The sequence below is a fragment of the Lissotriton vulgaris genome, chromosome 12 (genome assembly GCF_964263255.1).
Source record: "Lissotriton vulgaris chromosome 12, aLisVul1.2, whole genome shotgun sequence".
Lineage (NCBI taxonomy): Eukaryota > Metazoa > Chordata > Amphibia > Caudata > Salamandridae > Lissotriton > Lissotriton vulgaris.
Genome location: NC_141700.1, coordinates 75,626,077 through 75,770,255, shown reverse-complemented (window position 1 = coordinate 75,770,255; position 144,179 = coordinate 75,626,077).

Genomic DNA, 144,179 nt, shown 5'->3' with positions numbered 1-144,179 from the left:
AGTGGGTGTGCTGCTGGCCCACAAAAGTCAAGCCCATCTGCACCCGTCCATTACCCGACTGTGCCCAGCTCCAGGGATCCTGGTGCTCTGACCTTCCAACGCTACAATGCCAGCATCCTCCACTATCTCAACCCTGGATGCAAAAACTGCCAGCTCTCAACGTCGACCAATACCTGCGGCCCGCTCTCCTGCCTTCACTGCCACCTCTCCTTTACCCACCTCTGTACCCCGGCTCCCTAACCCAACCTACCGACCCTCACAACACCCAAGCCTCTCAAGTACATCCTCCTTAATGTACTTTCTCCAGTATTGGGGTGTCTTTCATAGATTCATATGCCTGAATCATTCCCCGTCGTCGGAGTGGGAGTCCCACGGTACATAAAAAAGCAATAATATGCATAAAATAACCAGAAAACCTTAGTAATAACCAACCAGGAAGTAAAGGAGCCCTAAGCTACAGGAGCAAAAACTCTCACACTCATAACTATCCTAGTCATTATGTATTGACCAAATTGCAGCCAATCAGGCGTCAGCACCCACCAGAATGCTCTCCCCAGAGGCTCAGGCTCTCAGATTTTCTACCGCACGTCGTTTGAAGGGAGTCTCCCTGAGCTCTGCTCAGTTCTTCACAACTTGATTGTGTTTTTCCTTCTTGAAGATGTCATCTTATAAATCCTTATTTAGACCTTGTGAATCTTGTGGAAAGCTTAGGCTTATTAAAGAAGATCCCCACAAGAAATGTATCTATCCAGATCATGAGGTAAAGGAGTGTAAGATCTGCAGAACCTTTCCTCAGAAGACCCTCAGAGACAGAGGTCGTCTTCTCCTGTGGCTGCAGAAGATCAAGGTAGGGAGTATTGCTTCGGGATCTTCTATGTCCTCTAGAAAGAGGAAAGCTGAGGTTGAGATTACTTCTCCTGGGGCAAAGGTGTTGAGAACAGCCCAATCCTCCATGGGTTGTGGAGTGCCTTCGGCTTCTTCTTCAAAAAGGGCTTCTCCACCTGCTAAAACTGGTCCTGGAACGCCCCCGAGAAAGTCTGGAAAATCTTCATCTTCCAAGAGACTATCTCAAAAAGATTTACCTCAGAAAATGACTCCGTCGATAGTAGCGTCGACGACGGCTTCTCCGTCGACGTGTATCATCGGCGACGCTTCTTCTACGTCGCCGATTACCTACTCATCGCCAAAGCCACAGATGGTAATGTCTTCAACCTCTTCTCCGTCGAAGCTGGTCTATGTAGCAGTTTGACCCATCTCGTCGACGAAGGTAATGCCAGCGATTGCCGACGCTCCATCATCGGCGAAGATCCTTAAGGTCCCGTCGACGAGCGCATCGTCGTCAAAGACATCTTGTCGACAAAGGCCAGCCCGTCGGTGGAATCCTCGTCGACGAAGACCACCCTACCGTCGACAGACCCATCTTCGACGAAGAGTACATCGTCACCGAGAGCCACGTCGATGAAGCCCACCTCGTCGTCGACGGCCGCATCATCGACGAAGTCCACCTCGTCATCAAGAACATCATCGACGAAGATTGCCTCGTCGACGAAGACATAATCGAAAACATCGTTGACAATGAATGTACCTTCAACGAAGGTTCCTGTACTGTCGACAGCCATTACTGTTTCACCTTCTCCGTCAATGGCACCGCCGACGGTTGTTCCGTCAACTCCTCCACTTTCATCATGTAAGGAGTTGCAAGTCTGGTCTGCTGCATCGTCGGCAGTTTCCTTGCCATCACCGTGTACGACAGCTTCCTTATTGGAAAGACGGGGTTCTTCTTTAACGGTTCTTTCCCCGCTAAAGTTGCCGGAGCAATTGTTAGACTCTGAAGAGGATGAGAGATTTCGTTCAGCCAGGAGTCCATCTGAGCTGCTTATAAAGTGCCAAGATGAGGACCAAGAAGAGGAAGAAGAACAACAATTCCTTGAACCTCAGGGTATTGCTCCTACCTCTGGACATACGGCACAGATGCCCTTAGATCTCCTCAACAATTTCCAATACTTTCTAAATGACTACTATCGCCGGTTCCCACCATCTGAATCGGGCGATTCACACCTTTCTACACCTATGCCTCAAGCTTCTACGTCAAGTTTTAGACCTTCAAGGCAATCTTCTCCGATACCAGCTTCAGAGAAAAGACCTTCAGTTCATCCTACTCCTATACCATCTCACCACACACAAGGGGATGTCACTTCTGATGACGACAGAGAGGAAGCAGAAGTTAATGATAAATCAGTATCGTCGGAGTGGGACGATTATCTAACACAAACACCTCCTCCAACAGAATCACCTGAAGGACTGGGTTTTTCTAAGACCCAGCGGTGCCAGGGGACAACACCTGAAACCTTCGTGGGTAACCTGTTCCGGCGTATAAATGACAGAGACACGGGACACTTCCTTCGGCGTCAAAGATTCGCGGTTTATTACTGCAGGGAACACAGAAGTCACGAGAAGTACATAACGTAGGTTCACGGAGCCTGATTCGAATTGCTACTGTGGGTCGCTCCTTTTATACACATTTCTCTCATAGGTTAACATGATACACAAAGGTTTACAACTTGGTTCCCATCATAAACACCAGAAGAGGTTGCTTTCATGTATTCAGGGCCCGGAACATAAGTACGGAAACATTTGGTGGTTCCCAACTGTAAAAACCCATCTTTCCACCATTAGTACATTCCAATCAGCAGTAAACAAATCGAAAGAGGAACAGAAACAGGTGCAGAGGAAGGCAGAAACAGTGGGGAGATCGGAAAGGGTGTAAAGGGGTGGTATCGGGAAACACGAGCTGCAGGCATCAAAGGGACGCGCCTAATGAGATGCACGGCTAAGACAATAGACCGGCACGGCAAGATGAGCCTCGAGCGAGGCCATCTGCCTTACAGTATCATCCCCCTCATCATAAAGACACTTTCAAAGGAAACGTGTCTTCCGCAAGAGTCTTGGGAATCCCAGGGTCGCGAAGCGGACAGCGTCCGTTCGCTGGCTACTTGAGGGCAAGAGAAAAAATGGATGCCGCATCTAAGATGGAACCCGTGGGCTCGGATGTAGAAACCCACGAAACAAACGAACGGTTTAGGTTAGCACAACGAAACTGCGTACACCCACTAAACTCGTCATTTGCGGTTCATAGATACCAGACTCGACCATATTCGTGCGGGTCGAAAACACCACTTACGATCGTCACGGAACCTCAGACTCTCCTTTTGCCCTCATGTAGGCAAGCACTAGTCGGAATCATATTCGATATTCATCAGACCATCTAGATGTTGCTGCAACATAATTCTATCCATCTGAGCTCCTTTGGTAACAGGCGGCTGTCTTATACACGTCGTAGCACATAGGCCACATAAGGCAGGAACACACTGCACACAAAGGCAACACGTGAACAGAAATGCTACAACAACTCCGATGATCATCAGAATCTTCCAACCCCAAGTCGACAGTAGGCCCCAAAACCACCCAAGTAGCGTCCAATCCCCTACGTCCACGTGTATGGACTCAGAGATCTTATGCAACTTTGAGATGGCTTGATAGACAGTAGGAGCGTTATCTGGAATGAAAATACAGCAGCTCGAATGGATCACCTTACATACTCCACCTCGATCTGCTAAAACAACGTCTAAAACCATACGGTTTTGTAACGTCATGAGCCTATCCGCCTGAAGTTCTGCGGTGATATTACCAAGGGCACTGGCATTGATATTAGCTGTCGATTCCACTACTCGGGTCAACTGTCTCAGGTTCCTACTATTGACCATAGGCCCCCAAAACGGAAAGAAACCCTTGAAAAAGTCTCCTGCCTCTTGACCGGCAGTGTCCTCTTCGCTAATCACGCCCCTCACAACTCTAGTCTTGTGGTAATCTGCATCTACGGTGAATGTCGGAGGCAACAAATTTGCAATATAACATGTGCCCGCAAAGTCGGAGGGCAACCACGTATACGCACGATCATGGCAGACAAAGTACGCACCCTTGGCAGTCAGAAACACAGGGGACGAGAGCATCGGCAAGACATACGTCTCGGAGCAAGCACTCGCTCCAAGATGAGCTCTCGGTCTTCGGCCACGACCTTTTAGACAGAAATTACCAAGGTGGGGTACGATCCATATCGGAGATGAGCTTCTAAGCTGTCTTTCACCCACGAGCGCACTATACTCAGTCTCACTCAGGTCCCTATAGGCTCGCACCTCTTCCTCTGGGATGAGCGACGGCTCATAGATATCCCTATCTAAATCAGCGATCGCTATAGCCAAAGGCTTGTGATACGGACCAGGACCAAAGTGGGAAGGACGTGGCTCTCGATTGGGGTAGGAATCTAGTGCACTTCGAAACATTGTTTGAAATGCTCGAGCGGAACCCTGGGAACTATAAGGAAGAACCAAGTATGGAATTCCCTTATCCGTGGTATGCGGCATTAACCCACACACCCAACAATTAGTAGTATTAACCACTAACTGATGCTGATGAAGGAGCTGAATGAAGGAATTATTTCTGAATTCCACACGTCTGGCCTGCTCGTGTTGGGGTAGAATATGGAAGGAATGAGGGGACACAGTGGTGGTAGATTTAGGTTCAGAAGTAGGAGTAGGTATGGCAGAAGGTAGGAAGTACTGTATCATATAATACACCCCACCCGCCAATAATGAGGAAACAGTTAGAAACAGAAGGAACACCTGAAACATAAAGCATTTTGCACGAGTAATTTGTTGGAGTTTGAATCTTTGAGCCTGAGCTTTTTCCAAATCCACAAGCTTTGAAAACGCCATCCTCTAAAACCGTCCACAACGTTTCTTGACGCACTTCGTTCTGTGTAGCAGTAGTCAATCCCTAGGAGTTCCCAGGAACCGACGGTCTTCGACCTAGTGTCAAGACCTACTAACCAGAAGGAAGTACACGCGCGGCCCTACGGTACACCTGGATGCAAGGTATCTTAATTCACAAATATGTACAAAGTCTCTCAGCTGTGGAAGCAAAACCACAGATGTGGAAAAAAACTCAATATTTACAAAATCACAGTTGTACGAGTGTTTAGACTGATCGTGGCAATGGGGTAACGTAAATGTCGAGGAACAAAAGCAAATTTTATTTGTCCTTGGTATTAGATCGCAAAAAGTATCGGCTCTTTCCAGGACGTGTCTGTTCGTCAAACAATGGATCTGATGAGGGAACAGAGTTCTGTTGATCAGTCAATTTTTCAGATCTTGAGCTTTGTGGTGACAAATGTTCAACAATGTCGTTCTGCTGCACTGAGGATTCTCCGACAGGTTGGGCGTCGCTAAAAGGCACGAAGGTCTGCAATCTTTCAGTTTCAGACGAAGCAATGCCTTTCCTCACCCACGAGTCCGCTGCTAAAGGTATAGGTACCTTTTTGGTGTGGGTGGCATGCACCCAGTTCTTCCGGCCTTCCAGACGGACAGCAGTTCTCGTGGCAAGGAGGACTTGGTAGGGTCCAGTAAAGCGAGGTTCGAGGTTGGGTTTTCTTCCAAAGTTCCTTGTCACCACCCAGTCTCCGGGCTAGAGCTGGTGGCCTGGACCCTCCGTCTGCGTCGGCAGTGCTTCAAAGACCTGTTGGTGAATTAACCTCAGTTTAGCAGTCAGATCATGAAGATAATCGATCAACATTGGGTACTCAAGATCAGAAAACACACTCGGTCTAGGGACCCCCAAACATTCGCAGGACGGCCGAACACTATTTCATAGGGACTGAGCCCTACTCGGGAGTGTACAGTCGCCCTTGTTGACAACAAAGCTAAAGGCAAAGCGTCAGGCCACGAAAGACCAGTCGTAGCCTGAATCTTCGCCAGTTTGAGTTTAAGGGTGCCATTATACCCTTCAACCAAACCTGCTGACTGGGGATGGTTGGCGCTGTGGAATTTCTGAGTAATTCCAAGGCCCTTACACACACTCTTCATCACACTCCCCACGAACTCACTTCCGTTATCAGACCATACAATCCGTGGCATTCCATACCGAGGAAAGTATTCCTTCAGTAGGATTTTCGCAGTGGACAGAGCCTTATTGTCTTTGAGAGGGTAGGCTTCAATCCATCGGGAGAATGCGCAAACCACCACTAAAACGTATTTCAGGTTATTGCATCGCTCCATATGGATGAAGTCTAGTTGAATTACCTCAAAGGGACATGAAGGGGGAGCAAAATGGCCAGAGGTGTAGGGGTTCCCTTACCAGGATTGTACATCATACATATCATGCAATTCTTCACCAATCTCTCAGCACACTTCGTGATACCATCATTCTTCCACACAGGAGACAACAACTTGCAGATACCTTTCGCACTAATATGTGCCATCGTCACAACAGCCAGCACATACGCATCTGGCAACATCCATCTCTTATGCTCCGACAAATCAATCCAACAACCATTCACATCCAACTTTCCCCTACTCTCTTTCCACTTCGTCTTTTCAGTCTCGGTGGCCTCATTCTGTATCGTTTTCACGCTCTCGATGGTATCCTCGCACATACTAGTCTCTGTAGGCCACCTAACCGAACTCGTCACATACATTCTAGTGCTAAGGTTCCGGGCAGTCTCCTTAGCAGTCTCATCCGCAAACGCATTACCACGACCAACATCATCCGTCACCTTACGATGCGCACTACATTTAACAATCGCCACCTGCTTAGGTAACGTAAGTGCATCCAAAAGATCGTTCACAAGCTGTCCATGCTGAATCTTCGTGCCATGCGATGTCATAAAACCTCTCTCTCTCCACAATCGTCCAAAACTATGGGCGACGCCAAAAGCATATTGGCTGTCGGTAAACACATTCACCCGTTTCCCTTTCGACAACACACACGCTCTAGTCAAAGTAATCAGTTCTGCAGCTTGGGCAGAGTTCTGATTCAATCTCGCAGTTTCCACAACAGTATTCAAAGTTACCACAGCATACGCAGTCGTCACATCACCATTCGGCAATTTAAAACATGAACCATCCACATACAAGGTCCCATCGGGATCTTCCAAAGGGGTGTTTTTAAGGTCCACGCGACCTTTTGTTTCCTCCTCAGTCCGTAAGTAACAGTCGTGAGGTGTTACTTCATCTGACTCCATGCCAATGGGCAACAAAGTCGCCGGGTTCAGGACATTACAACGTTTTATCTGAATGTGACTTGCCAAAAGCGTCAACTCGTACCCAGACAGCCTTGCACTCGTCAAGTGCTGAGTTTTTGTACGATTCAACAGAGTATCAACTGCGTGCGGAACCATCACCGTAAGCATATTATCCATGACCAATCCTGTTGCTCTCAAACAACTCGGCAATGCTCTAGCTACCGGGTCCAAGGTCGAGGAAAAATATGCACATGGACGCTGCTTACCACCAAAAGGTTGCGTCAAAACACTCAACGCACAGCCTTCCCTCTCGTGAACGTATAATGTAAACGGCTTGCTGTAGTCAGGGGTACCTAACACAGGAGCCGAACACAACGCGTCACGTAGTTCAGAAAAACTTTTCTGACATTCTTCCGTCCATGGTAAAGGAGTTGGAACGTCCTTGCACGTAAGAGCCACCAATGGTTTCGCTAGCAATGAAAAATTTGGAATCCATTGCCTGCAGTATGACGTGATACCTAAAAAGGCACGCACATCTCTCTGAGTTGTTGGCACAGTCATTCGGGTAATCGCTGCAATTCTCTCTGGGGTCAACCTTCTTCCCTCCTTTGACAATAAGTGACCTAGATAGGTTACTTCTTGACAACAATATTGAAGTTTAGAAGGAGACACCTTGTGATGTAAGTCACAGAGATGCTGCAACAACGATACCGTAGCAATTTTGCAAATGTCCTGAGTATCTGCAGCCACCAATAAGTCGTCAACATATTGGATCAAGGCTGCACCAGCCGGCAACACAAACGCATCTAGTTGGCCCTTCAAGGCTTGACTGTATATCGATGGACTCTCACAGTAGCCCTGAGGAGCACGTTTAAACCGGAAGCTGAGGCCACCAAGAGAGAAACCGAAAAGGGCTCTACTCTCTTCAGCAATCGGAATGCTGAAGAACGCATTCTTCAGATCAATCACTGAAAACCAAGATGCAGAGGCTGGAATCAGAGTCAGTAGCGCCGTGATGTCAGGCACAACAGGGAGCTGAGGAATCACAATTTTATTTACCTCCCGTAAATCGATAACAAAACGATAAACAGGTGGTTTCGAAGGGTCAGTACGTTTCAGGATGGGCAGTACAGGGCTGTTGCACATGTTTCCCCGAGTCTCCTCAATAACATCCTTCTCGATTAGGTCATAGATGATCGCTAACAATGCTCGTTCACCATCAAGGGAGATACGATACTGGGGAATACGTGGTAATCGCACATTAGATTTCAAGTGAACGACATAAGGGGAGATGTCAAGCAGGCCCACGTCATTGGGACCTGTTGCCCACAAAGATGCAGGAAGAGAACTCAATTCCGGTGGAAGCTTATCGAGAGACAAGAACATTGGAGAGATCACTCTCTCACCCAAAGTAAGCTTTACTCCCGCAGGAGAACAATACAAAGTCGCATATAGACGTTTTAGCAAATCCAGACCCAAGAGATTTTCACCACAACCAGTGGTCAAAATCAACGGAGCTTTCAGCTCACGAGGCCCAATTGTAAGTGGCAAAGGGCACGAAACCGGATTGCTAACAGGGGCGCCAGAGAATCCAACGGAAACATTTGTTAAGCCAGACAAAGGTGCACCAGGGAGTTTCGAATGCATTATGGAACTTTTCGCTGCACCAGTGTCCAACAGAAAAGGCTCAACGACGCCCGAGGTGGCAACTGCGACGTAAGGCCCTCTCTGATCAACCGGAACTGATACTACTCCCTCTCCTTGTCTATGGCTGTCCTAGTAATTACCGTCGTCAGCATCCTGATCGACGTAATAATCATCTACATTGTACTGAGCAGATCGCCCTTGCGACGATCCACGCTGATCAAAACAATTATTGGAGTCAGAAGTGTTAGTGGAACGATCGTTTTGAGCACCGCGACCTCTACCACGTGATGTCTGTTGAGAACCACCACGACCTCCTCTAGACGAATTACCACTATTACGCTCATTTAGAACTGGGCAATCGAATTTTAAATGTCCCTCGTTCCTACAATAGGCACACTGATTGTACCCTAACGAAGATCTCTGCGAAGAGGAATCATTTCGTGACTGCGACCTATTTGACTGAGACTGCGATCGATTACGCTGTTGCGAGTCATTTTGATTCGAACGCGGAGGATACACCTGTTGCAGCAACACTTTAGTTTTGAGTTCTTTCGTTTTCTTGTCAGCACGATCGTTCTCCTCTTTCTCCCTATTCTCATAATATTGGGCCGTAGCCAATATTTGAGCAGAAGTAGAAACAGCCCACGCACTTTCTGAATTACGCAATTTGTTGCTTAAGTCAGGCAGTAAATTGGAAACAAACTTATCCACAAACAATCGCTGACCTCCTTCAGTACCCATGTCTTGACCACTATGGTCAATGAAAGCCTCCTCAAATCTCGTAAAGAAATCAGAGACGCTCTCATCCTTCTTTTGTTTGCAAGCGGACAACTTGTCCCAATTTACCTTCATAGCTGGCATAAGCGTTTTCATCAGGGTAATTATTCTCTGAGGGAGATCGCCAATTAACTGTTCAGGTTTAGCCCCACCAACTTGCAAGGCATCTGCCGCTACAAGAGCAGCCCAATCACCACCTAATTCTACCGCATGGTTTTCTTGACGGATCTTCGCCCAAACCGGTTGCGGAACTACGTTACCGAACAACATATCGATGTCGGCAAGATTCATTATCGTAGCATCCACTAACTGAGATAATTCTTTATAATACCCTGCAGGATTTTTGCGAGGGTCAGGCAAAGATTGCTTCACTTGCAGAACTTCCGATCGTTTCCACGGGAGATGAATCCACACCCTCCGAAAGTGCGGCAAGACTGCAGGATTTTGAGTAGCATCACCTGGCATCCACACCGGTGGAACTTCACGCATAGGATACTGACCAGGCGCTGCAAGCGGTCCCTCAATGTCCTCCACAAACAATGCTCGAGGCATCGTAGAAGGACGAAAAGACAATAATTGCTCAACAGCGCGTCGAACATTAGAGTCTACTATCATTCCGCTTGAAAACTGGAGCTGCAAATTAGTCAAAGCAGTCAACACATCGTCCGATGCATTGGCCGATATTTGATCACGTAAAACCTTACACATTTCTTCAAAAACGTATCTTTGTGTCGGTATATTGAATTGACAAAACGTATCAAGCACTGAGCGTGGAGGATTTCTAAGGGGGTATTTCATCCAAGCCATCGCCATATTATACAGTGCAGCACGTTCCCGATTACCGGGAAGCTGACTACGTCTTTGAGGACCGTCCGAACCAGCGGGCTCAAGAATAGGTCCAAGAGAATTAAAGAAGTTAGCAGCTACAGAGGGGGTACGACGTCGAACAGACGGAGACAAAGAGTAACCCAACGGGGTAACAAGAGAGGTACCAAAAGCAGAAGAGACAGGAGAAGTAACCAGAACAGCAGGAGCAGCGGGAACAGCGGGGGCGTTAGTATGGGGAAGTACAAGTGGAGGAGCAGTAGGAACTGAAGTAGGCAAGGGAGCAGGAACAGTCGGAAAAACGGGTACAGGCTGGGGAACAGGTTGGGGAACATGTACGGGAGCAGGTACAGGGGGAACCACAGGAACTGCGGTACCCTGTGCGTACGGAGGTGGCGATTTCAAAAGATAGGACAGTACTGGGTCCTCGAATAATTCCTCTTTCTTATCCGACTCCGTTGGCAAAACGGGGTAACATTTATCTATAGACATACGCTGAAGCCTATCGAAAACTTCCTTTTCCTTTTCCTCCTTATCTTGCTGAAACAGTTCTGCTTTCTTCACTATGGCAGCAACTCCATCTCTCTGATTGCGTTTTGTCTGTCTGATTTCTTTCTGTTTGGCTTCTTTGCGCCATAACCGAAAGGCATCAAACATGGCCGGCCTTGATGTTTTCTTAAACAATTTAGCCTCGAGGTTATCTAAAATCAGGGTCTCGAAACTACCATCAGGTGGCCAACTAAGTACACCCTCCTTTCTAGTATAGCGAATCCAATATTCATTAAAGGTAATCGGACCTAACCCATGCTTGCTATATAATTCATAAGTTGGAGTTCCAACCGGAGGTATCGGACACGAGTCCTCCAGTCGGGAATCCGCACCACAACGACCAAAACAACTGAACAAAGTACTACGGCCAGGCATCTTGCACACTAGCCGAGTTTCACAAACTTCAAGGGTTATGGGATTTTACCAAGTCCCCGCAAAGAGCAAAAACCCTCGGTTTTTGGCGACTGCAGACGTCAAATATCACAACAAAGAACCAAATACTAAGAACCACAAATGCAATGGAACCATGCAACAACTAAGCACCCACAACTAAGGACTCTGGGAGCGACCCACAAATACTTAACTCAAAGATCGATGGCGTCACCAGGAAGGCCCGTCAATCGTCTCGCTGTACCAAGGTCTACGCCAGGCGCCAAAACAGGTCTACAGTCAGGGCAGCAGTCCGTCGCAGCCGTCAGGAGGCGGGAATCTTCGCGGGAAAAGTCGTCGGGCCACTTGTTTCGACAACAGGATCGATGAAGCGGGGTGCACCTTCCCTCGGAGATTTCACACGAAGTTCCTCACGATCGTCGGGCTTGGACCGGTACCACTGATGCAGCCCCACGTTGGGCGCCAACTGAAGGACTGGGTTTTTCTAAGACCCAGCGGTGCCAGGGGACAACACCTGAAACCTTCGTGGGTAACCTGTTCCGGCGTACAAATGACAGAGACACGGGACACTTCCTTCGGCGTCAAAGATTCGAGGTTTATTACTGCAGGGAACACAGAAGTCACGAGAAGTGCATAACGTAGGTTCACGGAGCCTGATTCGAATTCTAACTGTGGGTCGCTCCTTTTATACACATTTCTCACATAGGTTAACATGATACACAAAGGTTTACAACTTGGTTCCCATCATAAACACCAGAAGAGGTTGCTTTCATGTATTCAGGGCCCGGAACATAAGTACGGAAACATTTGGTGGTTCCCAACTGTAAAAACCCATCTTCCCACCATTAGTACATTCCAATCAGCAGTAAACAAATCGAAAGAGGAACAGAAACAGGTGCAGAGGAAGGCAGAAACCGTGGGGAGATCGGAAAGGGTGTAAAGGGGTGGTATCGGGAAACACGAGCTGCAGGCATCAAAGGGACGCGCCTAATGAGATGCACGGCTAAGACAATAGACCGGCACGGCATGATGAGCCTCGAGCGAGGCCATCTGCCTTACAGTATCATCCCCCTCATCATAAAGACACTTTCAAAGGAAACGTGTCTTCCGCAAGAGTCTTGGGAATCCCAGGGTCGCGAAGCGGACAGCGTCCGTTCGCTGGCTACTTGAGGGCAAGAGACAAAATGGATGCCGCATCTAAGATGGAACCCGTGGGCTCGGATGTAGAAACCCACGAAACAAACGAACGGTTTAGGTTAGCACAACGAAACTGTGTACACCCACTAAACTCGTCATTTGCGGTTCATAGATACCAGACTCGACCATATTCGTGCGGGTCGAAAACACCACTTACGATCGTCACGGAACCTCACACCTGCTGCGGACTCTCCGTTTGTTGATATCGGAGGGTTTCATCTTATAATGGAAAGAGCGTCAAAAAGATTCTTAATCACTATGGAAACTAAACAGGATGACTGTTTCCTATATGATTTTAAAGATCAACCACAGAAACAGGTTAAGACAATTCCAATAATTGACTTTATTTGGAAAGAGGACCTAATGATAATGTCTGCACCGAATTCTCTTCCGGCAGTGCTGCCTCGGGTAGATACAAAGTATAAGGCACCTCTCACTTCCCCAACGTGCCTTATAGGACAGTCGAAGTTTGAGTCAGTGGTCGCCCAGGCGGCTAGAGACGCGCAAGAAATCCATCTTCGCAAATATCTGCGCCACCGGACAAGGATGGCTGACGGCTGGATTCCATCGGCAAGAAGGTTTCGACTATAGCAGCAACTACAGTGCGTGCTGCCAACTCCCTAGCAATTTTAGGGAGATATGACAGGCAGATGTGGTCAGACATATCGCCATACATCGAAAAGCTTCCGGAACCCGAAAGATCTGAGGCAAGGAAGATATTGCACGAAGGAGAATGTACCTCCCCAGAGATCATTGATGCTGCAGTTGATGTAGAAGCTACTGATTTCAAGCAACTGGCAGGGGCTGCAGTGCTGAGAAGGCAAGGTTGGCTGAAATCGACGTCTTTCCGCCAAGAAGTTCAGTCAAAGATCATAGACATGCCTTATGATGGAGAGTTTCTCTTTGGTCAACATGTGGATGAAACGTTACAGACCATAAAGAAAGACACGGAGACAGCAAGATCGCTAGGAAGTCTTCAATTACGTAAGTCGTCCTTTCGTGGCGCAAGAGGACGTGGAAATTTTACCAACAGAGGGGTTTACTCTCAACAACGTACATATCAAACCTCTCAGAATAATCAAAGAAACCAACCGTACAAGCAACAAACGTACGGTCAACGAGGAAACAATTATTCACAGGCAAGAAGGAAGTCTTCTTATCGAGGAAGAGACTCATCCAAGAATAAATGAGACAGTCAGACTGCCACCATCTCTACCCTTCCCAAGGCCGAAAATTGGAGGAAAAATATCCTGTTTCTGATTGAATTGGTCAAAAATTACTACAGACAGGTGGGTCCTGGATGTAGTGGCCAGGGGACACACATTGGAATTCGTCAAATCCCCTCCAAATTCACCTCCAAAGGGTCCACCACCAGCTCATCTAAAGGAGCTGTTCTCCCAAATACATGTAATGATTTGGAAAGGAGCGATACAAAAAAAGTTCCCCAACTTCGAAGAGGAAGAGGGTTTTATTCGAGATTTTTCCTCACACGCAAGAAGTCAGGAGAATGGCGCCCTATCCTCGACCTGCGTGCCCTCAACAAATATCTAAAAAAAACTGTCCTTTCGGATGTTAACGCTCAAGAAATCCTCCAGTTTCTCTCGGAAGGGGATCACATGGCAATAATCGACCTTCAGGATGCTTATTTCCATGTGCCGATCCTTCCCAAGGACAGGAAGTTCTTAAGGTTCACAGTGGCTGGCAGGGACTTTCAATTCAAGGTACTCCCTTTTGGACTTCGTTCAGCTCCCTGAGTTTTCACAAAGATATTAGCTCCAGTGGCAGCACACCTTCATTTGGAAGGCATTCAAATGTTTCCTTATTTGGAGGACTGCCTTATCAAGGCCAGTTTTCTGGGAACAGCAAAACCACACGTTCAAAGGTGCCTGTCGCTTTTTCAATCGCTGGGTCTTTCAGTCAACTTCGAGAAATCACATCTGATTCTGGCTCGAAGAAAGTATTTCCTGGGAGCCACTTTAGACACTAAACTAATGCAGGCTTTCCTTTAAAAAGAAAGGTAACTCAAAATCTACAAGATGGCTTCACTTCTACTGCAAAAAGAGTACATTTCCGTTCGGCTGTTCAAGTCTTTCCTAGGGATGATCACCTCGTCCATCCCTCTAATTCCCAACTGCCGTCCCAGAAGGAGACCCTTACAGGAGGAACTCAGTCTCAAATGGGTACAAATCTCAGGGTCATTCGAAGACATGATCAGCATAACTACGCGAATGAAGGAGACTTTCCAGTGGTGGATGAACAGAGACAATCTAAGAAAAGGATGTTCATTCCTGACAGATGTACCAAGATTTACCATCACCACAGATGCATCCCTGGAAGGATGGGGCGCACGCCTTCAGGGGTTGACGATCAACGGAAGATGGAGTGTGCAACAGAGGAAGTGGCACATAAATCTGTTAGAACTACAAGCCATTTTTCTAGCCTCAAAGTCGTTCCGAGCAGTCATCGTAGAATCCACAGTTCTGATTCGAACAGACAATACAACAAGTATGCATTACTTGAACAAACAGGGAGGGACAAGATCGGCCCTACTATCTCAGCAGGTGCAGGAGATTTGGGATTGGGCTCTGGATCACAACATCAATCTGTCAGTAGTTCACGTTCCAGGGATTTCCAACGTGTTAGCAGACTCCCTCAGTCGGTCTGCAATATCCAATCACAAATGGGAGTTACACCAACCGACTCTGGATCGGGTATTTCGGGAGTGGGGTCACCCCGACCTGGATTTGTTTGCAACGAATCAGAACCGCAAATGCCCTCACTTTGCAAGTTGGATTCCCCACAAGAAATCATGCGGGGAAGCGCTTTAGATGAACTGGTCTCAGATATATGCTTATGCCTTTCCTCCAATTCTGTTGGTTCCCAAGGTCATCAGAAAGATGAAGAGGCAACCATGCCGCCTGAGCCTCATTGCGCCCAGGTGGCCTCGACAGTATTGGTTCACCGAACTTCTCCTCCTCTCAGAGTGCAAACCCATTCAGTTGCCACCAATACCGAATCTATTGACCATTCAAGGGGGTCAAATTTGCCTCCCGGACCCAGCCTCCTTGAAATTAACACATTGAGTTCGCCCATTTAGACATTCCGGCGGATTGTCAGGAAATTCTAGCCAACGCTAGGGCGCCGGCCACAGTTACAACTTACAAACTCAAATGGAAAAGGTTTAGTGCCTGGTGTTAGTCGGCTAATCTTCATCCAATTCGAGCCACACCAGAACAGATCTTACCGTTCTTCCTTCATCTGGCCAGATTGGGGCTTTCTCACTCCACTCTGAAAGTATTTTTGGCTGCCATCTCCAGGTTCCGCCAGGACGGAACTACTTCCCTGTATTCATCAAGAATAATTCAACAATTTTTCAAAGTCTTATTTCGAATGTTTCCTCCTGTTCGACGTCCACCTCCATCCTGGTACTTAAATGTGGTGCTCGCTCAGCTTATGCGTTACCCCTTTGAGCCTATTCACAAAGTGGATCTCAAGTTCCTTTCATGGAAAGTTTCCTTACTTCTAGCACTAATGTCAGCTAAAAGGGTCAGTAACATTCAAGCGTTCACAACTAAATCTCCTTTTTTACAATTTACGTCAAATTCAGTATTACTGCGTACCAATCCGACCTACATACCAAAAGTTCCCCCTGACTTTCATCTTAATGAACCTGTGATTTTACAGACATTCTTTCCAAATCCACAGACAACGGCGGAAAGAGCCTTACATTCGCTAGACATCAGAAGATGTCTCAAATTCTGTATCCAACGAACTGCTGCATTAAGAAAGACAGATCAATTATTTGTAGCATATGGAAGACTACGTCAAGGATATGCTGTATCCAAACAAACTATAGCCCGATGGGTGTCTCCAGCGATTAGTCTATGTCACCAACAAGCGGGAAGACCTCTACAAGCTCTGCCAAGAGCGCATTCTACAAGAGCGGTCTCCTCTTCTACCGCTCTCTTTGCTGGTGTGCCTCTCCATCAGATTTGCAGAGCAGCGACTTGGTCCAGCAGGCATACTTTCACCAAACATTACTGTTTGGACACTGCAAGTGATGCAGATGCTTCGGTGGGAAGAGCAGTTCTTCCAATATTTTCAAATAAGGTGAGCCTCTGTTCTCCCTCCTCCTCTATGCTCTTTTTAGACGCTTATTTTGACATGTTATTCTCTTTTGCTATGCATACACACATACTGTGATACAAGGAGTGTCTAATGAGCATGTTGTGTTTGTACTGCTATCTACTCTGATTCAGGCATTTGAATCTATGAAAGACACCCCAATACTGGAATAGAACAATAGTTACTTACCTGTAATCTGTGGTTCTCCAGTATTGGTGTCTTTCATAGATTCACATGCACCCGCCCACCTCCCCTTCAGAGGCTCCTCAGGCGAGTATAGGGGTTTCACTCCTGTGCGAGAAAATCTGAGAGCCTGAGCCTCTGGGGAGAGCATTCTGGTGGGTGCTGACGCCTGATTGGCTGCAATTTGGTCTATACATAATGACTAGGATAGTCATGAGTGTGAGAGTTTTTGCTCCTGTAGCTTAGGGCTACTTTACTTCCTGGTTGCTTATTACCAAGGTTTTCTGTTATTTTATGCATATTATTGCTTTTTTATGTACCGTGGGACTCTCACTCCGACGACGGGGAATGATTCAGGCATGTGAATCTATGAAAGACACCAATACTGGAGAACCACAGATTACAGGTAAGTAACTATTGTTCATTCCTCCACAAACATATCACAAAGATCTGGGACCTCCTCAATGCCACTTCTCTCAACACCACCTTCCTGACAGAAACCTGGACTAGCTCCAGCTCAGCACCAACAATTGGCAATGCCATCCCTGGCGGCTACAAGATCATCCACAAGGACCATCTTATCAGGCCAGGAAGAGGCATAGGCATCGTCCACAAAAGCTCCCTCCACCTGACCACCCACTCAGACGAACCATGACCCACATGAAACACCACTGTAATTTCACTGTAAGTAGACCTGAAGCACACCCTTTTCTTTTTCTTTATCAGACTTAATGTTTCTTTTGATGTTTTTTTCCTGTTTAGCGTGCAAAACTCCGACATGCTGCGTCCCAAACAAGCACCTGACGTAATGAACCCTGTCCACATGGAACACCTCCATTTCCAGATCCAGACCAACCTGAAAACCACCCTCTGTGGCACACTCGTCTACAGACCTCCCAGTCCTGCGCCTCTTTCACTGACGCCATCGTCGACATCATCACACTCCAGGCCCTCACATGCACCAACTACATCCTACTCAGAGGCCTCAACTTCCACTTGGACAACCAAAATGATCCCAACACCTCCTCCCTGAAGAACCGGTTTTTAGAACCCAGCGGCGCCAGGGATAACGCCCGATGTCTTCGAGTTCCCCTGCCTCGGCAAACAGACACAGGACACTTCTTGATGACGTCAAAGACCAAATTTATTGGCTGCAACCAGGAACAGAGGTCTACGAACCACAACACGGGTGGTTCGCTAGAGACTGCACAAATTCATGGAGCGGAGCATCGTCTTTTATGCCAAAAATCACATTCCTGGCTAGCATCAATTACATACAAACTGACCAATGAAAGAACGACATTTCAAACATATCGCATTACGACAATCCCCCTTTCCGTTGTCCAGCCCACCAGAAATGACCAAGCAAATTCCAATATTCCTGTTCGAATAGGCCGGACAAACCCATCATAAAGACCTCAACCCAAATCAATAATTAAGCCATAAAGGAACGAACAGAAGCAGATGAGAAGCAAGATAGAAGGGTGTGTGCATGTACCATAAACTCAGCAATGTCCTGCTCTTTGTTCTCTATCTGACCAGCTGCTTAACAAGGAACTGGCTCAGCGAGGTCAGCCTCGGGCAAGGGAGTCAGTTCGGCCGTGTCACACAAAAGTCAGCTAAGGTGTACGTGTCTCGTTAGGCCATAGTCATCGGCCTATGTGAGGGCAACCACACAAAATGGCTGCCGCACACAAAATGGAACCTGAGGGTTCAAACAAAATCCCTGAATACGTAGTGTTCTCATTGATCGGTTATGACAAAAACACTCGTACATACCGTACTCGTGATTTGCGGTCTGCTGATACCAAAATCGTCTATATCCGATGACCTTCATTGAACGGGTTCAGAATCTCCGAACCACAGACCCTTGGTACCGCAGTACCACAGAACTACAGACCCTCCTTTTGCCCTTACATAGGCAATAAACCCAAACCCTTGTCAGTCTGAATCCAGGTCTATATTCATCAGATCATCAAGATGTTGCTGTAGCATCATCCTAGTACTTAGCAACTCTCTCTGGACAGGTCTCCTCACACACGAAGTAGCACAGAGGCCACATATAGCAGGAGCACACTGTACACAGAGACAGAACAGGAAAAGGATAGCTAAGATCATCCCAATGACCATCAGAATCTTCCATCCCCACGTGGATAACAATCCCCAAAACCATCCCATCAACGACCAATCTCCCTCGTCTATATGTACAGACTCGGAGATCTTATGTAGCTTGGAAATGGCCTGGAAGCCTGTCGAAGTGTTGTCTGGAATGAAAACGCAGCAGCTCGATTGAATCAGTTTACACACTCCTCCTCTGTCTGCAAGTATGACATCAAGCGCAACTCGGTTCTGAAGTGTCATAAGTCGATCCCACTGGAGCTCAGCAGTCAAGTTACTAAGGGCACCGGCAGTTTCGACTATGGTGGACTCAACCACCCCCGTCAACTGGCGAATGTTCCTGCTGTTAGCCATAGGTCCCCAGAACGGCAGAAAACCCTTAAAGAAATCTCCCAATTCTTGCCCTGCGGTATCTTCCTTACTGAAGACACCTCTAGCAACTCTCGTCTTATGGTAATCTGCCGGAGCTGTAAATGTGGGAGGCAACAGGAACGAAACAAAACATGTGCTTGAGAAGTCAGGGGGCAACCATGTGTACGCTTTATTGTAACAGATGAAATAGGTACCCTTAGCTGCTAGGAACGCTGGGGAAGTCTGAGACGCAAATACATGAGTCTCAGTGCAGACACTCTTCCCTAACTGAGCTCTCGGATTCTTGCCATTACCTTGCAGACAATAATGACCCTGATGGGGCACTATCCAAATCGGTGGAGAACTCTTCGCTCGCTGGTTAACACTCAGACTAACTCCATATCCAGTAACGTTCCAACCAATGTATGCTTGTGTCTCATCTCTCTGGATAGTCTCATAGGAACTAATTCCTCTAATCATTTCGACTATGCCCTTGACCAGAGCACTAGTCTTCGGACTATCTTTCACGGAACGTTGGGGATAGACTCCATGAGCATAAATGAACATCGTTCTGTATGCCCAAATAGAACCATTGTAGCTAAAAGGCAAAAACAGGTACGGAATACCTTTATCGGCCGTATGGGGCATTAAGCCACAAACCCAACAATTTGTCGTGTTCATTGTAGGAGAGTAGGGTCTGCAATCCTATGGTCACCCCCGATTTTTGCTTTTGCTTCACTGGTTTACGACTTTCCCTGGCTGTGGGCCTGCTAATCAGACCCACAGCCTAGCTGTTCTCTCTCTAAATTGACAAGCATGTACCTTAGGTGCATTTACCAATTGGTACTGGGCCACCTTATCAGTCTCTGTACAGTGTACTATAGGTACCCAGGGCATAGGTGTCCCCAGGGCCTACCAGGGGCTGAAGCATGTATTATGCCACCCCTGGTTGGCCATCTAAACAGACACAACTGGCTGCACGACAGCTGGGGCAAGGTGGTGTAATCACCCTTTGCTTTAGATATAGTATTCCTATATCTAACCCTAAAATGGACACATATATTCCTATCAGTCACTCCCATGGCAGGCCTTATCAATCCTGAGGGCAAGGTGCTTGGAATAATGTGAGATGGTGCTCTGGCATGAGCTGAGCCTGTTTGCAGCTTGCGAAACCAAGTCCTAATAGCTGTTCCATGATAACGCTATACCATATACTCTTAAGTGCATTATGAACCTCGCGGTCAAATGCTAACTTTGGCATAGCATTATCAAAACATGTCGAGTAAGGTGTCATACGAATTGGAATACTAACCCCTCGCCAATTCTGGCGACGGGGTTAGCATTCCACCCTTCTAGAGGGACACGACATGTATGTAACTGTGAACCCCGGTTAAAGTTAACTCGAGCCTCAGCATCACAAAATGGATGCTGCCACTACAGACACAAGTCTGACCTCCTGCTGCTGGGAGTCCTTCCAGCAAGGGAGGCTCGGACAAAGGGTTTCCTGCCTTGGGAGGTGCTAGCACCACCCCAGACAGGATTTTGTGTATTAGGTAGGACAGGGCTGAAAGGAATGAGACATGCCTGGGGCACACAAGGTGTCCCTGTGCCTACACCGGTCAGAACCAGTTCCTGGGGCACTCCAGCCCCAGAGCTGGCGCAAGACCGGACAAAGGAAAGGGGGTGTAACCACCCCCCTTCCTGGTCCCACCCAGAGGAGGGACCTAGTCGTAGTGCAGCCCCCTTTAGCTGAATAAAGGTAGGAGCTGGTCCCATTCCCCTTTAGATTAATCTTGACAACTTCCACGAAGAAACTCTTGACCTTCGACCTCCTGATTCCAGAAGACTGAAGAATCTCCCCTATGGTCAGGGAGTGACCATCCTGCTTCGCAGGCACCATCAAGCTCTTGTGCGGTTTGCTGCAGAGTCCTTCCATCCAGGAATCCGACGACCCAGCTCGACAAGACCCGGACCTCCAGACCTCTCTGACCTCTACCCACATCCACAGCACAGCTGGGACCCGTGGGTGTGACGAGCAACGTGGATACGGCCATCTTGGGAAACCTGCACAGCGCTTCCAGCACGACCGCCGAGGGATCCTCGAGTGAGTGCATTGGGGACTGAAGCCCCACACCGACGCAGCTCCTGCACCAAAGACCCACCCCCCAGCATCCACGAGATCTGCGTGGGGCCCTTTTGCCTGGTTGCTGCTTGTCCTGTTGTCTGGTCACTTGCCGGCTGGCTCGTGACCTCAGAGACGACGATCCAAAGATTTCACCACTGCTGGTCTGGTCCTCCAGACTAGCCCTTGCTTCCTTGTAAAAGAGGAGCACCCCGGACCCTCCTGGTCCGCACCAGACGCCATCTTTGTTCCACCGCGTGGCTTGCATTAGCCAAGGCCTGTTGACCAGATCGACGATCCAATACCGCCAACAGCAGCAGACTACGTGGGACAGCTCGTGCCTCCAGCCTGGTTGTGAAGAGCAGCTCCTGGTCCACGCAGCTACAGAGAGAAGCGACCCTTCCTTCACCTGACTGCGGCGACAGCATCTGGTTCCCTCCTGGTTCCAGCACCGTTACTGGCTAGTGACCGAGACTCTATCCCCTTCCCTTTCAGGACTCCTTCTTCTAAGTTCCTTCCTTGGAACCACCGGACTCCTCCATCTGGCTGCCTGCCAGCAACTCCTTGTTTCAGGCATCACCGGGATCAACGCAGCAAACCTGACGCAACTTCAGCCCTATGCACCCGCAGCCTGTGGGTTAGGTAACTAAAGCTTCTAGGTGCCGAAGTCTGTGTACACTATCCTAGTGTCCAGGTCCACTGTTGTTTTCCCTCCATCCAGCCGGGTTCGTCCGAAATCCGTAACTTTCTAAACTGTAAGATCCATAGATGTTGGTACGCATCCCGCGTGAGAGTTTCCACTCTGCACGTGAGTCCCGTGGGCCTCCTGCTCCTTACTTACCTAGTTTGTAGTGTAGTCCCAGCGATCCTCCAGCCTCTGGATCTCCTTACAGTATTTTCTTTCCTCGCATTCCATTGTTTTGAGTATATGGTTTGTCGTGCCCCTAAGGCGCACTTGTAAATATTGTGCGAACTCGTATTTCCTTTTTAGTATTGTCATGTGCTTAGCCCTCTGACCTCATAAAGAGTTCAGAGGTGTATGTTAGTTAATAAATATCTGTTTATTTTCATAACAACCTGTGTGGTGTCCTTTCACTTGGTATTCAAGGGGTTATATGTGGTAAAACAGCTGGCTTCACATGCCATTCAGAGTTTAGCCTAAAGATTGCTTTTGTCCACGCTACTAGGATAGCTGGTCTATAAGGTTTACTTACAACCAATCACCATAAGGGTTGTTTGGACTGATACAAGGTGATCACTAGAACTAGTGAGCATCATATATCAGGCCAACTTCTCTCATTCATAACTAGCTGGTGTTGGTGCAGGAGTTGAACAAAGGAATTGTTAGCAAATTCCAGTCTTCTAATGATTTCATGTTCGGGCAGAGGGTGAAAAGAATGAGAGGAAATAGTAGGAGGAGGTATAGGTTGCGTAGTGGGCATGAACGTCACTTGAAAAGAGAATGTCACATATCAAATTAAAAACATCATTAAGCTAAGCAACATAAACAAACACAATATTAAAAATCGTTTTCGAGTCATCAATTTACAGATTTTCCTTTTAAAGCTTATTCTTTCAACAGGTCTCTCCATCTCGAAAAACTCCATCCTCTCTAATTGCTGCTCGCGGTGGTAGGGTGTTCTATGCTAAGGAATGCTTCTGTCAGTCCAGGGCAACTCCCTTAGACCAACCAGAACCGTCGACCTAACGTCTTCGGCTTGCACTCCAAAGACTTCAGCAACCGCGACCCTACAGCTGAACCCGGATGGCGGTTCAAAAAACTAAAATCAAAGTAGTTCCTCGGAGGAGAGTTAACCTGCAAAATTTAAATAAAACTCAATTCTTTATTAGCCCAGCGACTCTCGGTCGCAAATTATAACGCTCTTTGCCAGGCAATGTCTGTTCTCGGAAAAGTAAGTCAGGTTCAACAGTGTTCAAACGGTTCAACGGAGGCACAGCTTCTTGAAGAAGATCATCACTTTCTTGCTCAGTGTTCGTTCCAATCAAACGGGCATCGCTGAAAGGCAGAAAACGAGGCACGGTCTCAGTCTTAGAATCAGGAAGTCCTTTCTGGACCCACCGGTCGTACGGCAGAGGCAAAGGAGCCCTCTTACAATGTACACCGTGGATCCAGTTCTTTTTACCGTGCACTCGTACTGCAGAACGGGTAGATAACAAAACCAGGTAGGGTCCCGTCCAGCGGGGCTGCTCGTTCTTGGTACGCTGAAAATTCTTCACAAGCACCCAGGATCCAGGTTCAATGGCGTGCCCTGGATCTTCAGAAGCTTGTGGCAATGAATCGTGAACCTGTTGATGCAAAACACGCAATTTAGCCGTCAATTCATACAGGTAGTCAAGCAACACAGGATGTTCTATTTCGCTAAACTTTGTCGGCCTCGGCACCGCCCAAATGTTTGCCGGGCGACCAAACACGACCTCATACGGACTCAAACCTATTCGTGAATACACAGTCATTCTAGTGGACAAAAGGGCTAGGGGCAAGGCATCTGGCCATTGTAAAACAACCATCTTTGATTATGTTACTCTTTAATATGGTGGTGCCTCTGTTGTCCCAGTGCAAATATATATCAAGTTTCCTTAAAACCCACTATTTTATGTGGGGGATATCGAATTATACCATTGCTTTTAGTTATGTGACCCTCAGTTTGTTATGCATATTTTGTTATGATCAAATGCACCTTGGCTACCCGATCGATTTCCACAGCTTCTAGTGGGAAACCTTTCCGTCTCAGTTACTTAGCCTTATGGGCGGTCTACTGCCCATTGTTATAATACCTGTTTTAGAAAATCTGAAAATTAACATATGGTCTTTTTAAATCTAGACCATTGAGCAAACAATAAGAATTTTGCTCTGTATTTCTTGTATAATACACATCCTTCTATATAAGTTTTGCACGACCTTAATTTTTTTTTTATTGATGTCGCCACTTTAAAATAACGGGGTGCCTTGATAAGTAGGATGAATCCTAGCAAGACTACGAAGATAAATTATGAAATAAGACTAAGAGGTATTTATTTTACGGAATTAAAAATTATAGAACTTGAACCATAAATATAAAACCCAATCTTTTGGTACATCCTCGATATTAAAAAGAAATATAACATGGTATTTCCCGATTGTTTGGTAGTGCGGCCACATCTACACATATGTTCCTGGCAATCCACGGCTTTGAAACTACAGGGTTAAGATGGCCACACTTTTGCCTCACAACGTAGTGGTGGAGCACGGGCGTTGTACAGGCGCGAACACGTGACATTCTGTGTCACCTGTTAAACCTAAACCATGATGGCTTTCGCCAGAGGCAGTGGAGATGACGGCGTGTTAGGACTGCAGGACGCCGAAGGGTTGACATACCGGTTTCAACATACCAGGTACTTAAAAAACGTTTTTCGGTCATGCAGAGTGGACGTGTAACATTGCATTAAATCTATGTTAGCTTACTTTAGGCTTTGTTTCGACGATATGTCTTACGTTATGGCGGGACTCGATATTGTACGGGTATTTGTTTTTTGGAGTTTTTCATCGCAGCGTGTATATAACTGCTCCGGGGATACTTGGTTCCTCTGGAATGTGCACAGAGGTTTCGAATTATTTCGAAACACTGTACTGTGAGCGGATACATACGAGTGTATATTACGCACTTGTTCGCAACTAAGGTCCGTTGACTCTGAGAGATATATGAGTCACAAACATTATGGTTAGCCTACATGCAGTGCCCTTACGTCGGGTGCCTATAAATGAAGGAATTAAATAGTTAGAAATAATATAATATAACATTAATTTGTATATATGTAATAAATAGACTGTTATGTTGTGTCTGTGTATTTGATCACTACATTAAATACATAAAACCTTTTTAGGCAACTACCGCAAGGACACTTATTACCTTTCGAATGAACAAGAGGCGAAATATATCAACTATATAGGACGGATTTCCTTTATTAAAGGTAGGCGTTCTCTCATATGACGTTGGTCCTCACATATGCCGACAAGCATTGTCGAAATAAGATCCAAATGTATGTAGCCAACTATCTGTCCTATAATGTATATAGGCTTACTGGTACGTGTTTCTCTTTTCCTCTCTTTTTTACTACTGTAGATTACGCTTCTGTAAAAATACAAAATTATCCATGGGAAAACTGAGGATTTTCGTTTCCCGGGCTTTCTTAAAGGTTGGAAGCTAACAAAATAGTAAAAGACAAATCAAAGTAGAAGATAGGAAACGACATACAAGTCTTCTCTCTTATCGACACCATTAGATATTGAAATTGGAAATTAACACGCCTCGAATACACCTGCTGCTGTAGGGGATTTTTCTACGTATTTATTTTTTATCTTTATTTTTATTTCTATTTTGATATATAATTTCGAATAGAATAATTTCTTGTGTGTAATCAATCATTGGCAAATAGTTGAAAGGTATGGGGAATAAGGAATGAGGCATTGGACGGAGAGGTACCCACTGGGGTTGTCCTTGAGGTGCTTCGGTGTATTTGTGGTCTAGAAAGAAAAAAGTAATATCAGCTAAATGTTTATTGATTCCTGTGTGTCAACCCCCCCCCTTGAACCAATTGGGCAGGAATACAGCAAATACAACAATGGTAGACTGTACATTCGATGAATGCTTGGAAATGAATTAGATATCATGTACTTTGTGGATCGCCCTCACTAGTTGAAGTAGTGACGTAATTGATGATGACAATATAATTCATTTTATGTAGTAATGATAGATGATATGTTTGATGTTTTCCACGGCTCTCACTGATTCTGTTGCTTATGAAGATGCAAATGAGTGTGATTTTTCGGACAAAACGGTTTCAAATGGTCCAAACAAACATTTTTTAATCAATCTAATCTTTTAGAAAAATGATTAGTACAAAAAAGTTTTTGGCAAAACTTGATCAAATATTGTATATATTGTATATATGTACGTTTTAATCATACAACGAGATTCCTTGAATTTCTTAAAATGAGAGCACGCTTTTTAATGTGGGCACTGTAATGTTAATTTTTATATGCAGTGTGTTGTCTTGTCTGGCACTCACTCTGTCATTCTTTGTATGTCTTTTAAATTCACAGCCCTGAAGAAGTTCTGGTTTCAGAACAAAACGCGTTGGCTGATGTTTTGTCTTTAAATGGATCATTAAATGAATATTGCAACTGTACATCACGACTCAGCGTCTATATATGAAGACAATTGAAAAAGTTGAACAGTCTCTGTTAACTGGAGGAGACCAACTTGTATAGCGGTGCTTTTCCATACAGGACAAACATTGACTTTTTACCCAAGGCTTGGGTAATGCTCTTGGGACAGGGAGCATTTGGAAAGTGCACGCTGGATTTTGCAAAAGAATTGAATTGGTGATATTAGGATTGGTGCTTTATCCTTTCTTTGAGCGGTCCACTGTCCGAACTGTGGTGATATAACATCTTTGATGCTCTAACAAATCAATCCAACAACCATTCGAATCCAATTTACCCTTGCTCTCTCTCCATTCATTCAACTCTTTCTCTGTAGCTTCAGCTTGGATGGATTTCACACTCTCAATCGTATCTTCACACATACTTCCATCTGGGACCCATCTCTCCGGACCTGCAACATACATTCGATTCATCACATTTCTCGCAGTTTCTTTCGCGACTTCATCTGCAAACGCATTACCACGACCAACATCATCCGTAACTTTCTTATGCGCACTGCATTTCACAATCGCTACTTGCAATGGCAAAGTAAGAGATTCAAGAAGTTCATTCACCAACTGACCATGCTGGATCTTTGTTCCGTGCGAAGTCTGAAACCCACCCTCTCTCCACAAACGTCCAAAACTATGAGCCACACCAAATGCATACTGGCTGTCAGTATACACAGTCACTCGTTTTCCTTTCGCCAACACACACGCTCTCGTTAATACAATCAACTCTGCTGCTTGCGCTGAATTATGTGGGATACGTGCAGCTTCAACAATCATATGCAAAGTTGTAACAGCATATGCCGCAGTCGTATCACCATTCGGAAGCTTGAAGCACGAACCATCAACCCATAAGGTACCATCACATTCTGGAAGAGGAGTGTCCCTAAGATCTATCCTCCCTTTCGTTTCTTCCTCAGTCCTAAGGAAACAATCATGCTGTTCGGTATCGTCTGACTCAATTGAAATCGGCTACAACGTGGCTGGATTCAACGTGTTGCATCTCTATATATGCACGTGACTCGCTAACAAGGTCAATTCGTAACCCGACAATCGAGCACTAGTTAAGTGCTGTGTCTTGGTACGATTCAACAAGGTATCCACTGCATGTGGAATCTTCACAATCAGTGTATTGTCCATTACCAAACCAGCAGACTGTCGAATCGAAACAGCCGCTGCTGCTGTAGCTCTCAAACAACTCGGCAACGCTCTAGCTACCGGATCCAAAGTTGATGAAAAATAAGCACATGGACGCTGCTTATCGCCAAACTGTTGAGTCAAAACTGACAATGCACATCCCTCTCTCTCGTGGACATACAATGTAAAAGGCTTACTGTAGTCGGGGGTACCCAACACAGGAGCCGAACACAACGCATCACGCAATTCTGAAAAGCTCTTCTGACATTCGTCAGTCCAAGGAATAGGATTTGGAGTATCCTTAACAGTAAGAGCTATCAAAGGCTTCGCAAGCAAAGAAAAATTAGGGATCCACTGTCTACAGTACGACGTAATACCTAAGAAAGCACGTACTTCTCTCTGTGTCGTAGGCACACTCATTTTCGCAATCGCTTGAATTCTTTCTGGGGTCAGTTTCCTTCCCTCCTTCGATAAGAGGTAACCTAAGTAGGTAACTTCTTGTCGACAATATTGCAACTTCGAAAGAGAAACCTTATGATGGAAATCAGACAAGTGACGTAACAACGATAAAGTAGCCTCTCTACAAATCTCTTCATTGTCAGCAGCAACTAACAGATCGTCAACATACTGAATAAGAGCAGCAACATCAGGTAAAACCAACAAATCAAGTTGCGTCTTCAAAGCTTGGCTATAGATCGATGGACTCTCACAATAGCCTTGAGGAGCGCGCTTAAAGCGGAAACTTCATCCTCCTAAAGAGAAGCCAAAGATATCTCTACTTTCCACGGCAATCGGGATGCTGAAGAAAGCATTCTTCAAGTCAATCACCGAAAACCACGTGGCTGTAGCCCGGATCAAAGTCAGTAAAGCGGTGATATCAGGCACAACAGGAAATTGCGGAACTACAATCTTATTCACCTTGCGGAGATCGATCACGAACCTATATACAGGAGGTTGTGAAGAATCAGTTCTCTTCAGAACAGGCAAAACCGGACTATTGCACACATTACCTCTCATTTCCTCAATCACACCTTTCTCAATCAGATCATAGATGATCGCCAAAAGTGCTCTTTCACCATCACTGGAAATGCGATATTGCGGAATGCGTGGTAATCTAGCATTCGCTTTCAACGTCACAACATATGGCGGAATCTCTAAAAGACCTACATCGTTCGGACCTGTAGCCCAAAGAGAATTAGGGAGAGAAGACAATTCAGTTGGAAGTCGATCTTTCGACAAGTACATCGGAGAGATCACTCTCTTACCCAATGTGAGATGTACTCCTGACGGAGAACAATATTGCGTCGCATACAATCTCTTCAATAAGTCCAATCCCAACAAGTTCTCACCACAAACAGTCGTCAGAATGAGGGGTGCTTCGAATTCACAAGGTCCAACAGAAATAGACAACGGACTACAAATCGGATTCGCAACCGGGGCGCCGGAAAAACCTACTGAAACATTCTTTAAGCCAGACAAAGGTGTGCCAGGGAGTTTAGAGTGCATGATAAAACTCTTCGCAGCACCAGTGTCCAACAGAAAAGTCTCTGACACACCTGATGCAATCACTTCAACATAGGGTCCACTCTGATCTACTGGAACTGAAACAACTCCCTCTCTTTGTCTATGGCTGTCCTAGCAATCATTACCATCCACATCCTCACCTTCGACATAGTAATCGTCCGCATAGTACTGTGCTGTCCTACCAGACGCACCATTCTGCTGATCAAAGCTATTCATAGAGTTCTGTGGAGGCAAAGAACGCACATTCTGACCACAACCTCTACCTCTAGGAGCTCGTTGAACACCTCGACCTCTCACACCAGAAGCACCATTCGTGCGTTGTAACAGAACCGGACAACTACTCTTGAAATGACCCTCTTCTTTACAATACGCACACTGATTAGGACCTACGGGAAAACGCTGTTGAGAAGACTCGAACCTTTGCGAGTTTCTCTGATATTGCTGAGGTTGCTGACAATCGCGCTGATTATTACGGGACGGATAAGCTTGCTGTGGAAGAACTTTAGTCTTCAATTCCTTAGTCTTCTTATCCGCTGTCTCTATCTCATCCTTATTCCTAATTTCATAGTACTGGGCAGTAGCCAAAATCTGCGCTGATGTAGAAACAGCCCAAGCACTCTCAGAATCCTTCAGCTTATTGCACAATTCGGTAAGCAAATTATGTACAAATTTGTCAACGAACAACCGTAGACCACCTTCTGTGCTCATGTCCTGACCACTGTGGTCTACAAAGGTCTCTTCGAACCGCGTGAAAAAGTCGAACACAGTCTTTTCTTTCTTCTGCTTGCACGCAGACAATTTGTCACAATTAACACGCAACACAGGCATTAAAGTCTTCATATAATCAATTATCCTACCAGGTAGTTCAGCAATTATATCTTCAGGCTTAGCACCACCTACTTGTCTACTATCTGCAGCTCTAAGATTATCCCATGTATCACCCAATTCATGCGCCTGATCCGTGTGATGAATCTTTCCCCAAATAGGCTGTGGAACAACATTCCCAAGCAACATATCTATATCAGCTAGATTCATAATACATGAATCCACAGTTTGAGATAGCTCCTTATAAAACCCTGCTGGATTTTTGCGCGGATCAGGCAAAGTCTGCTTTAGGGCTAAGACTTCAGCATGCTGCCAAGGAACATGTACCCAGACACGCTGAAAATGTGGCGGAATCGCTGGATTAGCAGCTGCATCACCAGGCCTCCAAACTGGAGGAACCTCACGCATCGGATATTGACGCGCCTTTCTCCTAACCGACGAATCAGGATCAAACAATCGCTGAGAAGGAGATTCACTCCTAAACGACAACAACGTCGCAACTGCTTTCTCAACCTCAAGACCCACAACGGTCCCTTTCGCAAACTCTGAACGTATACGGTACAACTCAGGTGGAGTTTGTCCTGCCTCACTACCTTCCCATTGTTCACGAAGGAAAGAACACATCATATCAAAAACATATCTTTGTTTCGGTGCCTCCCATTGATGGAAAACATCCATAAAACCCTCAAGATCATAGTGCGAAGGATACGTAACCCATTTACACGCTAAGTGATCTAACACCGTTCGTTCATTAGGATCAGGCAACTGACTACGCAATTGCTTGCGCTCCACAACAGGAGACATACCCAATGAACCCAACAGAGGAGAAAAGATACTAGCAACCACATCAGTCATTCTCTGTCGAGCAGAAGGAGAAGTTGACAAAAGAACAGGAGACGGAGCAGAATGAGAAGAAACCGAAGACGGAACAGTAACAGGAGGAGTAAACAAGACAGATGTAGGAGTAGCAGACGAAGGAGGTAGCAACGTCGGCGGCCCTTGAGAAGGCTGCACCAAAGGAATAGGAGCCAACGGAAGAGGAGCTGACTGTTGAGGAATCACAGGTGGGTTGCGCAACTACAACTTGTGGCGGTGCCGTAGCACTCTGCGCATAAGGGGGTGGCGAACTCAATAGATGCGACATTAAAGGATCTTTCACAAGTTCTTTCTTCTCGTCTTGCTGTTGAGGTGGCAAAGCTGGGTAGCACTTGTCTACCGCTAGTTTACGCTGCCTAAGCATCTGTTCGCTCTCTTGTTCTTCTTCATTATCCCTAAACTGTATAGCAGCTTGCACCATTGACATACCTCGTTCTCGTTTATTTTTCTTCGCTAACTTAATTTCTTTCTGTTTGGCTTCCTTTCGCCATATGCGGAAAGAGTGAAACATCGCCGGCCGGGCTTTCTTCTTGAACAGTTTAACTTCGAGATTGTCTAAAATCTCTGTTTCAAAGCTACCATAACGGGGCCACTGTAGGACACCGTCTTCCCTAGTGTATATATATATATTTGTATTTTTATTTTTTTATTGCAGATTCACAGGAAGCTACTAACAATCAATCAGGTATTCCAGTTATTCATCACAATTGGCGCATCTCACCGTCGGTAGAAGGATACACGGCCATTTAGCCCACACCCCGGAGGTTGGGCGGCAAGTATCATAAGAGCGCTGTAGTTACAAACTCATGCACAAATGTGAGCATTCAATGGGCATTCCGAGTATCTGCTTTTTCTTTTTTTGCTGAACCCTCCCCACCCCCCCAATGAAGCAGTGAACACATATTTCATACCTTCAACAGTACATATACGAAAATAGCAGCAGTTACACTTCTATTCCCCCCCACATCCCCCTTAGTGCCAGTATAGTCTTTCACAGTTCTGAGCCATGGGTTGCAGGTGTCTCATGGCACTCTGCGCATTCAGTATGTCTCGTCTTATCCTATTTTAGAGATGTCCCGTTTGTCCCCGTGTCCTGACCTATACCTACCCTAAGAAGCCCCCCTCACAGCCCCCCATCCAGTCCATGATAGTGTCGCCACTTAGATCAAACTCTGCGGAATTTTTTGGGGCACCCCCTAGCCTTATAAGTTACCCTCTCAGCTGCCATATATAGGTCTAACCCTCTCCTCCACTCCTCCAGATCTGGTGGTTCCGGCGCTCCCCAGTGCTTTGCGATGTCCCTTTTTGCAACAACCAATGCAAGGACCGGAAATGTAAGAAGTGGGCGAGTCAGGTCTACCTCGTTAGTCATGCCCAACAGTGCCAACTTGGGATCCTGCGGGATTGAAGCCTCTAGGACCTCCTCTAATTCCTTGAATACCTGTGTCCAATATGTTTGTATTATGCCACACGTCCATATTGTATGATAAAAATCTCCCTCTCCCTGGTGACATCTAAGGCATCGTTGGTCCTCTACCTTCCCCATTTTGCTTAGACGTAGTCTGTCATAATAGGTTCTATGGAGTACATTAAATTGAATAAGTTGTAGTCTTGACTTGATTTCCACCTCCCGGGGATGCATCAACACTATTTCCCAATCCAGGTCTTCCATCTCTCCCACCTCAGCCTCCCACGTGGCTCTGAGTCTTGCCAGATCCCCCAGCATATGATTAGTCAATGTTTTATACGTTAGGGAGACCGCCTTTCCCGATATCTGTTCTTGAAGGAGCTTCCCCTCTAGTGGTGCATACTCTGGGATATCTGTGAGTGTGATGTTTTGGGCTCTCCAAGCGTGCCGTAGTTGGATGTATTTGAACTGCTGTGTATTATGTGAACCGAACTCTGATTTAAGGACTTGAAAATATTTTAGCTCCCGTTTGGCTATCACATCTCCTATAGTGGAGATGCCAATATCGTCCCACCTTTGGAAACCTCGCAGTTTGTTAAGTTCCGCCAACCATTGGCAGTGCCACAGCGGAGTCTGCCATGTGGGCTTCTTATCCCAACCCATGCGTCTTGTGGCCTTTTCCATGCAGTAAATGTTATAGACGTAGCCGGGAGGGGGGGTGCCCTTCTAACGCTCCCGTAGAGATAACACAATAGGTTTTTGGACAACATTTTTGTTCTCTCCAGGGCGTAAGTCGGGTGATCCGCCGGGGCGTGGAACCAATCATTAATTGGTGTCAGATGTTCTGCCCAATAGTAGGCCTCTAGGTTAGGGAGCGAGATCCCTCCACTGTACTGGTGTTTCTGAAGCGTGGACAGAGCCACCCTGGCATGTTTGCCTAGCCATAGGAAGGATCGCAGATCCGCATGGATCCTGTTGAAGACCGCCGCAGGTATTGGATAGTATTCGTTTTGTAGGGCGTAAAGGAATTTCGGCAGAGTGATCATTTTGTACATGGCCGCTCTGCCCAGGAGTGTCAATGGGAACTGTCTCCAGCGGTCCATATCTGCCACCGCATTCATTATGATCCGTTCCAAATTTCTGTGGAACGAGAGGGTCACACTCAGGGTTATATAGATCCCGAGGTATTGGAAGCCTTCTGTGGTCGTCAGTAGTTTGTCCGGCAACCTCCCCCACTGGTTACGTCCCCCAGGGTCATAAAGTATAGATTTGTGCCATTTTATTTTGTGCCCCGCCTGCCCGCCATATTGTTCTAGTTCTCGGAAGAGCTCCGGGATGGTGGTCTCTGGTTTAGTTATGTAGAGCAAGACATCGTCCGCGTATAGCGAGATCTTTTCTGGTGTCGGTCTGTGTCGTTGCTCGTAAAGCCATGGATGTCCTTGTTTTGCCGGATCCTGGCTGCGAGCACCTCAATGGTGAGCGTAAAGAGGAGGGGAGACAGGGGGCAGCCCTGCTGAGTGCCTCTCTGAATCTGGAACTCACGCGATAGTATCCCGTTCAGCCTCACCTTGGCCCTCGGGGCAGTGTAGAGAAGCTGGACCCACTTGATAAAATTTGGGCCGAAACCAAACTTATGGAGCACTGCGAATAGGAAATGCCAGTGTACCGCGTCGAACGCCTTCTCGACATCCAAGGAAAGGAACCAATGTGGATCGCTCCGCCTCCTCACTTCCTGGAGCCAGTTATGGGTTCTTCTAAGGTTCAGTTTAGTTGCTCTATCTGGTAGGAAGCCTGATTGGTCCAAATGAACAAGGCCTGTAATAACCGCCCTCAAGCAGACCGCCAAGATGCTTGCTAACAGTTTTACTTCCGTATTGAGTATGGAGATAGGACGGTAGGAGGCACAATTCTCTCGTGGCTTGCCCTCCTTATATATTGGGATAATCGTGGCCATAGCGAGATCCGGAGGGAGCTCTCCCTCCTTGAAAGCACCAGTAAAGAGGCCTTTAAGATGGCGGGTCAGAAGGTCCGCCGCACGTTTAAAAAGCTCTGCTGGGAAACCATTTGGGCCTGGGGTTTTGCCTGGTCGCAGCTTGGCGATGGCATCCGTGATGTCACCAGTCGTTATGTCCGCCTCCAGGGCCTCCAGGGTCTCAGGGGGCAGGACCGGTAGGACCGTAGTGTCTAGGTATTGTAAAGCTTCCTCATGAGTTGCAAGGTCACGAGCTGCATAAAACTTTTCATAGTGAGTAGAAAATGCTTTTGCTATCTCAGTGTTGGTGTTAACAGTGGTCCTGTCTGTGGTATGTATACTGTCTATCCACCTCGCCGCTCGCTCCTTTTTGCTGAGCCACGCCAAGAGTTTTCCTGACTTGTCTCCCACATCATATAACCGGTAGAGGGTGGCGAGGGATTGGGTCTTCGCCTCATTAGTTGCCAGTTCCCTATATTGTTTCAGGGCATCAAGTAGCCGTCTGAGAGTCTCGCTATTTTTATGGGTCAGATAGTCCCTCTCCCATCCCAGGATAGCCTGTTCTAGGGCAGCTACCTCGGCCTGCAGTCTCCGTCTTTCCTCTCCCAGTCTGGACTTTATCCTGTCTCGCAGTACTGGCTTAAGGGCTTCCTAGAGGGTGACACTCGAGTCCACGAACCCTCATTTTCTGCAATATGTACCTTATTGTCTGTCCGAATACCTCTCAGTATGGCAGCGTTTTGGAGATCCCAGGCCGCCAAACGCCAGGAACCTGTGCCCTTGCCCTGGTCTTGCCCCACCCTCACATACAATGGCGAGTGGTCCGATATGCCCCTGGCCCTATATTCTGCAATATCTTCTACCCTCAGATACTGGCGGGACATGAAAACATAGTCGAGTCGCAAGAACACCCTGTGTGCCCCAGAGTAATATGAGTAGGTTTGCTGTGTCGGGTGGAGCCACCTCAATATATCCGTAAGTCCTATAGTGGACATCTGATTGAACAGTGCGGTCTGGTGCTCTTCTCTCGCTGCGTCTCTAGATCTATCGAGTCTTATGTTCATAACATCGTTAAAATCGCCTCCCACCACTTGTATAGTGTCGGCTGTATCTAGAAGTATGTTCGCAAGCGCTGTGACCGTACGGGTCTGTAATTTGTGTGGTGCATAGACCGAGTGCGTCTGTTCCAGGTGCCCTGTACTCCAGCGTGTGTCCCCTGTGGGTCAATCCAGGTGCGGGTGGTGCAGAATGGTGAGGACTTATTAACAATGACTGCTACCCCTCTGGAGTCAGATGTGTATCCCGCATGAGCCAGAACCCTGTATCGGCCTCTAGCGATGAAGGCACACTGAGTACCTTTGAGGTGTGTTTCCTGTAAGAAGGTGATATCCGGGTCCACCTTTTTTATGTAGGCGTTCACTAGGCCCCTCTTGATCTTAGAGCCTAGTCCATTGACTTTCCATGTCAGGACGCTCAGTCTCCTACCTCCCTCCTGTGGGGTGTCTACGGTACTTGCCATTGGAAGATATGATGGCTGCGTGTGGTTAGACTCTGGCATGTGTACGTGATGTGGAGGCTCAGTGTGCGTTGCTGCATTGTCACATCTGTTTTCTCCCCCCCCCCAAACTGTTCCCACCCGGTCCCCTATCTGAACAAACTTGAGAACCCCCTCTCCCACCCCGCTCCCCACCTCCCTCCCCTTCCAGTCTTAACCTGGGACAGGACATAACTTTCCGTAAGAGTAGGCCTGTCGCCCACCCACCGAACCCTCCCTTCAAAAAACCAAAAAACAGTAAAACGTGTAAAACAGAGAGGCGTGTCAACTTGCGTGCTTCCCTATGTTGGGCTGCCATTTCCATTCTCCAAATGCACCATTGTTCAGAGGGGGTGTCAACTTGCTTGTATCTCAACCTCGCTTTGCATGCTCAGTTGCCCGAACCACCATCGATTAAGATTTGGAGTCTTGAGTCTCTGATTCGGGCGCACTATGTTGTCCAGACAAGTCCTGCTCCAACACTCGGATCTCATTCACCAACGGATGGACAGATTGTCCCCCTTCCTCCTCTTCTTCGGCTCCAGATGTGCAGCTATCGAGTCCTTCCTCGTCCTCGCCCTCTGAGCGAGCAGTGCACCGTAGAGCGACAAATCTCGACCCCGTCCCGGCCGCACCTTTTGGGGAGGCCGAACGCCCTTTCCGTGTATTTCCCGTGCTTCGGCCTCTGTAGGGCGTCGCTGGGGCTTGCCTCTTAGACCTCCTGGATTTCAATCTCTGCGCCTTCGGTATTTCCCAGTGGGTTGCATTTCGCAGGGATCTGTCTAGCAGGTCCCTTCCGACAGTCTCTCTGCTGTTGAGGATCGGGCGTTCCTCTAGCCATTGCCAGGCGTCCTCCGGGTGTGTGAAGAAGAGTGACTGTTCCTTGTATAGTATCTTAAGTTTCGCCGGAAAAAGGAGCATGTACGAGATCTTTAAGTCTCTGAGTTTAGCCTTTACAGCAGAGCGTCTCTGTTTCTGGACCTCCTGGCTGTAGTCTGGGAATATCATGATGTGTGAGTTTTCTAGTCGGATCTCTCCCAGCTTCCTCGCCTCTCTCAGAATCAAGTCTCTGTCAGCGAAGTTAAGAAAACGCGCAATGACCGGTCGCAGTCTTGCCCCCTCCGGAGGTTTTGCGAGGAGGGCCCTGTGCGCCCTCTCAATAATGAAACAAGGTGAAAATTGTACCGCTGGGAAGGTTTCAATTAGCCATGTGTGGAGGAAGGACACCATATCTGCTTTCTTGATCCCTTCCCTAAATCCAACAAAGCGGAGGTTATTGCGTCGTGCTCTATTTTCGGCGTTGTCCACCTTCCATAGCAGTTGGCGATCGGATGCCTTGAGCTCCGCCATGTCTTTTCGCAGGGTCGTGATTGAATCCTCGGCCTCGCCCATCCGCGTCTCTGCGGAGGTAACCCTGTCTGATAAATTTCGGAAGTCCTGCCTCAGGAGTGTCACTTCAGAGCACACCTTGCCTATCTTGACCTCCAGGACTGCTCGGGACTCCTGGATATCAGTTCACGAGGCCTGAATGGCCCCCATCAGCAAGTTGGTGTCCGAGCGCCGGCCTGGAGTGGCAGGAAGGCCCTCCGCCACCTGTCGCGACGCAGCAAAATTGTCCATCGGTCCCTGTTTGGGCACTTTAGGCGGTATGCCCTTCTTCCCCATGTTTCGCAGGAGTAGTGCGTTAGGCACGCTGTGCAAACGGTATAGCACCCTACCTCCCGGGTGCTGGTCGCGGTCCCGAGGATGGTATGTGCCTCTGCAGGTGTGCCGGGGTCGAAAAGCCTCACCTTGTGGGTCTCGTGGGTCCCTGTCGTCTCCGTTCCACCTTTCGTGTCGATCGGATCACTGGCGGGTGGTGCCAGGAAGGTCTGCCTAGCCCCCCTCCTCTGCCAGTTACATCCAGGTGATGGGCCCCCGGCCCCGGGTAGCGAGCGGTGGTTCTTGTGACCGTGGCCGGGAATCCGCACCGTCCAGGCGCCCCACCAGGTGGCTGTCTATGCGGGGCAGTCCGCCCTCGGAGCGTCGAGGCTGTAGCGGGGTAGCAGGCCTAGTCAGGGTCCCCTCTAGTCCCGGTATGCGGCTCCGGCCACCATCTTGGTGTAATCTCGGGTTCCACGCGGCTCCGCAGCGGCTCCCCAGGGGGGCCCCCACACACTCAGTCTCTAGTCGTGCCGACACCTCCTGTGTCGCCGCCCCTCACCGCAATGGCCCCTCCAGCGAGGCGTCGATAGTCTCTCGGTAGCTCGTGTCACATCACGGGCGCCGCCGCCGCCATCTTGGCGGGGGGGATCTTCTTTGGAGCCCCTAACGCCCAGATCGGAGGTATCTGGGCCCAGTGATTGATGTCCTGATAATGTTGCCCTCCTTTCCGGTTGTGGGGATCTGTCGCCGGATTTGAAGGCCGAGCTTTAGCTCCTCCGCCGATATCTGCGCGTCTCGGCCGCCATCTTGTCTCCGGCTTGGCGCTCAGAGCGGTGTCAGAAAATCCACGTAGGAAGCGCTGCAGACAGGTACTCCTCTCGATTCTTCGCCTCCGGAGGGCACAAAGTGTCCCTGATTAGTCTTTAGTAGGTTGGTGGCAATTTGGGTAGTTTTAATGTCGGATTTCTAGGCAGCTCACCAGAAGCTCCGAAGCCGCAGGTCCTAGCACGCCATGGTGTTGGCCACGCCCCCTTCCCTAGTATATTTAACCCATATTTCATTATACGCGATGGGGCCCACTCCATGTTTTACGTAGAGCTCATAGGTCGGAGTTCCAATCGCAGGAACCGTACACGAATCCTCCAATCGGGAATCCCTAGTACAACTAAAACCAAATATCTTTCCAAGTCTGCTAAGACCAGGCATCTTTGCTCACTAGTCTAGCTTCAAACTTCAGGGGAAATCTCAAAACAATAGTCTTGTGAATACACAAGTCCCTCGGCTTTGGGGCCTGCAGGTACCAAATCAAAGCGATCCCGAAGATACCCAAACAAAACTAAGGACTGGGAGACGATCCACTCACACTTAACTGAAATGTCGATGGCATCACCAGAAGACCCGTCTATTGTCTCGCTCTACAAATCGTCTAATGGCTCCAAGACAGGGCGACAGTCAGGGCAGCAGTCCTTCGTAGCCGTCGGAAAGCGGGGAACCTCGCAGCAAAGACTTTTGGACCACAACGACATACAGGGGTCGATGAAGTGGCAGGCCTTCCTCCAGAATTTTCACACCAAGCTCCTCACGATCTTCAGGCTTGGAACGGTACCGCTGAAGTCGCCCCACGTTGGGCGTCAACTGAGGAACTGGGTTTTAGAACCCAGCGGCGCCAGGGATAACGCCCGATGTCTTCGAGTTCCCCTGCCTCGGCAAACAGAGACACCGGACACTTCTTGATGACGTCAAAGACCAAATTTATTGGCTGCAACCAGGAACAGAGGTCTACGAAGCACAACACGGGTGGTTCGCTAGAGACTGCACAAATTCATGGAGCGGAGCATCGTCTTTTATGCCAAAAATCACATTCCTGGCTAGCATCAATTACATACAAACTGACCAATGAAAGAACGACATTTCAAACATATCGCATGACGACAATCCCACTTTCCGTTGTCTAGCCCACCAGAAATGACCAAGCAAATTCCAATATTCCTGTTCGATCAGGCCGGACAAACCCATCATAAAGACCTCAACCCAAAACAATAATTAAGACATAAAGGAAGAAACAAGAGCAGATGAGAAACAAGATAGAAGGGTGTGTGCATGTAGCATGAACTCAGCAATGTCCTACTCTTTGATCTCTATCTGACCAGCTGCTTAACAAGGAACTGGCTCAGCGAGGTCAGCCTCGGGCAAGGGAGTCAGTTCGGCCAGGTCACATAAAAGTCAGCTAAGGTGTACGTGTCCCAAAGACTCGTTCGGCCATAGTCATCGGCCTATGTGAGGGCAACCACACAAAATGGCTGCCGCACACAAAATGGAACCCGAGGGTTCAAACGAAATCCCTGAATACGTAGTGTTCTCATTGATCGGTTATGACAAAAACACTTGTACATACCGTACTCGTGATTTGCGGTCCGCTGATACCAAAATCGTCTATATCCGACGACCTTCATTGAACGGGTTTAGAATCTCCGAACCACAGACCCTCGGTACCGCAGTACCACAGAACCACATCCCTCCTTGAGAACATTGCCAACATAGGACTTAAAAAGCTAGTCACCTCTGCCACTCACCCAGCAGGGCACACATTCATGTCACCGCAGAAAACAGCATCTCCAACAGCCACACTACCAAACTCTTCTGGACTGACCACCACTGCATTTGCTTCTCTTTCAACAACCCACAGCACACTAGCACCCCCACTGTTTACCCCGCAGAAGTTGGAACAGAGTCACAAAAGATTAACTCAGCACCTTATTCAACGACACATCACCGCTGATATCCTCAGACGTCAACACCACAGCATGCAACCTCCACCAATGGATTGCAGACTGTGCCAACACCCTGGCCTCCCTCATGAAAACAACTAGCAAACAACACGTCAAGAAAGCAAGCTGGTTCACCCCGCACTTCAAGAGTCCAGACACACCTGTAGACAGCTTGAGAATACATGAAGGAACCACAAACCCACGGAAGCCCATGCCGCCTTCAAAGCAGCCACCACCGCACACCACCACCTCATCAAAACCACATGGAAGTAGGCCTTCCAAGAAGTAATCACCAACAACGCACACAATAGCAAAGAACTCTTCAGCATCATCAAGAAGTTCACCAAACCCAACAGCGAGGCTACAAACGTCCCACCCTCCCAAGTCCTCTGTAATAGACTCAGCACCTTCTTCTACTTTAAGATCAAGACTACCTATGACTACTTCGACACCCAGGACCACCCCACCAGGCCAGCAACCACTACAGCCGATGCCGAACCCCCCAACCAACTCTGCTCAGCTGGTCCCCACTCACCACAGGCAACTCCATAAAGGCCATGTTAATCATCCAGTTCGAAGCACCTTTGAACCCCTGCCTGCAGAGCATCTTCCACATAGCCGTCTCTGCCATCGCACCTGAGCTATGCCAAACCATTAACTGCGCCTTCGACACCGCCACCTTCCCTGATGACTGAAAACATGCAGAGAACAACCTCCTCCTGAAGACACCCTCCTTGGACCCGACAGACCTCAAGAACTTCAGACCTATCTCCCTGCTCCCCTTCCCAGCCAAAGTCATTGAAAAAGCCATCAACACCCAGCTCACCAACTTTATAGAAACCGACCACGTCCTGGAGATCTCCCAATCTGGAATCCAAAACAATCACAGACTGAGACAGCCCTCCTTGCCGCATGCGATTACATCTGCTCCGTCCTTGACCAGGGCAAAACCCTGGCCCTTGTCCTACTGGACCTCTTGCGGGCTTCGTCATTGTCTCCTGCTGCACCCTGGCCACAAGTTTCCACGAGGCTGGTATCCAAGACAAGGCCCTCAACTGTACCCGCTCCTTCCTCACCAGCAGAACATAATGGGTTAGACTCCCATCCCACCTCTCGACACTGACGAAGATCAGCTGCGGAGTACCCCAGGGCTCTTCCCTCAGCCCCACCCTCTTCAATATCTACATGGCCCACTTTGCAGCCAACCTCAGGAACCACGGGATCAACATTGTCTCCTATGCCAACAACACAAAGCTGATCCTCTCCCTTACCAAAGAACATACTGTCATTAGAAGCAACTTCCACAAAGGAATGAAAGCAGTCTGCACCTAAATGAAAGACAGCTGCCTGAAGCTCAACTCAGACAAGACAGAAGCAATCATCCTAGGAGCATCCCTCTCAGCTTGGAATGACTCCTGGTGGCCCTTTGCTCTAGGATGTCCCCCTACCACCACGAACCATGCACGAGACCTCAGCATCGTCCTGGACTCCTCGCTCACAATGGACTGCCAGATAAACATTGTCTCCTCTGCGTGCTTCAACAAACTCTGCCTGCTTTGAAAGACCTTTAGATGTATCCCCCACAAATCCAGTAAGACAGTCACCCATGCCCTCATCAGCAGCAGACTCGACTATGGCAATCCATTCTACTCTGGCGTCACCCATAAACTCCTCCGAAGACTGCCGAATATCCTGAACGCCGCAGCAAGACTAATCCTTAACATCTCCAAGTGCAGCCACATCACTTAACACCTCTGCGACCTCCACTGGCTCCCAGTCGACAGAAGAATAACCTTTAAACTCCTCACCCAAGCACACAAGGTCCTTCAAAACGAAGGACATGCATACCTGAATCGCTGCTACACATTCCACATACCCAACAGACACCTCCACTCCGCCCAGCTTTCCCTGGCTACCGTTCCACGAATCCGCAAGACCAGAACCAGAGGAAATTCCTTTTCCTACCCCACCTCCAAGACATTAAACATCCTGCCTATCCACTTCAGGAAATCACCCTCGCTGACTCAATTTAGGAAGGACCTCAAGACCTAGCTCTTCGGATGAACTCAGTACTTAGTCTGATCCGCTGAACTCACCTCCCCACACAGTGCCTTTAAACCCTCACAAATGAGTAGCTGTGCTTTGCAAACCCTGATTGATTGATTGATTGATTGATCTATTGATTAATTGCTAGTACTAGGATGTGATTGCACTTGTCTGGCAGTAGCTCCAAAAAGGACAATGCAGAGGTCAGAGCGGGAGCAAACAATTCTTACCTTACTGCAGAGCAAGTGCCACAAAACTGCATGAAGGAAAAGGCTGATGATCGTGCTGGACCTATACACTTTAAAATGTTGAACGCTTGCTGAATATAACCAAAATCTAATAGGTACTTTTAGGTCTCGTCTAGCGTCGTTCTGCAAGGCATATTGTAGTAGAGAAGGTTTTAAAAGTGGAGGTAAAGCCTACCCATCTTTTTGATTGGCTTGCATAATCGTTCATGCTAAACGCTGGGTTTTGATTGTAGGCTTCTTAGTCCCTCCTTGTTACCACCCTGTCTCCTTTTGGCCCCGCCCATCCGAACTGGATTGTTTGGTTGCGGCATTACACGGTCTCCTTCATAAGCCAATAAGCACTCTTCTATTTTCATTTTGAGCGTGGTCCGCTTCGGCTGCAATTGTTTTGTATTTGCCATGCTGCTGAGCGCGGCTCCACCTTCAGGGACACAGCGCTCGTTTATTATTTTTTTTAAACTTTAACACTGAGTGCGGCGCCCTCTTCAGGGCCATCATGCTTGTTTATTTGCGCCAGCTAAATGGCTTATTTATTCTGTGTTATCTCTCAGTACATTCAGCAGCTACGGTCGGCGGGGCAAATGGAGCCGGCGCACGAGCCCCTTCAAATTTCCAAATACTTGCACTTGTTATTAGTCCTGGTCTTTGCAAAACTAAAGCACCATAATGCAAAGGGACAAACATACCTGGACTGTCTCCTCCCACGGAGTACAAGACAGCTTGAGTTCTTCTTTAAAAAAAAAAGACTTCGTAAAGGGTTGTTTTCACCCCACCGCCACCCTCCTGTCTCCTTCCGAGAACAGGACACTAATCTCTCGGGCTCCACCATCCTCCCTGTCTGCGGAGCGCACAGTGTCAGACACGAGTCTCCTGAGAGCCCCTCCATCAGGATAAGGCAGATGTTGTATGTACTTTATTCGATATAAAATATCATAAAAGCATAGACAAATATTTTTTAAAATAGCAGATTTCAACAATTCATACAACAATTAACAATTTATAATGAATGCTATAAAAAATCCGTTTAAAAAACCCCAAATTATACACTATATACAATAAAACAGAAGATATTTACAGTTGACATAAAAAAGGCAGCATTTGCTACCTATGGACTCTAGCTTTTACTGAGCTTTATACGAATCAACCAAGCACTGCCCAAATATTTTGCTACCGCACAGATCATGCTGAGCAAGGAGGTATCTGCTTTAAACACACGTAATGCTACCCTGTAGTCAGTAAATCCCAAGATTTTACATTTCCTCCTGGCAGCTCTATAGACGGGACATGCAAAGAGGAAATGGGGAAGCGACTCTGATGGCGCATAGCACCCCGGGCAGCTCACAGAAGCCAAGCTATGATTCCTCCAACCCGCTACCAATTCATTAAGTGGGAGCGTTCCTAGCCTGAATTTCGTGTAGAGCAATCTATCCCGAGGAGATTGGATAAAGTCAAAGTAGTGCTCAAATTTAGCGGCCGGCTTGTGCTCAAGGAAGTGTTCAGTGAGGGTCCCCCAGTTAGATTTACGTGCCTCCACCCCTTTCACCCATTCCCAGTATGCCTTCTTGATGGTTTGTTTGGCTGGCACGTTCTGGGTTGCCCAAGCCTCTCCGAACCCGATCTCTATTGCCAACTGCTTAAGTTTGCCAATCCACTTGATCTTATTCCCTGAGTCTAGTTGGATAATCTCACTCAGTGCGGCCGCGTAGTTGGCAAGTTCGGGAGTTCTTCTTAGGCGTATCCAGAACAATAGTGGTCGTAGTCTAACAATATTTGTAAAGGACTGCCTGCCCAGGTCTCTACGGAGCGGTGTCAGAGGGGTAGAAAGAGGGAGAGATACCAGACCCCTGAAAAACTTGTTCTCAGATCTCTCTATGTCACAAACATCCTCAAATCCCCATAACTCCGACCCGTAGAGCGCCGAAGACAAAGCCTTACCCTCATAGGCCACGAGAGCCGGGCCTACTGGTCTGCTAGCTGAGAGCTGTTGTTCTCTTACGATGGCTCCCGCTACCCTTCTGTGATTAAGGAGAATTTTGGCTGAATGGGTATTCCACTTCATTTGGTTATTCAACCTGATCCCTAAATAGTCAAAGGACTCCACAGTTTCCATGGGGGTGCCATTCAGGTTGATACTGTTCTTGAAGCGTTTAGAAGGGGAGATAGTCATCAGTTTTGTTTTATCAGTGTTGATCATTAGACCCCGTAAATTGTAGAAGTGGCTAAACCTATCTAATAGTTTCTATAGGCCGGACGGTGTTTTTGAGACCAGTAGCGTATCGTCTGCGAATCGGAGGGTGGGGGTTTTCTCCCCTGCCAGGGTTGGGGCATCAGATGGAACCTCTCTCAAATGGTCTACCACCCCATTTACAAAGGGAGAGAACAAAGTCGGAGCCAAAACACAGCCCTGGCGCACCCTTCTATTTACTGCCACCCTTCCCGTTAACTGGCCTTGATTGCCCCACCTGATTCTCGCATAGTTCCCCTCATGGAGACGCTTAGTGAAATCAAGGATCATGGGAGGAATCCCCAGGTCATACAAGACTTGCCATAACTGCCCGGGGGACCAGATCGAATGCGGTCTTGAGATCAATAAATGCCAGATATAAGCTACCCTTCCCAATGATTACCACTTTCCAGTGTAGGGTGCAGAATCTGAACACCTGGTCTATCGTCCCTATTTTTCTCCTAAATCCCGCCTGGAAGTGCGAGAGGACGTTGGCTTCGTCCATCCACGACCTTATTCTCATTAGGAGGACCCTGCCAACCAAGGCAGATGTGATAATTGGGACCTGCGAGCCCCTCGGCTGAAGATCTGTACTGTTATCCTAAGCTATTATACATTACCCTCCGACCTCTCATCCATCCACCCTGTGTGACGTGGAGTTTTCCATTATGTAGCAGATGAGCACCAGAAATCCTCACACCCACACACACACCCACACACACACAGGCATAACCGCTTTTCCTGACAAGAACACGCCCCTTACCTATTCAAAACTAGTTTTAACCCAAGCAGCGTATGCTCTTCTCGATTTAAGGTGCACAAACTCCAATATTACAACTAACTCTAGATTTCTCAGCAGGTTCAGGCTATGTATCAAATCATAGATGCAAACTGAGACACCGCTTAATCAGTCTGTTATTCCCCGAGCTTGACAGAGACTCGGGCTAGTTTATTGAATTGAAACTGTGTGTATACTAAGCGGGTTACCATACCTTCATTACTACTGTAGAAGATGTATGGTTCTGCCGTGCTGTGTTTTACTGGGGCCAACGAGTTTCTTATAGACTCTTCTCTCCAGGGTCAACGCTTTCATTTGTTAATAAAACAACCATTTGCAATGCAATAGGTCTCACATTTACATGAGTTGAAGCTATTGGCATTGTAAATGACAATGCCATTTATTTAAGTTTTAAAAACTAAAATAACAGGCATTGTTATTTGTAATGTGAATAGCTCAAAATCGCGTAAATGTTAGACCTATTGCATTGCAAAAGCTTGTTCTTTAATCTTGGCTATCTCTCTGGCAGGGAATGGAATGGGTTAGCATCCTGGGCTGGTTTCTTTACTCATGAGCCTTCACATTTCCACAAACACTTGCTCCCATCAAGAGTTATGCATGAGCCCTCTTAGCACCAGTTCGTCCTGGTGAAGGATCGTGCCACCTCCCGTGGGAGATCGGTTTGCATTGTTTTGAAAAAGAACATTCTTGACAGAATTAATAGGCATTTCTTCTTGGCCAAAGATTTTATTTTCTTTACACGGAAGAGTCTATTAGTGTGTTAAGTTTTCTTATTTCTAATAAAGAACTGACTCACCTCCCGCATTATCCTCAGATGCCATGTTCAGCTATAAGCAAGAAATCGGATACAGAGGTGGTCACTTGAAAACGATTTTGTGAAAATAGGAATGTTGTGTTTTGATGTGTAATACAATCCCTCAATTTGATAGCAAGTACATTTGGCAAATGGGTTTTGAGAACTCAAATGCTGCCATAAGCCCTGTGCTCCAAAGTACACAAAGGAGCTATTCAAGGATTTTTTATTCTTTGGGCCAACCGTCCGCCTACACAGAGGTGCGGGGCATTGCTTCCTGGTGAGTGGACGTGGAAGGTGGCACAGAAGTGGCTGAACAATTGGTCACAGGATAGACCTACTCATTACATTTCCTTTCATCTTTACTTCTCCTTAAAAGGGCTGTGGACATTAATATCTGCCCTGAGCTCTGCAAGAAGATACTTTGGGGGGGGGGGGGGGTTGTATATAGCGCAAACTAGACCCGAAGGTATCAGTGGGCTTTACACGACTACCAGTTGTGTTATAGACGGACACAATCATTTTTGTTAGGCACAGGGAGATTAAGTGATTTGCCCAGAATCGCAGGATGTTGAGCATCCCTGCCGAGACTCAAACCCCATTCTCCAACTTCGAGGTGGACCGTCCTAGCCGTTAGACCACATCCTCTCCTCAATACATAAGCCTGGGATTGTTGCATGACTATGCCATTGGTGTAGTTCTGGAAGTCACTGGTAGTCTCTGATGTGATTCTCTATTGGGTGTCCCTGAATATGGAGAATCACCAAGATATGTCAAGTAGGAGTTAAGTATCTCTGCCAGAGGGTACCTGCTGGGTCTCATACTCCAGCTTTTAGTTTTTCAATTCTGCTTATGTGAACCAACATCTTTACTTAGAACGTATCGTAGACCGCATCCTCACTGTCCAGGAGATACCTAATGGATGATCATTTTGGGGAAAGGTAGGCAAGACGGAGAGGTATGAGTTGGTCTTGCACTAGTTAGGTACAAATGGGAAATGGGGGTAAGGAGCAGTAAACAAGAAACATGTGAATAGTTGTAGACTGGGAATATCGAATACTGAGAACTGACGAACCCAATATCAAAAATATCAGGAGACAATATTTCGTAAGGTACGGTTCCATACCTTTTCTGTATCCAACTACGCATATACTTAACTTGGTGTTATTTATCTTCATGGTACGTAGATGTGGTGTTAAGGGTAGCACTTCCTTACCTTCCTCTGTGCCATTACCTTTGATATTTTTTCCCTCGATATTGTTGTAACAATAGTCTGTCCCATCAGTCTTTGGAATTACATATTCCCAGCCACGACCGTGAGTAAGGTTGTAGTCTCTGTATGAAGAGTGATGAGAAATGTCCAGTATATACTTATTGTAACATACATACGCAAACTGGCATCTGCGCCTGGTGTCTCAGATGAGCCACATCTAAGTGATGAGTGTATAGTTACCACAGCTGTATCTGATCACGGATATGGTCCGTCATGGGATAAGGTGTGGGGAGAAACTTGTCTCCTCTTAGGCCCAACAACGATGCAACCAATAGGTAAGCATGTTGTACGCACTTGTACGCAAGAAGTAACCCATCTAATGTCTACACACACATGCAATCAAGTACACAGAGAGGTGCAGTGGACCCTGTCAAGTGACTTAATAAAGGAGGGGGCGTGGCTTGGGCGCCGACAGGAATGGCGCCGTGAGCTCCGAGCTCCGTGCCTGATTCCGGTAAATATCCTGTTATCCCCCTAAAGCCGATGACGAGACCTAGCTTGCTGGGTCGCTGTGGCAATTGAGACACGCAGACATCAATTGGCGGAGCAGCAGGGGCCTTCTAAGTGGCCTGAGGAGCTGAAAATTGTGTTACCGCGGCTCAATGCAGGACGACAAAATGGCGGAGGTATCCGGGCACCGGTGATCTCCCCTGCAGCGGAACACATCGGAGGCCTGCGGCGGGGCCCGCGGGAGTGTGCGAGTGACTTTTGGGTTCTGGTTTGGTCGCCTGAAGCCGCAGAACACAATAGAAGAGGGTTCTGGTGCTTGAGCCCAGGGAACTGTCGTAACTGGACTCTGAACCTGGAACAAGATGGCAGAGCAGCTATCCAGCTGATGTGACAGGGGACCTCATTGGAGAGGTATTTGTGTGGGGCACCTCTGACCGGTGCTGACAAACGACCAAAGCGAGAAGGCGCAGGCGAACCGGGGCTCGCTTCCACGGAGCCCTGCAGTGAAGGAGCTGCCTGAAACCAGTGAGCGGTGCCGGCGATCTGAGCTCCCCTAAGGTGCGGCGGGGTGGCACGGAGTGCGGAAGCTCACGCACAGAGAGGAGAACGGCTGCTGCAGAGCCAAGACGGCGGCGCCCGGCTGAGTGCGGTGTGGCGGGCCTGTCCCCTGTGCTGCGGAGGTGGGGCAGGGTTCAGGCGCGTGGCGCTGCGTGCACCGGGGTGAAGGGGCCCAGCTGAAGGATATGAGCCCCGAGAGTGAGGCCGCTGCCAAGCAGTGCAAGGGTGAGAGCGGCGTGGGAGATATCCCCTGAACGCCGAGCGCTGCAGAGGACATAGTGCGTCCCACGACCTAACGGACCTCACATTGGAGCAAGGCTGCGGCCCCCTGTGGATGCATAAGCAGAAAGCAGGCGCACTGGGGCACCCAACGAATCCACTGTGCAGCTGCATTGTCACACCAGGGTGGAATTCCTTTTGACTGTGGGGCTGCCGGGGTAACATCCGGCGTACACGCTGCACCCGGGGCCTAGTGAAGATCGGCCATTGGGCTGGGCCCACGCGGAACTAGAGGCCGCCCTGCCAGCAGACCTACGCCATAGAGGGCATACGCAGCATTATCTCCCGCAGAGACTGGTGGTACAGTTAGATCGCCAACGAGGGGGACCAGCTGGGGACCGACCCGGGGGGGTGGGGGTGGGGGGGGTGTCAGCTCCATATTGCGACCTCGGCTGGATTTCTGCAGATTGTTGTGCGCACTCCATGCAGGGTCCCGCCGTACTGGGAGTACAGCATTGGTGAAGCGGGCTGCAGTGGGGACTTGGAAGGAGACCTACGTTGGGCCTTACCACTGTGGAGCACGGGGCAGCGGAGAAAATGCCAGAACCAGGTCTCCAACAACAGTTCGACAGGATCCTGGATGCCATTGCGGCGTCAAAGGAAGCCCTTCAACTGGATATTGCGCAGGTGGCAACCGGGCTGGGGCTTCTGCGGGCAGACCACTCGAAATTGGCAGATAAAGTAAAAGCAAACGAGGACTCCCTTCGGGACTTGGCACCGGCTCACGCTGCCCTGGCAGCTAAAATCGTGGATGCTTTGGACCGCATAGAGGCGTTGGAGAAGAAGGCAGAGGATTCCGAGAGCCGAAACAGACGCAAATAACATACGCGTGGTTGGTCTTCCGGAAAAAACAGAAGGGACTGATATGATCGCCTACCTGGAGAATTGGCTTAAGACGACGGTTGTACCGGAGGGTTTGTCCACCTTCTTTACACTCGAAAGAGCGCATAGGGTGCCGGCGCGGCCCCCGCTACCGGGCCATCCTCCCAGACCACTAGTAGCTAGATTACTCCACTACAAAGACAGGGATCTGGTGATTCAGAGAGCGCGACTGGCTGGCCCCTTTGTTGTAGGGAATAGCAAAGTGACAATATTTCCGGACTACACACAGGACATTCAAAGGTGCCGTGCGTCGTTCCTAGCAATCAAGAAAGAGCTCAGGGAGGAAGGAATTCAATACTCGTTGATCTTCCCTGCAAAGCTACGATCTATTGTGGATGACCTGACACAGTTCTTTCTTACACCTGAGGGAGCTTGGACCTGGCTAGAAACTTATAGGGCGGGAACAGATCGTAGGGACCAAGGCATTCGGAACAGTCTAAAGCACCACGAGTGCGAAAATCCCAGAGGCTACGGAAGAAGAACAGAACCCTGCGGCTACGGCTGATGTCACAAGCAGCAGCGGAAAGACAGGGGGCACTGGAGGCGACAGCTGTGGACAGGACGCGGTCGGAAGCTGAACGCTCAGAAACTGATAGCAATAAGGGTCCGGATGTTACACCCGGGACAGCAGAGGGCATGCTAGATGAATAATTATATGAACTGGCTGCTGACGCTTGCTGCACTGACTCTGATTGGTAGATAGTACCATTGCGATTAGGAAAGATGGGGGAGTATATGGATCTTGTGAGTTCATTATGGGATCATAAGGCGGCCGGGTCTATGGCTGGCGCGGCTGCCTGTTGGAGCCGAGCGACCCCCTCTTGCCCTTAAGGCAAGCTACAGGGTATAGGTGTGTGTTATAGTATGGTTTGGATGGGGGCTGATAGTTTTGTATTAGGTCCTGTTCTGGGGAGGAGGTGGGGGGTTGTTAATTGGAAAGTTGTTGTTTGGGGAGGCAAATTTGGTGTGGATGGACATATGTTGTGGACCAGGGAGTGGAGGAATACATACAATGGGAACATTACCTGAATTGTGCTGTATCACGTGGAATGTTCATGGTCTGAACTCTATGGCGAAACGGCACAAAGTGCACTCATACCTAGTGCGGAGGGGAGTCCAAATAGCTCTGCTTCAGGAGACCCACCTCACTAGGGCATAAGGGCTGGCATTACAACGTAGGTGGCGGGGTCAGATTTTTAGCACGTCGTACTCGGCGTTTTCCAGAGGGACACTGATCTGGGTGAGGGCGGGTGTTCCTTTCCAGGCCACGAACCATATTCTAAACCCGGAGGGCAGATATGTAGCAGTGGAAGGGAGGCTATATGGTAGAGATGTTGTCCTTAGCAGTATCTACGCTCCCAACGTGGATCAGACACGTTTCCTGGATCATATATCGGGAGCATTAGCACATTACTTAGCCGGCCCGGCGATAGTGGGAGGGGACTTCAACTCAATTACAGACATAGTTCTTGACAGATCACATCCCCCATTGGTTGACTCTCCAGTTCGCCGATTGGCTGGGAAATGTTTAGAATGGCAGGAAAGATGGGGTTTACTGGATGCATGGCGTGCACACCACCCTCAGGATAGGGATAACTCCTTTTTTTTCGGCTTTACATGAGTTACACGTCAGGATAGATGCTATACTATGTTCTCAGTCGATAGCCCATATGGCGGCGCACTCCGAGTATTTGACTAGGACCATTTCCGACCACAACCCACTGTTGCTGTCCTTTAACTGGCTACGGGAGAGGTCCTCCATACCCACTTGGCGACTTCGCCCAGAAACACTGGAGGATCGGGTCTTCCAGACAGAGATCAAAGAGGGCATCGAGCATTACTTTGAGGACAATCAGGGAACAGCTTCTACTAGGGCAGGAGAGTGGGACGCCTTCAAGGTGGTGATACGAGGGCTCTGTATTAGCAAGTATTCGGGGGTAAGGAAAGTGATCTTGAATGATGTAACCAAGGCGGAAGATCACCTGAGGGAGGTGGAGAAGCAAAGGCCTGAGCAGCCGACACTGCAGGCGAAGCTCATTGAAGCGAAGGAAGCAGTGACGGTTGAAGTGGAGCGCTTGCGCTGTTTTGATTACAAGAATTATATGGTAAAGGCTCATGTAGAACGGGATAAAGTGGGCACGTTGCTCGCACAAATAGCAAACCCGGTCCAGAGGGGAAACCCGATCATGAGAATAAAAACAGTCACAGGGGACCTGGTTTATTCACAGGGGGAGGTGGTGTCCCGGTTCCTAACGTATTACGAGTCACTGTACCAGTGTAGGTTGGAAGGAGTAGGAACGGGCATAGAAGAATATTTGGCGGGGATCCCCCTTCCGCGACTGGATGAAGAGCAGGCCGAGATCTTGGAAGGGGATATGACACTGTCAGAGATCCAGTGTGCGATCAAGAGCATGGCCAGGAATAAGGTGCCGGGAGCAGACGGGCTGCCAATAGAATTCTACGCACAATATGTGGATATCTTGGCACCCCGCCTGCTGGAGGTATACACGGAGGCCAAGGTATTGTGCCAGTTGCCTACGTCAATGCGTGAAGCGTTAATTATCCTCCTTTTAAAACCAGGTAGGGGAGACGCGGATGTGACTTCCTATAGGCTGCTGTCTATGCTGACGGTGGATTATAAGATACTGAGCCGGATCCTGGCGACCCGATTACTGCCATATATGACCACGCTGGTGCGCGTTGACCAGGCGGGATTTATCCCAACGCGAAACACATCTTCGAACATCCGGAGATTGGTGCGGATCATTGGAGGGGACCACCATGACGCACGGTTACCAACAGCCTTGTCAGTTGATATAGAGAAGGCTTTCGACAGTCTGGAATGGGCGTTCCTCTACGGAGTGCTGGAGAAGTTTGGCTTGGGGGAACACTTTGGGGCATGGACGAGGGTACTATACTCCTCGACGAAGGCAAGAGTGCGGTTGGGGGCGATGATTTCCGCACATGTCCAGTCCTGAGAGGGACGAGACAGGGGTGCTCATTATCCCCGCTACTGTTCGCCCTGGCGATGGAGCCCCTCGCGGTACAAGCTAGGTCAGGACGAGTTAATCAGGGTCTGTGGTTGCAGGACGTACCCCATTACATATCACTGTATGCAGATGATCTCCTTCTGATTTTGGACAACACTGAAGACTCGTTGCAGAGTGCGGTATCATTGCTCTCGCAGTTTGGTGAACTTTCGGGCTTGAAAGTGAACTGGCGTAGGACATGCCTCTTCCCGTTAAAGCCATGTGCACAACCGCCGCAGTTGCTTGGGGTGATGACGTGGGAACCAACCTGTCTGAAATACTTGGGGGTCCGAATCTATCATGCCGCCACAGACATGCTGGAGGGGAATGTGGGGCGCTGTATCAGTGCCTTGAAGGGAAGCACCACCCCCTTTTGTACCGTTGAAGGGAAGCATGGCGTTCTGGTCCACACTCCCTCTTTCGGTTGTGGGGAGAGTAGCTCTTCTTAAAATGGTGGCCTTACCTCGATTACTTTATTATTTCCGAACTTTGCCAGTTTGGATCCCTCTGAGCATGTTTAGAGAATTGTGTTCCATGATTATTGGCTTTCTGTGGGGGACTGGTCGATGGAGGGTAGCAATGACAACATTGATGAGGCCCAAGGCCGAGGGCGGGATAGCGGTTCCCGACTTCGAGCTTTACTACTTTGCTGCCCAGCTGCAGGTACTTACGCAAAGCGTTGCAGCGGAATTTCGGGGTCCTGAAGGGTTACGAGGTGCAGGGATACAGAGGCATATCCTTTCGTACATAGTATTGCAACAAAAACTTAATTTAAAGGATTTGACGATGGAAGAGAAAACCCTTAGGCTCCGTTGGAATAGTAGTCAGTGTTGAGCTGGGGTGGCTCACCCATATGCACCTGAAATCCCATTGGGGATGCTGATAGCACTGCCACACGGTGGAGACTGGTCCCCCCTCATGGATTGGGAACAGTTGGGACTCCAAATGGTAGGCGATTTATATGAAGATGAGGTGCTGATGACATTCCAGGCCCTACAGGAAAGATATGGTCTCACAGATGGTAGCTTCCTGATTCACGCAGCGGTAACAACGGCAATTCGGAAACATTGGAAGGGGGGACGAGTAGAACCAGTGACCACCATGGCTTGCTAGTATGTAGTAATGGCTGCGGGAACCCTTAAGGCAGTCACATGCCTTCAGTCTAGGTGTTGCGTGAGGGACTCCGGCCACTAGATGACCTGAAACTGAAATGGCGACCATAGGCAGACCAATACCGGACGCAGCGGGGACCACATTCTGGGGAGAAGGTGGAAGGGGAGCAGAAACGCGCGTTTCCAGCAAGTACAATTTTTTATTTTGCACTGTGCTTACTTGACCCCAGGGAAGATCCAGAAATACCTTCAGGTCCATGGCGCAGCGTGTCCTAGGTGCTTAGAACAAGGCGCGGAATTGGAGCACATGCTCTGGAACTGCCCAGCTTTGGGAAGATATTGGGTGGAAGTAGGGGAGCTCCTAAATGAGGTCACAGATAGACATTTAAACTTTGACATTGCAGTGTGCCTGCTACACTGGTTCCCGCACACAACCAAAACTAAAGTAACCAGTAAATTCATTGATTTAGGCCTATTCTTAGCAAAGCGGGAATTTACTTGGCACTGGAAATCGAAAGAAGGGCCATCGAGCAGTAGGTGGAGAGCATAGTTACATAAATGGGCTAGTAGTGAGAGCTCCGTTAGGTTTTAACAGGCCAAACGAACGACCAATGAAAAAGCTCTAGAAATGGTGGTGCAGGCTCTACTGAATTTACAGAGGGAGGGGGAAGATTAAAATGTGAGGAACATACATGTGACAATTAACAAAGCGCACTGTGTTAGGAATATTCTCCTTATAGCTGGTGCTATGTTATGATATGTATATTTTGGAATGTATCCACACCAATTGCCATATGGGGGAGGGTCCTGAGGGGTTTGGTTGGGGATAAACTTGAAGATATATTTGTTGGCTCTAAGTGAAGTGGATGCTAATTTTGATTTGTATGATGATTAAAAATCAATAAAATATGTTTTAAAAAAAAAGTGACTTAATAAAGTAACTATTAACATTATCCTACTCAGTGTCTGAACAGAGTAAATTATGGCTGCTTCAACATGATTCAGGGTTTATGCAGATTTGACGGCCTAACCAACAGCCTTTCAGCAAATTATATTATCTTTTGTGATCATGATAAATATAGCAATGTTGTTAAAGTTGTAGAGAACATGTGAGGACTTTTAGTAGAATTTTTTTTCCAGGTGAAAAAACAATTGGAAATAGCCTGTGAATTCTCTTGCAAACAATTTTTTGTGTGTAACCTAACTTGCAAATTGCCACACGTTTGCAAGATTATGAAGTTGGGCACTGTGGATGTAATTGACATTTTGGTAAGGTTTATCATTGCAATGATTACCTAAGGGTTTGGTATGGCCTCTTAAAAAATAATCACTGGGGCGAACACCTTAAACAGCATTTTAAAGTCTGTCATGAAATGAGTGCCTCCACAATACTTGCCAATGATATCCTGGTGTAAACCTTGTACCAAGACATGGCGGGGTGAATATGCCTGGAACACGGACCCTAGTAATGTCATTGTATGCCAAAGAACTAAAAATGAACATCATTAAAATGCTCAGTCCTCTTAAAATGAATGGCCTCCATCTTCAACAATTCAGTGGTTCGTCTGTTAATTTAGAGGTGGAGACATTACTAGGTTTCTGATCAGGTGAACTATGTTTCTGATCAAGTAGTCTCAGCTGACTCCACTTGTGGAAAACTTTCCCCAGCAGTCATTGGACCACATGGTGGAGAAATTCAGAAGAGCACTAAAGACCTGGATGTTTTTTTTTATTTATTTTTTGCAGTGTCCCAAAAAAAAATACAGAGGTATGACATTTCGACTCCCCACCCCATTGCACTAGCGTTTCAGTGACACAGAAAAAAGAAAAACAGAGCAAGCCACAAGTAAATAGTACTGTATAGAAGAGAGAGAAGAAAAGATGAGGCAAAAAAGAAGAAAAAAATATAGGAGACAAGGTTCTGAATACGAGAGCACTAGGTCAAAGAAATTACCCTAAAAGTAGAGAAGTGGAAGTGTTAGGAAGGAGCCGAGAAAAAAGAAGCAGAAGACAAGCAAGGGAGAGATCGCAGGTCGGGCTAACCTGGCTGCTCCAGCCAAGACGTGAACACTTCCCAGACGTCCAGACCCTTCTTCCGCCCTTTACGACCTTTCCTAGCATAGATAGCTTTCTCTAAGTGGTAGGTTGCAACCAACCTAGCCAGCCACTGAGAAAATGGTGGGGGATCTGCGTCCAACCACGCTGAAGGGACACAGATCCTCCATAATGCCATTGCAATAAAGATTAACGCCGAATTTTTGTTCCTAATGGTTTCGGGTTGGGTCCCCTGTAAGATGACTGGGGGGGGGGTTAGCACAATGGTCTGAGTGATGACTTTCCAAAGGAATGCCTGGATTTTAAAGAGGACTGGAGCGAGTTTAGAACAGGTTGCAAATATGTGAACTGAGTAGGCACCAAATTCCGAACACCGGGGTCACAGTGTCCCTTTGCCAGCTCCCCATTTTGCGATTTTACTGGGGGTAATATACAGAAAAAATATGGTTTTAAAATGTTGTGCCTGCAATTTGGCTGACAGCAGAATGTTTTGAGAAAGTTCTAAGGAGTTAAAAAATGTGTTGTGTGATGACTCAAGTTTGGTGTGCCACTTATCAGCTACTTTCGCCAAGTCGTCTGGGGTTTGCCTGTTTAGTGTGTTATAGATATGACCTATCCGAGGAGTCGCAGAGTTACGCAGTGTGTTGACAAATTCTACTTCCGTATACCCTGCAGGGGCCCCAACCTTTCTGGAAAGAAAATCTCGTATGGAAAGATACTTGAAGGCTTCCTGACTTTTCAGACCGTATATAGACTAAATCTGCAAATGATTTGACTCCTCCGCTGGTAAGGAGATCCCCCAGTTTCGTGATGCCTGCCTTGTGCCAGTCTAAGAAGTAGGACCTACCGAAGATAGCGGGGAGATTACAATTTGCCATGATAGGAGAATAATAGTTGAATCTTCCCAGCCCAAATATTCTACGGATATTGCGAAAGACCTTAAAGGAGTTCATTAAGGCCTTGAATCTCACGTGCTTGTAGTATCCAAATGAGGCCTGCCGGAAGAGACATCCACAATGCTCTTCACCGAGTAGAAGCTAAAAAGGCGAGGCCAAATGAAGGAGAGGGGGGTGTTCCCTCAACAACTCAGCACTGTATTGCATAACTGAGGCCCAATAGTATAGCATAATATTGGGGAAGGCCCACCCCCCCCCTCGCTCTGGGAAGAGACAATTGCCTTAAAGCCCGCCTTGGTTGTGAGTAGGCCCAGATAAATTGCGAAAATATTTGCTAGAATTTCTGCAAGGTGGTTTTGCTGAATTCCAGGGGTATGGTGCGAAATAAGTAAATAGGTTTAGGGAAATAAGTCATTTTGATTGCGTTGCATCTGCCAACAAAGGTCAGGTGGAGGTTGTCAATTTGTTTAAGAGCCTTCTTAGTTTCTGCTGCGAGAGGGGATAAGTTCTCTGTAACAATTTCATTGATGTTAGTGTAAATGAAGACCCCCAAGTACTTAGCCTTCGGCACTACTGGAGCATCGGACCAGATGATTTCCCTGTTTATAATTATTTGGGGTTTCTTGTTATTCAGTGCGTACCCCGATATTTTCCCAAATTTTTGTGCCTCCATTTCTAATGCTAGTATAGCATTCTCGGGGTCAGGGGAGGTTATGGCCAGGTCATCTGCATAAGCCATGATTTTGGTGTTGCTGCCCTGGAAGTTTATTGCTATAATAGCGGGATTCCTTTCAATTTGCTTGATAAATGGATCTATGTAAAGGGTGAATAGCAAGGGGGAGCAGGGACAGCCCTGCCTGGTACCCCAGGAGATGTTGAATTGATCGGTGAGTCGCCCATTGATAGAGACACATGCCGTTGGCTTTTGATATAAAGCCTGTACTGCCTGTATGAGTTTTGACCCAAAACCCATCCTGCCCATGCCAGCCCCACAAAAACCGCCATGAGACCCGGTCAAATGCTTTTTCAGCATTTAGTAATGTTAATGACATTGGGTCTCCTGCTACCTGCACCTCATCGAACAGGGTAATAGCCCGCCTGACATGTTCCGTGGTGCCTTTTTTTGGAATAAAGCCATGCTGCCATTCCGAAACTAGGGACTCGGCCAAAGAAGAGATTCTAATTTCCATTATTTTAGAGAAGACTTTGGAGTCGCAGTTGATGAGTGTAATGGGTCTGTATGAGCCCATTTCTAGCGGTGACTTGTCCTTTTTGGGGGAAATAGATATTTTAGCATCAGACCAGGAGGCAGGAGGGGAAGCCCTGTTAAAGATAGAAGTTACCACATCAGTAAAAATTAGTTAGATTTGAAGAGCGAAGATTTTATAGAATTCCACAGGAATGCCATCCATTCCTGCGGCTTTTCCATCTGGTAAACTAGATAGGGCCTCCATAATATCTTCCCAAGTTGGGGTAAGATCTAGGAGCTCGCTACTATCAAGGGAGAGTTGTTTAAGATCGACCTCGCTCAAGTAGCTAGCTATCTCGTTTTCCATTAGATCGGCTGTACTACTGTTCTCTTCCGTGTATAACTCGGTGTAGAATTCTTGGAATCCCTTCTGTATTGCACTAGGATCATTGGTCTCAGTCCCTGTTGCCAGTTTAATTACGTTTACCTCACTGCTTGTGGACTGTTGCTTGGTTTTGACATCAAGATGATGCCCAATGCAGTCACTGCACTCATAGTTCTTTTCCCGTAATGTTGCCCATTTAGCTGCAGTTTTTTCCGTAAATATTGCCCCTATTTCTACTTTTGCAAAAATTACATCTTTTTGGACATTCTTAATATCCTGTCCAGAGTTAACCAGAAGTACCAGTTTTGTTTTAGCTCTCTTTAATTTTCCCTGGAGATCACTAATTAGTGTCTTCTCCTTTCTCTTCTTTTTAGCTGAAAACCTCAAGGTTTCGCCCGGACACCCTCTTTTAATGTATCCCAGACAATCATCATTGGGGCATTTCCGGAATTTATTTCCAGGAATTCCTGAATCCAGCCTTGCATGTGCACCCGATAGCCTGCATCTTGCAATAGGGCTTTCTCAAAGCTCCACCTTGGTGCCTCCTTCCAGTTACCTAATCCCTTGATGTCTAAAATAAGAGGATTATGATCTGACATAAAGCGAGGTGCGATGTCTATGGTGCAGTTATTAAGAAGTGAAGATGAGATAAAAAAGTAATCTAGTCTGGCAAATGTGTGATGCGGGGCATAGAAATAGGTGTAGCCAGATTGAGCAGGGTTTAAGCTAGCCCAAATATCACTTAGCGCATGGGTCTGAGCTAGGTTGGCTAGTGCTTGAAATACTAGGGGCTTTCTACCTTTATACTTCCATTTATTGTCTGTTTTCCAGTCACTGGGCAGATGTATATTAACGTCGCCACAGAGGATGATTGGGGTGGGCCAGTGGGCTAACTCCCCTGAGACCAGGTTAATGATTCCTGGGCCATCTGTGTTGCTGCCATACAATGAGCAGAGGGTAAAAGGAAGATTAGGAATAAGGTGGCATTCAAATATTACCCATCTGCCCAGCGAGTCCGATTTGACACAGAGATTTTTAAGCGAAAGTCTTCTGTCTACCATAATTCCTACCCCTTTTATTTTGGCTCCCTGCGTAGTGACCCCCACGACTTTAAACCCCAGCACGTCTAATAGGTGTTTTTGTGAGCCCTCTATATAGGTTTCCTGGAGGCAGATGATATTACCCCCTAAAGAGCGGAGACCTTGTGCTACATTTTGCCTTTTAGAGGTGTCGTTCAACCCACAGATGTTGACAGAGACAAACCTAAGCGAGTCTATCTTCGCCGCTTGAGTATTGAAAGGAAACATAGTAAAGTTATTTCTTGTACCTTAGGGTGTGTTTCAACCAGTAAGTTTTTTGTCCTCACCCATAGTCTTAATAAGTGAGTGTGTGAGTGCATACGTGTCAGAAAGTGCCCTTGGTTCTTCTGTGTCATTCTAGGTGCCCGTCCGGCCCCCCTTCTTCTGAGCAATCAGGAATAACCTGATTGATGATAGTCAGTCATGAGTCCCGACTGTCGACCACGCCTAAAAAGAAGACCAAGTTAATCATTCATTCGGCTAGTAGCCCCTTTTTGACAAAGAAAGAAAATGAAAAATGAAGGGCTGCCCCCTTAGTCAGTCATACATTCATATAGAGCTGTCCTAATGTGACCAGAACCCCGGCCCCAGGAGACTTGAGAAGTTTTAAAAGACTGCAAGAGCAAAAGTAGAGGCAAAAAGGAAGATAGCAAGGGCCAAAGGGCCATTAATGGTGAATTCTTTCATCTAAGGCTCTTCATGGATTTCAGCTCATTCAAGTATTCGCCAGCTTTAACTTCGGACAAGAAGACTTTGGTGTTACTGTTGAGAATTACTTAGAGTCTGGCAGGATTTATTAGATAGACGTCTGCCCCAAGCTGCTGAACCGGGGAAATCAATTGTCTCAAACGCCATCTCCGCTCTACTGTCTGGTGGCAAAAGTCGGGTTTTGCGAAGAATGTTATGCCATTAGCACCTTTTTTGGAGTTTGGGCGAGCCTGGTCGTAAATTAGCTGCCTAATGAGAAAATTGCCAAAATATACCAGAAACACCCTTGGCTGTCCCCCAGCTGTGTTGTTGCCATCGCGCTGCCGTCTCTGATTGAAGGGAAAACGATGCGCACTTTGCGGTCCCAGTCCCAGCCCCGTTTGTCAGGGAAGGAGTCCTGCAGAAGTTTAACGATGAAGCGCCTAGGGTCCTCACCTTCCTTCCCCTCCAGAATACCAAGCAGGTTGAGATTGTTCCTGCGCTGGCGGTTCTCCTGCTCCTCCATCTTGGACTGAGTTTCCAGGTGCTCGGTTTGCGCCTCCACCATAGAGACACTGCCGCTTATGTCAGTGCAGGTTTTGTTCAACCGCCTTGGACTTCCCTGTAATTTCTTGGCCGCACCTTTGGCTGCGCGGTTGTCTGCTCGAACCTCCTCCTGAAACTCCTTGATAGATGCTAGAATAGAAGCTAAGGAAGGCTCTGCGTTATCTGCAGGCATGCTTTTTGCTGTCCCCTACTGTGTTGTACAAGGATCATCTTCGTCCAGAGAGTATGACACAAGCTCGCTATCGCCTTCGCTTGTGTCGGACACCCCCCCCCCCTACCGCGCGTGCCCGATGAGATAGGTGTACTGTCTGAGACTGAGTAGAAGTGTTCAGGCCCTGTTTCCGGGGTCCAAGGAGCTTGTGCCCCAGCAGGAGCTTCTAGACTCTGGATAAAGGTAGCTATGCCGGTCATCTTAGCCTCCGGAGCTGTAGGAAAGGTGCCAGGAATAGTGAAGCAGGGGCCATCGTCCAGATTCTGCGCTACAGGGTGCAGGATTGAGATAATTTGTTGTTCGGTTGCCTCGTGTAGAGGATCAGCAGTCGGTGCCCATAGAGAGATGCCTGGGTTCGCGACAGGGACCTGAGGCCAGGCTGAAGTGTCTGCAGTACTTGTGTTAGTGCACGGTCCTTCCCCTAGTGTAGCTATGACTGGGTCAACCTCCTGGTCAGTCTCTTGATTGAGTGTTGGGCCGGCCTCTTGCTGTGGACCGGGTACAAGTGCAGATGTAGACTGTGAGGCCAGGGGGACATTCTCAGGTGGAGGTACGAGCGCAGGGGTCTTGGAGTTATGACCCGATGATTGCGCTTTAGTGCCTAGAAATTTTTTCGCTAGGGGCGGCTGCGCATCTATTGAGTTTCTGGGGTCTTTCAAGTCTCTTGAGTCTTTGGGCAGCCCCCCCCCCCCCCCTGTTTTGCCCAGCGACTTTTTACTGTCACTAACCTCTTGTCTGGTTTTGGTGGCCCGCTCTGTGGATGCTGTGGATACTGCGTCCTTGGCTGCTCTGGACTCAGGAAAGGCTGTTGTCTTTGCCTTGCCACCTTTCTGGGCTCCCCTGCTGTTCATGCCGTTGATTTTGCCAAAGTGCTGCTGCCGCCGCCGAGCCTCACCGATCCTGCGAGTGGTAGATACTACCGATATCAGGGAATGAAGGTCCAACCCGAGCACAATCCAGGGCAGGACAATGATCCAGCAACAAGCAGGGAGTGTGCGGATTTCAGTCGGAAGGAAACGATGAAAAGAAGCCGCCGTGTGAGTAGCAGCGCGCCGCCAAGAATCGGAGCCCCCCGCCAGCAGCCTCTGCGTCGGAGCAAGCATCGGTATCACAGGGCGACTAGCCGATCGTCCACGCGTCTGGCGTGAGCAGCGCGGGTCCTCACGCTGACATCATCTTGCTCCAGACCTGGATGTTTGAATGATCGAACCTCCATGCAGCAGCAAACAGCTCCAGTGCCTCGAGACCCTCACGGGTGATTTGCTGCGCTCTATAAATGTTTGATTGATTGATAGGAGGCGATGCATTAGAAGGACCACCCTAATATGGAGCCTTCCCAGGACAGCAAGCCAGGCATTATAGGCCCAGAGAGCATCATTGCTATGGTGCTTAGGTTACTTACAATGAAAGTGGCAAAAGGTGGATTCAGCCTGTAGATAATCAAACTTCCAATCTACAGGCTGTGTGTACTTTTTTACTGATCACCTTCTATATGTGACTCCTGAGCCAAGGGTAGCAGAGGCGTCGTCGTAGGTAGCAACAAGGTAGCAGCAGCTAACAACCCTGGTGGTCCACTAACTCACACCTACAGTTTCACAGGATTCAGAGAAAATGTATCTGATCCCCAGGCATACACACCTGAAAGGCCGTCAACATTGCACCATTGTTTTGCATGCTTGAAAATGCCTGGACCCTTGCCAACATGGAGGTAAACTTCCTCTCTGCTGCCTCCCCTCTTTCTACTCTGATGGATGCCCGCAAGCTGTACCATTGTCGGGCCGCCGACAGCCTTTACTGGACGGGGGTTGTATTTTGCCAAAACATCGTCTTAGATTATATACACTCCCGGGTGACCTTTCAGTTCCAATAGGAACATACTGTTCCCAGATTCACAGTGACATGCTATACCTTTTGTTACTCCTACCACGATTCAAAAGGTTGTCGTCTTATATTAGAAAGCTGAACAAAACAGAATGGTAGTCGTGCGACAACACTCGACGCGGGCTCTCCCCTTACGCGCCCTCAAGCAGGGCTTGGCGACAGCGAATGTTAGAAACACCTCTTTGTTTCCCAACTGGGTTGACAAGCTCCCCTACTCATTGTGGCCCCTAATTGAAAAGGATTTTTTCAGGTTTAAGACAAATTCAACTCTTGAGAAAAATATGTAGTGTATGCGTAAATTACACAAATCACTGCGACCAAAGTAAATTCCCATATATCATTTGGAAGTTTTCCGATGACATGGTCAAGAAATATTGTAAACTGACCCTGAGATTGGTTTAAACTGTCTATGAAAGCATTGTGAAATTTCAGATAGATTGCTATTACTACTAGAAGATTCCATGATCAATTTGGGGGGGGGGGTTTAATTTTCTAGGTCTTTCCATGGCAACTTCAAGATAGGACTGTATTCATCTCCGATGAGTCCATGATGGCTGGTTAGTAGGATTAAAATAATTGGGGATCTTTATACGGCGATGTCTGGGCGGGTTGAATCAATCCGGGATTCATCTATGATGAAGTTTATTTTTACTGGATTTACCAGCAATGGCAACGAATGCAGTATTGTTCTATGTCAACATAAACATGTCTCTATGACTGAATTAAGATTGCGTGATGGCTTTGGTGGAGACTGCTGTAGTCCTGCATGATTGAACGGTGGCCTCAGGTTGGATTTGTATTTATCCATGATGATACAATGATGATTTAGGTGTTCTCTCGTTACTCCTGAGGGATTCTAGGATGATTTTAATATCCTTTTGTATGAATCCAGAATAATTCAATCACAGCTTTAAGGTGGTTTTATATTAAATACGGATTGTTCAAAGTCAACATTGAGGTGGGTATGTATTAAACGGTATGATACCATCAAAGCTTCAAGATAAGTTCACAGCAATCAAGGTGGATTCTGGGACAGCGTAGTAAAGAATTTGCATTAAAAAAGGAGGATTCCATTTTGGCCTTGTCTTCGGGATGTATTAACCCTGATGATACTGCAATGGCTTCATGGTGGGTGTATATGAATCCAGGATGATTCCACGACAACATCAGGATATCTTTGTACTAATAAAGGGTGGTCCTTTTATGGCATTGCCTTTGGGTTCTGTTAATCTAAGATGATTCGACAATATTGCCTGGGTTTGTTAATATTACACTGGGATGATCCGATGATGGGTTCAGGTTGAGTTTTTATTAGTCCAGCATGATTCTATGGCACCGTACAGACCTGAATGTACTATTTCCGCATTTAATACACAATGAGTGCACAATGACGTCTGAATGGGGTTGTATTAATCCCGACAATTCTATGGTAAATATGGGACATGTTTGTAGAATTCTAGGGTCACCCAGATTACGATGGCATACATTTTGTGACAACATTTTTGCATTATTGATGAAATATAGATCATCGTTTTGTGTAAATCTGATCCAGTGTGTAATGTTGTTGTTACAATTCATATTCAAATGAGCTAGACGGTGTCATTTATGCGCAATCTGTAAGATTTGTAGACATTCTTTGGTCAAGTTTTGGCAAGTTTGCAAGCACGGTCACACCTTGGGCACATCAAGGAGACTTTGGGCCAATGAGGACCCTGGAGGCTGCCAAGACAAGCCTGCCCCATCCCGCACACGGGGCACAGCCGCATAGAGCCGACTGAACAATGCGCTCCTTGTTACATTTGTATAAATAGAAAGTTGAAACTGTACATACTATACTAGCACAATATTGCATTGACATTGGCAGCAGCATTGCTGTTTGACTGACAGCTATTTAATGAAAAATGTGCCAGAACCCGAGGGTGTGGCAGCACCTTGGGAGAGGCACCCTCTGTTCCTGCCTAAAGAATTGACTACTTTGATGTTGAATTTACGGGCTTTTGTTTCCCATCTATTCATCATTTTCTGCATTTCTTTGATAGCAGCGCTTAGATGTTTTCTACATTAATTCTGATCAGTAAATGTATTAGCACTGGATGACAGCAGTTGTGTGAGAAACTGAAATCTATTAGTGTTGGATGCAAATTCCTACATGGCTGGGAAAGCAGTGTTGCCCTCATCCGATTCACCTTTTTCTGACCTTAAGCGTAATTTTTCCACCAGTGGATTTGACAACCTGTACATCCACTGGATTCCTGATTGTTGTTCCTGTTCATCAGCCAATCATGATATTCTGCTAAGTCAAAAGGGTGCACCCTAAGTACACTATCGTCTGTAGGGTCGGTGGTGACCGCAAATATTGGAGAAATATTGGGTCACTTGTGAACCTGGCAACTTGTCTTCCACTGTTTTTAGAGCTCTGTCCCAGAGACTCATTAAGTGTCTGGCTGAAGAGATAGAATACCCACCCACTGTATCTGTGATGTCATAAATGATGTCATAGAGCATGTCATGAGTGATGGAATATATGACGTCATAAGCAGTGCATTGCGGCAGTGCAAGTTATAGTTAGCTCTGCTATTTAAAATTGGTGAATTTCTGTGTTTTTTTCAGTTCAGAACGTTAATGTTGTCACTGACATATTCACCTAACTATAATGTTACTTTAACCTATGTTTTTTCTAGTGGAAAAAAATTCATTTATAAACGCACGCACGCGCACACACACGCGCGCATTTCCTATGCTTGACTGCATATCTACTTGCACTGAGTCTATCCTATCACAAAGCTGTATTCCTTTACCGAAGGGTCTGCACCTTCATTACATTTAGCATGTAAATCATGTGATATTTTTTTTCGGAAAAATATATATTCCTGTTTACGAGCTCGGATTGAGCTGCTACTCCATTGCTCTTCCGCCTGACACTAGTTGAGCCCCATACTTTAAATGGGAAGGAACAGTCAGGTACCTTAGTTTTTTTAATTTGAAGGGGAGAGTGCCAGCAATTCTCAGTACTGGTGTAATGCTTTTAATATGCGACTACTAGCGCTTCTCAGTACTGGGCTAATACTTTAAATGGGAGAGTATTAGAACTTTTCACTACTAGTGTAATACTTTTATTAGGAGAGTACTAGCACTTCTCAACACCAGTGTAAAACTCCTAATACGAAATTGTTGGTATTTCTCAGCACAAATGTAATACTTTTCATAGGAGAGTACTGGCACAACTCAGCACTGGTGTAATTACTTTCAATAGGAGAGTACTGGTGTGTGTCTGCACCGGTGTATTGTTATGACAGGGGAGTACTGGCAAATCTCAGCATCAGTGTATTACTTTTAAAAGGAGAGTGCTGGCACGTCTTAGCACCTTTGTTTAACTTTTAATAAGAGAGTACTGGCCCATCTCAGCACTAATGAATTACTTTTAATTGTAAAGTACTGGCATGTTTAGCGCCACTGAATTACTTTTAATAGGAGAGTACTGGCACTTCTCAGCACTGGTTTAACACTTTTAATAGGTGAGTAATAAAAAGTCTGAGCACCGGTGTAATACTATTAATGGGAGAGTACTGTCACATCGCAGCACCAGTGTAACACTTCTAATAGGAGAGTACTGGCACTTCTCAGCACCAGTGTAACACTTCAATAGGTGAGTAAAGACAAGTCTGAGCATTGGTGTAATACTTATAATGGGAGAGTACTGTCACGTCGCAGCACCAGTGTAACACTTTTGATAAGAGAGTACTGGCACTTCTCAGCACCCATGCAATACTTTTAATAGGAGACTACTGGCACTTCTCAGCACCGGTGGAACACTTTTAATAGGAGAGTACTGGCACGTCTCAGCAGCGGTGTATTACTTTTAATAGGAGAGTACTGGCACTTCTCAGCACCGGTGTATTACCTTTCATTGGAGAATACTGGCACTTCTCAGCACTAGTGTAATACTTTTAATATTAGAGCACTGGCACTTCTCAGCACCAGTTTAACACTTTTAATAGAAGATTACCGGCACTTCTTAGCACTGGTGTAACACTTTTAATAGGCGAGTACTGGCATTTCTCAGCACCGGTGTAACATTTTTAATATTAGAGCACTGGCACTTTTCAGCACCGGTGTAACAATTATAATAGGAGAGTACTGGCCCTTCTTAGCACTGGTGTAACACTTTTAATATGAGATTACTGGCACTTCTCAGCACTGGTGTATTACTTTTAATGAAAGAGTACTAGCACGTCTCAGCACCAGTTTAACACTTTTAATAGGAGAATACTGGCACGTCTCAGCACCAGTGTCTTTCAATAGGAGAGTACTGGCCCTTCTTAGCACTGGTGTAACACTTTTAATATGAGATTACTGGCACTTCTCAGCACTGGTGTATTACTTTTAATGAAAGAGTACTAGCACGTCTCAGCACCAGTTTAACACTTTTAATAGGAGAATTCTGGCACGTCTCAGCACCAGTGTCTTTTAATTAGAGAGTACTGACACTTCCCATCACTGGTGTATTTCTTTTTATGGGAGAATATTGGCACTTCTCAACTCTGGTGTAATACTTAAAATACGAGAGTGCTGGCACTCCTCAGCACCTGTGTAATTATTTTAATAGGAGAATACTGGCACGTCTCAGCACTGGTATCTTTTAATTGGAGAGTACTGGTACTTCTCAGAACCGGTGTCTTTTAATTGAAGAGTACTGGCACCTCTCAGCACCAGTATAATACTTTTAATATCAGAGTGCTGGCACGTCTCAGCACCAGTGACTTTTAATTGGAGAGTACTGGCACTTTTCAGCACCGGCGTAATACATTTAATAGGAGAGTACTGACACTTCTCAGCACTGGTGTATTTCTTTTTATGGGAGAATATTGGCAATTCTCAGCCCCAGTGTAATTCATTTAATGGGAGAGTGCTGGCACGCCTCAACACCAGTGTAACACTTTTAATAGGAGAGTACTGGCACTTCTCAGCTCCGGTCTATTACTTTTTTTGGGAGAATACTGGCACTTCTCAGCACTGGTGTAATACTTTTAATATTAGAGTGCTGGCAATTCTCAGCACCTGTGTAATTATTTTAATAGGAGAGTACTGGCACTTCTCAGCACCGGTGTCTATTAATAGGAGAGCAATTGCACTTCTCAGCACCAGTGTAATACTTTTAAGAGGCGATTACTGGCACTTCTAAGCACCGGAGTAACACTTTTAATAGGAGAGTACTGGCACGTCTCAGAACTGATGTCTTTTAATTGGCGAGTACTGGCACTTCCCAGCACTGGTGTTAAACTTTTAATATTAGAGTGCTGGCACATCTCAGCACCGGTGTAATACTTTTAATTGGAGAATACTGGCACATCTCAGCACCGGTGTAATACTTTTAATTGGAGAATACTGGCACTTCTCAGCACTGGTGTTAAACGTTTAATATGAGAGCACTGGCACTTCTCAGCACCAGTTTAATACTTTTAATAGGAGAGTATTGTCACGTCTCAGCACCGGTGTCTTCTAGTTGGAGAGTACTGGCTCCTCTCAGCACCGGTATAATACTTTTAATAGGAGAGTATTGTCACGTCTCAGCACCGGTGTCTTCTAGTTGGAGAGTACTGGCCCATCTCAGCACCAGTGTCTTTCAATAGGAGAGTACTGGTGCTTCTCAGCTGCGGTGTCTTTTTAATACCCGAATACTGGCACCTCTCAACACCGGTATAACACTTTTAATCTGAGAGTACTACCACTTCTCAGCACTGGTGTAACACTTTTAATGAGAGATTACTGGCACTTCTCAGCACCGGTGTAACACCTTTAATAGGAGATTACTGACACTTCTCAGCACTGGTATAATACTTTTAATTGAAGAGTACTGGCACGCCACAGCACTAGTTTAACCCTTTTAATAGGAGAATACTGGCACGTCTCAGCACCAGTCTCTTTTAATTGGAGGGTACTAGCACTTCTTAATACCGGTGTAATACTTTTAATAGCAGAGTACTGGCACGTCTTAGCACAGTTGTATTAATGGGCGAGTACTGAAACTTCTCAGCAATGGTGTCAAACTTTTAACAGGAGAGTACGGCATGTCTCAGCACCGGTGTAATACTTTTAATAGGAGAGTACTGGCACTTCTAAGCACCAGAGTAACACTTTTAATAGGAGAGTACTGGCACGTCTCAGAACTGATGTCTTTTAATTGGCGAGTACTGGCACTTCCAAGCACTGGTGTTAAACTTTTAATATTAGAGTGCTGGCACATCTCAGCACCGGTGTAATACTTTTAATTGGAGAATACTGGCACTTCTCAGCACTGGTGTTAAACGTTTAATATGAGAGCACTGGCACTTCTCAGCACCAGTTTAATACTTTTAATAGGAGAGTATTGTCACGTCTCAGCACCGGTGTCTTCTAGTTGGAGAGTACTGGCACTTCTCAGCACCAGTGTCTTTTAATTGGAGAGTACTGGCTCCTCTCAGCACCGGTGTAATACTTTTAATAGGAGAGTACTGGCCCATCTCAGCACCAGTGTCTTTCAATAGGAGAGTACTGGTGCTTCTCAGCTGCGGTGTCTTTTTAATACCCGAATACTGGCACCTCTCAACACCGGTATAACACTTTTAATCTGAGAGTACTACCACTTCTCAGCACTGGTGTAACACTTTTAATGAGAGATTACTGGCACTTCTCAGCACCGGTGTAACACCTTTAATAGGAGATTACTGACACTTCTCAGCACTGGTATAATACTTTTAATTGAAGAGTACTGGCACGCCACAGCACCAGTTTAACCCTTTTAATAGGAGAATACTGGCACGTCTCAGCACCAGTCTCTTTTAATTGGAGGGTACTAGCACTTCTTAATACCGGTGTAATACTTTTAATAGCAGAGTACTGGCACGTCTTAGCACAGTTGTATTAATGGGCGAGTACTGAAACTTCTCAGCAATGGTGTCAAACTTTTAACAGGAGAGTACGGCATGTCTCAGCACCGGTGTAATACTTTTAATAGGAGAGTACTGGCACTTCTCAGCACCGGTGTATTGCTTTTAATTTTAGATTGTTGGCCCTTCTCAGCAGCGGTGTAATCCTTTTAATAGGAGAGTAGTGTCACTTTTCAGCACCAGTGTAATACTTTTAATAGGAGAGTACTGGCACGTCTCAGCACTGGTGTATTGCTTTTAATTTTAGATTGTTGGCACTTCTCAGCAACGGCGTAATTCTTTTAAGAGGAGAGTACCGGCACTTATCAGCACTCTTGTAATACTTATAATAGCAGAGTGCTGGCACTTCTCAGCACCGGTGTAATTCTTTTAATAGGAGAGTACCGGCACTTATCAGCACTGATGTATTGCTTTTAATTTTAGATTGTTGGCACTTCTCAGCACCGGCGTAATTCTTTTAATAGGGGAGTACCGGTGTAATACTTCTAATATTACAGTGCTCGCACTTCTCAGCACAGGTGTGATTCTTTTAATAGGAGAGTACCGGCACTTATCAGCATTCTGGTAATACTTATAATATCAGAGGGCTGGCACTTTCTCAGCACAGGTGTAATTCTTTTAATAGGAGAGTACCGGCACTTATCAGCACTCTTGTAATACTTATAATAGCAGAGTGCTGGCACTTCTCAGCACCGGTGTAATTCTTTTAATAGGAGAGTACCGGCACTTATCAGCACTGGTGTATTGCTTTTAATTTTAGATTGTTGGCACTTCTCAGCACCGGTGTAATTCTTTTAATGGGAGAGTACCGGTGTAATACTTCTAATATTACAGTGCTGGCACTTCTCAGCACCGGTGTAATTCTTTTAATAGGAGAGTACCGGCACTTCTCAATAGCACACAGTTACTCTGGGTAGCTAGCACCGGCACTTCCGTCTTTCCCTTTGAAGCACCGCGCGCGCCTCTTATCAGCACTCTTGTAATACTTATAATATCAGAGTGCTGGCACTTCTGAGCACAGATGCAATTCTTTTAAGAGGAGAGTACCGGCACTTCTCAATAGCACACAGTTACTCTGGGTAGCTAGCACCGGCACTTCCGTCTTTCCCTTTGAAGCGCCGCGCGCGCCTCTTATCTCTCCATCCGCGCTCGCGCTCCACGTACTACGCCTACTTGTGGTGACAGCAGACAGCAGATCACTTCCCTGGTGCACTCACGTGCGGTTAACCACCGTGACCCCGCGAGGGCAGCGAACACAATGGCTGCCTCCTGCGCTCTCCCGCAAAAACACACAGCCAGCCCTCCGGCTGCGGGTCAGGGCTCTCCCTTCACCGGCCCGGCTCCACCTTTCATCTATTGATGTTGAGCTCAGAGAGCACAATCTGTCAAGGTGCTTATCGGAGCGCCATTGTGACCAAAATGTGTAACATGACTAAACAAATAATAAACTGAGTGAGCCATCACTGCGGCTGTCCATCTAGCGTCACGATTTGCTCCTATCCAAGAGCTGTTATTTATTTTATATTTAAAATTTGATGTATCACATCCTTGTATCCAATGAACATGTCTTTAACTGTAAGCGGTTCATCGCTGACAGGCAGCGCTATATTCAGGGCCTGTAGAGTTATGCGATTGTGCAATGGGGCGATTTTCGCATAAGTATGGATTTGCCTTGTTATTCATCGTATGCCGCATAATCTGCAGATTTGAACACCAAAGAAATGTTGTATTGTTTCTGGCTCAAACGGTTCAAAAGTTATAAAAAATGTTCAGTTTATCAAGAACGGCGTTAAAAATTATCGCCGGTTTAGTGGCAGAAAACTGCAGCTAAAACGGCAATAATGGGCTTGATAATATGCCCTTGGGAATTCCAATAGAAGTGTATGTTCTGGTGTGAACATGGGCTTCTATTGGAATTCTCCAGGGCATATTATCAAGCCAATTAACGCAGCTTTAGTAGCAGTTTTCTGCCTCAAAATCAGCGATAATTTTAACGCCGCCCATGATAATATGCCCCGCAGTGGCCTGTGTTGCTGCGCAGTGGATAGCCTTTTGCAAAGCTGGTCTGGTCACCTTACAGATGCTAATTGCTATATTTGGGTATTAAACTGATGCAGATGAGGTGCAACCAATGCAGTGTTATTTAGTAAAAAAAATTACGAAGCCGCATTTTGCCACACAATATGCCTTTTCTTGGTGCATAATATACTCAACCCTGCTGCTTAATTTGGTCCTCTCATGCCGCATAATTCCAGTGGCCCTGGCTATATTAAAGGTGGACAAAACAGCTCATTAATAGGTAGCCAGGGGTATGGCTTGACTCTGACCCAGTTCAGACCTAGCCATATGCAAATCAGCCTTGACCCTGTTCCTTATGGGAACTGTCCAGCCCGAGCTGCCAATCCAGGTCTTCCCTGGACTAAACACGCATTCTGGGACTGGTTTTTGGGCAACACTCCTCATTAGCCAGGCTAGCTTGATTCCAGTGGCAAAGTGAGCAAGGGACCCACATCTGGGCATACCCTGCCAACTTAGGGCAAAAAAAGCAAACACAGGGAGATAATGGACGGAGCGCTGAAACTTTCCAAACACTCAAACACACTCAAACCCAGTCACAAATCTGGGTTGCATCTTAAGCTCACTTTGCCACACCAGTTCAGACGCAGGCATATGCTAATCAGCCTTGAGCCTGTTCCTTATGGGAACAGTCCAGCCGGAACTGCTAAGACATGTCTTCCCTGGACCAGAAACAAGCATCCTGGAATCGGTTTTGGGGTAACAAGCCTCATCGATCCGTCCATCATCTCCTTGTGTTTGTTTTGTTCGCCCTAAGTTGGCAGGGTATGCCCAGACATGAGTCTCTTGCTCACTGTGCCACTGGATTCAAGCTAGCCTGGCTGATGAGGGGTGTTACACCGAAACCAGTCCCAGGATGCTTGTTTCCAGTCCATGGAATATCTGGCTTGGCAGTTCGGGCTGGACTGTTCACATGAAGTACAGGGTCATGACTGATTTGCATACAGCTGGGCCTAATCTGGAGTGACGAAGTGAACTGAAGAACGATGATGGATTCAATCCAGATCTGTGACTGGGGGTGAGTGTCTGAAAAGTTTCAGCACTCTGTTAATCATCTCCTTGTGTGTGCTTTGTTTGCCCTAAGTTGGCAGGGTATGCCCAGACTTGGGTCCCTTGCTCACTTTGCCACTGGATTCAAGCTAGCCTGGTTGATGAAGGGTGTTATCCCGAAACTGGTCCCAGGATGCTTGTTTACGATTCAGGGAAGACCTGGCTTGGCAGTTGATGCTGGACTGTTTTCATGAGGCACAGGGTCAAGACTGATTGGCATATAGCTGGGTCTGAACTGGGGTGGTGAAGTGTGCTAAAGAATGATGATGGATACAACCCAGATCTGTATCTGGGGGTGAGTGTCTGAAAAGTTTCAGCACTCAGGTCACAGTGACTTGCAATATCCTTTTAATTTATGGCTTATTTATGGCAGGGGGTACTTTATTCCTTATATTTCCTTATAATAGTTGGACACACCATAACCCTGCCCACAAACTACTTAAATCCTTGGTATTGTGTTCTTTCCTATGAAAGACAGAGGGTGTTTATAGGCATATCAACTTACAATGTTCAGGAAAAGCCATGTTTTACTTTCGATTCTTAAAAGTACAGCTTTAATTATACTCCGTGACCTGACGTTCACTGCAGCAGGCATTATTGCATCAGTACTGGCAATAGAGAGTATAGCTCACGGAATGGCGGCGGGTCCTGATGGCCTACCCGGAGACCTACTCTTGTATGACCCAAAACCCTGGGCGCATTTTATTTAGCTTCTGATGAATCTTATTGTTAGAGGACATGCTGCTCCTGAATCCTGGAAGGGTGCTGAGGTGGTAACAATATATAAATAGGGACGACCCTGCCAACTACAGGCCGATTAGCTTAATCAACGTGATACAGAAGGTGGTTGGCAGGGTGCTCCTTATGAGGATGAGGTTCTGGATGGAGGACTGGAACATCCGCTCGCACTTCCAGGCAGGCTTTAGGCAGCGGGTGGGCACAATCGATCACGTGTTTCGATTTTTCATGATCCATTGGAAAACTGTGGTCATCGGGAAAAGCAGTCTATATCTGGCCTTCATTGACCTGAAGACCGCCTTCGACCTGGTCCCACGTGCCAAGCTCTGGCAGGTGCTGTATGAACTGGGCATTCCCCCTTTGATCCTCGACTTCATCAAACGCCTTCATGGGGAAAATTATGCTAGAATCAGGTGGGGTGCACAGGGACAGTTAACAGAGAGGATTGCAGTGAACAGGGGGGTATGCCAGGGCTGCGTATTGGCTCCGACTTTGTTTTCTCTCTTTGTGAATGGGGTGGTAGACCATTTAAGAGAGGATCCAACTGATTCCCCTACCCTGAGAAAACCCCCACACTCCTCTACGCCGACGACACCATCTTGATATGGAAAAGCCCAAGTGGCCTCCAAAAACTGCTAGACAGATTTAGTCTGTTTTGTGTTACACAGGGTTTATCCATTAACATTACTAAAACTAAGTTAATGACACTATCCCCGTCGAAACGCTTCAGAAACAGTATCACCCTCAACGGCACCCCACTTGACATAGTCGAGTCTTTTGACTATTTGGGAATCCGGGTCACCACTTCAATGAAGTGGAGTTCCCATATGGCCAAAATGCTCCTAAACCACACGCGGGTGTCCGGGGCAATCTTAAGAGAACAACAACTCTCCGTAAGTAAACCAGTAGCCCTGGCCCTTGTGGTTTACGATGGTAAAGCGTTACCTTCGGCCCTCTATGGGTCTGAACTACGGGGCTTCGAGAACACTACAGATCTAGTAAGATCGGAAAACACATTTTTTAGAGGTTTGGTTTCTCTTCCATCCTCTACCCCACTGAAGCCCCTTTACCAGGATTTGGGTAAACGCTCCATCAAGGATATTGCACGCCTCCGTCCCCTATTATTTTGGGCACGCATAAGAAGGACTCCTGAACTGGCTAATTATGCTGTTGCTCTTAGCGAACTCATTAAAGCGGATACAGGCCATAAGATCAAATGGATTTCCAATCTCAGGCAGCTTGTCTCAGATATAGGGTATGGGGAGGCATGGGTTAACCAGATCCCACCTCATAAACACGATATAAAGAAAGCACACTGGGAATAGGTGGAGGCTGAACTGGTGAGCAGTTCGAACCGGGGGATTCTTACTGAGCTGTTTCTGGAACATAAGCCGGTACGGAAACTGGAACCTTTTCTCGATTTTATCCAAACTCCAAGAGACAGGTCGCTCTATATGAAATTGAGAATTGGAACACTCCCACTCAACGATCTAACAGCAGGCTGGATGAGGCGCGGTCCAATAGCTGTAGCAGCTACAGCTGCAGCATGTCCTGGCTATGCAGCCCCCACGGAGTCCATTGCACACTTCCTCTTTGCATGCCCAGCATACAGGTGTGCAAGAAGTAAATGGCTCAAACCTATTTGTAAAATGCTGGGATCTAGGAATTATTGGGTGGCCCTACGCATTTTAAAAACAGGTACTACCTCCCTTACCATTGTCTGTGGGGTAGCAAAATACTTGGGGTGTGCATGGTTAACACGCTCGAAGCTCCTAGCGAAAAACGTGTTAGGCTCTGTATAGGGTTGCTCTGTGATGTACTGTTTTATTTGTTCTTATTCTATTTAATTTTATTGTTTTTATTGTATACATATGTACAATGGAAATGTTTTGATGAATTTTATCCACTAGTATGGAATAATGATTTTAAAAATTACGAACTCAGAACGCACATGCTTTTATGATAACTTTTGTATCGAATAAAGTACATACAACAGCATCAGTACTCAACTGTAATAAGTTATTACAGCTGAGCTGCTATGTAATTTCTGAGAGTTTATATGTTGCCTGTAAGAAGAAAGTTAAAGTCTTGCTGTTATACATGGATTGCAGGCTCCCATGTATTTTAGGGCCAGATGCATCGTGCATTTTGCTCCTTGCAGACGGGCCGATTCACAGAATCGGCCCGTTTGCAATCATACATAATGCATTTCTGATGTAGCAAACCCAATTTTGAGATTCGGTAACCTGCTATTGAATCGCAAAATGGGTTTGCAATTCGGTATTTGAAGGGGGCGTGTTTAGGGCGTCCCTTCCAAATAGTGAATCATAACGGCATGCATTAATGTTTTGTGACCGTGAATGCGGTCACAAAACATTTGTATATTACCACCTACTTCAAGTAGGTGGTAACCCATTCGCAAATGGGAAGGGGTCCCCACGGGATCCCTTCCCCTTTGTGAATGTTAGTAAAATCAGTTTTTAAGAGCAGGCAGTGTTCCCATTGACCACTGCCTGCTCTTAAAAAATTAAAAGAAAACTTTTCATTCTTTTTTTTTTAAAGGTATCCCGTTTTCCTTTAAGGAAAACGGGCTGCAATAAAAAAAAAAAGATTTGCTTTATTAAATAGCAATCACAGACATGGTGGTCTGCTGAGCCCAGCAGGCCACCATCCCTGTGATTTTTACGATTCCTAGGGGGATGTTGCAAATTGGAAATTAGGAAATTGCAAAACAGGGCCTTCATACATCTGGCCCCTATTCTTTTAAAAACGTACAAACGTGGAATATACAGCACACATCCTGAACTGGTGTCTTTGAAGGTGCTTTCAAATGGAACTGATGAAGGAAAGGGAGACATGATGAAATAAGGATATTGCCTAGGATCACGCAATTAGTAGGCCTGGGCGGTGAACTTCGCTCCATTCGCGGAGTTTGCAGAGATATTTGCACTCCGCGGAGCTCGCAGAGTGCAGAAAACTCCGCTTCGCAATGTGCAGTGGAGTTTTTCCCGCGCTAGCGATTGCGAACGGTAAGTTCGCGATCGCGAACAGTAAGTTTGCGAGTGCGGTCTGCCGCTGGGGTAGAATAATTTCTACCCCAGCGGCAGAAATACCAGCACATACTTCAGTTCACACTGCACTCTGCCACTCGCGGAACTTTGCAGAGTTTTTTTGTAACTTCGAGAAATTCCGTGTAGCAACACTCCACAAACTACGCCCAGGCCTGACAATTAGGTCAACCAGGAAAGCTGGAATTGATTCCAGATTCCCTGTTTTCACATTCTGTAGTTCTATCACTAGATGGGTATCTCTTTCTCTTTCCCATTTGACATTATAGTTTAATATTTTGCCTTTGATACTTTGAAGCGCCACATACGTATCCTCTGTTAATGGGGGCGTGGCTAGGGCGCCGATGGCGCAGGCGGCGTGAGCAACTAGCTCATGGCCTGATCCCGCTAACAATCCTGAAAACGGACCTGTGGTGCAGCCATTTCGAAGTTACAGGTGTCGGAACACCCAAAGACCAAACTGGCCGAGTACGGTGCCATCTGAGGGCTGCGAAGTGCCTCGGTGGCGAAGGGGAAAGATGCGACAAAATGGCGGCGGCGCTCGGCAGCTGAGCCCGAGAAGGAGAGACCTGGGCATGCCGAGCGCTTGTAGAACTGCGGAGAGCCTGCGGCCGGCGGCCGCAATAGGATTGGCCGTGAGAGCGGCGGATACAACAGAAAAGAACCCGCGATTGCTGGTTGGGGCGCCCACTGAATGCGGCGACTGGGACGGCCTGCCTCGCCTGGAAACGCCCGCTATGGAGGTGAGCGAAAGGTGGACCCAGAGAGCGCTGGAGTGACGGCGGAGGGCGGGTAAACCGCCAGGAGACCGGGAAGTGCCCAGCAGCTGAGCGCCTGAGGGATTTGACTGGGGAGAACGGGGCAGGGGCTCCAGAAAGGTGCAGTGCCTGAAACTCGAGGGATAAGAGGCGTGCGGATGCTGATTGCTGTGGAGCTGGATGTGTGCCCGGGTGACTGCTGCCTGCGTCGCCGAGACCACAGGTGCCTGCCCTGCGGACGTTGGGAGGCCTTTACACGAAGTGGAGAACACTGGCGCGGGCCTGCAAACACCTGCTGAGGGGCTGCAACTGGTCCGTGAGGGCCGTGAGGCCGGGAGTCAGGAGTGTGGGCTAGGAGGGCCGTGGGGCTGGATCCTGGTAGCCTTGTCTTTCTTCCCCCCCTCCTCCCCTCCCACAGGGAAAGTGGAAAAGACAGCGTGTAGGGCTGTGCTTAATGGCGCAATAAGAAGCAAGTGGGACTGAGCATTGGTGTTAGCCCGCTGCAGACGGACCACGGTGGACAAGTGAGGCCATCGCTGAAGAAAGCCTGGTGGAGGTTCAGTGGGGTAGAGGCTGCCGGCCGGTGTAATGAAAGTGATGGGCCTGGAAAATTAGGTGTGATGCGGCTCGCATACTAAGAAATATTGTTGCGGAGAACAGCTGAGAGACACTCGCAGGGGGCGCTAAACAGTGGACACGTACATCGGAAAGCGGAGGCCCGGTGAGGAGGGGGCTGGCGCGCTGTGTGATTGCGAGGAGCCCTTCCCCCCTACGATGCCCTTGCAGAGTGGCTGGCAACAGGAGACCTGACCAAGGACACCCCGGGTGGCAGAGAAGTAATACACCTACTCAGGCAAAATGAAGCCTAAGGGCAAAACAGAGGGAGCAGCAGACCAGGATGGTGCGAAATGCAGCAGCGAGGACGCGGAGGGCGGCCCTTTGGAGAAGAGGCTCACTGAACGCCTTGATAAAATCCTAGAAGCAATCGCGACGACGAAGGAGTCCCTGCATCAGGATATATCACAAGTGGCTACAGGACTGGGCCTACTACGAGCGGACCATGCGAAGTTGGCACACAGGGTCAAGGAGGCTGAATCGACTATACAGGAGTTGAAGCCGGCGGTGGTGACGGTGGAGCATAAGCTGGAGGATGCGCTACAGCGCCTGGCAACACTGGAGAAAGAGGCAGAGGATTCCGAAAGTCACAATCGGCGCAACAATGTACGGTGGTGGGCCTGCCAGAGAAAATAGAAGGGAAAGACATGGTAACTTACCTGGAGGATTGGTTCAGGTCGCAAGTGGCCCCGGAGGGTTTATCCTCTTTCTTCACCCTGGAGAGAGCACACAGGATACCGGCCAGGCCGCCACTGCCGGGTCGCCGTCCACGTCTGGTGGTAGCCAGGGTCCTTCATTATAAAGACAGAGACCTGCTGATACAGAATGCTCGCTCCAATGGGCCCTTCAAGGTAGAGAACTGTACTGTCACAATCATCCTGGACTATTCCCAAGACATACAGAGGCGAGGAGCCTCCTATTTGGTGATTAAAAAGGAGCTTAGAGATGAAGGTGTCACACAGTTTTTCCTGACACCAGATGAGGCTTAGACATGGCTTGAATCCTATAGAGCAGGCACGGATCGCAGAAACAAAGGACCTAGCGAACAGTACAAACAGCCACGCATGCGCCAGTCACAACGGATCTGCAAGAGAGATAAGGCCAAGAAAGCCTCGCAGCTCACACAATTGGCGGCGGACAGACTGGATGCTCTGATAGCCACGGCAGCAATCACTGGGTCGCAAACTGAAAACTCAACCAGGGGCACGGACTCTGAAGAATATAAACTACACTCGGGCCCTGAATTCTCAGACACAGACAGTATCAAAGGCCCGGACATTACACCCAGATTAGCTGACGATCTGTGATTCGCACCAAGTCCAAGACGGGTAAATATATCTGGCTTGGTTGAGGGTCAGCTGGGACAACTGTTGGTTAATGTAAACATTTGGGCTGCACCTTCTTGTTGCGGGGATTGATGGGCCGGGGGCTGGGGTGTGAGCCGTCACCTGTCGGGCCTACGCCACTTCCTATGGCCCTTAAGGCGGCCTGTGGTGGTCACTGCAGGGTAGGGGTGTGTGAATTGTTATGGAAGTTTGGATGGGGACTGATACTGTGCTATTGGGTCCTGTTCTGGGGGGGGCGGGGGGGGGGGTATTGGGAATTGTTCAACAAGTTGCAGGTTTAAGGTTCAAGGGTCCTGGTGTGCGCTGGCAATGTTGGAGGAGGGAGAGTACAGAGTGCCTTGACGATGGGGACATTACCTGAACTGAAATGTATCACATGGAACGTACGTGGATTGCATACTATGTCCAGACGCCATAAAGTGCATGCATATTTGGTGAGGCGAGAGATCCACATAGCGCTACTCCAAGAAACCCACTTGACTAGACAAGAATGTACGGCATTACAGAGGCGATGGCGGGGTCAGGTATTTGGCACAACATACTCGGCGTTTGCCAGAGGGGCCATGGTATGGGTGAGAGCGGGGACTCCCTTTCAGATGACAGCTGCAGTGGTAGACCCGGAGGGTAGATATGTGGCGGTAGAGGGGAGATTGTAGGGAAGGGAAGTGGTGCTCTGCAGTTTCTATGCCCCAAACACAGACCAACCCCGGTTCCTGGATAAATTATCTGGATCCTTAGCACACTCTCTAGCTGGTACCGTGATAATGGGGGGAGATTTTAATTCTATAACTGATGCACTTCTAGACAGATCCCACCCTCCACTGAACGATTCTCTGGTCCATAGAACGGCGAAACTGAGAGCGGATTGGCAGGACAAGTGGGGGCTCACAGATATATGGAGAGGGCACCATCCAGAAGATAGGGATTATTCCTTTTTCTCTGCGCTCCACGAGTTGCATGTTAGAATTGACACGATTCTTTGCAGTCGTGCGTTAGCACGCCTGGCGACTCGCTCTGAATACTTGACCAGGACATTGTCGGATCATAATCCTCAAGTGGTGGCCTTCCAGTGGCAACAAGCGAGAACTGCGATACCCACTTGGCAGTTGCGACCGGACACCCTGGAAGATCTGATCTTTAGCACTAAAATACAGACAGGAATTGATAACTATTTTGCAGTGAACGAAGGAACGGCATCTACCAAGGGAGTGGAATGGGACGCTTTCAAAGTAGTAGTGCGAGGGCTATGCATTAGCAATCACGCGGGAGAGAGGAAGGTAGTGGTGGCAGATGTGGAGAAGGCAGAAGCGGCGCTGCGGGAAGTAGAGAAACAAAGACCAGAGCAGAAAGAGCTCCAGGAACGGCTAGTGGAGGCTAAAGAACGTGTGGCGGTTGAGACTGAAAGATTGCGATGCTTTGACTACAGACAATATATTGTAAAAGTGCATACTGAGGGAGACAAAGTGGGGACACTTCTAGCGAAACTAGCAACACCAGTGCCAGGGGGGTGCTCAATATTAAACATGAGAACAGAATCGGGAGACGTGGTGTACTCCCAGTCCGAAATCCTCTCGTGCTTCTTGAGATACTATACGATATTGTATCGCACTCATCTAGAGGCTGAGGGGCCAGACATAAAGGAATATCTAATGGGGACCCAGCTACCGCAGTTGGAGGAAGAAGATGCTGAGAAATTAGGGCAGAAAATTCAGTTAGGAGAGGTGAGAGGAGCGATCAAGCAGATGGCCAAGAATAAGACACCAGGAGTAGATGGGCTCCCTATAGAATTTTATGTGAAATACATGGATGTTCTAGCACCCCGATTAGTGGAGGTGTATAATGAGGCGGCGGAACAGGGCCATCTACCGCAGTCCATGAGGGAGGCGCTGGTGATTCCCCTGTTAAAACCTGGAAGGGATGGTAGTGACGTAACCTCTTATAGGCCATTATCAATGCTGACGGTGGACTATAAAATCCTGAGCAAAATATTGGCAACGAGGTTGCTACCCCACATGACTGCATTGATACATACGGACCAAGCGGGGTTTATTCCGACTAGGAATACGTCGGGTAATGTTCGACGGCTAATACGAGTGTTGGAAAGTGATCTGGATGTTGATATGCTACCGGCTGTATTGTCGGTGGACATAGAGAAGGCATTTGATAGCCTGGAATGGAGCTACCTAGATAGAGTGCTGGAGAGGTTTGGTCTTGGGGAACGATTTAGGAGATGGACGAGGATCCTGTATTCTTTAGCGTCGGCCAGGGTAAGAATGGGTAATGTCATATCCTCGCAATACCCGGTCCAGAGAGGCACAAGGCAAGGCTGTTCGCTCTCGCCCTTGCTGTTCGCATTGGCGATTGAACCTCTACCGGCCCAAGCTAGAACGGGAAGGGCCTATAATGGCCTTGTGTGCAGCGGAGGTCCACATCATATTTCATTATATGCGGATGACCTGCTCCTGTTCCTGGAAGACGCGACCGTAGCACTACAAGGAGCGGTGGCCCTGCTCACGGAATTTGGGGCTCTCTCTGGCCTTAGAGTTAATTGGGGAAAGACATGTGCTTTCCCTTTGAAGGAAGACATGCAGCAACCAGCGTTACCATCTGGACTGATATGGGAGCGATCATGCTTCACCTACCTGGGAGTCTGAATATATCATGACACGGACGCCATGCTGGAAGGGAATGTGGGGCGCTGTATGAGGGCTCTGAGAGGCTGTATGACATTTTGGGCTACGCTCCCCTTGTCAATGATGGGGAGAGTGGCTCTATTGAAAATGGTGGCCCTGCCTCGATTACTCTACTATTTCCGTACGCTACCACTGTGGAGACCCCCGAGATTCTTTCGCGAACTACGTATGCTCACAATAGATTTCATATGGGGGCATGGGAGGAGACGAGTGGCGCTGGATACGCTGCTGGGGCCGAAGTTAGACGGAGGGTTGGCTGTCCCTAACTTTGAACTCTACTATTTAGCAGCGCAGCTGCAGGTCCTCACGCAGAATGTTGCGAATGAGTTCAGGGGCCCGGAACAGACCCGAGAGCTGGGAATCCAGAGGCATGTACTCTCCTATATTGTCATGCAACAAAAACTAGAGTTAAAGGAGTTGACGGCAGAAGAAAGAACCCTGAGATTATGCTGGAATAAAAGTCAGCGTAGAGCAGGGGTGATTCACCCATATGCTCCCGAAATACCTCTGGGCATGCTGACGGCCTTGCCGCACGGGGGGGACTGGTCTCGGTTGTTGGAATGGGAGGACCATGGGCTCCAAGTAATAGGGGACCTGTACGCTGAGGGTGAATTGTTGCCTTTCGGAGCAGTGCAAGAACAGTATGGTCTTCCTGATGGGCATTTCCTACTGCACATGGCTGTTACTTCGGCGATTAAGAAGCATTGGAAATCAGGGCAAATGGAACCCAAAACAACGATGGCTTGCCAGTACGTGGTGATGGCGGCGGGCACTTTTAAGGCGATAACTTGTTTACAGTCTTGAATGTTGCAAGAAGGATTAGAAACACTTACTGCACTCTAGCAGAAATGGGAGGAGAAGGTGGGGAAACCTATACCAGATGTGACGTGGGGACAGATCCTGAGGAGGACATGGAAGGGGAGCAGGAATGCTCGCTTCCAACAAGTGCACTTTTTTGTGCTCCATAGGGCCTACCTTACCCCGGGGAAAATAAAGAAGTATTTCCAGGTCCAAGATGCAGCCTGCCCCCGATGCCGGATGCTTGATGTAGAGCTCGAACACATGTTGTGGGACTGCCCTAAGCTGGGACTCTACTGGGCTGAGGTAGGGGAGCTCTTAAACGAGACCACGGACAGGCAGATAGAATACGACATGGCGACTTGTTTGCTGCTGTGGTTTCCTCACACAAAAATACTAAGATCACCAGCAAATTTATTGACTTGGGCCTTCTGCTAGCCCAGAGGGAGATAACCTGGCACTGGAAGTCGAAGGAGGGACCCTCGAATAAAAGATGGGCGAGTGAAATGTGCAAATGGGCCAGTAGCGAAGGCACTATTAGACGCAGGCAGGCTACCCGCGCGGCTAATGAGAAGAGCTTAGAAATGGCGAGGGCATGGGAAGACCTAACGCAAACGTTCAAAAACAGTTTAGAGACTGAAGAAGGCTAAACGCGAAGGGTTGTGAAAGGAAGTTCCAACAGATACACAAGATAGCGAATAAGGTCACAGTGGTCTCTTCCCATTGGTAGATATTCACTACGAGCCAGGCCCACACCAGTTGAGGTTGATGGGGGGGTGGGAGGGAAGGGTAGGGGACCCCATGTTGTCGTAAGGGGTTGATAACGGTAGTAGGATGGAGTAAGCCGGTGCTCTGAGTAGTGTGTTCAGGATGCATGAGATAAAATGAGTGCCTGCGGGGCGTACCCCCAGGAGTGAATGCACCAAAGGACAAGTTGGCTGGTGAAGGGTCAATAGGACCATAATAGGAGCATAAGCTAGGATTACCTATTTGGATTCAGGCATGGGCCATTCAACCGTAGGGATTGGAGAAAGGGAGGTTAGAGAAAAAAAAGCAGATATAGAATCTTCTGACCGAGTGCGCACCCTGGCCTTCCTAGACCACTATCGGGTCAAACACTAGCTAAATGACGCCGCCCAGCCTCCGGGATGTGGGCATACTGGCTGTGTAAGACAACTGATTGAAGATTTGTAGGTGGAATTTGGAAGGGGCGGGCGCATCGATGTATACAACTGTATGTCTTCTTTTTTAAATCTGCAATAAAAATTATTTAAAAAATAAATAAATAAATAAGTATCCTCTGTTAAATAAATATATTTAATTCATGTTAAAACCTTCTTGAAACAAGATTGGGATAGCCCACAGAGTCCACATGAAACAGGTGGCGTTCAGACCTTATCTTCTGACAGAGCAAGCACTTTGCATGCTTTCTGCATTTTTCTTTACCTTATGTGGCAGCATTTCAGATTTTTTGGCCACCAGGACCTGTTAGAGTGCTGTAAAAGTGCTTTGGAGAAGGAAATAATGCTAATGACTTTTCAAGTAGGTCACTCTCCCAACAAACTATTTGAAAAAATACTAGCAAGGCATCCCTTTGTGAGTACATGCACCTGGCTCTAGGCTTGAGCGGCTCGCCTACCTCCACTCCTGATAGTAAACTATGGTACGTAAGCTACTCTGGAAACCAAACATATACATCACAATTTGTTTTCTAACATGGAAACACTTAGCATTCTGGGATTTGTAGAGTTGTTTTTCTCATTAGAGGTATGGGTCTATAAGTCCCATCATGCTATGCTCGGTTGACTGAAAAAAATCAGGAAACGCTGGAGGGGTCAGATGTGTCTTGGTTCCTAAGATTCTTCCTTTAAGGCACCAATAATCTCTTTTTTCGTTAGTTTGTTTTCATGCTTCATAAGTTAACTTTGACTTGTATTAGTTACTAGCTTTGCCAGGTGTGCCGTGAAAATGATTGCTCTTCTATTTTTCCTCATAGTTTTAGGATGTACTGAAGTGGGCGTGTCTAATTACACCCGACATACCCTTCCTGCATTATCTTTCCTTGTTCTGCAGGTCACAAAGGCTCATTCCTGCAACTGGCGTGCTGATTTATGTCCGTGGTTAGAAATTCTGGGGCCATCAACAAAGACGATATTTTTACAAAGGAACAAGGAGCTTCTTACCACGGAATATTACTAAACATAAACCATAGAAGAATAATACATTCTTTGTCAGGTCAAAATGGATACATACATGTATTTAGTCAATCATATAACACACACAGAAAAAAAATAAAAGTGGGGAACAACAAGAACAAACAAGAAATTAAAATTTCAAAGCTCAGACATTTCATAGTGACTGTAGAAATAATAAACAGATTATGTCACGGGTCAATTTAGAGTACCAATGCTATCATAACTTAAAAACATTTGCAGTAGTCATGGTACTATTTGTTGACAACGTTTCGATCCCTCGTTACAATATGGGGATCATCATCAGGACTTAATTGAATATGCCTGAGATGCAAAAAATGCCTATATATAAGCACCCATTGATGTACAAAAGTTCCTGAACAGGATGTGAGCCCAGTCCCTGTTGCAGCGGTTATATATTCTGATGGCAAGAAAAGATTTCCAAGCAGATTAAAAATTGTACAGTATAGCCACAGCCTACCTAGCTCCCCAGCTTGACTCCAAAGAAAAACGTGAACTAGTCGACGTTCTGCTCACAGCAGCCGTCAAAACAGTCCTGGGGAACTGGAAAAACACGAGCAAAGCCACCTTCAAACGCTGGTTCAACTGGGTAACATTCCTACAGGAGGCAGACAACATCACCGCTAAACACCAGGCGGCGTACCATACTGCAAGGGAAGACATGTGGGAAGCTCTTGACGCCCACCTGATGCAGTAGACATCTCTCTCGGACTCCACTAAGCCAACAGCACACATTTGTCGGTACTGCCAAGAAATTTGAAAAACGGCTTGGTCTTTGTTTGTATATGCAAAATTTATTTTCAATAAAAATATTTTGAAATTAAAAAAAAGAAAGAAAGAGTGACGAGAAGGTGGGGCTGCAGATCATTAGTAAATAGAGTCTGCTACTATCAATGATTTACGGAATGGATGCCAAGCTTGCAGCGTCTGATTGGCCAGAATATGGAGGATTGTTCCCAAAAATCATGCAACCTCCATTTAATGGATCGCGGTCAGCGGGAAGGTGCCTGGATGTGTTTACAAGCAACCTCGCAGAGATGAAGCACACAGCAGATGATGCGTCATTTCCTTCCCGTCACATAATGGAAAGTGCAATTCCACAGGCGAGGCTTTTGTCTCTCTTTTTTCTCAGCTTTTATACAGCACAATTTGACCCAAAGGTATTGGAGCGCTTTACATAAGTAGCAGTTACATTACAGAAGGGCACATTCATTTCTTAGAAATAGGGGGGAGGTTAAGTGATTTGCCCACAATCACAAAATGTTAAGCCGACAGTGAAACTCGAACCTGGTTCCCCAGTTCCATAGTAGACAGCTCAGGCCATAACGCCACATCCTCTCCTGCAACAAGGTAGGGGTAGATATGTGAGTGAAAGCACAAAACACTTAGGGACTCATTAGGAGTGTACCAGAATGTGGCGGAGGACATCATAGTGCCTAGAATATCCGATTCTGGTAGGTATCCCTGCACACAATTCTGGAGATTTTTAGTTTTTTCCATGGAATGTGAAATTGCTATATGGACCCAGTAACAGTGGGTTCCTATTTGGGCGCTTTCCCCTTCATCAAAGAAAATTCCTGACATTCTCCATCCGCTCTGAGCAAGCAGAAAGTGTCAGCAGCTAGGCTGGTGTGAGGTGCAGGGGGTGGTGCGCTGGCAGGGTCAGAGAAAGCTTTTGCATGTCCATGGGTGACCATTGTCTGCTCCCCTGTGGTGCTGTAGGGGCCCAGTGGCATCGGGATTGTGCTGCTGCCCCAGTCCTTACTCCGTCAGAGATACATCGGGTTTCTAAGGGCCCGGGAATATTATGTCCAGAGCTTGCAGACCTGATAATTCCATGCCCAGACACACAGAATTGCAGGTGGCAGAATTCCTCCTGGAGTTATTGCATTTGTAATCAGGGCCCATGTAGGGATCTTTCCATTATTCCCCATAAAATTGGAGCAGGAGCCTAGAACACATTCGAGTATTTGAAGTCACAATAATATACTAGTCTAACTCCAATCCATAAATGTACTTCAAACGTATTATTGTGGTACCTTGTTGAAACCTTTCGGAAACACTTTGTCCATCCTTCTAGAGGAGAGTCAGGTGTTGACGAAGCAACAGACAGACTTCAGAGCCACATCGCTTCGGCCCTGGAGCACTGCTCACAGCTCCGGCGCGATGCCAATCCCAGGCGCACCGTGTCCGAAAACTGGTACGGGCAAGAACTGAAGGCACAAAAAAGGAAATGCACAATGCTCGAACACAAATGGAGGTTAACAAGAACCCAGGAGTCGAGGGCTGTTTACAAAAAAGAACTGTCACAATATACTAAAGCCATCAGGAAGGCTAAAAAAGCTTACTTTTCTAGCAGAATCTTAGAGAATAAGAACTCCTCAAAAGAGCTTTTCAAAATTGTAAAAGAGCTCTGCAGTCCTGCCAATCTCTCGTCCAACTTGACTCCCTCTCAAACAGGCTGCGACAAAATGAATAACTTCTTTTGCGAAAAAATAGACAAGATCTATTCATCCTTCTCTAAGCCCGAAACAGGCAGCCAGGTGGATCACGAGTCCTCCTCCCCTCAAGCCTGCTGCACTAGCTTTGGCCCTTACTCCGAAGAGGAAGTAGGCAACGCAATGCTCGAAATCAAATCTGGCTCCCCCTTGAACCCCAGCCCTCATCATATTTTCCGGCAGCTCATTCCCCTGATCTGTCCTGCAGTGACTCAGGTATTAAATCATTCGTTAGATGCCGCAGAGTTCCCATCCAGCTGGAAGATCGCCACAGTCACTCCCCTTATAAAAAAAGCTGGTTTAGATATTAACAATCCGGCCAACTATAGACCCATTTCCCAACTTCCCTACCTGTCGAAAGTCCTAGAGAAACTGGTCAACAGACAACTGGCCAGCTTTCTCGAGGCAAACAACCTGCTGGACACCACACAGACGGGTTTCAGGGCCAATAACAGCACGGAGACAACTCTCCTGGCAGTGCTAGATCACATCAGGATGCACGTAGATCAGGGAAAGACAGTTGCCCTGATATTGTTGGATCTCTCGGCGGCGTTCGACACCGTCCCCCACCACCTGGTCCTGGAAACCCTAGCATCTAAAGGTATCAGGGAAAAAGCTCTGGGCTGGCTGCGGTCCTTCCTATCGGAGAGATCACAATCAGTACGCATGGGTAAGTTCTCGTCTCCATGCCGGAACATCAAATACGGGGTCCCACAGGGGGCCTCACTAAGCCCAACTTTGTTTAACATTTTTGTTTCATCCCTGGCGGGAATAGGCAGAAAGTGGGGTGTGGAAATCTGTTCCTATGCAGACGACACCCAACTCACTGTCATCCTGGATGAAAAAAACAATCCCAAAGAAAGGCTACTTAACTGTCTTGCTGAACTGGCCGAATGGATGCACCAGCATTGTCTAAAGCTCAACGCAGATAAATCTGAGATACTTTTGTTCGGAAGCCACACCCAGCTGTAGAATGACAGCTGGTGGCCAAAAGCGCTGGGCATTCCACCTGCCCCGTCACAAACAGCAAGGAACCTTGGAATAACCATAGATACTGCCCTATCCATAAAGACTCATGTAGCTGCCATATGCGGAAAAGGCTTCGCAATCCTAAAAATGCTTAAGAGAGTCTTCCCCTGGATTCCAATGGAGTGTAGAAAGATCCTGGTCCAGTCACTCTTGATGAGTAGGCTGGACTACGGAAACTCCCTGTTTGTAGGCATGGCCGAGTATCTTTTTACCAAGCTCCAAATGGTGCAGAACGCAGCAGCCAAGGCCATCTGCATGAAAAGGAAATACGACTCGGCCAAGAGCTGTTTGCGTTACCTCCATTGGCTACCAATGAAGCAAAGAGCATCTTTTAAAATGATGTGCATTACTCATAGAGCACTGCACAAAACTGGTCCCCTCATCCTTAGAAATAGGATTCAGTTTTATGCTCCCACTCGGAACCTCCGCTCTCAACTCTTGGCTCGTGCAAAAACCTGCCGGGTAAAGAGAGCTAGGATGGGCGAGCGCGCCTTCTCCCATATCGCTGCTGCCAAATGGAACGAACTACCCACAGCCCTTCGACTTACAGAATGCCACCTGGCATTTAGGAAACAGCTAAAATCTTTCCTCTTCCCCCACCCTGAATAATCTAACTGGGCTCTCACCCACGTCACATGCACATTAGCAAGCATAGCGCCGTGATATCCTACCCTGGATGATTGTTAGCGCTCTACAAGAAATTAAATTAAATTAAATTGTTGATGGTAAGCAAGGAGAGTGAAGATACAGCCATGTCAATAACATGTGTACTTCATTTGCAGCCTCAGCTGAGGATGTAGGGCATGGAAAGCCAGATACCTTTAAAGTATAAACACCGGCAATGCCGCTGTCACAATTAGTTTTATTAGTTTTTTTATGAAAAGCCCATCACTTTGAATTGCACCATCTCATTGCAGATCATCATAGACTGTGCTTAATTTGAGCCAGTGGTTTCCAGTGCTCAGCACCAGCACTTTATTGTCAATACCGGCTCTTATAACTGCCTGCCACATGGTGGTGGTGTTTGTATAATTTTGTGAGGAGCAGTTGTTTAATAATTAAATATACATTAAAATCACTAATGCCTGCCACGCAAAGCTATAAGACTGGAGTGGGCGGCATGTTTTAGTCATTTTTAATGTATATTTAAAGTCTGAATTGTCACACCTGTGGGACTGTGATGGTTAGTTGTGATGGAACTGTAATTGGCAGCGCAGGCAAAGGCAATGGGTGGTGCAAGCTGCAATGGCCTTCTGACAAGGGCTCTGGGACTTATTATTATTATTTTTTTTTACAAATGAAGTACTGTCATAGGGTAACCCATATGGCTGCCAAGAACTCCAGATCCAGGACATGAGGTCACTAGTTAGTGAGCACTCTCACCGTGATTTACATTCACACCAGAAGGTTCAGACAACATTTCTCATGGAGGTATTGTGACATTGCTAGTTAGCTGTACTTTCTTAGTAGAATGATGGATATTTCTTCTAACAATGGGACTGATGAACGGCTAGTGACCCGTAAGCTAGCTCCCTTATGCACTAGAGGGGTGGTGGCATGCCATGCTCAAAACAGTGATTTGAAGAAAACACAGGAAAAAAGATAGTTTAGCAAGATTAAAACATGACAGGGAGCATTAGTTATGGTGTGCTTTGCATGCCCCTTGAACCATAACTGGCGAATTTCAGTGGTTTTATGCATGTGAACCAGAGATATCATTGACTTTTTAACCGCTTTTTTAAGTTAAAAAAAAGTATATTCACAAGGAAATTAAAAATAAACAAATGGTATGCCACCAAAGTTAAAGAAAGAAACGAAGCAATGGGGGCAAAACCTAGCCATATTACAATTGCTGATGTTAATCTGTTACACACTTTAAATGTACTGAATGAAAACGTTGACGAGAGTAGTGACCCCATTGACACTTTACGGCATGAAAACATTTCACTTGATCTGAATGCTGACAGAAATTTTAAACCAAAATCTAGATTTTTGCCTCAGATTAAAAATGACGCAATAGATGTTTCGAACGAGGTGTCTGTAAAGAACTTCAAAAACTTAGCCAGGAGAGAAATTACAGTGGCTGGAGCAATGTTACCCCAGCACAGAGAAAAGCCATTGAGAATTTGAGAAATGACAGGATAATAGTCATAAAAAAATCGGACAAAGGCGGCAATGTTGTCGTACAATCTAGAACTAAATATGTTGAGGAAGGTCTCAGGCAAGTATCAGACATAACTAAATATTGCAGGAGCAATAGGATGCAATACGAGGGGGCAGTGAGAAACTTTGGAACACAATTAGTGAGTTGAAAAAACAAAGGATTGATTGAAGATGAAGAACTTAAGTTTTTAGACTGTAAATTCCCAAAATTACCTGCCCTCTACCTATTGCTGAAAATCCATAAATGCAAAGATAACCCGCCTGGGAGACCTATAGTCTCAGCAATAGGCAGTTGCCTTGAGAATACATCACGATACGTTGACCACTTTCTGCAGGCACCAGTACAAAAATTACCATCGTACATTAGAGACTATAGTGACTTTTTAAGGTGCATAGCAAATATCAAATGGGAGGCTGACCTCTCATTATTGTCACTGGACGTTGCTAATCTCTACACGTGTATCCCACACAAACTCGGACTTGACGCATGTAAGCACTTTCTAGCACAGAGATCCATCTCACATTTATACCACACTGAAATGTTGATTGAAATGATGCATATATGTTTAACTGAAAATTTCTTCCTTTTTGACAACAAAATATTCAGGCAAACCCTTGGTACATCGATGGGAACATGTTTTGCCCCTTCATTTGCAGGCCTCTTTATGGGGTATTGGGAAGAAAAGGTAGTCTATCAGTTACCCATATTCGCTGAGAAAGTGGCAAAGTGGGTCAGGTATATAGATGATATTTTTGTGGTGTGGAGGGGAACGGAGCAAGAAGCAACTGATTTTGTCACAATGTTAAACATCAATTACTACAACCTTAAATTCACAAGCCAGTGGTCAAAAGAAACACTGGAATTTTTGGATCTGAGACTGGGAATAGAGAACAATAAATTGGAAAGTTCACTATTCAGAAAAACAACTGCGGGAAATAGCATTTTACATGCTGGAAGCTGTCATCAATATTCTCTTATCAACAGCATCCCATTAGGAGAATTGTTACGGGCAAAACGAAACTGTAGCACAGAGAGTAGCTTCAAAGCTGAGGAAGATACAATGACATCACGATTTCTAGCGAGAGGGTATTCAACAAAGGTGATAAATAAAGCAAAAGCAACAGCAGCAGAAAGGACAAGAGATTCACTCTTGCAGAAAGACACAGCAAAAGATCAGGTAGAATCAGGAACAACTAGATTTATCACCACTTACAGCAACAAAGCGTATACCGTCCGAAAATGCTTACAGAAGTTTTGGCCCATACTACACACAGATCCTGACCTGACCAAATGTGTGGCACCTTCACCACAAGTGACTTTCAGAAGAGCTAGATCTCTGAAAGACTACCAATGCAGAGCTGTAGAACCCCCAAAAACTAAAATACTGGGAGTACAGGGATTCTATACTTACAGAAACTGCAAGGCATGCAAAAACAGCTGAAATAGAAAGGAAGTTATTCTATCTAAGGAAGTGACCCATTTAAGATTGTAGAACACACCTCATGTATAGAAGGAAGAGTTCTCCCAATTGATTTTAGGTCCAGAGGGTGTAGAGAGGAATAAACTTAAGCATAAAGAGTACCTCTGATAAGACCTATTTTGCTTTGTCACAAAGAATAATCCAAAAATATTTTCATAAGGAAGGATGCTATAGACAGAAACAAAGACTTGTGATTATTACAAAGTTATTATTTTCTTTTCTTTCTTTTGTCTTTTTTTAGGTTTTGCTTTTTAGATATTTATACATACATACAATTTGTTTTATCACATGACAACATATTCAAGAATTGATGGACATTCAAAAAGAATTTTATAAATTTCAAAAAGGACAGTTGAAACAGTATGCCCCTAGCAATATCTTATACCTTGCTAACATACACACTCTCACACATACCTTACATACATCTACATTCACTATTTTTTATATAAAAATACATATACACATGAAAACAAAACTTTACATAGACAATGACCCGAAAGTATCTCTGGTGGCTCGCTGTTGATACATGGAATTAGGGGTTTCACCAGTTAGTCATTAATAGATCTATACATTATTGACCAATCAGCAGTACATTGTCCAGGTCTTTTTAGAGTGTACGGCCTACGTACGTTTCGGTGATGATAGATGGTTGGATCACCTTCTTCAGGGCCAGAAAATAAACAAAAAAGCTGACATATACTATAACAAATATGTACAGAAGTTCAAAGAAGGGGCAGGGCGTTTTTTTCATCAATTTCTAGTTCTGTTCATCTGAGTTGAATAACATACACGGAATGGATTTCGGAAATGGTCTTTTTGCCACAGATAAAGATGTATCTGAATGAGGAAGATAGCCGATATTATAGGGAAATCCAGGAATTGATTGGAGTCTGGATATATATATATATATATATATATATATATATATATATATATATATGTATATATTTTCTTAACACGAGTGCCGGTAGTGGAGAAGCACTGTCGGCGGGCGGTCCGAACCGGGCACCAGCAATCCCAGTTACAGCTTTTCAGAAATCAGTTCAGTACGAATTGATAGCCCGGACACTTTTTCTGTGCAAATATAATGTAGATTTATTGGCAACAACAACGCGTTTCGGTGGTTAAGCCTTGATCACGCTTACCGTCTCGCCACAAACACATCCATTTAAATCCACAAACAAGTGAAAAAACATAAAGAAAGGACTGTTTTGCAGGTTCAACCAACATAGTAGTAAGTGTGTCGGCCATCTTAGTATGTCTATAAAGCCTGTGTAATAGCATTGTGACACACAAAAAGGAATCGTGAAGAGCATCTGGAAACATATCCAGTAAAGTTAATTCAATGATCAATGCAAACCAAACATACCGCCCCAGTGGGCGATTCAAAATACACACATTTTAGAATGATAAAATCCAACAATGGTGATTTCCTAAATGGATTGCCGAACAAAACATCGTGCCCCAGTGGGCAAATCGGGACCTCAAACACCCAAAACGTCTTCCTCGCCCCGGTGGGCGTGGTAAAAGGAGTCAAAAAAATGACATAATGTTCAGGCCCCAGTGGGCTTGGTATTAACCATAGGTCCAGTGTCTCTTCAAAAGATGAGTTCTTCACAATAAACCTACTCTGCAAAACACGTTCTAAATATCTGAAAGAAAAGGAGAATTTAAAATTACTGAAAGACAGTACTGACAAGCTACAATGCCACTTAAAATTTTACTGCAGATGTATTGCAAGCTCCTCATTGACATTGAGGCCCCCGGGTATAGTACAATCGAAATCAATGATATAGGTCGATTCAAGTTTCCTCAGGGAAAGTTCACAGTTACCCCCTCTCACTCCCAGATCTATCTTATCAATCACCACCATGCGGAGTTTGGTTTCATCACTGAAGTGGTGTGTCTGGAAGTGGCGAGCAACAGGGTATGTTTTGGTTATGTTTCTGATGGCTCGGAGGTGTTCCAAGATTCTCTTCTTGGCTGTATGTTTACTACTACCAACATACCATTTATTGCATGGACATATCAAAATGTAGACACAATAAGTGGTATCACAGGTCAGGTATTTTCTTATGTGGAATTCCTTTCCTGTGGTTGGAACCACCAGTTTGTCACAATTAACACTTCCCCTGCACGCTTTGCACTTTCTACAACACTTGTAGCCAGTTCTGGTTGGGGCAGTGACGTTCCTGGTAAGTGTGACATGATTGTGGCTGAGTTCATCTTTTAAGGATCTGCTCTTTCTAAATGTAATCTGGGGATTACTAGCCAGGTCAGATTTGAGATGTTCATCATTCAACAAGACATGCCAGTGCTTATTGAATATGTCTCTTATCTCGTTGGCTTGACCACAGTAAGTAGTAATGAACCTTACATTCTTGCTACTATCTGGTTCTTTGGTAGGATAAAGCAGATCAGTCCTAGCAATCTTTTCAACTCTTTCACATGCATACTGGATGGTTTTACTATTGTATCCACGTTCAATAAATCTGTCACACATCACTTGTTTCTCTCTTTCAAAGGATTCTGTAGTACTGCAGTTCCTCTTGGCCCTCAGCAGTTCCCCGTAGGAGATACTTTGTATCAGTTTGCGGGGGTGCGAGCTATTGGCCCTGAGTATGCTGTTGCCTGCCGTTTTCTTACGGTGTAGGATAGTTTCGATGATGGGGCCATTGATGTTGATAGCTATATCCAGAAACTCAATTTCTTTCTAGCTATAGTTGGCAGTAAAGACCAAATTGAGGTCATTGTCATTGAGTTTCCTGACAAAGTCAATGGCAGTCTGCTCTGAACCGTTCCAAATAATAAAAATATCATCGATATAGCGCAGCCACAGGGCAACTTGGGTGTCGAATTCCTCCATGCGTCCGGCTATCTGCTCCTCCCACCAGCCCATGAAAAGGTTCGCGTAACTTGTTGTTCAGGCAGAATTCGATCATCCCGACAATCATGTTGGAATGATCGACCATGGAGATAGAACGGGTCTTGAAGAAATGTTTTATGGCATTCAATCCCAGTTGGTGCTTGATGCTGGTATACAAGCTACCAACATCCAGGGTGATAAGTATATAGTTATCCTCCCAGGGTATGCCATTGATACTGGTCAGGAAATGCGTACTGTCTCGAAAGGTAGGATGGTAAAGCCAGAACGTATGATCTTAAGAAATGGTCAATAAATCTTGACGTATTCTCCAGCAGAGAGCCCATGGAGGACACAGTGGGTCTTCCTGGGGGGTCTGCCCTGTTCTTGTGGAGTTTAGGCAAAAGGTAAAGAACAGGGATCCGGGGATGTGGGCAGTAAAGATAATAAAATTCCTCCCACTCAAGTAAACCCTTTTCTCTCCACTCAACTAGCATCTCCCTGTAAGTTACATTCGAACACAGCACATCATTCATACTAGATTTGGAATAGCATGAGGCATCCTGTAGTTGGCGTGTACCCTCTGCCAGGTCTTTCCTTTTGTTTAGAACCACCACATTGCCACCCCTATCGGATTGGCGAATGACAATGTTATCATCCGCCTTCAGACTATCAATCGCTTGAATTTGCGCCTGAGATAGGTTCCTCCGATACACAGGGGTTTTGTTGGGTCTAAGTTTTTTCAAATCTGTTAAAACACCTTTCTCAAACAGATCAATGGCTTCACATTGCACATTAGGCAGAAATGTTGACTTAGGTTTAAAGTCACTTCCTGGATTGAAATCAGTATTAGTCCCCCATTCATCCCAATTAGGAGTCTCTTCAGCACATTGGGTATCACTGAGTAACAAATTACCCATCATTATGTCCTCAATATTCAAATTACTCACAGTGTCTTGTACTCTGTTCATCTTGTCTCTTCCGGGTTTAGTATTGAACCACTTCTTAAGTTTCAATTTCCTTGAGAAAAGGAACAGATCAATTCTGGTGCGTGCAAAATTCATGTTGGTGGTTGGGCAGAAGGAAAGGCCCAGAGAGAGAACATCCTGCTCATCTTCGGACAAAGAACGCTGGGAGAGATTGATCACAGTCATTGTGTTTTTTGTTGTTTGCTGCCCCGTGTTTCCACTCTCATAGGGGCGCTCTCTGCGTTTTTTCCGCCTTGCTTTGGCTTTGCGGTTCCTCTCGTTTTTCCTCTGTTTCCTCTGCCTCTGCCCCTTTGGGCGGCCTGTTCGTGGCCTTCTGTCCTTGTTTGGTTGATTGCCTGGAACTGTAACAAAAAATTCTTCTCCAGTATTGGGGTGTCTTTCATAGATTCACATGCTTGAATATTCCCCGTCGTCGGAGTGGGAGTCCCACGGTAAATAAAATAGCAATAAATACTAAATATATAATAATATATAATAAATATATATATACATAATAAGGAAAAACCCAAAAAATGCATACAAGAAGCATTTGGTACCTAACCAAAAAGTTCCACATAGGAATGCATGGGGATAAAGAAGTTCCAATGCAGCCTATCCTTGTCATTATGTTAGTCCAAACTGCAGCCAATCAGGCGCCAGCAGCCCTCTAGAACCTTCTCCTCAGAGCTCAAGCCCTCAGATTTTCTACCGCACGTCGTGTGTAAGGGAGTCTCCTTGAGCTCTGCTCAGTTTTTCTTTCTTCAAGTGTTCCAGTTTTCTCCAAAATGTCTTCAAGTAAGAAGTCTCTCTTCAGAGCTTGTTCCTCCTGTGGAAAGCTGAGATTATTTCATGATGACCTACACAGTAAGTGTATTTACTGCCTTTACCCGGACCATGAAGTAGGCACCTGTAAACTCTGTAGAAAATTCTCAGAGAAAACTCAAAAGGACAGAGAAGGCCGTTTACTTGTTTGGCTTCAAAGGCTAAAGGACAAGGACAATGTACTTTCTGATGCTGAAAGTCAAGTGTCAGGCCGTTCTAAAGCAGCTTCTAAACGTGGTAGTGTGCAGGAGGTGCTTTCACCATTTCTAAAAAAGAGGAAAGTTTCCCTCGCTTTGACCCCTGCGGTGTCTTCACCTTTACCTACCACGTCTGGGCCCACGAGACAAAGCTCTCAGGCTCCCTCTGCTTCAATGTCCACTTTTTCTGTGAAGAAAACGGAATTTTCGTCGACGACGGTAGTCCCAGCTCCGTCGACGAGAGTGGCTGTCTCTGGTTCCAAATCGACGACGACGGTCACGACGACGCTGGCCTCTGGATCGTCGTCAGCTTTAGCGTCGACGTCTTCGTCGTCGATGAGAGTAGTTCTCAGTTCTAAGACCGTGTCTTCTTTGATTCCTATTTCATCTTCGTCGACGAAAACAGTTCACTCGTCGACGACCCGGTCGTCGTCGACTAGAAGTTTGAGGACTCTGACTCCGTCGAAGCCCTCGACAATGAGCGCACTGCCGACGTCTATCCCGTCGACGAGAGGGCCTGTGCCATCTGCTCCGTCGACGACCGCTCCGTCGACGACCGCTCCATCGACGACCGCTCCGTCGACGACCGCTCCGTCGACGATGATTCCGTCGACGATGACTCCGTCGACGATGACGACTCCGTCGACGAAGACTTTAAAAGTGAAGGTTCCATTGACGATACCAATGAAGATTGCTCCGTCGACGGTCTCCTCGTCGACGATGGCTTCCAAGTCGATTCCATCGCAGAAGTCTACTGATGTCATGCCGTCGACGCGTACGCAAGACACGATTTCGACACCGGCCTCTTCATTTGCTACAATGCCTTTACTGCCTTTACAGTCCAGCAAAACACAGTTCGAGACTTTTACAGAAAGTGAGATGATTACTCCTCCATCTCCGCTGTTTGCTACTGATTCTGATCAAGAATCTGATAACCAAGCGCAGAGTCTTTCAGATCTGAATATTAAGTGCCAAGAATTCAGTAACGACGAGGAAGATCAGTATGGCCAACATCAAACATCTCACCCTCAAGTTCCAACTGCGATGTTGCCTATATCAATGATATCGAACCTCCAAAGTATGTTGGAAGATTACAATCGCCGTTTCCCACCAACACCACAGGTTACAGCTGTTCCATCGGTGCTGAATCCAGTTTCTGATCCGGTTCTGGCTCCTCCTCAACCGGCATCGCCTGTAACTGTTCACAGAACTACATCAGTTCGTGTTCACACTACCATTTATCCAGAGGATGATGATGACGAGAATCCTCCAGAGCGTGAGGATGGTGAAGTTTCTGAAGCAGATGAGGATGGTGAAGAACATTTAGCGGAGTGGGATGACTATCGTGCTCAGACACCATCTCCTTCTCAGGTGCCAACAGGGGATTCTCCTCCAGTAGATATCGCAGGCTTCCACCAGTTAATGGACAGGGCGGCACAGCGATTCAAATTGCCACGAGCTCACAGAGAGGAAGATTGCTTCCTATACGATTTCAAGAACCAGCCCTTGAAACAGATCCACACAGTCCCGATTATAGACTTCATCTGGTCTGAAGGGGAGAAAATAATGAAGACGCCAAACTCTCTACCAGCTCAACTGCCGAGGTTAGAGAAGAAATACAAAGCTCCTGTAGGATCTCCAGCATGCCTTACAGGTCAACCTAAGCCCGACTCTGTCGTCACGCAGGCAGCTCAACGAAGTTCAAAGAATCAGGCGTCTACAATCACTGCTCCTCCGGACCGTGAGGGCCGTCGCCTAGATGCTATTGGGCGAAAATTTTCCTCCATGTCCTCTACTACGGTTCGAGTAGCTAACGCAATGGCCATATTAGGTCGTTATGACCGTCAGGCTTGGGCTGACATGTCCGCCTATGTGGCGTTACTCCCGGATGCTTCCAAGTCAGAAGCTCAGAAAATTCTGCAAGAAGGAGAAAGAACGGCAGAAGAACTTATTGATTGTGCAGTGGATGTAGCCTGCACTGGTTTTCGCCAACTCGCTGGAGCGGCCGTCCTGCGTCGTCAGGGTTGGTTACGCTCAACATCGTTTCGGCAGGAAGTTCAGGCAAGAATCCTAGATATGCTATATGACGGCGAGTCATTATTTGGAGCGCATATTGGTGAAGCGCTACAATCCATTAAAAAGGACACGGACACTGCACGTGCTTTGGGTACCCTTCAGTTTAAGAAGCAGCCCTTTCGGGGTGCTCGAGGACGTGGCACTACATCCACTTTTCGTGGAGGGAGCAGTCAATATCGGTCCTTCAACCAAGGTAACCAACGTTTCACCGGTAACCGCCAGCAGTCTTCCCGCCAGCAACCTGCCAGAACTTACAGAGGGAAGTCTAATTTCAGAGGACAATCCAACAAACGTCAATGACTTGTCTATCGAACGGAGAATTGGAGGTCAAATCTCTCTGTTTGGTTCTCAATGGTCCTCCATTACTACGGACCGTTGGGCACTCGACATTGTAAAGAGAGGCCATGCATTGGAATTTGTCGAGGTACCTCCTCCAACGCCACCTTCCGGACCGCCACCTCCGCACCTCAAAGAACTTTTTCATCAAATTCGCCTTCTCATTCAAAAAGGTGCGGTGGAAGTAGTGCCAAAGTCTCAGAGAGGGAAGGGGTTTTATTCCCGTTTTTTCCTTGTCATCAAAAAGAACGGAGAATGGAGACCAATACTGTACTTGAGAGCACTCAATCATTATCTCAAGGATCATACCTTCCGTATGCTAACGCTTGCAGAGATCTTGCGATTGCTCTCAGTCGGAGATTTCATGACTACCATCGATCTCCGAGACGCTTACTTCCATGTCCCAATTCTAGCGGGTCATCGCAAGTTCCTGCGCTTCAAGGTGGGACACCTTCATTTCCAATTCAGGGTCCTTCCATTTGGCCTCCGTTCGGCCCCCCGAGTCTTTACAAAAATGTTGGCTCCGGTCATGGCTTTTCTTCGTCTCCAAGGCATACAGATATTCCCATATCTCGACGACTGCCTCCTGAAATCACAATCCCGCTCACAACTTCTACACCATACTGCAGTTTGTCAGACAGTATTCCGTTCCTTGGGTCTGTCCATCAATCTGGAGAAATCTCAATTGCAGCCAACAACTTGCAAGGATTTCCTAGGAGCAACGCTGGACACCAAACTAGCCAAGGCATTTGTCTCCCGGGAACGTCAGCAAAGGATTCTCCGACTAGTTTCGCTACTTCTAGCAAAGAAGTGCGTTTCAGTCCGTTTGTTGAAGTCCTTTCTAGGGATGGCTTCGTCGTGCATCGCTCTTGTCCCTCATTGCCGACTACGAGCACGACCTATCCAACAGGCTCTGGACAAGCAGTGGCGTCAAGTCACCGGTTCCTTCAACGATCAGGTTTCCATCACCATTCCCATGAAGAAGGCGCTCAAATGGTGGGCACAACCACACCAGCTAGCGGCAGGCACGTCCTTTCTGTCCAACACCCCAGATCTGACACTAACGACGGATGCCTCCCTGGAGGGCTGGGGAGCTCACCTCCAAGACCTGTCCGTCAAAGGGAAATGGACTTTGCATCAAAAGACCTGGCACATAAACAAGTTGGAGCTTATGGCTATCTTTTTGGCCCTGAAATCATTTCAACCAGTGCTGCAGGGAGAGTCAGTTCTCATACAGACGGACAACACGACCTGCATGCATTATATAAACAAGCAGGGCGGAACAAAGTCTCCGGTGTTATCCCGTCTGGCAGAGGCGATTTGGGACTGGTCCATCAATCATCAAATCCAAATCACCGCAGTTCATCTTCCGGGGTTGTCCAACCTCCTGCCGGATTCCCTAAGCAGGTCCCGATCATCCAACCACGAGTGGGAACTCCACCAGCCAACACTCGATATGGTCTTTCACCGTTGGGGATTCCCGGAAATCGACCTCTTTGCGACTCCAGAGAACCGCAAATGCCCCGCTTACGCAAGTTGGCATCCCCTCAAAGGATCCCAAGGCAATGCCCTTTTGATGGATTGGTCGAATCTCTTCGCCTACGCTTTTCCTCCGATCCCTCTAGTGCCTCGAGTACTTTGGAAGATGCAGAGAGAACCCTGCCACATCCTTCTGATTGCTCCAGGTGGCCACGACAGGCGTGGTTCTCGGAGCTGCTACTCCTGTCTCAATGCAAACCCATTCTTCTTCATCCTCGAATGGACCTTCTCTCCATGAACAGGGGTCAAATCTACCATCCGGACCCCTCTTCCCTGAGCTTGTCAGCTTGGAACCTGAGCACTGTGAATTTGCACATCTAATCATCCCTCAGGAGTGTCGTAACATCCTCGCTCAGGCCAGGGCTCCATCAACTATAAAGACTTATAAGTTGAAATGGAAACGCTTTTGCCACTGGTGTGCAGACGCCGGAGTACATCCTTTGCGTGCCACGCCCGCTGAGCTCCTCCCTTTCTTTCTCCATCTGGCTCAGTCGGGTTTGTCACATGCTACTTTAAGGGTCTTTCTGGTGGCAATATCACGCTTCCGCCATGATGGCTCCGCCTCCTTATGCTCATCCAGATTGATACGTCAATTCTTCAAAGGACTTCTTCGGACTTTTCCTCCAGTTCGGCGTCCTCCTCCCGAGTGGCGCCTCAACATTGTCCTATCACAATTAATGACTGCACCGTTTGAACCAATCCATAAAGCAGACCTCAAGTATGTCACCTGGAAGGTTGCCCTTTTACTTGCTTTGACGTCTTCACGTCGAGTGAGTGATATACATGCTTTCACGATTAAACAACCATTTCTGCAGTTTAAACCGGATTCTGTGCTTTTACGCACTAACCCTACTTTCCTTCCAAAAGTGCCGTCAGACTTCCATATTAATGAGCCTGTTATACTGAAGTCTTTCTTTGCCAACCCGCAATCACCTGCGGAACAACGCTTGCACTCTTTGGACATTAGAAGATGTTTAAAGTTCTACATCAGCAGAACAGCCCAGTTCCGAATATCGGATCAGCTCTTCGTGGCCTATGGCCGTTTTAAAAAAGGGCGACCAGTCACCAAACCTACAGTAGCCCGCTGGGTGGCTTCGGCGATTGCTTTCTGCCATCAGAAAGCGGGAAAGCCGTTACAGTCTACAGTAAGAGCCCACTCTACCAGATCTGTGGCCTCTTCGACTGCACTCTTTGCCGGAGTTCCATTGCATCAGATTTGCAGAGCAGCCACGTGGTCCAGCAGGCACACGTTCACAAAGCACTACAATCTGGGTGCCATGGCTGAAGGAGATACCGCAGTGGGACAAGCTGTGCTCCGTAATCTTTTTCAATAAGGTGAGCCTCTGTTCTACCCTCCTCCTATGGTTTCCAGTCTTATGCATGTCTTCTCTATGTATACATATACTTGTATAACTTCTATGGCATGGGTTTACACCTGTTGAATCCAACCTTTTGTGTATACATTGCATCCTGGAAACTTTGTGTTCGGATACGGACTGCTTACTATTCTATATTCAAGCATGTGAATCTATGAAAGACACCCCAATACTGGAGAAGAACAATTGTTACTTACCTGTAAACAGGTGGTTCTCCAGTATTGGTGTCTTTCATAGATTCACATGCGACCCTCCCATCCTCCCCTCAGAGGCTCTCTTCTCCTCATAGACTCTGTGGTCACTCTTGTGCTATGAAAATCTGAGGGCTTGAGCTCTGAGGAGAAGGTTCTAGAGGGCTGCTGGCGCCTGATTGGCTGCAGTTTGGACTAACATAATGACAAGGATAGGCTGCATTGGAACTTCTTTATCCCCATGCATTCCTATGTGGAACTTTTTGGTTAGGTACCAAATGCTTCTTGTATGCATTTTTGGGGTTTTTCCTTATTATGTATATATATATTTATTATATATTATTATATATTTAGTATTTATTGCTATTTTATTTACCGTGGGACTCCCACTCCGACGACGGGGAATATTCAAGCATGTGAATCTATGAAAGACACCAATACTGGAGAACCACCTGTTTACAGGTAAGTAACAATTGTTCTTCTGTATTCTTTGAAGATCCGGTGTTATCTCTTGGTTGAGGGCAGATAAGGAGGCATCAGAAAGATTATCGTCTGATATGTCGCTTTCACTGATTGACACCACAGGCACCGATGATTGCTTGGGTTTAGCTCCACCTTTATTTTTGTCAAAAAGGTGATCATATTTCTTGTGGAATGTGAGAGTGCGACCAGCCTGATAGTCTTTGAAGTCTCTTAAGAAATTTCTTTGTTTCTTGGCCGTTATCTCATTTTCAAGTTTATCCATCTTGACAGTCAGATTTTTTGTGAACTCGTCCAGTACTTCTTTGGTTACTAGAGTACTTAGTTCCTCAGTGATTCTGTCGATTTCCGCCAAAATTTTAGCTCTATCTTTTATGGCGTATTTGATAAGAATCCTCATCATGGTTAATGAGCAAGATGCAGAGTTGTCCGACCATTCTTCAAGCATTTCTATATCTGGGTCTTCATACGTGGGGATTGTGAATATCCTTAGTCCGCGAGGAACTCTTTTCACATCCACATAGCGTTGAAGGCTTTCGTTGAAGGCTTTCCGCCTCCCACCATTTGTTAAGTTCCTTTTTGTACAATTGAGTATTGAACAGAGTCTGCGATTTTATTTCCTCCGTGATGCTTGCTGAGTTGTCAACCATCGCATTATCAGCAACGTTTTGGGCAAAGAATAGCTTGTCAGCAGTCTGCTTTCTGCGAGACTCGAGAGCATTTGCCAGCATAATGATTCTTTTGGATGATTCCAAATGCACAGAAAACGCCGGTAAGCGAACACGCCTGTTCGCAATGAAAACCGGCTCCCTGCCGTGCTCTGGCTAAGTGAATGTCTCTTGCTCTTCTGAGAAAAGCGTGCCCGTAAAACTGTCGTGTTGCGCGAAGACGCGCACACAGGGCTCGTTGGAAAAGCGGCAGTCTATCGCTCACCTCGAAGGAGCTAAGAGTTCCACAAAGGGCGTCTGGATTAGCCTCAATGATCGGTGAGTTCGGATTCCACGTCTGGCGTCGCAGTCAGCGGCGGGAGGTGCGGCAATGCACCCGGAACGGCAAGCGTTCCCGAATCTCACCAAGCCGGAGCAGGGGTCAGCGCTTCCACGTAAACAACTTCTTTACACGAGTGCCGGTAGTGGAGAAGCACTGTCGGCGGGCGGTCCGAGCCGGGCACCAGCAATCCCAGTTACAGCTTTTCAGAAATCAGGTGAGTACGAATTGATAGCCCGGACACTTTTTCTGTGCAAATATAATGTAGATTTATTGGCAACAACAACGCGTTTCGGCGGTTAAGCCTTGATCACGCTTACCGTCTCGCCACAAACACATCCATTTAAATCCACAAACAAGTGAAAAAACATAAAGAAAGGACTGTTTTGCAGGTTCAACCAACATAGTAGTAAGTGTGTCGGCCATCTTAGTATGTCTATAAAGCCTGTATAATAGCATTGTGACACACAAAAAGGAATCGTGAAGAGCATCTGGAAACATATCCAGTAAAGTTAATTCAATGATCAATGCAAACCAAACATACCGCCCCAGTGGGCGATTCAAAATACACACATTTTAGAATTATAAAATCCAACAATGGTGATTTCCTAAATGGATTGCCGAACAAAACATCGTGCCCCAGTGGGCAACTCGGGACCTCAAACACCCAAAACGTCTTCCTCGGCCCAGTGGGCGTGGTAAAAGGAGTAAAAAAAATGACATAATGTTCAGGCCCCAGTGGGCTTGGTATTAACCATAGGTCCAGTGTCTCTTCAAAAGATGAGTTCTTCACAATAAACCTACTCTGCAAAACACGTTCTAAATATCTGAAAGAAAAGGAGAATTTAAAATTACTGAAAGACAGTACTGACAAGCTACAATGCCACTTAAAATTTTACTGCAGATGTATTGCAAGCTCCTCATTGACATTGAGGCCCCCGGGTATAGTACAATCGAAATCAATGATATAGGTCGATTCAAGTTTCCTCAGGGAAAGTTCACAGTTACCCCCTCTCACTCCCAGATCTATCTTATCAATCACCACCATGCGGAGTTTGGTTTCATCACTGAAGTGGTGTGTCTGGAAGTGGCGAGCAACAGGGTATGTTTTGGTTATGTTTCTGATGGCTCGGAGGTGTTCCAAGATTCTCTTCTTGGCTGTATGTTTACTACTACCAACATACCATTTATTGCATGGACATATCAAAATGTAGACACAATAAGTGGTATCACAGGTCAGGTATTTTCTTATGTGGAATTCCTTTCCTGTGGTTGGAACCACCAGTTTGTCACAATTAACACTTCCCCTGCACGCTTTGCACTTTCTACAACACTTGTAGCCAGTTCTGGTTGGGGCAGTGACGTTCCTGGTAAGTGTGACATGATTGTGGCTGAGTTCATCTTTTAAGGATCTGCTCTTTGTAAATGTAATCTGGGGATTACTAGCCAGGTCAGATTTGAGATGTTCATCATTCAACAAGACATGCCAGTCCTTATTGAATATGTCTCTTATCTCGTTGGCTTGACCACAGTAAGTAGTAATGAACCTTACATTCTTGCTACTATCTGGTTCTTTGGTAGGATAAAGCAGATCAGTCCTAGCAATCTTTTCAACTCTTTCACATGCATACTGGATGGTTTTACTATTGTATCCACGTTCAATAAATCTGTCACACATCACTTGTTTCTCTCTTTCAAAGGATTCTGTAGTACTGCAGTTCCTCTTGGCCCTCAGCAGTTCCCCGTAGGGGATACTTTGTATCAGTTTGCGGGGGTGCGAGCTATTGGCCCTGAGTATGCTGTTGCCTGCCGTTTTCTTACGGAGTAGGATAGTTTCGATGATGGGGCCGTTGATGTTGATAGCTATATCCAGAAACTCAATTTCTTTCTTGCTATAGTTGGCAGTAAAGACCAAATTGAGGTCATTGTCATTGAGTTTCCTGACAAAGTCAATGGCAGTCTGCTCTGAACCGTTCCAAATAATAAAAATATCATCGATATAGCGCAGCCACAGGGCAACTTGGGTGTCGAATTCCTCCATGCGTCCGGCTACCTGCTCCTTCCACCAGCCCATGAAAAGGTTCGCGTAACTGGGGGCGAAGCAGGTACCCATCGCGGTGCCCTGTGACTGTCTATATATGTCCCCATCAAAAACAAACAAATTGTTGTTCAGGCAGAATTCGATCATCCCGACAATCATGTTGGAATGATCGACCATGGAGATAGAACGGGTCTTGAAGAAATGTTTTATGGCATTCAATCCCAGTTGGTGCTTGATGCTGGTATACAAGCTACCAACATCCAGGGTGATAAGTATATAGTTATCCTCCCAGGGTATGCCATTGATACTGGTCAGGAAATACGTACTGTCTCTAAGGTAGGATGGTAAAGCCAGAACGTATGGTCTTAAGAAATGGTCAATAAATCTTGACGTATTCTCCAGCAGAGAGCCCATGGAGGACACAATGGGTCTTCCTGGGGGGTCTGCCCTGTTCTTGTGGAGTTTAGGCAAAAGGTAAAGAACAGGGATCCGGGGATGTGGGCAGTAAAGATAATAAAATTCCTCCCACTCAAGTAAACCCTTTTCTCTCCACTCAACTAGCATCTCCCTGTAAGTTACATTCGAACACAGCACATCATTCATACTAGATTTGGAATAGCATGAGGCATCCTGTAGTTGGCGTGTACCCTCTGCCAGGTATTTCCTTTTGTCTAGAACCACCACATTGCCACCCTTATCGGATTGGCGAATGACAATGTTATCATCCGCCTTCAGACTATCAATCGCTTGAATTTGCGCCTGAGATAGGTTCCTCCGATACACAGGGGTTTTGTTGGGTCTAAGTTTTTTCAAATCTGTTAAAACACATTTCTCAAACAGATCAATGGCTTCACATTGCACATTAGGCAGAAATGTTGACTTAGGTTTAAAGTCACTTCCTGGATTGAAATCAGTATTAGTCCCCCATTCATCCCAATTAGGAGTCTCTTCAGCACATTGGGTATCACTGAGTAACAAATTACCCATCATTATGTCCTCAATATTCAAATTACTCACAGTGTCTTGTACTCTGTTCATCTTGTCTCTTCCGGGTTTAGTATTGAACCACTTCTTAAGTTTCAATTTCCTTGAGAAAAGGAACAGATCAATTCTGGTGCGTGCAAAATTCATGTTGGTGGTTGGGCAGAAGGAAAGGCCCAGAGAGAGAACATCCTGCTCATCTCCGGACAAAGAACGCTGGGAGAGATTGATCACAGTCATTGTGTTTTTTGTTGTTTGCTGCCCCGTGTTTCCACTCCCATAGGGGCGCTCTCTGCGTTTTTTTCCGCCTTGCTTTGGCTTTGCGGTTCCTCTCGTTTTTCCTCTGTTTCCTCTGCCTCTGCCCCTTTGGGCGGCCTGTTTGTGGCCTTCTGTCCTTGTTTGGTTGATTGCCTGGAACTGTAACAAAAAATTCTTCTGTATTCTTTGAAGATCCGGTGTTATCTCTTGGTTGAGGGCAGATAAGGAGGCATCAGAAAGATTATCGTCTGATATGTCGCTTTCACTGATTGACACCACAGGCACCGATGATTGCTTGGGTTTAGCTCCACCTTTATTTTTGTCAAAAAGGTGATCATATTTCTTGTGGAATGTGAGAGTGCGACCAGCCTGATAGTCTTTGAAGTCTCTTAAGAATTTTCTTTGTTTCTTGGCCGTTATCTCATTTTCAAGTTTATCCATCTTGACAGTCAGATTTTTTGTGAACTCGTCCAGTACTTCTTTGGTTACTAGAGTACTTAGTTCCTCAGTGATTCTGTCGATTTCCGCCAAAATTTTAGCTCTATCTTTTATGGCGTATTTGATAAGAATCCTCATCATGGTTAATGAGCAAGATGCAGAGTTGTCCGACCATTCTTCAAGCATTTCTATATCTGGGTCTTCATACGTGGGGATTGTGAATATCCTTAGTCCGCGAGGAACTCTTTTCACATCCACATAGCGTTGAAGGCTTTCCGCCTCCCACCATTTGTTAAGTTCCTTTTTGTACAATTTTTCCAGAGTATTGAACAGAGTGTGCGATTTAATTTCCTCCGTGATGCTTGCTGAGTTGTCAACCAGAGACACTGGACCTATGGTTAATACCAAGCCCACTGAGGCCTGAACATTATGTCATTTTTTTGACTCCTTTTACCACGCCCACTGGGGCGAGGAAGACGTTTTGGGTGTTTGAGGTCCCGATTTGCCCACTGGGGCACGATGTTTTGTTCGGCAATCCATTTAGGAAATCACCATTGTTGGATTTTATAATTCTAAAATGTGTGTATTTTGAATCGCCCACTGGGGCGGTATGTTTGGTTTGCATTGATCATTGAATTAACTTTACTGGATATGTTTCCAGATGCTCTTCACGATTCCTTTTTGTGTGTCACAATGCTATTACACAGGCTTTATAGACATACTAAGATGGCCGACACACTTACTACTATGTTGGTTGAACCTGCAAAACAGTCCTTTCTTTATGTTTTTTCACTTGTTTGTGGATTTAAATGGATGTGTTTGTGGCGAGACGGTAAGCGTGATCAAGGCTTAACCGCCGAAACGCGTTGTTGTTGCCAATAAATCTACATTATATTTGCACAGAAAAAGTGTCCGGGCTATCAATTCGTACTGAACTGATTTCTGAAAAAAAAAAAAATATATATATATATATTACCTACTGGCGGTTGCCAGTAAGTAGTTATAGTTAGGATTATTTTGAATAGGGAAATCGCAACATTGTATTGGGAATAACTTTGGCGCCGGTTGAGGAATCTGCCTGAAAAGTTCCTCAAATATGCCTCTTAGCGCTCCGGTCCTTCCCTGAAAGTTCAGGGGGGATTCGTCAAGCGGGGGCCGAGATAAAAGGGGGGTCCCAAAACGTGTTTTCCCCATGTTAATTTCCATAGGGCGGTCGACCTCACTTTTAGCCCGAACGGCTGAATGGATTTCCACCAAACTTGGCAAAATTGTAGGGACTGGTAGCCCGATGTGCCTTTGCTATGTCTCAAGACATGTGCTCCAGTGGATTTTGAGTAATTTAGGTTAAAAAAATTTATATATCTATAAGCGCGGCCCGGTACGCGCACCGGGGCGCGAACCAGCGCGCTACGCAAGTTCGCGCGCGGAATCCTGATTGGCTCTTGGGTGTATGTCAACATTCCAAACAGTCCGGAGCGGCCGCCATCTTGTGTCTCGGTAGGATCGAGACACAAGAGGTGGCAAAAACAAAGGGGGAAATGACCAAAAAGGGGCAGAGTAGACCCCCCCTGACCCCCTAGGTTTGATGTGGGGGCCATAAAAGGGCTCCGCGGAGCAAAGAAATTTTTTTTTTCGATTTGCGTGAGTGGAGGGCCCGGTACGCGCACCGGGGAGCGAACCGGGGAGCGTACCATGGCGAAAAAAGAATGACAGAGTTTTTAAAAAATGTAGCCTTTTTTTATAAATTGGAGGTAGTTCTAAAAAGAACTGTTTTTTTTCTTATTTTTGTTGTTTTATATATATATATATTTTTTAAAACCTTTATTGTGAAGAAAAAGGCATACAAATACGGGCCTACAACCAATCAGGCCGGCCACGACACATTATGAAATTCACATAAAAAAAGAAGGAGGTGTCCCGGTAGCGCCCAGCATTGTGCAAGCAAGTAGTTCAGTCTGAGGAAAGCTGAGCACGACCGCCAAAACCAGGATCAAAGAAGGTTAATTTTTATAATAGGGAGTATAGCAGAGCAATTGCAGTTTTCATCATCTGAGTTCCCCTAGCAGGCTACGAACTGAGCATCAGGATACAAAGGCATCAATAAAGACGGTTTTCAGCAACAGTTCGCATCAATTAGGATATAGACGCCATAATACAAATCAGTGCTACCCATGGTCCTATACTAACCTAAATAATAAGGGAAAAAAGGGGGGGGGGACATTGTAATGAAGAAAAGAAAGAACGCCGCGCCGCTGTTCGCGCCCCACAGCGAAAAAGGCACGCAATGTGGCTGAGGATCCCGCTATCGGGGTTAGGGCGTGCAAGTCATAATGTGAATGCAATCAATACCGTAGAAAGAAGAACAACTCGCGCCCCGTCCCCACCTGCAAGCATACCATGGGAGACACGAACAGACACGGCGCCACGATAAAGGGATTCAAAAGAGCCATAGAACTAAGGGGAAAGGAACAGATAAGAGGCCCCGACTCACCCGCCCCACCCTGCACCCCTGCAGAAGGCTTCGGCCTACCCCCCCAGCAGCGTCCCTGTCGCCCTAATTAGGAACCCGAAATATAGAAAAAGTCAGAGAGAAGGAAGGAACAAAAGAGGCAAAAAGGGGAAAGGAACCAAAGGGGGGGAGGAGACCATCAATCGAGTCGTTCGGCCCCTGCCTCCCGCCTTCCCACACATTTATGCAACATCTAAACGAGATCGACACAGTTCAGGTATCGTAAACCCTCAAAGGGATCGTTAATATTATCGTAATTGGGGGCATTCCTCATCTCCATCCGTTAACCAGTTGTCCTCCGGGTTCAGTCTGGCTCACCCCTGTCCTTTCCTAGTCATTGCCACCATACGAGACCGAGTAATGGGCAGCAAGTATTTCAAGGTGGAGAAGCCACTCGATCGGAGCAAAACGGAACAAAGGTGTAAGCCAGAGGATCCCGGTAACCAGCAACAAAGCAAGAACTTTTCGGGGCAGTCCACAGTATACATTAGAGACAACTGGAGCAGCAACCAGTATGGAAGCAGTCTCGCCGCACAGGAAAGTGAGGTATCCCCCGCAAGGCAACAACAGGACCTCACCAAGGCAGATCGAATCGGCTGTCCACATCTCACCCCGAACATTCGAACAGGAACGGGCCCCGGCGTGGGGCCCGCACCCGCGCTCTCCGCAGTCAAAGCTACCTGGAGATTCGGGGCCGCAGGCATACAGTCCTGTCGATGTACGGCGCCAGCACTCCTCGCAGCAGCTGGAGGGGACGAAGCAGCGCCCACTCGAAGTTGAGCCGCGTTCATGAGGGGCGGCCCAACACAAATGGCGGCAGATCGTCTATCCTGCACAGGGGCGACGGGGTCCATGGCCGCATGTAAAGATCGCAGGGCGTCAAGGACATCCCCAAGCATGGGCTCACGCTCACAGGACCAGGCCCCCGTGCACTTCAGCGACACAAGTCCGCCGTCCTGAGTAAATCCGTGACGCAGGGCGTCGGCCGCCATCTTGCAGGTCCAACTGCATCTCCACACTCCTCAACCTTTGGAGCGGGCTCTCAAACAAGGCCACCGCTGGAGTTCACCCGAGCCCCAGAAATGGCAACCTGGGTGCAGAAAGGAGAGCCACCAAAAAGGGGGGCCCGCCGGTGCCACCGCCCCGTGGGCGCCACACGCCACCTCCGGGCGCAGGGCTTCAAGATGGCCGGACCAGGCAACAAAGGGGGTATCCTCCTGCGCGGTCTTCCCCCATCCACGGCGTGCCGCGCCCTACCTCGGGGCTCCCCGGCCGCTGGACCGGGCCCAGTCAGTCTCCACCGGCATAACTGCACAACGGCCTCTCCCGGTGACCCCTCTCCTCCACCAGGGGCCGCCGTCAACGCCGCCACTCCGGCCGACCCACGCAGGCAAGTCCCCGGTCTCCGCGCCAAGAAGGCCCCGGATCAAGCAGGAGCGCAGCTTCGGATCCCCAGCTCACAGGAGCCCCCGGGTGAAACGGTGAGTACGAGCGTCGCTTCACCTTTCCATTTCCGCCCGAATGTGTCGTCACGGGGCAGGATGTTAGGCAGGATATGTGTGTTGAGCAGGAAGGCTAGCGGAGCCGAGCTACAGTGCGGCCATCACGGTCGCGAGCTTGGCTCCTCCCCCTTTTTATATTTTTTTTAAATGTTTTTTTAACATTTTGTACTTTTTTTTGGCTTTAATGAACAATTTTATATTTTTTTTGTTATTTTTATGGGGAGAAACAAAAATCATGGAATTGTAAATGGCTCAACTGGAGCAAAAAAAAATCAGGAAAAAATTATTGTTTTTGGGGGCAATTGTGGTTGTCACCAGCACGGTTGATGAGCTTTATGCTTTGCTCACCATAGGTGATGGATGGTCTTACCACCAAATATACAAGTGATCTTGTATTGCCCAAACTGGGGTTGTATGTTTGGGACCATCTCCCTTGTCTCTGGTCCCGATGGAGTGGGTTGCTTTCTTTTGGAGGTGCTGGGTGAATATTGGGGAGGGTTTGTGGCCAGTTCTCGGACCTCTGCCGCAGCATAGTTGTTGGGATGCCTGCGCTGCATGTGGCGAATCATGGTGTTATTGCCAAATGAGTATTTCTTGTTAGCGTTCCCCCTTGAAAGTTCAAGGTTACAGATTAGGCAAGTCACCTTTGGCGCATTCACCTTTTTGAGGCCACTTGGGATGGAAAAAAACTCCCATATAATGTGCTGCTTTGGCCTATATGGGGTATTATCTTCTGGCAGGAATGTCCTCCTCCCCTCCTCCTCCTCCTCCTCCTCTTCTTCATCTCCACCACTGTGGTGTTGTGGTGGTCCTCACGTGGTGGTGGTGGTGGTGGTGGCTGAGATGCTCCTGCTGCTGCTGCTACTGAAGCCATTTTTCAGTCCAAAAAAGTACAGAGAGGTCTTTCAACAGGTCTTCTTCACTCAAAGTACAAAGTGAGAATGAGGAAAAAAGGTGGGGGCTTTCATCATTAGGAAAAAAAAAACTGTCCGGAACCAATGAAAAGTGTTAATTTCAGGTCATATGACCAGGGCTTTCATCATTTGGAAACCAAAACTGTCCTGCACCAATAAAAAGTGTTATTTTTAGGTCACATGACCCGACGCGCTTACGCTACGCCCCCAGGGCGCGCCCAGGGGCGCGTCGCGTAAGTGCGTCGTATGCTTACGTTGCGCGATCGTATGCGCTCGAGTGCTTCCGGGTGCGTTTACGCCGTGCGTATCACGCGGACGCGACACGTCACGATGATGTTTTCGTTCGCGGCAAAAGCGCTAACGGGACGCTCACCGGTACGCGCCCTGGGCGCCCCGCAAGACTGCGCTTTCTGGTGCGCTCACCGGGACGCGCACCGGGAGCTCTCCAGCGCAAAAAAAAAAAAAACATGAACGATATACATAAAAAAATTGTATTACATAAATATACATTATAGGATTCATTATAAAAAATATTACATTTCATAGCTATAGAAATTTGCTATTAAAAAACCTTTGAAATTCACTGAAAAAACCAAAGGTTTCACACCAGTTATAGTAAGGAATTAGCATTTAAAAAACCTATGAAATTCACTGAAAAAACCATAGGTTTCACACCAGTTATAGTTAGGAATTAGCATTTAAAAAACCTCTTAAATTCACTGAAAAAAAACATAGGTTTCACAACAGTTATAGTTAGCTGGAAATTTTACTGACATAAAACCACTGAAATTCCCACGTTATAGTTAGTTGGACTCACTATAACTTGCGCGCCTGCAATGCACTGCTGATGACGTCACATATTACATCACTCATGACATGGTCAGTGACATCACTCATGACATCACTGATGACACCATCCTTGTGACAGACTGACAGACCTCCTTTCAGTGTAATGTAACCCTTGAAACACATATTCAAAAATAGAAACTAACATTTTCAAAAAAATGGAGATACCCATACCAGTTACAACAACCAATTCAGTAATTCCACCATCTATATACACATCCACTCATTCAGCAACAGTTCTATATAGTCACTCATACATATACTCACTCATCATATGTAGTGATACACATATACATCCTGTTACACACCGACAGTCATCCAAAAGGTCCTCACACACATACTCACACATGCAAATAAACTATTGAACATCCATTTATTTGCATATACAGCTATACACACACTAGCACATTACTTCTAAGGAAACTTACACATAAATACTCTCTTAAACAATCACTTATAGAAACACATACTTATTTAAACAGGAACTCTTTCAATCTCCCACTCTCACATATACTCACTTATATACATCATACTAGATTCAAACATATGTAGTTACTCATAAAGACACTAGTGAGGCAGGCATTCACTCACTAACACACATATATACACACTCATCCACCCATACAGTCCTGCACATATGCTGTCTTCAAAACACATACAAACAGTGAGTCAGTCACCAACCAATGCAGCCACTTATACACAAAGTGAAACACTGATACATATATTTAAATATTTAAAAATGACTCGCTAATATATGTATTCACTAAGATACACTTTATAAGCCAATTAACCAATCAATATTTTATTAAAAATAAACATCCATTTACACACTTATTTAAACATTTATTCGTCCATCGACCTTTACATATACATATATAAAACATATTTATTTTTCAGAAAGACACACATTCACTGGATGGTGTCATCAGTGATGTCATGAGTGATGCCACTGACCATGTCATGAGTGATGTAATATGTGACGTCATCAGCAGTGCATTGCAGGCGCGCAAGTTATAGTGAGTCGAACTAACTATAACGTGGGAATTTCAATGGTTTTATGTCAGTAAAATTTCCAGCTAACAATAACTGTTGTGAAACCTATGGTTTTTTCAGTGAATTTAATAGGTTTTTTAAATGCTAATTCCTAACTATAACTGGTGTGAAACCTTTTCAGTGAATATATATATATATATATATATATATATATATATATATATATATATATATATATATATATATATATATATATATATATATATCATTAGTGTTTCCTCCATCAACACTGGCCATCACTGGCACTTGACCAAAGAGCTTGCATTATGTGAATCTCACACTGTGTGCTTCTGGGAGCAGGGAAAGTACTACTGTCTTACTCAGATTCTCTTGCGGCTCATGCTACCTTTCTCGAAGGTCACCTGCAGAGCATCCGGGACATGCAGACCTTCCTTGACCCTGTGTGCATTGACAGGATCCCTCCCTTGAGCTTTCAATGCAAAAACATAACATAACATGTATTTGTAAAGCACACGCTGTCCTAGAAGGGTATCTTGGCACTGATGAACAGATGTTTATTGTTACCCAACTCAATGTTACTCATTTTATCGACCTCAGAAGGATGAAAGGTCAAGTGGACCAGCCAGGATTTGAACCTGTTGACATGAGGTCAAACACAGACCCCTACAGTGGACGCATTAGTCCACTAAGCCCCCGGACCCTGTAAGTGTCCAGTGACTGGCAAGTGTAAACTGAACGAAGGCTCACTTTTTCTGGCCACATTCGCTGGCAGCTCTACAGCACTGGGGTGACCCCGTCGTCCACAATTGTTATATTTGGTGGAATACTAATCGTTTGAGCTTCTCCATATTTTTGCGCATCCCAGAAATAGATATTTTTCAGTGTTTCCACTCAAAAGTGGAGGAGGTGCATAGAGATTCGCCAATTACTATACTTATATAGCACACTACTATTTATGTGTTTTCATGCACTGTTAACAAGTGTCAGTTATTACCTAACTCAAGGATACTCATTTTATCGACCCCAGAAGGATGAAAGGCTGAGTCGACCCCACACGACTCTAACCTGTGACTCAGGTTACAGCCACATTTCTGCACTGGATCTCACCAATTTCTGACACCTGTCTTTCACTGTCTGATGAGAGCTTTATTTGTGGATGTCCTTGCCACAGTGTCAGGAATCAGGACGATGTTTCCCAAACTACACACCAGTTTTCCCACCTTAGAATTGGTCCAGGTCACATGGTACAAGGCTTCAGTACAAAAACCTGAGGGAAGTGATTAGGAGTGGATCAAGAGTGACCTTAGAAAATGCTGAAATGTGAGCCCCAGATTGAAACAATCAAGCACAACCAGCTGGTCTGACTTCCTACAACATATTTGGTGAACTGAGTTTCCTCCTCAAAGCAAATTTTGAAAACTGGAGCCAAATGCTGCACAATTCTGTTAAACAACCCAGAACCATTAGTCCTCTGCAGCAGCAGAATGGGCCATATACTAACAGCGCAGAAGGATCCCTGTGGTTCACTGGTTAGAGGAGGCAGACCCTGAAGCAGAGGTCAGACCGGGACCAGGGTTCAATTCCCGACGCGGCAGGGTCTTGAGCTCAAAATGTCCACGGACTCGATAATTCTCGCTTCGGTGCCTACTCAAATTAGGGGCTCTCACTCTGCAACTCTGGGCAATAGCTTGCTCAATCTCCACTACGGCCCCCGCAGCGGGATGCCTGGCTTTCACCTTGGGGGTGCCCAGTAGGGGCTATCTCACAGGGAAAAACCAGGACAGGTTCCCAAAGCAAGCGCCTTGAGACCCTTTGGGGTGATTAGTGCGCTATATAAGAAGCCAACATTACATTACATTACATTACATTATCCCCCCCCCCCCCACATTTTCAATAGACCGATCCAACCACCAGCATAGCAATGACGCCAGGGGCACTGTTGCAAAAAAACAAAATGCCCCCTACCTCGCCCGGTCCACTGGTTAGGTAATAAAAGACAGTTTGGTCGTATCACATGCCTGGGCTCCAGTGTCACTGCACCTGCTGCACTAATGTTAGCCACTCCCCTGAATCTGGCATCAGGGTACTCGGGGTCCCCTGCACTTGCAGAAGTAGCATGCCTTATGGGTGCAGATTTTTTTTATTATCCCTAATTCATTAACACTCTGTCTAACAAATTTGATTTATCTAAACCACATTTGTATTAATTTTTTCTTTACAAAATTGTTTTTTTCCTCATGGAGAAATCCCTTCCCCTATCCTGGAATCAGAGTCAGTCCAGCTCTTTGCTGAACTAAAACCCAGTGTTTTATCGGAACTTGTGAGAACCCTCAAACTCTCAAGTTGTCTCATTCACAAACTTACAGGGCAAATCTGCCTCAACTGTCTCACCTCCGTCACTCATTGCATGGGCTGCCTCAACTGTCTCACCTCCGTCACTCATTGCATGGGCTGCCTCAACTGTCTCACCTCCGTTACTCATTGCATGGGGTTTACTCAGTGGTCGAAGTGAGCGGGATCGTCAGGGCACAGCGTGCCCCTAATTCTTTAATGTAATATATACCCTTCCCTTATTTTTTTGTTTTAAACACGCGTCCCAGTATGGCAGAAATAGCCAAAGCTTATAGATAAGGCTCGGCGTTCATTGCAGTTCGGGGACCAGCGGGTGGGCAGAGAAGGAAAAGGACTCTCGTTTCCTTCTTGCCCAAAGAAGGCAAGGACAGTGTCTACTTCTCCTGCTCTGCCGCTGGCAGCTGCACCCCCTCCCCTTCTCTTACTCTTCCTCTCTCTCTTTCTGTCTTACTCCTCCTCACTTACTGAAAAACGTGACTTCAAGACACAGTTATTACTCCCTTTTTCCTCTTTTTTCGTTTATTTGTTCCTCCGTGAAACGGATCCAAAAAAGAAAAACACTTTTGCTGGAAATGTTGTCTTTTTCGGACATTTTTCTATTCCAAAGTGCAGCCTTGGGATGGAGATAAATAATTGGTTCAAAATGTGAAAAATAGTTAAATAAAGCAAGACAGAGTGGTCGCAAAGTGGCCAGATTGATTTTATTCACACCCAAACCCATTAGCACCACTTTACACGGTTTGCCAGTGAAGCGCTACTTTTGCTTTCTCATCTTTTTTTTTTTTTTTTTTTGTAAAATTTTTATTTTGCATAGAACAAAAGTAAACACAGAAAAGAGCACTGAGATGCTGCATAGTTCCCCACGCAGGGGGAGTAAGCCAAAATCAAGAGGCAACGTCCTCACGGATCCGGGACATATCTAGTCCAACAACTTGGTGACAATCGAGAAGTAGTAAATCATAAATTCAATCAGACCGCCATCGATGTCACATATACCAGCAAAAATAAAGTCCACTGCAATTAAGCCCACGTGCCCGTGTAGCTAAGCAGACGTGCCTGCATACGGTATCACGCACCTCAGTAACCCAGAAACCAGAAGATGTAACTCCCACTCCCCCCCCCCACCCCCCCCCCCCCCCCCCCCCCCCCCCCATGGTGGTGACACTCACATACCAACACTCATTCACAGGGCTGCTCTAGACTTGGAAGAGATGTAGAGATCTCAGGGAAGCTGGACATACAGTCGATGGTAATCCCCTAGAGAGGAATGTCACCAAGGGTCCCCATATGAGCTTAAAGTTCTTGAAATTACCGAGGAAGATGTCTGCCATTCTTTCCAAGCTTAAGAGCTTCCACAGTCGTGCGTGCCACAGAGAAATCGCTGGTGCCTCCTTCCGTTTCCATGCCGCAGCCAACGTGAGTTTGGCCGCCCCAGGCAGAGCTACAAAATCTTTTTGTCAGCCCGTGTTTGATGTTCTAGGCCAGGATCACGAAGGCCCAACAATACAGAAGCTATAGAGTCTTCAATAGGGTATTGGAGAATGTCCTTAATATGCGAGAGAATTTCCTCCCAATATGGTCGGATCACTGGGCAATCCCACCAGATAAGTCCCCCAAGAGTCCACAACCCCGCCAGCATTTATCGGAAGTCGCTGGGCATATGCGATGGAGCCTAGTTGGGCACAAGTACCATTGTGTGAGGGTCTTAAGATGAGCTTCTCTAAGATGGAGCGAGTGGTTAAATTGAGTTATGTCTCGCCAGAGCACGGACCACTCATTATCGGTGATATCTTTCCCCACCAGTTCCTCCCACTGTTCCATATAGCGTGGTCTAGGCGACATTGCCGATTTAAGCAGTAATTGATATAGGAAGGAGATGACGCCCTTCATGGCAGACGTCCGCAGCAAAAAAGCTTCGAACGGCGTAGGAGGTCTCGTAGCGGCCTCCAGCACACCGGGTGACGTGGCCCAGTGCAACAACTGCACATAACGGTACTGATTGGATTGTGGGACCCGATAGTCCCGTACACAATTAGCAAAAGAGAGGGGGTCCTGTCCATGAAAAAGGTGGGTCAAGGCCCTACAGCCACCCTCTCTCCACACATCAAATGCCCCCTCTCGGAGCGCCGGTGGAAAGGCCGGATTGAAGTGTAAGGGTGTAAATGGCGAAGGAAACGTTGTCCAATGCTCATCCGTGGCCAAAGTATCCCAGACCTTCAACGTGGTACCCGTGGGAGTACTGATATAAGCATTCAATGGTCGGTCTTTCTTCGGCTTCCAGGCCAGGTCCCATATCGACCGGCCAGCCACGCTCCGGTCCATGTGCAGCCAGAGCTTTTCTGAGAATTGCTGCGACCATTCCACCAGGACCCTCAATTGAGCTGCCTTGTAGTAGAGCTGCAGGTCCGGAAGCTGCACCCCGCCCTCTGATCTAGGCCGACGCAAAACTACAAAGGAGAGACGCGCTCTGCCCCCTTGCCAAATAAATCGGAGGATCTGTGTCTTGAGTTGCCGAAAGTAATTACTGTCTATCGGAATGGGTAAAGCCTGGAATAAGTATAGGTATTTAGGAAGAAGAACCATTTTAATTGCATGAATTCTGCCCAGCCAGGACAAAAATTTGGGTTTCCATCTCTCCAATTCAGCTCTGGACTTAGCCAGAAGGGGTGGGAAGTTAGCCGAGAACAGTTTGCTCACCGTGGAAGTCAAGTGCACCCCCAGATAAACAATGGAGCCGGCGGCCAGGGCAAGAGGCGTCAGTGGCCGTACGCGTTCCACCTCCGCCTGCGAGAGAGTCAGATTTAAGATATAGGATTTGCCGTAGTTCACCTTGAAGCCCGCCACTTCTTCATATTCTAGCAAGAGGTCCCTAATGCATGGCAAAGAATGTTCCGGGTCCGCTACAGAAAATAGGACGTCGTCCGCGAATAGCGTAATCTTATGTTGCTCACCAGCGAATGGTAAGCCTCGGATCCCCTCATGTTCCCTCACTGCCATCGCCAAAGGTTCAATGCTGAGCGCGAACAGTAGGGGGGAGAGGGGGCAGCCCTGCCTGGTGCCCCTCGAGTGCGGGAAAAATGCCGACATCTGGCTGTTCACCACCACTCGCGACCTGGGGCTGCAAAAGTTCGCCCTCACCATAGTGATAAATTTGTCCGAAAACCCAAAGGCTGTCAACGTGTTAAACAAGAAGCCCCAATCCACCCGGTCAAAGGCCTTTTCTGCGTCCAGACCCACGAGCACTGCCGGGATGCGGAATCTGTCCGCTTTTTCAATTAAATGAACCACCCTGCGAGTGTTGTCGTGGGTCTGGCGCCCTTTGATGAATCCGGATTGATCCGGGTGTATGATTGCCGGCATCAGGTCTTGTAACCTGCGTGCCAGGATTGCTGAGTATAGTTTAGCGTCAATGTTGAGTAACGCTATGGGGCGAAAGGAGGCACAGTGCGCGAGATCCTTCCCCGGCTTCGGTAGGACAGTGATTACCGCCTCCGCCAGGGAGCCCGCAGAGAACCCGGACACAGTCATATCATTAAAAAGTGACACCAGGAAGTCACAGATCTCGGAAGCGTATGACTTGTAAAAGACAGCGGTATAGCCATCCGGCCCCGGTGCCTTGTGTAACTTCAAGTTTGTAATGGAGTCAAGGACCTCCTCCCTAGTGATCGGCGACTCCAGCAGCTCATTCCACTCTTTAGAGACCCGGGGTAGGGGCAAACGTTGTAAATACTCCCTCTGGGCTTCCGCTCCAAGACTGTCCCCCGTGTAAAGGTCAGCATAGTAGTGGCCACAGATATTCGCCTTCGTTTCATCCCGATGCTGCAGGACTCCCGTTGCATCTCTAATTCCTCCTATATATTCGCGTTCCCTCCTCTCTCGCAGTTGGCGCGCCAGATGCCTACCCACCTTGTTCCCACAGGAATAGGAGTGTCGCCCTAGTCTCAAGAACGTGAGTTCGGCCCTGTTGTTGTAGTGAGCCCTCAGCTTCCCCCCTCACAGCCGTCAGTGGACGTAGGGTCACTCTCGAGGGGTTAAGCCTGTAAGCCCGTTCTAGGTCCCCCACCTCAGCTTCTAATGCCTCCCGGTCCTTCCGTCGCAGTCTGTTAAATTGCGAGTTGAGTCCCAGGCACGTGCCCCTGACTGATGCCTTAAAGGCGTCCCAAGTGTTCGAGATCGATGTGTCTGAGGGGGGGTTAAGCTCAAAGAATTCCTTGATGGCAACTTGCAGCGCCTTATTGGATGCATCGTCCCTGCTCACCGAGGCCGGGAAATACCATTTCTGCTGGCCGGCACCGGACGAAGACCAACGGAGGTTAAGCACCAGCAAACTGTAATCCGAGACTGAAATCGGTAGGATGGTGGCATCCAGGACATCTCCACGAAGTGCCTGGCCTATAAAAATGTGATCCAGTCGAGAGTAGGAGTGGTGCACATGGGAGAAGAAAGTGTAGTCCCTTGAGGTAGGATGAAAAAAACGCCACCCATCAACCAATCCCAACTCCCCCACCATCTGCCTCGAGGAAGGAGAAAACACCCCGTGCCCGCCCTGTGACCCCCAGAGCTATCCACTTCCTTATCCCACATCAAATTAAAGTCCCCCAGTAGAAACAAATCCCCTTCCGCAAAGTCCCCAATTTTTTGTAACATGCTTTGCAAGAATTTATTTTGACCAGAGTTGGGGAGATACAACAAAGGTGCACAGCCGTCCCTGAACGAGACCCTTTACCCTTACCATCGGCCCTCCTTATCACTGCGCACCCTTACTGGTTGGAAATGAAGTGCCGCGCGGAAGATGAGTGCCACCCCTCTATGCTTCGTGGCAGCAGAGGATCTATATATAATGGGATATGCCTTATGCCGCAGTCTCAACTCATCCCACCGAGCCAAATGAGTTTCTTGTAATACCTACAATATCCAGCTGATGATCGGTCACATACTTCCATACCTTCTGCCTCTTCTGCGGGGAGTTCAGACCCTTGACATTCCATGTCCCTATGCTAACTAGCATAGTGCAGTAAAACCTTGGAACTCTCAGCAGTCATCTCGTGGTTCCCCTCGGGAGCCCTACAGTCAGAGGCAATGTTAGCGGCCCAGCTACGCCTCCCCCCAGGTATCCCCCAGCCCTCCACCAGTTTGTAGCAGACTCGGCAACAGCCCCTCCCAGACCACTCCCCCTTGAAACATTCACACACAACACCACCCAGTCATCCAACAAGACCCCCTCGTCACCACCACGGAGCCCCCCCTCCCCCTTCACCCCAACCCCCCCACCCCCCAAACCCCCCTGTAAAAAGACTCAACTGGTAGAAAAAACTCAAAACAGTAAATTTGAAAGTGATACTCATCAGTTCCAGAAGTCCAAAGTTCGTGAAGGACCTTCCAGACTGGAATCGGGGCAGGAGGACCGACTTGGTAACCCCCAAGGCCACGGTCCAGGGTGTCTTTTCCAAAAGTACATCCATACCCCCAGACCTAAGGGCCGAAGCCCCTCCAGCGCCGACCCAGGATCAGAGCAAATGTCATGCCGCACCGGAGCTTTGTTGGGAATCTGCTAAAGTCGCCGAGGCCACCGAGGCTACCGCATTGCCTCTTTCCTGCAGGCTAGTGTTGTGATCCGGTCGCCGCCGGTCCGGAGATGCTCCGACTCTGTGCCAGGAGGAAGAGCGATGACGCCTCCGCGAAGGAGATGTGCTCGCCCCCTGGGAGGGCGCGACATCGTTCAAACCTAAGAGATCCTTCGCCACTTGGAGAGAGCGGATCTGTGCCAGCCGATTTTGCCATCGGAAGATGATTCGGAAGAAGTGACCCCAGGAGTAGGCGATGTTGCGCTCCCGCAGGAAGGACGTCACCGGTCGGAACTCCCTTCTCTTCTGTAGCGTGGAAGCTGCCAAATTCTGGTATAGCTGCGGACGATGGTCCCTGAACTGCAGTGATGTGATGGCTCTGGCTTTGCGCAAGATGCGTTCTTTCACCTGAAAATCGTGCACACACACAAGGATGTCAGGAGGGACCCCCCCCCCTCGCCTGGGCAGCCCCACTCTGTGTACTCTGTCCATCTTGATTTCCCGCACATCCTCTTCATCCAAAACTTGCAAAAACAGCTCTTGAACATAGCCACGCAGGTCCCCTGCTTCACCATCCCACGGCACTGCGCGAATGCGGATGTTGTTCCTTCGGGACCAGTTTTCCAGGTCCTCCGCGTGGGCCTGCAAATCCAAGTTCTGTTCCATGAGACGAATGATATCTTGCTGCAGCTGGTGCACATCATTAGCCACACTCAAATCATGGTCCTCCAGGGTCGCCACCCTCTCGCCAAGTCCATCCACATCTCTCCGTACGTCCCGTAGATCGGATGCCAAATGTGCGCGGAGTTCAGAAATATCCTCCTTGATGGAGGCAAAGAGCTCAGACATAAAAGCCTTGGTAGCAGGTGCCTCGTCGTCCGATTGCCTCGATGATCCGCTGGCCCCCGGAGATGCTGGCTGCTGCACGGGTTTAGATGCCCCATCCTTCCCCGGGCGCCCTTTGCGCAGCGTGTTGGACATTGCTGTGGACCGAAGGCTACACTCTGTCAGGGGACCTTCACTCCCCGAAAGCTCAAGCCGCCAGGTTGCTAAGGGATCACCGGGTCCGCCGCTGGCCAACGCCCCTGACCGATCAGCCCAACGGGCCCCTCCTCTCCGAACAGAAAGCCACCAAGGCCCCCACCGCCAGCCGAGTCTTCCAGATGACAGATCGTCAGTAGCTACTCCGCCTTCTCCTCCTCCAGGTCTGGTGCTAGCGAGTTATACCTGCAAGTAGAGGTCACCCAGACCCGCCAGTGGAGTCCAGATAAAATGGCCCCGCTACGCTCCCTGCCGGGGTGCACTCGGTCAGCAATCCACGCTTCAGCGCCAGCAGCGCTGTCCGCTCCGGGCTCAGAGCCCCAGCCTCCCTAGAAACAAGTATTCGCGTTCTCAGGGCCCCTCCGCCACACTGGCCTGTCCGCAGTCTGCGCTCCGGGGCGTTTCCGGCCTGCTCAAGCTGCCCCTAGGGCGGTGTAGGGACCCAGCCTCCTCTGCCCCTATGGCCCCCAAGTATCAGCGCCAGTATCTCCAATGCTGTCCTGCGAGGTTAGGCCAATCAGTTATGCCACAATGTGTCCCTGATTCCACGAGGCCGGGAGGTTTGTGCTCTGCTCGGCCCCCTCCGCTGGGATCCCCCCTCCGTCACCGGCACTCCTCGTCTGTTCTCCTCACCGCCTCTTGCAGCCGCAGCCTCCGTCGTGCACAGGCGCCTCTGCTTACTCCCCCGGGCGAACCCCGCCGGCACTCCTCGGCTCCGCCACCTCTGGGCCTCCACCCCCGTCTCAGGCCCGGCACAGCCGACTCCGCTCCCCGGAGCAATCAGGAGTGCAGGATCGTCTCACCGCCGGCAAGTCGCGCTCCTCCTCTCTTGTCCGGCGCGGGGGAGACCGGAAGTGGCAGGCCCCGCGTGGGCCCCTCCTCACAGCAACAGCCTCCGCCAGACTCCGGAGCCGGCCTCCGAATCACGCGAGGCCGGCGCTTCCCAGGCCGCAAAGTGCCGCTGTGCCTGTGGGCACGGCACACGTCGCTCCGCTCCAACGGCGGCGCCGGACCGCTCCTCCAGGCCTCGGCAACCTCCGCCGCCCCTTGGGAGCCGAACTGCTCGTCCAGGACCCTGCTATAAGACGCTATGCTGGGTCGGCGCCGGAGAGGCTCAGAGAAGCGTCCTACTCCGACGCCATCTTGGCCACGCCCCCTCTCGTCTTTTTTTTAACAACATTGTTTTTCCTGGGTGGGGAAGTGCACCTTTCCTGCAATGCCTGATTGATGGGTGAATTGGAAAAAAAATTGGGTACAGCAGCTCTGTGTTTACGGATGTGGCCTATTGTTGGTGGTTCTGCCTACAAGGACTAAAAGAGGAGACAAGAGACTGACACGCGCAGCCTGGCGGAATCGGATCAGGTCGCACGCGTGTTCACCATCTCCTGTATCCCTTTTAGCTCCTTGTAAGCAGACACTCACACGCACACACACGAGCGCACATACACGCACGCACACATAAAGACATACCCGCCCCCCACCGCCGCCGCGCGCACACACACACACACACACATAGGAGTGCACAGAGACACACACAGGAGCGCACAGAGACACACAAAACCCCCCGCCCCACTCCGGACGCACACAGACACGCGCGCATACACATTCCCACCCCCAGACCCCCACTCGCCGCCACTCACCAGGCTCTTTCCGCGTGTCCCTCTCCCTCCGCAGCAGGTCAGTCTCGGCATCAGGCTCCATATCTTCTCCGGCCATACTCCTCAGCTTGCGTGCACGCTCACGGCGACAGCGTCTCGTGCGCTCCCACTGCGCTTTCAGTTTCGCGCCCAGCGTTGTTGTTGTTTTGTTTTTTTTTTTTTTTTTTGCTTATTCCCCAGCCAGTGTTGCCGAGGGGAAACATTTTTTGTAAGGCCGCCTACTCTTGCAGAAAGTAAGAACTCAGCGTTAAAAGCACAGATCTCACCTAGCAATAGCAGGATTCCTGTGCTAAATCTATGTTTTGCGTCCCAGGCCCTTTCATTCACACTCGTGGCACGTGCCCTTCACATTCTGTCTATCCGCGTGGGTAAGTGTACACTTGATTTACTAATGTGATTGAAATTACAATAAGCGGTTCTAAATTTAAGAAATGTTTTCTTCTAATAATCCGTTTGTTTTATGTTAGATAGTTGTAAACCTATTAGCTTTCAGTATTAAAAACCCCTGTTCTCGAGTGGGGGTTGGGTTTAAAATCCAGCCAGTCGCTGAAATGTTGTAGAAATAGCAGTTTTGCAGCGTCCGCCAGCCACAGTCGCAGGAAATCTGAGCCGAAGAGTCCAATGAGCTGCTAGCCTGAGAAGCCTGGCAGTGGACTTGGTGAACAAGTGTAATGACACCACTTTGAAATGTTAAATTGCAGTAACTGAAGCTCTGCGCTGCTCGTGCAGTATTTGAGCCTTGTCAAGCAAGTGCACGGTTAGGGTTAGGAAAAGGCCACGGATTTAACACATAACATTTCAGATCGGAGGTGGGGGAGGAGAAAAAATCCCAGCGGCATGTGATAGTAGAAGTCCAAGTTCATCCCTCAGTGGAAACAGAGCTAAATGTGTTTGCTACCCTCCGCTGCCCCTACTGTATCTCGGTAATGATGCGGTCTTGTGTGAGATCGCATGCATGGACGCGCATGCGTAGCAGCGAGATGTAGTGTTTGATCAGAACGGAAAGTGTTGTGCATTCGGGACAAAGAAGTACTCTTAGGGTGTTGTGGCGAACTTGATGCTTCGTCGATGAAATCCAGTGTCTATGAAAGATGTTTTACAGTTAATGCAAGTGTAATTTGCACAGGTGCTTTTGAGTGATCACTGAGAGCACATTTGTGTGGGCAAAAGGAGGGTGAGTGGTGGCAGTGCCTGAATGTGGGAGTTGATATGGTACTTGAGGGCTAGGGGTGTACCGGGATTGTGTCGCAGTCCATGTGTTGCTCCATCCAGTCGACAGGACAGTGCAAGGATTGTACCATTATCATGTACTTCCATTGCTGGTGATCTGCTAGTGGGTGAGAACGCTGGTAGGAGGCGCCACCGCTCATGTACATTTGGTTGCGTAGGTATACTGAGGAGTAACGCTTTGCAGGTTAAATCAACAAGTTTTGATTCCCCTTTGGAATACAAGGCGATTGCCAATGATGCTGATCCGTATGATGCAGATCCGTGCTGTGGCAGTTTTATACCTTCTTGGAGCCAAAGCTGCGCCTCGCATGGAAGAGGTATGTGTAAAGACAGGTGAGATGGAGGCTACAAAGGATGGTAGCAGGATGGACTAAGCTTATGTGCATAACCTTACTGCGCGCAAAGATTGTGTAAAATCCTTGTGTTTGTATACTACTCTTCTAACGTAAAATAATCCCTTGGCTACACTTTGCAACCTCATGTACTATCATTCATGTATTCAAACAGACCAATGGTAAAAACGCCTATTCTATTTCCAAAGTCTAGTCTTCTAAAGATATTGGGGGAGGAGGGGGACTAAGGGACACAATTCAAAATACGGTGCACGGGAAAGGAGAGTGGAACATGTCCGCCTCTTTCATTTCTGTTTCGAAACATTGAAAACTTTCTTGAATGTCACTCAAATTGTCTCTGGTAATCTACACTGCAAGGGATCAAGTGTACACTCATTAGTCTTATTCCTGTCAGCCGTTCAGTCACACTGCTCTGCATTTTCAAAACAACTGTAGACTAAGCATGAGCGAATTTTGCGGATCTCGCGTTCGCGAATTTTGCGGATTTGCGGATTCGCAATCCGCAAAATCCGCGAATTCCCGCGAATTTGCGGATTTTTTTTTTTTTTGTGTTCGCCCGTGTTTCTGCCAGTTCGCGAGGGTTTTGTACACTTTCGCAAATTGCGAACTTACCTGTCGGGTCGCAAGTTTCGCGAACTTGTTGTTTCTACGTGTCCAGCCTGTTTGGGACACTCTTCTTCATCACTGCCACTCTCTGTCACCACTGCCACTCTCTGACTACTCATGCCACCCTCTGGCCCACCCATGCCACCCTCTGTTTCATCACCACACCCTCTGGTTGTCCAGTGTACATTATTTTCGGCAAAGCAAAGCACACCTTCCCTGCCTCAAGTGACCTGAATTAATTTGGGGCTGATTCATGTGTCACAGAATATTTTTTTAGCTGGCACCTGCTTCCTTAGTGCGCCCTGATTAGTGATCTTTTGCACTTGCTAAGTGCTTTCATTGTTGCAAAATTAGTTACAACACCTGCCCTGCCCCAACTGACAATAATGAATTAGGGGCTGATTAATGGATTTTAACTTCCAGCCTGGCTCCTGCTTGTCTCCCTTAGCTGTAATTCAGGACCTTTGTGGCATATGTGTAACTATTCTGAGGTTCAGAGCAGGGTCACATACTAGTTTCAACTGGCAACTGAACTCTGGAGGGGCCCCTCAGGAAGCACTCCAGGAAATGGCTACTAATGATGAGCCTGAACTTTTGAACCTGGTAAGTAGTTACTTTCAGTTTTGCTAAAATCGTATTTCTGCAATTTTGCACTTATTCGCGGGGCGCGAACTCACGCGAACAGTGCGAGCAGTGCGAGCAAAATCCGCTGCTCGCGGATTTGCGGATTTTGCGGGAAATTCGCAAATCTCGCGGATTGCGGATTTCCCGAAAATCCGCAAAATCCGCGAGCGGAACGGATTTTCCGCCCACGCCTACTGTAGACACTTTAGGTCTCTGTGTCTCTAAAATACAAATATGTGGGTTTGGAGCTGCATCCAACCAGTACGGCTCGCAAGAAATCTCATTGGTTTGCAAACATCTCAAGGCTTGGAAATAAAATATACCTACCATGGAAAATAATAATAGAAAACATGCTTTAGTATAGCGATTATGGGCAACATCAGCAGGAAAATCGTTAATGCCATCTTTGATTTTGTGACTTTAGTCTTGTACCTTTCTACTCTTAAACCCACCGTTTCCATATCTTGTTTAAATCAGCATGCTTATAACAAGCAAGACTAGCACTCTATGTTACTGCCAACTTTGCTTAGCATAAGCAACAGCTAACCATTCACAAACAATGTTTATATACCAATTGCAAATAAAAAAAAAAAATTGCAAAGCATTGTCATTTACAATGGCAGTAATTCAAACTTTAATGCTGCGAGACCTATTGCATTGTAAATGCTTGTTAAACCATACTGCTCACGTTTTGGAAGGATATAAGCATTGGACATTTAAACTGGTCCCTTCCGGGACCCGTAGTCATTGCCTTAACTTTTCAGGCAAAAATACGGGTTTCTGATTAGTGAGTGTAAAAGTGTTATGGTAACCATGTTGTTCCTGCTTACATTTCACATGCTTTACTTAATCTTGCATTCTCTTGAGTGTTTGCTTTTTCCAGGATGTTATTACTTTTTTTATCTGGAAGCAAACAACTCATTTTAATTGAGTTGCATCCAGGTGTTTATAGTGAGGCATAATTGAGTTGTAGTTGAAGGCAGTGCAAGCTTCTCTCAGTGGGGCAGTATGGTGTTCAGTGGGGGAGAGGATGTGGCACTATGGTCAGAGCTGCCGAATTTAACCTGGAGAAACAGGTTCAGTCTTCATGACCAGTCCACCAGGCCACTCTCCTGAGGGAGCACATTCCCAAGCTAGACCTTAGAAGGCCCGGCGAGACCTTAGAAGCCCCTGTGGCTTAGCACCGTCAGGTGGACCCTCGCGGTGGCAAGTGTGGGTTAACCTAGAAGGCCTGTCCACCACACTCCATACAGAAGTCTTTGCGGCCAGGCCTATGAAGGAGCACACCCTAGAGCGACAGTGACTCTGTCACTGAGGTCACTGGACCCTTGAGAAGAGCTCTAGGGTGGTGCAACCGGTGTGACCGCACTGGGAACTGACTTTGGGTGGGAACGTCGTATATGCAAGTATATTATGGTTTAACCCTTTCGATGCTGATGACGAGCTCAGCTCGTCATCAACCACGGGTGTCGTGTGCTGATGACGAGCTGAGCTCGTCATGGTGCCACTAAAATGGCATTTTCCAGCACAGGGGGGGGGGGAACGCAAGCACTTGCTGTCTCCTTCCTGGCCTTTAGCAAGTTTTCGGAAACAATAAAAATTTCATGTTAACTCTGGTGATTAATGTTCTTCCTAGAGAGAGGTGGAGTTTTGTCAAGTAGAAGTTTTGACTCATGTAAAGGTAGCATAGAGGGATAATGTGCCTGCTGCAAAGAACATGTTCCAATGCGCATCACAAGTGCTCATAAAGTAAATAGGTCAGTGTGTTACCACTTTTGTCAGTGAGATCCTTCTGTTACTTGTAGTTTATAAGTCAAAATCCTAACATAGAACAGTGAATAACTATAATCTAAGAGCTGCATGCAAACTGCAAGGTATAAATTAGAGCGTTATGGTTTTTCCCCCCGTCTTTGATTTTCCTAATTTTGCCAAAAGGGTTCATTTGGATAGAAATCAATTCTGGTTATTAAAGAAAAACCCCAACCATGGTATCACATTCTAAATTCAGAGTTTGCGTTTCTCCAAATCAATCAATATTAAACTTAACTGCTTACTAGTATGATTGTCATGTGACTCCTACACCTTATAGGCCTTTGTCTTATGTAACATTTCCTATGCAGTTCATGCACACGTATGATTGATTGTCTCTGTGTAATGTGTGTGATGTAAAGTGCTCTGACACCCTACACTGGTATCAGTGGCGCTGTTAATCAAATTAAATTCATCTGAGCGAGAGTGTGGTTATGTAGACTTGAGCGGCACTGTTAAAGGGTGATAGTGAGCGATCCATGGTTCAGGGAGTCATTGGGGGGGTTTCAACAAACATTGTCGCATAGAGCTCTACCAGCGTTAAAGCCTGCCTGGCCCTTGAGGCCAGTCTACCTCACCCATTGGTACGTCCATTGGCCTTGTTTCAGTAGTACTGGCTGCAACTCGCCAAAGGTCGACAATGCAGGATTTGCACGCACACCAAACTAAGTTTGCAAACTTCGGTCCCGCTGCTTCATGCACAAGCACAAGCACTTATAACATGTGTTGCCTGATTTGGGACCTCTGGAATTAAGAAGCAATAGAGGGCAAAATTATGCTGCAGTGTTGACAAAATTATGCAGGAAAAAAAGGCTGCAGTGGAATGCACTATATTTTCTTATACTTTATTATTTTGACATTTTTCCACATGCTAAGTCTGAAAATATTTTGACTTATTAGCACCAGTTTAACATACAAATGCAGCAGTGATAAATGTGATCAGTCAACCTTTGCAAAGGGCTGTCTGCTTCACAAAAACACAAGTCACATTTTACAGTAACTTTTGATCTTTATGAGCTACAAACAATGTATTAGTTAAAATCGTCAAAATATGCAGGAGATGATGCATTATGTGGCAAATATTGCAGAGCCATAATTATATAGAAAGCATTTGCAAACTAAGATATTTTGCCACGCATGTTTGGACTGTCCTTGTGGAAAAGGGGAGAAGTGCGGATGACAGAAACTCCATGACTCGGGGACAAATGGCTTGTGCTTCCACTTTTAAGAATATTTGGGACATTCTGATTTTGGAAACAAATCTCACTTTGCGAATGTACTTTAAAGTCAATAACTCATTTTCAACCTTAAATAAATGTCTATCCATTAGTTGAATTAAATAATAAAATAAGCTGTAACGGGGTAGTGAAATGCCAAACAAATATATCAAATTAGAATGATTTGCTCTTTCTGGCCACACCTCTGACTCCACCCACTGGCCCAATCCTTTAGTTATTCCCGCCCTCTGATTCTCTTCACACAGTTCCCCAACTTTTCCCCCCCACTTCGACCACTGGGTTTACTACTGCAGATTTCTACACACTATTGGCCATAAATGATTCCCAGCTGATTCGTTTCTTTTTTATGAGTGGTTGGCAGCTTTAACTGCTGTGTCTGCTGTCTTAACCTGGAGCTACTCCTGCAAATGCCTTTGTGACTTGTAGCCAAGCTGCACAGTCGGTAATTCAAGCAAGGGAAATGGGTCCCTGTGATCCTGGGTGGGTATCAAAATACAGCTATAGTTAGGATTCAGCATCTTCCTAAACCCACAGGGTGCTGACCGGGTGCCACTGCACCTGCTTCACTAATGATACTTATGACACTGGATGGCAAGTTCATGAAACATACATGTTGGGGAGTTGCCAAGTAAAATATCCACTTCAAAGCACGAATCTTAAAGTTTTACAGCCTGCAAAGGGTTAAAAGAGACCCAGCCAGGATCTATTCATCTCCCCTGAATACCTACAGTCCGGGTTCTTTCAGGTGGAGACGGTGATTAACCTTCTTGAATAGACATATAGCACATTCTATCTCTGGGAAAGTTTGCTTTATTTGTTTGCTTCTGGGCCAATGGGAGAGCCAGATAAAATGTCACAGTACGGCCAATCAAACCGCAGAGGGGCAGATCCTGCCTGGTAACTTCACCACAAACATCTCAGAACACGTAAAGATGAAAGGGCAGGCAACCAGACTGGGATTCAAACAAGTAGCACAACAAAGGGCCCTGCCTGTAGTGTAACAAAGGGCCCTGCCCGCAGAGACAAGCTACCGCGATTAGAGCTCGCTTGACCTATCGCTCATTCTGAAAGGCACCCACGCACCACCTGTGTCCACTGTAAGGCAGTGCTTAATTTGTAAAAGAATAAGTGCCGGAGCTCTCATCGGGGGCCACAGCAGCTTGCACCACATATTGTCCCTGCCAGCCGCCAATGACAGTACAAACACAGCTACTAACCATCACACTCTTATAAGTGTGACAATTCATACTATTCTAGGCCCCAAAGCTATAAGAATGACTCAGGAGGGAGATATTAGTCATTGTAAATGTAAATTGAATGAATAAACTGCTGTTGTTGTGCTCTTACCTAAATTAGCCAGACAGCGCCACCATGTGGCAGACTGTCAGAAGCCCCAGTGCTGGCAACTAGGTAGCAGTGCAGAGCACTGGAAACCACCGGCTCAAATTAAGCACTGGTGTAAGGTCTCTTGCAACATCCCTACTCTGAAGATTTTGAAGTAAGTCCCAAAGATGGTGTCAGTTAGGAGCCAGGTGGGCTACTGTTCTCTCAGATCACAACTGGGCCAATAACAATGCTCTGATTATTCGGGTGCAGGATCATTAGACCCTATTTTACAGGTAAAATCTCTTTGGGAATGGGTTTGCAAGTCCCTTCCCACACTGCCTTCCTATACTACATTCTTTCACTATATCTAATTATGCAACATTTTAGCAAAATTACGTGAAATTAAGCATAATTTTTCAAAATACAAATGTTTTATATATTTGAGTGCAAAATGGAACTTTGTGTGAACTTTTGATGTAAGAAGGCTCTAGTGATGCTCACTTGGTTCCTTTCATACGCACTTGGCTCCAGTGATGCTCACTTGGTTCTTTTGATATCCACACTTGGCTCTATTGATGCTCACTTGGTTCCTTTGAAACTCAGTTGGCTCGAGTGATGCTCACTTGGTTCCTTTCATACGCACTTGGTTCCAGTGATGCTCACTTGGTTCTTTTGATATACACACTTGGCTCTATTGATGCTCACATGGTTCCTTTGATACGCACTTGGCTCGAGTGATGCTCACTTGGTTCCTTTCATACGCACTTGGCTCCAGTGATGCTCACTTGGTTCTTTTGATATACACACTTGGCTCTATTGATGCTCACTTGGTTCCTTTGAAACGCAGTTGGCTCGAGTGATGCTCACTTGGTTCCTTTCATACGCACTTGGCTCCAGTGATGCTCACTTGGTTCTTTTGATATACACACTTGGCTCTATTGATGCTCACATGGTTCCTTTGATACGCTCTTGGCTCGAGTGATGCTCACTTGGTTCCTTTCATACGCACTTGGCTCCAGTGATGCTCACTTGGTTCTTTTGATATACACACTTGGCTCTATTGATGCTCACTTGGTTCCTTTGAAACGCAGTTGGCTCCAGTGATGCTCACTTGGTTCCTTTCATACGCACTTGGCTCCAGTGATGCTCACTTGGTTCTTTTGATATACACACTTGGCTCTAGTGATGCTCACTTGATTCCTTTGATACCCACTTGGCTCTAGTGACACTTAGTTCCTTTGATACCCACTTGGCTTTAGTGATGCTCTCCTGGTCCCTTTGATACCCACTTGGATCCAATGATGCTCACTCGGTTCCTTTGATACCCACTTGTCTTTAGTGATGCTCTCCTGGTCCCTTTGATACCCACTTGGATCCAATGATGCTCACTCGGTTCCTTTGATACCCACTTGGCTTTAGTGATGCTCTCCTGGTCCCTTTGATACCCACTTGGATCCAATGATGCTCACTTGATTCCTTTGATACCCACTTGGCTCTAGTGACACTTAGTTCCTTTGATACCCACTTGGCTTTAGTGATGCTCTCCTGGTCCCTTTGATACCCACTTGGATCCAATGATGCTCACTCGGTTCCTTTGATACCCGCTTGGCTTTAGTGATACTCACTTGGTTCCTTTGATACCAGCTTGACTGTTTTTATAAGAACTTGATTCTTTTGCTACCCCATGTTCCTTTGATCCGCCTGGTTTGCTTTGACCCCAAATTGATTATTTTGAATCCTGCTCCACTCATAATTAAGTGGTTCCTTTGATACATGCTCAGCACCTCTGATACCCATTCGACTCATATGTCACTTAATTTACTCCTTTGATGCAAAATTGATGGTTTTAACCCCTTAAGCGCTGCGCCCGTCCAGCGGCCGACGGCACCACTACCTTGGGAGTGCTGCCGTTGGACGTTCCAACTGCACCTGCGCAATGGAACGTTCAGCACTGGAGCTGGACGTTCCAAAGCAGCTAAGGTGTTATTAAACAGTTTGTACTTTTGATACACATTTGGGTCCTGAATCTTCAGATTTTTCTTTTATTCTAGTTTTGAAGAGTTGTGTGAAGGTTTATTTCCACATGATCCAGAACAACAACTGAAGTGGCACCTGCTCTGCCAAAAAAAAGACAAAAGCATTGAATTAAAACAAACTTTCCTTTTGACTCTGCTTGCGATTGGCTTAATTATGTGTATACGCCTGAAAAAATAATTTTACCATCAAGAGTTTTGACACTATGCAGGACAGTAATAATTTGGGAAAGTTTCAAAGAAAACTACTAAATGGTTTAAAAGGAGTACATATTTAAACTCCAAGGGTCACATGCATCAAAGTAGGGAATCCTTAATAGTGATTATTAAGGAATCGCTATTAGGTAGTCGCAATTACCTATCAGGGCTCGACAAATCCACTCGCCGACTCGCATTTGCTTCTTTTCAGAGACAGAGCTCAAGTTCGGTCGAAGGGATTTTCCAAGTTACTAGACCTGCAGGACTAGTACAATTTTTCAGATTTGTCGAGCTCTGCCTATGCATGTAGGTTTCGCAAAAAAAATTGCGATTCCTACATATGACTTAAAGCAAGTCGCAAATTGTGATTCGCTATTAAGGAATGCCCTTCCATTCATTCCTATGGGTCTAGAGGCCCATAGGGATGAAAGGGAAGGCATTCGCAATTTTCGAGTACCAAATAGGCACTCGAAAATTGCGAATGCAATTGAAAGGTTGATAGGAGGCCAAAAGGCCACCCTGATGCAACCCCAAAACAGGTAAGTGTGAACATGTGGAGCACATACATGCCCCAAGGGCACTTGAAAACATGCAAAAAAAATGCATTTTTCTAAGGATTTGCAACTTACCATCAACTTGAAGTTGGTGGTAAATTGCGATTCCTTAATGCAGGGTCGCAATTTTTTTTATGCTAGCTGCATTGCATTTAGGGACTCACAAATTACGATTCCCTACATGCATTCGCAAAATAGGTGATCTCAACAAATTGTGATTCCCTATTTTGCAATTTGCTTTGGGCTTTATGCATCCCAAATGGCAAACTACCGGTCTCAAAGGGACCGATTCTACGAATGGGCCCGGTTGCAACCGGTATTTTGCGTGGTGCATGTGGCCCCAAATGTCTTGGCTATTTGGTATCTATTTTCAGATCAGAGAAGAGGAGATATTTAAATCCTTCATACCAAAAATTATTAAGGAGCTTGAGCTACCTGGCAATAATAGGGACCCCACAGAGTCATCGACCAGAGGCCAATTTACACAAAATTCCTGGGCAGTTCTGGCGCTTTAAACTTGACCCAAGCGAAGTCCCGAAACTCCAGCTGTCTTTGCAGCACAACTGCCTTTTGAAGGTCTGTTCCCTCGTAGGGACATGTATAGTTGTTGGAGTTGGTGCATACATTTTTGCTGTGCTGATTTGGGGCTACAGTCTCGCCAGGGTGTGTTAAGCTTTACAAAAGTGAAATGCAAACTCGGGCAACAAACAGAGACAGTGTTTTGGTACATATTGGAGTGGACAGACACTTAAACAATTCCTCAAATCCCATTTACAGTCTGATTCCAAACAAGACGGACTGGTTCCGGGTTTGCAGCTGTTGCCCTTCTACGTCACCTAGAATAAACTGAGGAGCTAGAGATGATAAGACTAGGGAAACTAGTCCACTTCTTATACGAAATGTGGCGGGGGCCCTCTAGTGGCCAGAAGGGATAAAAAATGTATACCAAAGCGAAAATGCGGCAGAGTCAAACCTACAAAGAAACACTCATAAGCAAAGATAAACATTTTTTTTTAAAAAGGTACAAAAAGACTTTAGTTCAAAAGGCGCACTTTTATATGTTTATGAGGCACAGGGTCAAGACTGATTTGCATATGGCCATGCCTGAACTGGGGTGGCTTGGGGAGCAAATAATAACGATGGATTAAACCCAGGTCTGTGACTGGGGGTGACTGTTTTGCCATTGTGCAACATTCCGTCCATCATCTTGTGTGTTTTGCACTTTTATATGTTTGCGACAGTTTGCTAAAGAAATGTTCACACTCTAGAGTGGCTCTGAAAACAATTGTAGGGCTCAAAGTATATCGGTTAGGCTGCAACTACGGCTTGCACAACCCACTGCCGCGACCAGTTCTGCAAAAGGCCAGTGAAAATGGCCTGGACGCGCTACTATTATTTTGGGTGCATTTTGAACTGTTAAACTGATGAGCTCTACTGGAATTTATTTGGCAGACAGCACCTCCATGTGCTGGACTGTCATAAAAAAAAGTGTTGGAGTTAAAAATTGTGACAGACACCAGCAAACACCTGTACAAATTAAGTATTGCAAACTCAGAACAGCTATTGTATTACTTGTAAACCAGCAGTTTTGATAAGAACTATACGTTAAGTGGGCCTGGATTGTCACTGCATCAGCACTTCCCTGCTGGGCTGCTTTGCTTGCACTTTCTCTCAGGTGTCCATCCCAGTATATAGAGCAGCTGTATAGGCAATTCAGCATCGACAACTCAATACTTTTCTGGTCCTGGGGATGCTCTAGGCAGAAGTAGGCCCCAAGCATCCTTACTCACAATGGAGGATTCTGGACATCAAGGAGATGCCTCATACGAAAGCTGTGGCACTCAGGACAAGCTTGGACTGGCCCAGCCTGTGACCGAAAAGGGCCAGGAAGGCTGGCCCAAAGGGCTAGTGTGAGCTGTTTTCCTGCCTGGGCATATATGGACCAATGTGTTGCACAACGTGATTTGGTTTCTTAAAGGTTGATGCATTTCAACTGTAATAGCTGAAATGACACACACACACAAGGCAGGAGCAACCACCAACCCTCACCCTCAGGCCCCTATCTTTTCACAGTCCCGTACTGATAGTTTCAATCAATCAATCAGGTATTTGTGAAGCGCACTACTCACCCATGAGGGTCTCAGAGGCTGGGGGGGAGGGGGAATTGGAGCAGCTCCGCCTCATCCAAAGAACCAGGTCTTAAGGCTCTTCCTGAATGCATTTATGAATCACACTAGCCTATCCTTGCCGGCTTTTGTGATATATTGCTGATAACGCGGACAACCTTGGCCGCCACTAGGTGCTGGCACAAAACCACAGCACGGCCGCACAGCATTTGTGACATGTGCCTCACCAATGTCTGCATGACGCACATGCACACACGCTGGAATGGCCAAGCTCACTGATATGTCTTAGGTTTTCCATGTTGCCACTAAGGTACCTCAATATTCATTTAGGGGATTCTTTAGTGGATCACCCCAATAAATAAGAAATTCTACGCTTTCACAGTGCTACTGATCCAATGCACTTCAGTATATTTTTGTGCCAGTATGATATTCATCCATGATCTCAAACTGTAACGGGAAGACCATGATACCTTAAAATCTGCTTGTAAATGTGTTAGTTTGTTAATAGTTTGAGCCATGGCTGCCTTCTCCCTTGCGCTGCCTAAATAAACGGTACCCCTGCCTTGGACCCAGGGCTGGTCCGGAGGGTCAGGCTGTTTCAAAATTTCTGCTCCAGTTCACTGGCACAATTTTTTCTTGCAGGTACCATAATCTAATATTTTCCTGTCTTCTGCAGAAATCCTAGTGTACAAAAAAAATCCCTAGAAAAAACATATAGTGAGATATTCAAACGTGTTGGAAGCTAAAAAAAAAAAGGAAGGGCTAGATTCGAGTCTGTCTCATGTAAGGGTTTAACTTTCACATCCCACATTCAATCAAAAAACAAAATGCCAACTCCTTATGATTTGGAAAGGTAGCCACGATTCACTGATATCACTCCACTAATGGCTCATTGAGGGATGGGGTGGTTTACAATTCACAATAGAATTTGAGAAGAATCAAATTTGGATAATCTGGATTTGGCCATCCATGTTGAGTCAGATACACTATAGATCAGTCTCTAAGGAAAATCAATGGATATGAACACCCTTTGCACCCCAAGAGTGCTCACACGAGAACTTTCATTTCAATTTAAATCAGCTTCTTTTTTTTATTTAAAGTTTGTGTCCAAACAACTGTCATTCAATATTTCTTTAGTCTAGCCGCAGATTCCTTAACTTAGAATATCCCCAGGCGTCAGACTTGATCCGGAAAATCTTCAACAGTACCTCTGCGCGTCCGGGGACGGAGTCACATGGCTCCGTCCTGACATCATCCTTGGATACGGCATCAATGGTGCCATATAAGTCCCTCTCTGCGCGCTGACATCAGTTTCCTTCTTTTCCGCATCCCAACGCTCATTCAGGAGAAGCGGTTCCTCTGGCCTGTTTTTGTTATCTGGCTTTATCAACGCCTTTTAGCTTCCGATGCCTAAGGGCTTCAAGTCGTGTGAGACATGTACGTGGCAGATGTCTGCGACAGATCCACACAAGATCTGCATGTGGTGCTTGGGAGAGCGCCACGAACATCGCAAGCTGATGACTGCTGATTAGCCAGAAACCAGTCCCAGGATGCTTGTTTCCGGTCCAGGGAAGACATGGCTTGGCAGTTCGGGCTGGACTGTTGCCATGAGGCACAGGGTCAGACTGATTTGCATATGGCCATGTTTGAACTGGGGTGGCGGAGTGAGCTAAAGAATGATGATGGATTAAACCCACATCACTTGACTGGGTGTGAGTGCTTGCAATGTTCAACACTCCGTCCATCATCCCCTTTGGTTTTGCTATATATATCTATATGTCATGGGATATCCACACAGCGAGAGGGCAAGCATACTAGGTTTTTTCTTGCTATGGTGTGTGAGGTTTTTGTTCCAGATCCCATCTTTCTCTCTCTCTCTCTCTCTCTCTCTCGCTCTCTCTCTCTCTCTTTCTCTCCCTCCTGGGAGCGAGCCTTATGTGTGTGATCGACTTGGCCAGTATCCATTAACCGTTATACCTCTGAGTACGATTGGCCGGTTGACTACCTGGTGATGCGCCCGTCTCTTTCTGCTTGAGCATACGTGCTTTGGATGCTACATTTCATTGGAATTCTGCATAGGTGTGGTGTAGTTCTCAAGGTCCACACTGTCTGCTTCTGTGTATCTCTGTTATCCAATTACATGTATCTCCTGGTAGTCATAGTTCTGTATATCTCTGCATGGTGACATCTGTCCCTCCACATGGAGGAGAGAAGCTGGCCTAATGGCTACGGCAGTCACGCTCGAATCTGGGAAATTAGGTTTGAGTCTCGGCAATGACGCTGAACACCCTGTGATTCTGAGGAAATCAATTAATCTCCCGGTGCCTAACAAATATGAATGTGTCCTCATGTAATGCAACTGGTGCCAGGTAAAGTGCTTTGATACCCGATTCGGGTCAACTTATCGCTATATAAAAATCTGTATAAATGTAATTTTTGACATCCACTGCTGTGCATGCTCCTTTGTAGGCTCTGACTCTGTCATGCTGTTTTGTTCGTTCTCTGGGACTTGTCTCGTGCAGATCCATGGGACCTATGCTCGGTTTAACTTCTTTTTGCAGAAGTTCGAGGAATTTCTTCCATTGTGCACTGGCGGTTCTGATTGTGTGCTTCCCTTTCGTCCCCGTTTGGACAAGAGGGGACTCGTACTGTCCTGTCATGGATTGTGGTGCCTTTGCCCCCCCCCCCTTGTTAATGCTCCCTTGCGGAGCTTAATGGGTCTGGTGTCAGCCATGCTGGCATTGCTGTCCCCACCGTGTTTTGGTAAATGTTATTGAAAGTTGAGTTCTCTTTGGAACTTGGTGGTTTTCAGTCACAGACCCTCTTCCAATAGGGTATAGTTTTGGTATCTATTTTAAGTTAAGGAATCTGGGACTAGATGTCATGATCAGATGAACAAGTTACTTATTTTCAGTAACAATGTATCTGGTAGAGACACAGTCTAGCTGCAGATTTCTTAACAGCCACCCATATTCCCCGCTCCGCGGGGACCTTTTCAGGGTGGATTCTACCCACTTGCCTCCTTTCAGGTGGCATTTGTCTTCCTGCGGGATGGTCTGCTTCACCTCCCTCCGGGGCAGGATGTCTCATGCTGTTTTATCTGTTGCTTCTCCACCCATTCTCATAATTGGGTGGTGGGTTCAATGTCCTTCCACGCTCTTCCACCCTGGTTCTTCTAGAGTGGGGCTTGATCATGTTCTTATGCTCTTACTTCCACCCTCTTCTATTTTGTTCACCATTACTTGGGGTCTCCTTGACTATGGTGCGGTCAATTTGTTTAGAATCTATTTGACTGTGCTACAGTAAATAGGTCATTTATGGGGTGTATGATTGCACATTCTCTGTTGTTGCAGAAATTTGGTCAATTACCATGAATCATGTTGTTCCAGTTCTGTTGCCCATTACAGTTACATTCTGTGATTGCAGACTGCCTATTTGTTTGCCATGACATTCATATCCAATGCCGTTTTGCCTCATCGGAGGGCATTGTTCTTCGCTTCTGCGACACTGTTTCTAGGGGAAGCACTCTCCTCTCCCCCTTCAGTCCCTTCCAGTATAAATTACTCTTTCATTGATATACATGGTGATGTTTCTCATCATTCTATGATTTCTTGTCATTGTGGTTTCAAAGATTTGTTATCTTTTTTAGCACACTGTTTCCACACTCACCGTTTTGGTGGTGGGTCCGCGTTGTGCCGAGGAAAAGCTTCACAGTAGAAAACTGCCGTCAGTGCACTTGGATGGACTTAAATGGCTCCATTGACGTCATATCCGTGAACCAGGTCAGAACGGAGCCATGCGACGCCGTCCCCCGGCATGCAGAGGTACTGCTGAAGATTTTTCGGATACAGTCTGATGCCTGGGGATATTCTAAGTTAAGGAATGTGCAGCTAGACTGTGTCTCTACCAGATACATTGTGTTCGAGGCATGTGGGATGCTGAATTCATATCTTGTGCATAGCTCGCCGCCTAGTGTTGGGTCCGGATGATTGCACTTGTTGTCTTGGAAGAGTCTTCGAAGTATCACGAGATAGGTGACTCCTCCCCTGGACTACAGTGCGCATGGCCATCCTCTCCATCCTCAGATTGTTTTTTTCGGCCATTGGGTTCGGATGCAAACTCCTATACTCCAACTTTGGAATCAAAAACAAAACTTTTCTAAAGGCCAAAAGGCCTTCGATTCGACGGTATTGTTCTCGCTCGGTACATCTCTACTCGATCCAGCCTTCCATCTCCAAGCGGTCTTCGACGCGGGCCGTTCGGCCTTTTCGGCGCCACGTGAGCCGACCGTCGATGGAAAAAAGCCTGTTTAAAAGGTGCCCACAATGCCACTCCAAGTTCCCACATACTGATAAGCACTCAGTATGCAACAAGTGCCTTTCCCTAGACCATAAGGAGGTAAGCTGTCCAGCCTGCACACAGTTTCGATCCAAGAAAACTATTCGGAACCGACGTGCCGCCAGGCAAGAAATGCAGCGACAGGCACCAGACCCAGACAACATCTTCGATGATGACCAAGATCTACAAGAAGTGCCAGACTCGGACCTAGAGATCGTCACCGTAGAGGACTACTCGGACTCCGATGACGACATCCCACCGGGGCAAATAGTGAGTACCCTGCCCCCGACACCATCTACCCCATTAACAACGGCTCCGGTCAAGGCATTGCCAAAGGGCCTTAGCCAAGATCATAAAAAAGTTTCGCTTGCCCCTCCATCCGGCTTTGCACCGAAATGGAAACCTTCCGAAACCCCAGGGCCCAGTAACATTGTCCCAAAGAAGGTCCCAGAGCCAAAGAAGGTCGTCGACCCGAAGGGCGTCGATCCCCAACCGGCCGCACAGCCAAAGAGCCTCGAGCCGAAAAAGACTGTCGACCCCAAGAAGGCCGTGCAGCCCAAACTTGTCCAGGCAAAAGTGGTTGTCGAACCGAACAAGGCCACACAACCAACGGGAGCCGAACAAAGAAGGTCGCCGACACAAACAAGACTTCGGCACCAAAATCCGTCGACCCGGCAAAAGGCGCTGTACCCAAGCCCGTGTCGAAGCCAGAACGACCTATCGGCCCGAAGACACCGGCTCCAAAAACACCAGTCGATCCAAACAGGAACACCGACTCGGGAGAGGACACTCCTCCAAAGAAGCCTACGGAACACAAAAAACGTGTCGACCCGAAAGTGACGGCCCACCCGAAAACAGGCCCCGAGCCGATAAAATCGGCGGCTAAACCAAAAGTCGTCAACAAAATAAAGTCGAAAACTCCACCCAGGACTGTTGAGGAAGAACTCTTCCACCCAGATCCCTCTGACGACCAAGCAAAAATTTATATCAACCCAGAGACTGGTAAAGTTACCATCCTGCATAGGAAAAAGAGGCCTTTGGACTTTGAACCTCAGTCCCGTATTCCACTGAAGAAAAAGGACTTTGGGACTTCTCCTTCTAGACCCTTCATTCCTTTTCAACCTTTCATGCCTACTACTCCTTTTAATCCATAGAATCCTTATTCTCCTTCTCATCACGCGGATAATGAAGGTAACACAGGGGATGAGCCACAGCCTCAATATGACTTCCCACAGGACCCTGAACCACAATAGGAACCATGGGAAGAGCCAACTGACCCTTACAACACCCATCCCATCCCTGATATGTCCTCTTATCCTACTAAGCCGTAACCTACTGATGACACCGTAGTTTTTAATAAACTCATAGACAGGACTGCACAGTTCCACAACGTGGATATGCATAACGACCCTGTTGAGGAAGACTTCCTGTTTGACACCTTCCCTACATCAGAAAAAAAGTGTCAAAACACTTCCCATGTTAAAGGGAGTTCTGAAACATGCACCTGACATATTTAAGGATACAGCCAGGGCATGGGTAATCAACCCCAGAATAGTAAAAAAGGTATAGGGCAGCTCCTACAGATCCTACTTACATCAAAGGACAGTTACCACTTGATTCCCTGGTAGTGGCCAACGCACGTAAAAGAGCCAACTCCCAAACCACAGGGGAGGCACCTCCCCCAGACAAGGAGTCAAAAATACTAGAGGCATCAGGGAAAAGAGTAGCAGCACAAGCCTCCAACTTCTGGAGGTTGGCTAATACACAAGCCCTACTGGCTCGTTACGACAGGGCGCATAACGACCAGCTAGAAACCCTAATGCAACACCGACCTGAGCCTTTCAAAGCACAAGCCCAAGATCTCATACAGGAAGGACAATTCCTAACAAACGCCTCCATTAAATGCGCGCTTGACGCAGCAGACACTGCAGCTAGGTCAATGAACACTAGCGTTCTACTCCGCAGACATGCATAGCTGCGTATTTCTAGCTTTAAAAATGAGGTGCAGTCCCCTATCCTTAATCAACCTGTTAATCAGGATTTTCTATTTGGCCCTGCTGTCGACACCATTTTAGATAAAATGAAAAAGGACACAGAGACGGCAAAATCAATGGGGGCATTGCAATTTCAGCAACATAGGGGCTCCTTTCATCGCTCCTCGTACAGGGCGAATACACGAGGACATACCTCACAAACAACGGCCTCATATAAAGGTAAAGCACAAAGTTCCTTTACCAAAAACACAACCGGAGTGGGCTACAGAGGTAACAATACCAAGGGAAGGAGACGTGGAGGCAATAACACCAGAGCCTCCACTGCCTCAAAACAGTGACTCTATCACACTACCTCCAGACCATTTAACACCGGTCGGAGGCAGACTCCAACAGTTCCTACCTGTCTGGAAGCAATTACCACAGACAGATGGGTGAGAGAAATTA